Below are 144,179 nucleotides of genomic sequence, written 5' to 3' on the forward strand. Positions count from 1 at the left end.
TTTCGTTCAAACTAACTTTCAATTTAATCTCATGTGTAATCAGTTTAATGTTAAGTGAGTGTCTTAAGACACAGTGTCTTTCTTACACACGCATATTTTATCATAAACCCTTTTGACACACACACGCCTGTCTTTTATCGTAAACCCACGCACAAAAACACACACACACAAACACAAACGTACACGTGTCTTTTATCGTACACCCTTTCGTTATGCGTGTAGCAGCACACACACACACGCGCACGCGCACACACAAACCCTTTTACATAAACCCTTCGACGCGTGTGTAACGAATGCACAAACACACACATGTGTTTTTTATCACATTTAATAACTCACACAAACACGAGTGTCTTTTATCATAAACCCTTTCAAAGAGTGTGCAGCATGAATTCGCGTCCCTCGGAAGAGAAAACACCGGCCACCACAGTGACACATAGTACTAAAGTGTTTTACTCCCACAAACACGCGTGTCTTTTATCATAAACCCTTTCAAAGAGTGTGCAGCATTAATTCGCGTCCCTCGGAAGAGAAAACACCGGCCACCACAGTGACACATAGTACTAAAGTGTTTTACTCCCACAAACACGCGTGTCTTTTATCATAAACCCTTTCAAAGAGTGTGCAGCATGAATTCGCGTCCCTCGGAAGAGAAAACACCGGCCGCCACAGTGACACATAGTACTAAAGTGTTTTACTCCCACAAACACGCGTGTCTTTTATCATAAACCCTTTCAAAGAGTGTGCAGCATGAATTCGCGTCCCTCGGAAGAGAAAACACCGGCCGCCACAGTGACACATAGTACTAAAGTGTTTTACTCCCACAAACACGCGTGTCTTTTATCATAAACCCTTTCAAAGAGTGTGCAGCATGAATTCGCGTCCCTCGGAAGAGAAAACACCGGCCGCCACAGTGACACATAGTACTAAAGTGTTTTACTCCCACAAACACGCGTGTCTTTATCATAAACCCTTTCAAAGAGTGTGCAGCATGAATTCGCGTCCCTCGGAAGAGAAAACACCGGCCACCACAGTGACACATAGTACTAAAGTGTTTTACTCCCACAAACACGCGTGTCTTTTATCATAAACCCTTTCAAAGAGTGTGCAGCATGAATTCGCGTCCCTCGGAAGAGAAAACACCGGCCGCCACAGTGACACATAGTACTAAAGTGTTTTACTCCCACAAACACGCGTGTCTTTTATCATAAACCCTTTCAAAGAGTGTGCAGCATGAATTTGCGTCCCTCGGAAGAGAAAACACCGGCCACCACAGTGACACATAGTACTAAAGCGTTTTACTCACATAAGCTGCGCCACCATTACGTCCGGATCCAATATTGATAGAGGAGCATTGCTTTTTAATTGCAGTCTCTCTTCAAATCCAGCGTTCTTCTGAACATCCAAACATGTAGCAACTGTTATGATTCCCTCGTTTAATATGAATGAAGTCTCTCAACATAAACAATGGCCCGAATACGGAATACGGTACGGTTGACGTTTAGCCATCCTTGCAGTAACTTGTTATGAAAACTAACTCAACTACACGTAATATGTGGGCGCGGTCTCAAGTTGAAGAGCTCATGAATATTAATGACCTCGATCAGTTCCACGTCACACTGATAAGCTTTTTAAACTGACCTGATTTATCCGCTTATTTCTTTTCAGTGGCTAGAGCTGACAGAGGAGGTGGAAGTTAATTTTCACATTCACGACACAACACAAACACATATGAACCTAACACATATCAAAAAATACAAGTAAAAACGGTTTTATGTGGAAGGGCCTCTTTAAGAGATACCACCTGGATAACACTCCAATAACTCTGATGATGTCGAAAGACTATAAAATGGTGGAAAGTTTCTCGCGAGATTTGCCACATTTCTTTTTCAAGTCTCGCGTTGCAGGTAGGCATGTTACGGTACCGCTGCCATCTAGCGGTCTGGAGTTCTAACTGCATCTTGTTTAAAGGGGACATATTATGAAAATCTGACTTTTTCCATGTTTAAGTGCTATAATTGTGTCCCCAGTGCTTCTATCAACCTAGAAAATGTTAAAAAGATCAAACCAATAACTTAGTTTTGGTAAACCATTTTCTGCAAGCATGTGAAAAATAGGTCATTGTAATTTGGCCCTTATTGTGATGTCAGAATAAGGTAATACCGCCCCCTTTATCTGCACTATCCAACCACAGCACAACCATTTAGTATGGAGAGAAAGAGAGAGATAAAATATTTCACAGCACAATTGAGTTTCAATTGCAACAAACCACCATCATTGTGATCAGTGGTTGCACTTCATCCGCTCATTTGCATTTTAAATGACACACCCAAAACGGCACACTTTTGCTCAGACCTATTTTAGACTTAGTTTACATCTTAAAAAAAAATCTCATAATATGTCCCCTTTAACTTTGAAATATGGTAATCGAATGTCATAGGCCTATGCGCGACAGCAAAAAAGCGCTAATTTAGATTTTTAGTTGCGTTTTATGACATGATGACATCATTGACAATCATCACACAAGGCAAAAATGGGAAACATTTTAAACACAATTATGTTTATTTAAATTCACTGGATTTATTTAGGTGGAACAAAATCAGTGGGGACGGACTGTATACGAGCTAAATCGGTGTTAGTCACAGGTTGGGCATATAGAATGTAAAATAAATAAAACCAAACACCTTAAATTTACTGGTGACTTTGCATACATGATGAAATACCGTACTGGGTTAATCGTGGGTTATTCGTAGTCGGTCTATTTGTGGGCTAAATAGTGGCTAAGTACAGACGGTGCAGAAAACACTTTAAAGAAATAAAACAAAATACCTTAATTGCTTTGAACTTTGTTTACATGATCAAATAACATACATCTCACAAATCATTTTGGCCAAAAAACATGTAATCAAATTTATGGTTATTCTGGGCTAAACGTGGTTTATTCGTAGTCGGTCTATTTATGAGCTAAATTGTGACTACGTACAGACGATTCATAAAACACTTTAAAGAAATGAAACAAAATACCTAAATCGCTTTGAACTTTGTTTACATGATGAAATATCATACATCTCACAAATCATTTTTGCAAAAAAAAACATGTAATAAAATGTATGGTTATTTCAGGGCTAAACGTGGTTTATCCGTAGTCGGTCTATTTATGAGCTAAATTGTGACTACGTACAGACGATGCATAAAACACTTTAAAGAAATGAAACGAAATATCTTGTGTGGCAGAATGGTCTTTTTGAAAGTAAGGACCAACACTTAAAAGTATAAAAATAGACTACGCCACCCTGAAACTACACCAGGGAATCACAGTTCACTTAAAATATTATAAGGAACCCAGGTTCATTCCACTGAATGAAATGAGCAAGAGACGTGGGTAGCAAAATTTGAGTTGTAATTTATTGTACAAATATTAAAAGACAGACAAGGATAAAATGGTCATCACTCAGCTAATAGCTGAGACTGGTAAATCACAAAAACACTTTACAATTACAGGGCTGCAGTCTATTGGCATCAGAAGAGCTAAGGAAAGAAAGCACAAGAAATCACGCTAGGTGCACACATACACACGCACACACATTCCAATACCAGTGATTTTATCGTTGGTGCTCACACAGCAAACACAGCACACGGTGACTCGGAAAAATTATAACCAAGACAGAGGGAAAGTCTCACTGCCGTCGGACACACAGCTCCTGCAATTATAATACAAAACAAACAAATATCAATAGAAAGTAAATGTTAATTTACTATTTACCCAAAGTAAATAGATGAGGATAGATGAACAAAAAAAAATAATAAGTTGACAGCTAAATAATAACCTCAAAGAGAGAAAATCCTAAGAAACTTAAAGTAACAAATCCCAAAAGAAAATCTCAGAGCACTGAGTTGAATGGGAATAATAAAGAAAAATAAGAAACGAAACAAATCTGAATGAACACGTCCTTTAGGCGCGTGATTATGTCCCCACAAGACGTGCGGGAAGAATGTTTTTAGATACAGCCACAACAGGAGCAGGCTTTAACAGACGCGCCAGATCATTCAGAACAAATCAAATAATAAACAACAATCAGAAATATATAGAAAAGAAAGAAAAGAAAACAAATTCCAGCAGGAACAAAACAGCAGCGTGCTTCAGGATGTAGTAGTAGTAAGGAATGCAGCACGCACAGTCTTAACCCTAACAGATAACACGCATGATTAATACATCCATTTAAAGTATATAAACGACAAATCAAATATAATACACATACCGGGTAACACAGCAGTTCACCACACCAACTAGCAGAGCTGACATCAATATCCGCGAGAGATCAAAGGGATAATGCCAGGCAGTATGTATTAGACTACGCCGCTAAACGCTGCGCCAACACCAGTGGTAGACACATGGGAAGGCTGCAGCAGAGATAAACATAGCTGATCCCCACACCACACCAACTTAAACTTCTGGCAATGCACTAGATGTCTTACGTACCTGGGACTAGGCGAACGTAACGGCTGCTTTGCAATAAGCTATAACCAACACAAAGCGCTAGCGTTAACAATATAAGCCGGTATTAAACGACAAAGCCAAATGCTAAAAAATGCTTACCTCCTTAGTGTACACAAAGCCCCACAAGCGACACAAGCGGTGCTAAAAGATCCGCACGGCTATGTATTATACACAGACCTCCATCGAATGCCAATAACAGGAAGAGCGCAGGCACAGAACAGATGACGCACCTCCGGTCGGCACCAAGCAGCCTTTTATCCACCCTTCCCTAGCGAACCATAGGCTGTCAATAATCTGACGTCACTACAGGGAGGATCTAACTACCCTGCCACAATCTACCCCTACTTTTTGTATCGTCGCCCCGACGATAGAATACGGCAACCCCACAATTCCCCTTATCAATTCCAAGGCCTGAAAATGGCAGAGATCCCACTGGAAACAGACCCACCTAGGGGCACAGCCTCACCAGGCACTTCCACTGACCGTGGCAGGTGATGGAGATTCGAGTGCTGACCTGCTCTGGACCTCGTTGACCTCCGCAAAGCCATTACCTCAGTACCTGGCTGGCCTGCAGACACGGTAACAGATCCCGAAGGGAGACCCATCTCCCCAGAATGGTGCTGTCCTTGGGCTACTGGTATCACAGGTACCGTCCCAGGGGGACAAGGATCCAAAACATCCAAGGGAGCTTGAACAGCTGCAGGGACTAAATTACTAACAGCTGGACTCTGAGCCTGGGGGGTTTCAGGCAGGAAAATTAGCAAATTGCCCTCGTCTGGCTCATCCTCTAAAGGCAGCGCCCCCTCCGCCAAAAGCCTATCCTGAGGGCTCAAAACTGGACGGTCCCCTAAAATCTTAGCCTTCAACAAAGAGCGATGAACATGCCTTACCTTACCCAACTCATCAACCGGTGCAATTGTATATACTGAACCCCCTGCAACAGGTGCCTTCACTACTTTATACACAATTGGGCTCCACAAGTCTTGGATCTTATGGCGACCTCTCATGCCACACTCACGGAGGTAAACCAACTGGCCCTCCTCAAGTGACACACACCGCACATTCTGATCATGATGCGTTTTACGTCTCTCCGCTGCCACCCTTAGCCGATCACGTGCCCCTTCAAAGGCCACATGGAGCCTAGTTTGATGTTCCACAACCCACTCATGAACATTACCTACCCCCACCTCCTGGACTCTGCCCAACAAAAAGTCAACTGGGAGCCGTGGTTCTTGCCCAAACATCAAGAAATATGGGGACTCACCAGTGGTCTGATGTGGGGTGGTATTATAACAGAAAAGGACTTGCGGAAGACAGGACACCCAGTCCCTTTTTCGAGAAACCGGCAGTGTGCGGAGGAGATTATGCAAAGTCCTATTGAAGCGCTCGCACTGGCCGTTACCGGCCGGATGGTAGGGAGTAGTGCGAGACTTATCGACTTTGTACAAGTGACAGAGCTGTTGGATGAGAGAGGATTCGAAGTTACGGCCCTGATCGGAATGAATCCGACCAGGGACCCCAAACTTAAAAAACCACTCAGCCACTAGAACTTGGGCCACCGTCTCTGCCCGTTGGTCCCGTGTGGGCACAGCCATGGTGAATTTAGTGAAAACATCAGTCATCACAATGATATTCTCAACTCCTGAACGAGAGGGTTCAAGCACAGTGAAGTCAATGGCTAGAATCTCGTTAGGTCTCGAAGCCAACAAATGGCCCATGAAACTACGGGCAGTAGGGCCCCCATGCTTAGCAACTTGGCACCTTTCACACTCCTGGCACCACCGTGCCACTTCAGATGACATCCCAGGCCAATAACACAGCTGCTGTACCAACTCAGTGGTACGTTCATTCCCCTGGTGCCCGTGCTCTTGATGAAGCTGCCTCAATACCTCAGACTTCAAGGTGGTGGGTAACACCAATTGAAGACGCTCCTCACCCCCATCAGAGCGGAACACCCGTCGATACAGTACACCCTCTCGCTCCACAAAACGATCCCACTGACGGAGCAGGGTCAACCCCAGCTTAGACAACCGTCTGCGTTCTTCCGCTCTAGGGAACACCTTTCGTTTCCAGAAGGGCAATACTTCCTTAATCACTGGGTCGGCCTGTTGCAAGGAGCTCAGATCAGCAGCGGTGTAACTGGGCAGAACTGTAATCATTGCTTGAGTGGCTGCAACAGCTGCCGGTGTGCCTCCAACTTGCTGTACAGCATGAGGAACTGCAGTGCCTGGAAGCAAGTCCCTTACCATGCTAGAGTCAAGTGGGTGCTGCCTCGACAGAGCATCTGCATTTCGATTACATCTGCCTGATCGATACTTTACTTCAAAATCGAAGGCTGCAAGTTGTGCTGCCCAACGCTGTTCCGTTGCCCCAAGCTTTGCAGACGACAGATGGCTAAGGGGGTTGTTGTCAGTGAAGACAACACATTTGTGCCCCAACAAATATTCCCGAAACTTTTCAGTCAATGCCCACTTGAGCGCCAAAAACTCTAACTTCATAGAGCTGTAGTTGTTCATATTGCGCTCAGTGGGCCTAAGACTGCGACTGGCATAAGCGATTGGCCGCACGGCTCCTCCCTGTTCTTGCGAAAGAACTGCCCCCAGCCCACTAAAACTAGCGTCAACCTCTAAAATAAATGGCAAAGTAAAGTCGGCATAGGCAAGCACAGGGGCAGAGGTGAGTTTACTCTTCAAGGCCTCAAAACTATCCTGACAAATCTCATCCCAGGCACCATTAAAACTTACCTCTCTATGCTTCTTGGTCCTGCCACCTGCCAGTTCAGCCACCAGTTTATGCAGAGGGGCTGCCAACTTGGCAAACCCCTCCACAAACCGGCGGTAATAACTGGCAAAACCCAGAAACGAACGCAACTCGGACAGACTTGTAGGAGTGCGCCACTGAGCTACCACCTCAATTTTACTCGGATCTGTAGCCACACCTTGGGACGACACCACATGCCCCAAATACTTCACCTCCCGTTGGAAAAATGCGCACTTCCCTAACTTAGCTTTAAGTCCTTCAACCCCTAGCCGACCCAAGACCACTTCCAGACGCTCAAGGTGTTGAGCCACGGAGGAAGAGAACACCACAATGTCATCTAAATACAAAAGCAAAGATTGGCACTGTTGGTCACCGAACAACCTTTCCATAAGGCGTTGGAAGGTGCTGGGAGCGTTACAAAGGCCAAATGGCATTCTATTCCACTCAAAGAGGCCAAATGGGGTACAGAAAGCCGTCTTAGGCCGGTCAGCTTCAGTAACAGGCACTTGATTGTACCCGCTGGCTAAGTCCATAGTGGAAAACCAGCGGGCACCTGTCAGGGCATCAAGGGACTCCTCAATACGAGGCAACGGGAAAGCATCCTTCCTAGTTTTAGAATTAAGTTGACGATAGTCTACACACATCCGTAGACTACCGTCCTTCTTCTTGACCAAAACAATAGGTGACGCATATGGACTGCAGCTTTCCCTGATAACCTGTGCCTCAAGCAGTTGATTAATGTGGGATTTTACTACCTCATACTCCGAAGGTGGTATACGCCTATACCGTTGCCTGACAGGGGTATCATCCACAAGCGGAATATCGTGGGACAGGAGGTTAGTGCACCCTAGATCACCCTCGTGAGCTGAAAACACAAATTTGTATTTATGAAGCAAGGCCCGAACCTGAATTTGCTCTTCCCCTGCCAAAACTGACAAATCTACAGACTCAATCTGGTCCTCCACAGTAGAGGAGACCAAAGAACTATGGGAACCTATAGTAGCAGTTACAGACCTTACCTCAGTAATACCTTCTGGCAAGCTAATGACAAAGACACCACTCAAAGTGCCTAAAGACGTCCTGGGGTAAAGGATGACTTCAGTGGTACCCACATTCACCACCGGAATATAAACCGTGCCCCGGGTCACTTGAACCAGTGCAGGAGAGGCCAACAAACCAGCAGGTAACCCTGCATCCAAAGGCTCAAACAGCACGGTACCAGTAGCGTAATGTTCCGAGCAGGTTGCTGCTACCAGCTTCATCGTACCACCCGGAATGTGGCACACCCCCTGTCCCCGCACTCTAACCCCACCAACGCGATCGACAGAGGTCTGAACACTAACCTTACTACAATGTTGTAATGCCTTTGTGACGGAGCTAGGGGCCTGTGACACTGCCGGTAAATCAAAAAGGGATGTACCGTGTTGCCCAAAGAGTTCCTGGTAGCACCGGCCAAGGACATTCATCCCCAAAACACCCGGGACATGCCCACCGGTGCCACCAGGAGGATCTCGGACAACCAGCACTCCACACTCCGGTACTACTTTACCACAAAGTTCGACATCGAGCTCCATATATCCGATATAAGGAATTGCAAGACCATTCGCCGCGGTAAGTTGCAACCATTGACACGACCTAAGACGCTCCTGCCCCCATGGTTCAAAATGCTGATGAAAGCAACTCTCGGTGATCGTGGACACCATAGAACCGGTATCCACTAAACATGGCACTTGAACACCACCGATGAGCACGTTAAGATGAGGGCAGGAGGACACCAAACGAGAGACAGAATTTAAACGGTTTACAACATTTGAGCCAAATGACTCCCCACCCGCGCTGTGACTCCGCAGCCCGGTGGGGATTAGTTTTCCGACGGCTGTGAAGATCGAAACTGCCTAGCCCCAGTCGAAGATGTACCTACTGCTGGAGAGCGAGGGAGAACACGTTCTCCATCACACTCCCGGGCAAAATGGCCAGAACGTTGGCACCTCCGACATACTATATTACTGTGACGTGGGGACCGGCTATATGAATTAGGGACCTGCAAGCGAGCGAAACCTTGGGTAAGTTGGTTTAACTGTTCTTGTTGTGCCTTCAACATTTCCCGTAACTCTGCTAGCTCCGATTTGGGAGGGGAGCTCAAACGAACTGCCTGCGACTCGCCCTGTATGGCATACTGGACCCCATAGGCCACTGGTACGGACTGACTTCGCCCTCTCGCACCCCCAGGCATTCCCTCCCGCTCCCAGCGCATTGCCTCGCTACGAACATCTAAGAGGGAAGAGGTAGGGTCACGGCGGACTAATTGTTTAAGTTCCCGACGAAGACCAATATCGAGCACATGCTCGACAAACTGGTCACGCAATAGAGCTTCTGCGTTTGGTATGGCGTGCGGTGACTGCTGTTTTACCCCCTCCAGGAGGCCCATCAATGCAATCGAGAACTCTAAAAGTGTTTCTCCTTCTTGTTGCCTCCTGGAGAAAAAGGCCTGTTGCAATGCAACATAAGATAAAGAACACCCATACAGTTCCTTTAAGGCCTGAATTATCTTATCTGGATCCCCCCTCTCTGTCTCAGATCGAAACCTGATCTCATCCCGAGCTTCCCCCTCTAGATGATCAAAAAGAAAGAACGCCTGATCAGCCCTAGACAAATGGCGAACCCGCATACAGGCCTGGGCCTCCTCTACCCATTCATTAATGGTAATACCCGGCCTACCGCTAAATTTTGGGCATTTTCTATCTCGGGGTACAAACACAAATCGCTCAGTAGGTGGGGCACTTGCACCAGCAGATTGCTGTGCACCAGAAGGTAAGGTGGTAGAAATAGGAGTTGTACTGGGACCTGGAATGACAATTTGGGTCTGTTCGTGTCTAAGGCGTTCATTATCAGCCCTTAATTGGACCACAAGATCCCTAAGTTCTTGTAATTCTTCTGCCATAGTTAACCTTTAACAAAACACTTACCGCTAGGTAAGGCAGGACAGGGAATAAATGGGGACCGGAATGCAACCAAGAGGGAAGGCCAAACAGACCCTTCAAAAAGAGTCTACGCTGCTGTCTTGTTCCTGCAAATAACAACAAAATCAATAAGGGCAATACCAGCTGGTAAAGTAATATTCACCCATGTCTCTGTTCAATTTAGTGGGCCCTGCCGACTACGCCAAAATGTGGCAGAATGGTCTTTTTGAAAGTAAGGACCAACACTTAAAAGTATAAAAATAGACTACGCCACCCTGAAACTACACCAGGGAATCACAGTTCACTTAAAATATTATAAGGAACCCAGGTTCATTCCACTGAATGAAATGAGCAAGAGACGTGGGTAGCAAAATTTGAGTTGTAATTTATTGTACAAATATTAAAAGACAGACAAGGATAAAATGGTCATCACTCAGCTAATAGCTGAGACTGGTAAATCACAAAAACACTTCACAATTACAGGGCTGCAGTCTATTGGCATCAGAAGAGCTAAGGAAAGAAAGCACAAGCAATCACGCTAGGTGCACACATACACACGCACACACATTCCAATACCAGTGATTTTATCGTTGGTGCTCACACAGCAAACACAGCACACGGTGACTCGGAAAAATTATAACCAAGACAGAGGGAAAGTCTCACTGCCGTCGGACACACAGCTCCTGCAATTATAATACAAAACAAACAAATATCAATAGAAAGTAAATGTTAATTTACTATTTACCCAAAGTAAATAGATGAGGATAGATGAACAAAAAAAAATAATAAGTTGACAGCTAAATAATAACCTCAAAGAGAGAAAATCCTAAGAAACTTAAAGTAACAAATCCCAAAAGAAAATCTCAGAGCACTGAGTTGAATGGGAATAATAAAGAAAAATAAGAAACGAAACAAATCTGAATGAACACGTCCTTTAGGCGCGTGATTATGTCCCCACAAGACGTGCGGGAAGAATGTTTTTAGATACAGCCACAACAGGAGCAGGCTTTAACAGACGCGCCAGATCATTCAGAACAAATCAAATAATAAACAACAATCAGAAATATATAGAAAAGAAAGAAAAGAAAACAAATTCCAGCAGGAACAAAACAGCAGCGTGCTTCAGGATGTAGTAGTAGTAAGGAATGCAGCACGCACAGTCTTAACCCTAACAGATAACACGCATGATTAATACATCCATTTAAAGTATATAAACGACAAATCAAATATAATACACATACCGGGTAACACAGCAGTTCACCACACCAACTAGCAGAGCTGACATCAATATCCGCGAGAGATCAAAGGGATAATGCCAGGCAGTATGTATTAGACTACGCCGCTAAACGCTGCGCCAACACCAGTGGTAGACACATGGGAAGGCTGCAGCAGAGATAAACATAGCTGATCCCCACACCACACCAACTTAAACTTCTGGCAATGCACTAGATGTCTTACGTACCTGGGACTAGGCGAACGTAACGGCTGCTTTGCAATAAGCTATAACCAACACAAAGCGCTAGCGTTAACAATATAAGCCGGTATTAAACGACAAAGCCAAATGCTAAAAAATGCTTACCTCCTTAGTGTACACAAAGCCCCACAAGCGACACAAGCGGTGCTAAAAGATCCGCACGGCTATGTATTATACACAGACCTCCATCGAATGCCAATAACAGGAAGAGCGCAGGCACAGAACAGATGACGCACCTCCGGTCGGCACCAAGCAGCCTTTTATCCACCCTTCCCTAGCGAACCATAGGCTGTCAATAATCTGACGTCACTACAGGGAGGATCTAACTACCCTGCCACAATCGTAATCGCTGTTAACTTTGCTTACATGAGGAAATATCATACATCTCACAAATCATTTTGTAAAACAAGATGTAATTAAATTAATGGCTATTTCTGGGCTAAACGTGGGTTATTCGTAGTCGGTCTATTCGTGAGCTAAATAGTGGCTAAGTACAGACGATTCATACAACACTTTAAAGAAAGGAAACAAAATACCTTAATCGCTTTGAACTTTGTTTACATGATGAAATATCATACATCTCACAAATCATTTTTGGCAAAAAAACATGTAATTAAATTTATGGTTATTTCTGGGCTAAACGTGGTTTATCCGTAGTCGGTCTATTTATGAGCTAAATTGTGACTACGTAGAGACGATGCATAAAACACTTTAAAGAAATGAAACGAAATACCTTGTAATCGCTGTTAACTTTGCTTACATGATTAAATAGCAAACATCTCACAAATAATTTTGTCAAAAACCACATGTAACCAAATTAAAGTTTATTTGAGCTAGAAGCGGGCTAGGCACAGCCCGGCTATATCGGGTCTATACTGAAACGAGACGTTGAAATGACGGCTATTGCTTGCTGGGAATGAAAGCATAGCAATTTTAGAACGTGGATAAATAAAAACACAGGGCTCAATGACTTACCCGTTGTCGTTGTGAGTTAAACAAGTACAGCTATGCTTCCAGGTCTGTCGACGTTGCTGTGGTTTTTCGACAGCTGTAGTATGAAGGGTAGTGAAAAAAGTTTTCAGGTGTTTTTAACATTCCAATCGGTCTCGTTCGCTTTTGTTGCGCCTCCAGCTGTGTCGAGGATGTTTAATTCGTCCTCATATCACCTCCGCAAACTTGTAAAGAAATTAATTAAATACATTACAAAAACATTTCTTTATCAGCGTGTTCATTTCCACGCAAGCTTTTCGTTAAACCAATAAAGCCAACGAAATCACAGCAATTTTAAAACACACGGATTAGAAAAAACACTGTCATTCACGCACAAAAGAAGCAAATTCTTTTTTTTATACTTGACTTATTTATCCCCGAGATGGGGAGCGCACCATTCATGGAAACACTGCAATACCATGTTGATGCATGGAGTGGAAGGAGCAAGCTCCGCTTCCATTTCCGAAGGTCAAAAATCCATTTAACATATAGTCCCCGGATAGGAGACGTATCAGACATTAAACTGATAAGAACAGATACTACACTTGATCTTAGCCAAAAGGCCGAGAAGCGATACCGGAATAGACGCAGCCAAAGGGGGAGCCGGCGAAGGCGCTGGCTTTTGGGGTGGAGGCTAGCGGGCATTTAACTCTATACGTTCTCATTGTATAACCCAGAGGTAGAACGTTGAGCTAGCAAATCAGAAGTTCATGTTTTAATGCAGGATCTGATCCACGCTCATGAGAGAGAGAGAGAGAGAGAGAGAGATAGAGAGAATTTAGAATTTTCAAAAAACCTTTATTACAAATTAAAACATTTTCATAACCTCAAATCAGAAAAAACAAAGAAAAAAATATATATAGTAACGGAAATAACAAAAAAATAAGCCAACATAGGAGCAAAGAACAAATCATCTTCAATAACCAGACACAGAGCTCCTCCATAATACCAAATCAATTCAAAAGAAAGAAGATCATTCATTGCTTTAAAGTATCTAAAACCAATAAGGATTCTAGATTTAACTTATTTTAAAAACTGCTAATGTATCATGGCTTCCGGGTCTGTCAACGTTGCTGTGGTTTTTCGACAGCTGTAATATGAAGGGTAGAGTGAAAAAAAATATTTAAGTGTTTTGAACATCCCAATTTGTTCGTTTACTTAGTATTTTCTTAATGTTTTCGAGTTAAAAAATAATTCTTAAATCGAGATACATTTACTTAATAAGCAAAGTGGCTTAGAATTTAAGTCTTGTTTACTGAAATAAATTCTAAAATGTAATAGGTTAAGGCTTAAAACAAGTAAAAATATCTGCCAGTGGGGTAAGAAAAATAAACCTAAATTGAGTTTATTATTGAATTAAGTTGAAACTAGAATTAAGTTTATTTTTCTTACCCCGCTGGCAGATATTTTTTATTTGTTTTAAATATAAACCTGTTGATTTTTATAATTTATTTCAATTATTACAAAGTATGCGATCTGATTTTTTTAATCGCGGTGTTTCTTTTATTCCTCGTTTCTTTTCCGTGCATTTGCTTTATTTATTTATTTTTGCTTGTTGCATTTAAATGCACATTTGATTTGTTGCCACATTATTATGTGTTAATGTATTTTTTAACATGTTTATCAACAAAAAGTGCGTTATTATAATTAATTATATAGCTGTGAAATATATACAACAATTCCCAGCAAAAACAAAACGTTTTTATAACAATTTTCTATTACAATACATAATATCTTAAGCCACTTTGCTTACCAAGTAAATGTATCTCCATTTAAGCATTGTCAGATATTCACTAGAAAACAAGACAAAAACAGTAAGTAAGATATTAATTTACTTTTTTCTTTCAAACATAAATTTACAGACGGCTGGAAATTTTTAATAAAATAACTAGACATACCTATTCGGGTCTGCTCCCGTTTGCTGTGATGATGGGGGACTTAGTCCAAAGCACATTTTGAGGAATACTTACACATTTTACTTCTTATTTCTTTGAAATTAATTATGCATACACTATGGATTAAAAATGTCCCGACTGCGAACCTGATAAAACCCAGGTAAAAAGCAAATACAAATAAACCATTTTGATTTAGCAAAAGTTTACAAATAAATGCACTCCTTGCACACAACAAGCACGTCTAGTTACCATTCATATTTTGCGTGATTTAAGTTTCGTCGCATACATTTTGGAAGGCACACGATAAAAACAAAATAAGGCTTTTAATGTATGCCGACCTCATTCTCCGTTGAGGGCTTATCAATCATAATAAACGCTGTTAACTCTTCTCATTGAATGGTCTAAATCCAATGCTGGTAAAGAAATCAAATGTGCATTTAAACGCAACAAGCAAGCCGTAAAGCAATGGATGCAGGCAAACAAACGAGGAATAGCACATACACCACGATTAGATCATCGGGTCGCATACTTTGGAATTAATAAGAAATAATTATTCAGTCTAAAGAAATAAGAAGTAAAATGTCTAAGTATTTCTCCAAATGTGCACACTCATTACAATAAACGGGAGCAGACACGAATAGTTATGTATGTCTCGTTATTTTATTTAAAATTGATAAGCTGTCTAACATATGATATATTTTGATAATACGAAATGCTAAAAAAATAATATAACACCAATCGACAATATCTGTTATTGTTATTTTTACAAGTAAATTCATGTGTAGGAGAAAACAAAGCAGCTGTCAGTCCATACTATATTGAGTGGCCATCGTAGTGGTGCAACCTGAACGATGTTTTCCCTACTTCCGGTCAAAGCCGCCATTTTGTGAAATAGGCATATAGGTGACGCTGGAGCACGCGGCCATTGTCTCTGTTCAACAAAACAAGTATATATATACACATACGCATATTTTTCCTCAATCAATCACCGAATACAAGGTGCAATTCGATGCCAACTGACCCTTCTCTCTGGTTTCATGTTTGTAAGGAAAATTAAGGGGGAAATTACGATAGCATTTCAGCCAAACATTCATTCGTGCCACGCTGCTTTTCTTTGAACGAAAAAAAACCCTCTGCTCCCCCTACACAATTTCTTCTCCTGTTATTTTATGCTTAAAACAAGCAAATAAATCTGACTACAGGGTAAGAAAAAATTCGTGAACTTTTCCCATAAACACTTAATTCAAGAAAAATTGTCCCACCCCACTGGCCATTTTTTATCCACAATACACATTCGATGTCTGCAGGCACCATTGTCTTTGTTCAACGCAAACAATTCTGTTGCGTTTTTCTTTGAACGAAGTGCTCCGCCTAGATAATTTGACCCATATTCACATGGGTTTGTTTCTCGTTTTTTTTCTTTGAGAACAATCTATATAGCGCCTTCCACAATCGTTTTGGTGTTAGCTTTACGTAAAATAGAAACACAGAAAGGTACTGAGCGATGGAGAGACCACGAACGCGGAACGTATTATGGACCACGGACTGGCAAACAAACTGGCAACCACGCACTAAAGAAGCAAACTCTGATTTTAAACTCACCTTATTTGTCCCCGGAAAGCGCCAGAGTCGATGCACGGAGTGGACGGAACAAGCCTCGCTTCCATAGCCGAAGGTCAAAAATCCATTTAAACGTGTAGTCCCCGGTGTCCACTCGATCTTACCCAAAAAGCCGAGAAGCGATACCGCAATGGCATCCGGAGAAGGCGCTGGCTGTCGGGATGGAGGTTAGCGGGTCAGAGGTCCGGCACTGAAGGTCTGCGTTCATTATTCACCGTGTGCATTTCACTCTATATCCACTTTCTAATGTATAGCACTTGATAAGGATTAACAGTTTAAAAACAGAAATGCAAGACATCAGAAAATACATTTATTTTTTACTTTCATAACATGAGAGGTGTCATACAATAACAAATATGAGCTTTAAAATCACATTCCTAAGTTAAAAATATACATAAAAATAGATATATGGATCATTACACAAATCACTACTCAAAGGACCTATGTTAAATAACTGCTTCAATATTAATTAACAATAACATTTGGCCAAGGCAGTCCTTGTAAATAGACATATAAATAGACAAATAAAATCATGACATATATGCCGTAGAGCCTGAGATAGAGAAAAATAATAAGGAATTCTGCTTTTACTACCATCTCAGAAATATTGCCAGAATTAGAGGTTTTGTCTCAAGACAGGACTTAGAGAAACTTGTTCATGCTTTCATCACCAGCAGGGCCGATTATTGCAATGGTCAATGGATTTAAAAAGTACTGTTTCTTGTTTAAAAACCACTTCATGGCTACAATACATGACAGATATGCTAATCGAATATGAAACCGATTACTCGGATCAATAGGATCAGGTCATTTAGAAAAAACAAGGGTTCACTCAAAACAAGGTGCCTCAGCATTCAGTTATTATCAGCTTTCAGAAGAGATCAGATGTGCTTCAACAGTAGACACTTTTAAATCTAGATTAAAAACACATCAGTTTAACTTTGCATTTACTGAATGATTTAAAACAGTACGAATAAAACAGTACAAAAGAATAAAACAGTATGAACCTTACCTGTTATAAAGGGAATGAAGCTTACGGTATGGTGCTTACCTGCAGAAATAAATAAAGTACAATAAGAACACACAGAACTTCAATTTTCAAAATTATTTTAACATTAAATGATGATTATTTTACTGGTTTACCTGTTTGTGATTACCACAGGATCCCGTCACCTGGCTGCGGTCTTCATTTGGTGAACGGTTCTTCACTCATAATTGACCTATACAAGAAATAGAGAAGAATAATAAGCAATTCTGCTTTTACATGTAGATGTGTGCCCCAAGAACACAGACACACCGGCTCCAAAAAGTTTAAACAGTACACATTTCTGTTATTTTAATGTGGCAAATGTGTCAGCTTTAAAAGAAGCATACATTACCTTTTAAAGAGGAAATACCTTTTGCATGAAATACCTTTACTCCCAGCATAAGCAAGCAATTTTCAAAATGCTTTTAAAAGTAAATAGTGATTATTTTACTTGTTTACCTGTTTGTGATTACCATGGAATCCTGTCACCATCATTTTTAAGCTTGTAAAGCAAATAATGAAATATTGACTTAGTAGGAAAAAATATTTTGGAAGTATCGTGATAAATGATGAAGAAAATATTTTGCAAAGTGATGGTTAGCACACGGTTGATGGTACCTATTAAATTCCATCATATTTTTTTATTCCTACTATGGAAGTCAATGGTGACTATCTGCTGTGGGTTTACCATCATTCCTCAAAATACCTTCTTTTGTGTTACTCAGAAAAAAACTAATCCTCGTGTTGTTGTAAGCCTGTATGCATGAGTAAATGATGACAGAATTATCATCATAAATTGAAATATCCCTTTAAACTGTATTTCCCCCCTTAAACCTAAACTTATTTTCCTACAGCAAGTCATTTAGGTAATCAAGAAAATACTTTACCCGTTGTCTTTGTGAGTTAAACAAATACAGCTACGCTTCCAGGTCTGTCGACGTTGCTGTGGTTTTTTGACAGCTGTATGAAGGGTAGCGAATGAATGAATACATTGCAAAAAATCATTTCTTACTTGTTATTTCGAACTGTTTTAACTATACAAGTATCTAGAAAGTCTTAAAATAAGATGCATTTTTTGATGAGCAAAATGCCCTAAGAAAATAAACCTAGCCTTTAGGGAGAAAAAACTCAGAATTTGGGCTTAAAACAAGCAAATAAATCTGCCAAAGGGGTAAGAAACAAATCTAGATATAAACACTTAATTCAAGAAAAATTGTCGTAGCCCATTGGCAGATTTGTTGGCTTGTTTAATGTACATGCATGTACAATATTTCAATTTGTCTTGTATTTATTAGCATTTTGTATTGCCCAACGCTGTCTACAGATGTGGCCTTTAAAAATGCGCGTTTTCTCCCGCGGCATTCGCCAATTCGTCTCGCAGAGTCTCGCAGCATTCTGCAAGTGCTTTCGGGGGGGCTACTTTCCATTTTCCCTTAATGTGTTTCGCTTCACAGAATATCCACCAGGTGGCGCATAAAAACATTGCATTGCGTTGTTTCCAGAAGTTAATAAGGGCATTGCTGAATATTTTACATTGCTACTGTATTAAAACAGCAAAGTGATATGTCAACCCATTCTTGCCAGCATAACAGCGCATACAACTATTAAGATACGTGCAATGCGAACTTATAGGAAGTGCAACAGAGAATTTAGTGTGAGCCTAATAAACGCGACTCTATTTACAATGAATATCTTAATTATTTGTGTTGTCGAATTTTGACACCGTTTCATTGTTTGTTCATAATATTTATAATTGTCAGTTTTTCTAAAAGTATCAATATTTTAAAGAGATTAATGTGGTATAAAAAAAGAAATGTTTTAAAGTTAAAAATGTTGTAAAAAATATAGTAGTATTCTTATATTTTAAGAATAACAATATGATACATTTATACTGCGCTAAAATGCTTCACATATGGAAAGAGGAATTCTTCTCAACCACCACCAATAAAGTTTACAAATTATTCTTTAGAAAAAAGGCGTTTAAACCCGGGCTGTACAGTTGGCATATGATATCTTTTTTATTTCGTTTTTACATATTTATATTTATAAAATCTTTAATAATAGGCTACCTTTCTTGCGCATATGCAGTCAGTGTTTCTACGTAATTCATAATTGTAAAAAATATTATTGTAAAATAGAATATCACTAAAATAATTTATTAAAGTAACTTAATAAAATGTCTTAATGTCACTTCTGTGTTTTTTTAGTTGGTCAAACCAAAATAATTGACGCGAACAGAGAAACTGTGCCTTTTGCGGACGAAAAACACCTCCGAAATGTTGAGTTTATGAATATTTACAATATGTACTTTGTGAAATGTGTGTGTAAAATAATCAATTTTATAACATGTATCTTACACGTTCGCATTCAACACTTTTCAAAACTTATTTATATTAAATCTAATTAATAATTATAAATTATGACATGAGAAAATTAGAAGTGTGCAAAGAGCCAATTCAGATATTGTTAATTAAAGCTGTTTTATACACCTTTCTGCCTTGTTTTAATTAACAAGCATTTTATTTGCCACTGTCAACACGTTTTGTGATTGATTTAAAGATTTATTACAGAAACTTATATGAAGCAAAGCTATTGTACTAAGCATCTTTATATATATAAATATATATATATGTTATAAATGTTGTAAAAAATATATTAGTATTCTTATATATTAAGAGTAACAATATGATACATTTATATTGCGCTAAAATGCGTTACATATGGAAAGAGGAATTATTCTCAACCACCACCAATAAAGTTTAAACATTATTCTTTAGAAAAACGCCTCCGAAGTGTTGAGTTTATGAATATTTACACTTACAATATATACTTTGTGAAATGTGTGTTTAAAATAATAAATTTCATAACTGTAAAGACAAACACGCCGCATTGCATGATTTTTTAAATACCGAGGTCCATATAAGTATTTTCCAGGGCATGCACCCCAGGAAAAAAAGCTTCTTATTTCCCTGCTCTACATATATGAATTTTAATACATCAGAAAACCAAAGAATCAAATACCTATAGATTTCAAACCATGTCAGTATGCAGAAGACTTGTGTTGGTCATAGGAATACATTGTAATAATTATTTTACCATCCTGGGCACACTGCTGCACACTTTCTCTTCTTTTGTTATTTATTTAACTTTAATGACTTCAACAGGTACTGTTTAATAGGCTTTAAGACTGAATGCAATAAAATGTTCAAGCCAAAATATGAACATTTAAACTCCGTGCACGCGCGCTACGGGTGGATGAAGCGTTGTACCGCGCACGTGATGCATCGCGTTTTCAAGTTCAAGCTTAGCAGAAGTCCAGTGCAACACAGGGAATCTAATCATTATACAGTTAAAAACATATCTTCAAGAATTAAAGGGTGGCGTGGAATGTTGTTAATAAACATGCTGAATAACGGAAAGTGAATTACTGGAGGGAGAGAAAGCAGCGCATTAAATTTGGACACCCAAGTGCTCAGCGGCATTAATGTTTCTTGTCCTGTAACCTTGACAGTCACTACGGTTTCATATTTCTCGTCAATAAACTGCTGTATAATAGTCAGCGTTTGATTACTTACATCTCTCTTGCACTTCCACTAACTGCGCATCTGACCTCTGTGTTGCACCTCTGTCTGCCTGGTTTGATTTTATTGGTCATCTCGGTTTCATTTTGACTTCATCTTACTTAATAGACCCTTTAACTGTTTGTACACCATGTTGACATGGCACCGTATGCGTGCGCATTAGGCAACGGAGGTATGGCAAGAATCAGCAGTGAAGCAACCTACCCATTACACAAAAAATGCACACGGCCGCGCCGGTCTCTGTGTGTCTGCATCTATGAAAAAAATGTGCACCACCTGCATGCAGAGAGCACGCGCGCTGCCTGCACGACATCCAATCACTGCAGTCCCACGTTGGTTTGGATGTTGGGTCCGTACCAGTACAGCTCAGCAGTGGTGTAGTCTACTAGGAATTGTAATGGATTTCCGTATACCCGCTAAAAATAGCGTGAGGATGCGTAACAGCATGGTTTTGTGACATTTCAAACTTTTAGTAATAGTGAAGCACTGACCATTAGCATGCTACACTTGCTACTTTAGCGGGTTGAAATGCATATACATATTAGGCTATATATTTGTGTGTTTGACTTTCTGCCGAACTGCGCGATCCGATCGGCATATGAAATCCCTATAGCGGCGCGAAAGTGACTGGGGAGCAGAGTGGTGTGGCGCTACAAAACCCACAGGCGAGTGACAGCAAAGTACCGCGAGAGCGATTCAAAGCGGATTTAGCCACGTGATAACTGGAATCGCTCTCGCGGTACTTTGACATCACCAAGAGATCTATACCACTGCAGCTAAGTCACTACATTGACATGGCAGAAGGACAGAATGCCATTTTGTTCTGGGCACTCTTCCTTCACTCTTTCAAGTAGCCTTGGCAGTGCCTGCTTAGTGCTACAGTGGAGCGAGTTTTCAGCCATGGTGGCATCATGGCCAATTTGATCTTTTGAAAATGCAATGCAGTATAGGGGCCTCCCTCCACCTGTCCACAGCATGCATTTTATTTCTGTTGTAAGAGAACTTGACATGACTTGAAACTAAAATGGTAGGACTTTGGACTCGACTTGAGACTTGTTGGCTTTGACTTTTGACTCGACTTGGGACTTGCCTCATCTTTGACATGACTTGACTCGGGACTCGAGGGCAAAGACTTACTTGTGACTTGCATAACAATGACTTTGTCAATTTCAATTTCAATTTAAAGAACTTTAGTGGCATGATTGTGTCACTTACAATATTGCCAAAGCATTATACATAAAACAAGAAACATACAATAACACAATATTAACAAACATTAAGGTGCAATTAAGCTAAGGTGCTGGGTGATGGATGAAGTACTACTGCAAAATAAAATAAAATAGAATCAGAGGATATTTACAATATAAAGTTGACTTTGAAATATAAAAATATGAAGTATACAAATGTACATTTATGGAGGCACATGAGAGGTAAAATAAAAGTACTGTAAAAGATCAGGGCTGTGGATTATTTCTGATGGTGTGTAACTGATAAATGAATTTAGCAGCAGCTGATGGGTGTCTGTCTTCCCCCAGTAACATCTTCATTTGATCTGAGTCTGAAGATTTATGAAACTCTGGTATGAGCTTTGAGATTTTGTCAAAGTGTTTTTCTCTAAGCTCTTTATATTTACCACAGTAAAGGAGAAAGTGTGTCTCTGTCTCGATCTCGCCACTGTCACAATGGACACAGATTCGCTCTTCTTTTGGGAGCCATGTTTGTCTATGTCGGCCTTTCTCTATTGCCAGACTGTGATCACTGAGTCTGTATTTAGTGAGGATTCGTCTCTGCTTTACATCTCTAACTGTGGAGAGATATTCTGACAGACTGTATCTTCTGTTTAGTGCCCCACCTTCACTTTGTCCCACCTCTGCTTATAGACGTCACATGCCGATTGGTCTGCGCTGCGCAGCAAGAAGCCACACAAGCGCTGAGCGTTGAGTCAAATTATAAGACGAGCGTAAGAAAATGACAGAGGTCTGGTCAGGGAATTAACCCAACACAAAAGTGAAAATTATAGCAATGACTCTTTAGATAAGATCTATAGACATGCACATCAGTGTTTTATTTGTCTGGAGAAAAGGACAATTTGATATCCAAAATAGTGTCCAACATAATACTCTATCATTATACAAGTAGGGCCTACATGCACTGCTATCAAACGTGATGTGTTTTTGGTGTTGTAATCTGGAACTTGGTGTATATCAAATGTGTTTGTTAAATGTCTCCACATGGAAACGGAATGCCCTCCCCCCGCACAGTCCTGCAATGAGAACCAGAAAAACCGGTTTCTAACCATTTTATTTACATGTGAATAGTGAGAGCACCCCCTCAGGAGCTGTAGCAGGGTTTTTGCGGGGTCTTTATAAGCTTAAGCCAGGACTTAGTTTAAATAGGAAATATAACTAGTTTTAACAAACATGCCTTACTAAAAACATTATTTGTCTGCATTTTGAGGCAAAAAAGGGCATGGCCGCCCGGACCTCTGTAATTTTCTGACGCGTGTCTTATTTGACTCAATGCTCAGCACTCGTTTGACGACTTGCGGCGCCACGCAGCCCGATCGGACGGCATGTGACGTCTTAGCACCGCGAGACAGGAGGCCTATAGTATGCTTTTGAATAGATCTCGCGGTAGTGTGATGTCACAGGCCAACGGGTTTGCGCTGCGCCCCATTAAGTAAGATAAAGTGAAAATTATTCCTTGATGACCAATAAAATCATACCAGGCAGACAGCAAAGGAGGAAGGATACTTCAGTTAGTGGAAGTAATAGGTTAAATTGGGCCGGAGCGCAGCTCCGCCTCCTCGGGTCCACAACACACCTTGCCGGAGCTCCGGTCCGTCTTCTTCAGCAACAGGGTTTGACGCAAAGCGAATAATAACGTTTTCATTCATAGGCTTCAAACTCGTGCTTGCGGGGCACCCTCGACAAAAATCATTTTGAGAAAATCATGCTTCTCAGAGGTCCACTGTGTTTTTAATCCCGTCTGAATCGGCCATGTCTGTGTTTTTCTCTGACGACCTCTGTAATCTGTAAATTTCAGAGCATTTTACCTACTGTTTCACGCCGAACTCAGAGGTCATCTGAGAAATGTAATCCCGTCCGGATGAAGACGTCTGTGTTTGCTCGCAATATGTTTTGAAAACGCGTTTCTTTTCATGTTTTGGCAAACGTGATCTGCCGACAGGTCTCACTAACGCACGTATAGACTATTGTACTTTATTCCTGAATCCCATTCATTCAGATAGCCTATGGATTTTTTTCCATTCGGCGGAATAAAATAATTAAATTAAGACAGCTGAATATCATACACTGTTAAGACTGGACAAAACGGTTAGTTTTGTAGGTGTTCAGCTTGGGAGTTATACTCGGTTTAACAAAAAATGGGAATAATAAAACAACAGAATATTTGGAATTGGGGCAAGCAGAACATGAATTCACAAATCACAAAAAATGTAAAATTAGATAAATTAGTTAATGATATTGCGCAAATGCTCTCGGTCTCTTCAAGGTCTACGCGAATTAGAGTTTTGTTATAAGACTCCGTTATACATCACGTTTTTGAAACTGTAATAATTGCTTTCTTCAAATAAATATTATTTGCATTTAACATCAACTTAAAAAAATGTACGTTTTACGCCTAACTTGAACTATGATGTACTTACTATTTTTACATTGATATTATTTGAGTAAATGTAGGCAAAAAAATAAATTAATAATAAGTAGAACAAATGTTAATTTTAAAAAATCCCATATAGCCAACAGGTTTTAATCAGCAACAGAGAAACTGCGCCTTTTGCCGATGAAAAACACCTCAGAAACTCCTCGAATTTATGAATTATTACACTCACAATATGATTTAATTTACTTACTACAAAAATATAACTCATTATACAAATTTATTCAACACCATTGCACACTTTATATCGAGTTTCATACCATGTAAAGGAAAACATGATAATATAAAAAGTACAGTAATGCAGAAAAGCGCATTACAACCATGTCCAAGCTATTAAAAACGTTCAGATGCAAAAATGAACTAAATGTACAATTACATAAACTAGTTAATGATATTGCGCAAATGCTCTCGGTCTCTTCAAGGTCTACGCGAATAGAGGTTTGTTATAAGACTCAGTTATACATCACGTCTCTTCTAATTGCACAGAAAAAATGAATCAAATGATCCGCATTTTAGTCGGATTTTTATGGAGAATAGGCTATGTGACCGTTTAACCCACGTGGACCGAACAAGAAAACGTATGCTTTCATGGAGTCCGTGTATGACATCTATTTTATTTAGTTTTACATATTTTTATTTATATGCATTTAATAATACCGTAAGATCACAATGTATACACTGTAAAAAATGATTCAGTGGCTTTGTAAATGTAGGCTATCTAAAATAAATGATTAAAGTAACTTAATAAAATCTTTTAATTTCAGTTATGTGGTTTTTTTTAGTTAGACAAACCAAAATTAATGACTAGAAATAGATATTTTGTTTAAAATGTACATATTTTATTTGATGTATACGCCTTAATAATATAAGTATTTAATTTACAGATTATTTTAATCAATATATTTGATAATGTCAGAATTATATATTTAAGTTTTTAAACCTGTAATAATTGCTTTCTTCAAATTAATATTATTTGTATTTAACAACAACTTAAAAAAAATGTACGTTTTACGCCTAACTTGAACTATGATTTACTTACTATTTTTACATTGATATTATTTGAGTAAATGTAGGCAAATAAATAAAATAATAAGTAGAACAAATGTTAATTTTAAAAAATCATATAGCCAACGGGTTTTAATCAGCAACAGAGAAACTGCGCCTTTTGCCGATGACAAACACCTCAGAAACTCCTCGAATTGAATATTTACACTTACAACATGATTTTATTTACTTACTACAAAATATAACACATTATACAAATTTATTCAACATCATTGCACACTTTATATCGAGTTTCATACCATGTAAAGGAAAACATGATAATATAAAAAGTACAATAATGCAGAAAAGCGCATTACAATCAAGCTATTAAAAACGCTCAGATGCAAAGATAAACTAAATGTACAATTAGATAAACTAGTTAATGATATTGCGCAAATGCTCTCGGTTTCTTCAAAGGTCTTTGCGAATTATTTTGTTATAAGACTCCGTTATCATCACGTCTCTTCTACTGTAAGTGTACACAAAAAAAAATAAGACGAATGATCCGCGTTTAAGTCAGATTTTTATGAAAAATATTTGACTGTTTATGTAACTGGCAAAAGAAAACTTCGCCAACCAAATGTTTGTCAAAAAGCTTGCATGTGACATCAAAGTACTGCCAATGCACCAAGAATCCCTGTCATTTTACTTCAATATCATATAGAATGCTTAAAGCATAAAGTCGAGCACACATTGTCGTAGTAGGCTATGCCCTACTTGAAACACGACTGCCCTCTACAGGTTTTTTATTTCCTGCGTCCCCCACCAATTCCCCCTTCTGCGGGATCTCGCAGAATTTCGGAAGTGCTCGCGGCATTCTGCTTTCAGAGACGCGCATTTTTAAAGGCCACATCTGTAGGTTGTTTAACTGTTGTCATTTTCTTATAAAAGCCTTTATAATTTATTAGTTTGGATGATTGCCATTCCCGAGAACCTCTTATATTGGAAGTAAAAGAATCATCTAAGCATTATTTTGTGCTCTTAGACATGTAGCCGTTTGATTGTGGTTCTATTTAATGGCTAGTCTATTCGTTTGGAATGGTCAAACGGCTATTAGATTTTCACTGACAGCCCAAATTAAGCCTTGTTTTAGCCTAGACACTTATTCGCTGTCTATTAAAAGTTATGTAGTCGTTGAATAGCCGCTTTTTTGATGACTAATGTATTCTTGGGCCGTGGTTAGACGTCTCTTGGATTTTACGTAAAACGACAAGCAAATCTATTTTTAACACAAAGGTCAGGGGAGAGCGCGAACGCAGTCCCCCACTATCAGAAATTTTGCAGTCGAGATTCCCACATTTGGGGAATTCGCAAAGGGTCAGCCCAACCGGAGTGCAATGGCTGAGCCTCGCCCTGGGTGAACCACCTTCATGATCATGGTGTCTCCCCTGCCAGGTAAGTATGAGCGACACCCTTTGAGGCCAGACGGCCGCATCTTCCTGTGACCGATCACATCGACGGCGCCCCCGGAGGCCGTCCGACTAACATTTCATTTACTGTGTGTGACCAGGTGGAAAGCGCACGAAGCCACGTCTGAGACCAAACATTCTTCGAGATCTACCCTGTTTTTATTCCGTTTCCAGCCCGGTTGAACCGTGTAGAGTGAAATATGTGAAACAATTTAAATCAAATGGATTTAAATTGCGCATTCAAATATATGGTTTCGTTATTACAAAGTAACTTTACGTGGAATAGAAACAAAAAAAAATGTACAGAGCAATCAAGAAACAACGAAAGCATAGCAATTTTAGAACGTGGATAAATAAAAACACAGGGCTCAATGACTTTCCCGTTGTCGTTGTGAGTTAAACAAGTACAGCTATGCTTCCAGGTCTGTCGACGTTGCTGTGGTTTTTCGACAGCTGTAGTATGAAGGGTAGTGAAAAAAGTTTTCAGGTGTTTTTAGCATTCCAATCGGTCTCGTTCGCTTTTGTTGCGCCTTCAGCTGTGTCGAGGATGTTTAATTCGTCCTCGTATCACCTCCGCAAACTTGTAAAGAAATTAATTAAATACATTACAAAAACATTTCTTTATCAGCGTGTTCATTTCCACGCAAGCTTTTCGTTAAACCAATAAAGCCAACGAAATCACAGCAATTTTAAAACACACGGATTAGAAAAAACACCGTCATTCACGCACAAAAGAAGCAAATTCTTTTTTTATACTTGACTTATTTATCCCCGAGATGGGGAGCGCACCATTCATGGAAACACTGCAATACCATGTTGATGCATGGAGTGGAAGGAGCAAGCTCCGCTTCCATTTCCGAAGGTCAAAAATCCATTTAACATATAGTCCCCGGATAGGAGACGTATCAGACATTAAACTGATAAGAACAGATACTACACTTGATCTTAGCCAAAAGGCCGAGAAGCGATACCGGAATAGACGCAGCCAAAGGGGGAGCCGGCGAAGGCGCTGGCTTTTGGGGTGGAGGCTAGCGGGCATTTAACTCTATACGTTCTCATTGTATAACCCAGAGGTAGAACGTTGAGCTAGCAAATCAGAAGTTCATGTTTTAATGCAGGATCTGATCCACGCTCATGAGAGAGAGAGAGAGAGAGAGAGATAGAGAGAATTTAGAATTTTCAAAAAACCTTTATTACAAATTAAAACATTTTCATAACCTCAAATCAGAAAAAACAAAGAAAAAAATATATATAGTAACGGAAATAACAAAAAAATAAGCCAACATAGGAGCAAAGAACAAATCATCTTCAATAACCAGACACAGAGCTCCTCCATAATACCAAATCAATTCAAAAGAAAGAAGATCATTCATTGCTTTAAAGTATCTAAAACCAATAAGGATTCTAGATTTAACTTATTTTAAAAACTGCTAATGTATCATGGCTTCCGGGTCTGTCAACGTTGCTGTGGTTTTTCGACAGCTGTAATATGAAGGGTAGAGTGAAAAAAAATATTTAAGTGTTTTGAACATCCCAATTTGTTCGTTTACTTAGTATTTTCTTAATGTTTTCGAGTTAAAAAATAATTCTTAAATCGAGATACATTTACTTAATAAGCAAAGTGGCTTAGAATTTAAGTCTTGTTTACTGAAATAAATTCTAAAATGTAATAGGTTAAGGCTTAAAACAAGTAAAAATATCTGCCAGTGGGGTAAGAAAAATAAACCTAAATTGAGTTTATTATTGAATTAAGTTGAAACTAGAATTAAGTTTATTTTTCTTACCCCGCTGGCAGATATTTTTTATTTGTTTTAAATATAAACCTGTTGATTTTTATAATTTATTTCAATTATTACAAAGTATGCGATCTGATTTTTTTAATCGCGGTGTTTCTTTTATTCCTCGTTTCTTTTCCGTGCATTTGCTTTATTTATTTATTTTTGCTTGTTGCATTTAAATGCACATTTGATTTGTTGCCACATTATTATGTGTTAATGTATTTTTTAACATGTTTATCAACAAAAAGTGCGTTATTATAATTAATTATATAGCTGTGAAATATATACAAGAATTCCCAGCAAAAACAAAACGTTTTTATAACAATTTTCCATTACAATACATAATATCTTAAGCCACTTTGCTTACCAAGTAAATGTATCTCCATTTAAGCATTGTCAGATATTCACTAGAAAACAAGACAAAAACAGTAAGTAAGATATTAATTTACTTTTTTCTTTCAAACATAAATTTACAGACGGCTGGAAATTTTTAATAAAATAACTAGACATACCTATTCGGGTCTGCTCCCGTTTGCTGTGATGATGGGGGACTTAGTCCAAAGCACATTTTGAGGAATACTTACACATTTTACTTCTTATTTCTTTGAAATTAATTATGCATACACTATGGATTAAAAATGTCCCGACTGCGAACCTGATAAAACCCAGGTAAAAAGCAAATACAAATAAACCATTTTGATTTAGCAAAAGTTTACAAATAAATGCACTCCTTGCACACAACAAGCACGTCTAGTTACCATTCATATTTTGCGTGATTTAAGTTTCGTCGCATACATTTTGGAAGGCACACGATAAAAACAAAATAAGGCTTTTAATGTATGCCGACCTCATTCTCCGTTGAGGGCTTATCAATCATAATAAACGCTGTTAACTCTTCTCATTGAATGGTCTAAATCCAATGCTGGTAAAGAAATCAAATGTGCATTTAAACGCAACAAGCAAGCCGTAAAGCAATGGATGCAGGCAAACAAACGAGGAATAGCACATACACCACGATTAGATCATCGGGTCGCATACTTTGGAATTAATAAGAAATAATTATTCAGTCTAAAGAAATAAGAAGTAAAATGTCTAAGTATTTCTCCAAATGTGCACACTCATTACAATAAACGGGAGCAGACACGAATAGTTATGTATGTCTCGTTATTTTATTTAAAATTGATAAGCTGTCTAACATATGATATATTTTGATAATACGAAATGCTAAAAAAATAATATAACACCAATCGACAATATCTGTTATTGTTATTTTTACAAGTAAATTCATGTGTAGGAGAAAACAAAGCAGCTGTCAGTCCATACTATATTGAGTGGCCATCGTAGTGGTGCAACCTGAACGATGTTTTCCCTACTTCCGGTCAAAGCCGCCATTTTGTGAAATAGGCATATAGGTGACGCTGGAGCACGCGGCCATTGTCTCTGTTCAACAAAACAAGTATATATATACACATACGCATATTTTTCCTCAATCAATCACCGAATACAAGGTGCAATTCGATGCCAACTGACCCTTCTCTCTGGTTTCATGTTTGTAAGGAAAATTAAGGGGGAAATTACGATAGCATTTCAGCCAAACATTCATTCGTGCCACGCTGCTTTTCTTTGAACGAAAAAAAACCCTCTGCTCCCCCTACACAATTTCTTCTCCTGTTATTTTATGCTTAAAACAAGCAAATAAATCTGACTACAGGGTAAGAAAAAATTCGTGAACTTTTCCCATAAACACTTAATTCAAGAAAAATTGTCCCACCCCACTGGCCATTTTTTATCCACAATACACATTCGATGTCTGCAGGCACCATTGTCTTTGTTCAACGCAAACAATTCTGTTGCGTTTTTCTTTGAACGAAGTGCTCCGCCTAGATAATTTGACCCATATTCACATGGGTTTGTTTCTCGTTTTTTTTCTTTGAGAACAATCTATATAGCGCCTTCCACAATCGTTTTGGTGTTAGCTTTACGTAAAATAGAAACACAGAAAGGTACTGAGCGATGGAGAGACCACGAACGCGGAACGTATTATGGACCACGGACTGGCAAACAAACTGGCAACCACGCACTAAAGAAGCAAACTCTGATTTTAAACTCACCTTATTTGTCCCCGGAAAGCGCCAGAGTCGATGCACGGAGTGGACGGAACAAGCCTCGCTTCCATAGCCGAAGGTCAAAAATCCATTTAAACGTGTAGTCCCCGGTGTCCACTCGATCTTACCCAAAAAGCCGAGAAGCGATACCGCAATGGCATCCGGAGAAGGCGCTGGCTGTCGGGATGGAGGTTAGCGGGTCAGAGGTCCGGCACTGAAGGTCTGCGTTCATTATTCACCGTGTGCATTTCACTCTATATCCACTTTCTAATGTATAGCACTTGATAAGGATTAACAGTTTAAAAACAGAAATGCAAGACATCAGAAAATACATTTATTTTTTACTTTCATAACATGAGAGGTGTCATACAATAACAAATATGAGCTTTAAAATCACATTCCTAAGTTAAAAATATACATAAAAATAGATATATGGATCATTACACAAATCACTACTCAAAGGACCTATGTTAAATAACTGCTTCAATATTAATTAACAATAACATTTGGCCAAGGCAGTCCTTGTAAATAGACATATAAATAGACAAATAAAATCATGACATATATGCCGTAGAGCCTGAGATAGAGAAAAATAATAAGGAATTCTGCTTTTACTACCATCTCAGAAATATTGCCAGAATTAGAGGTTTTGTCTCAAGACAGGACTTAGAGAAACTTGTTCATGCTTTCATCACCAGCAGGGCCGATTATTGCAATGGTCAATGGATTTAAAAAGTACTGTTTCTTGTTTAAAAACCACTTCATGGCTACAATACATGACAGATATGCTAATCGAATATGAAACCGATTACTCGGATCAATAGGATCAGGTCATTTAGAAAAAACAAGGGTTCACTCAAAACAAGGTGCCTCAGCATTCAGTTATTATCAGCTTTCAGAAGAGATCAGATGTGCTTCAACAGTAGACACTTTTAAATCTAGATTAAAAACACATCAGTTTAACTTTGCATTTACTGAATGATTTAAAACAGTACGAATAAAACAGTACAAAAGAATAAAACAGTATGAACCTTACCTGTTATAAAGGGAATGAAGCTTACGGTATGGTGCTTACCTGCAGAAATAAATAAAGTACAATAAGAACACACAGAACTTCAATTTTCAAAATTATTTTAACATTAAATGATGATTATTTTACTGGTTTACCTGTTTGTGATTACCACAGGATCCCGTCACGGTCTTCATTTGGTGAACGGTTCTTCACTCATAATTGACCTATACAAGAAATAGAGAAGAATAATAAGCAATTCTGCTTTTACATGTAGATGTGTGCCCCAAGAACACAGACACACCGGCTCCAAAAAGTTTAAACAGTACACATTTCTGTTATTTTAATGTGGCAAATGTGTCAGCTTTAAAAGAAGCATACATTACCTTTTAAAGAGGAAATACCTTTTGCATGAAATACCTTTACTCCCAGCATAAGCAAGCAATTTTCAAAATGCTTTTAAAAGTAAATAGTGATTATTTTACTTGTTTACCTGTTTGTGATTACCATGGAATCCTGTCACCATCATTTTTAAGCTTGTAAAGCAAATAATGAAATATTGACTTAGTAGGAAAAAATATTTTGGAAGTATCGTGATAAATGATGAAGAAAATATTTTGCAAAGTGATGGTTAGCACACGGTTGATGGTACCTATTAAATTCCATCATATTTTTTTATTCCTACTATGGAAGTCAATGGTGACTATCTGCTGTGGGTTTACCATCATTCCTCAAAATACCTTCTTTTGTGTTACTCAGAAAAAAACTAATCCTAGTGTTGTTGTAAGCCTGTATGCATGAGTAAATGATGACAGAATTATCATCATAAATTGAAATATCCCTTTAAACTGTATTTCCCCCCTTAAACCTAAACTTATTTTCCTACAGCAAGTCATTTAGGTAATCAAGAAAATACTTTACCCGTTGTCTTTGTGAGTTAAACAAATACAGCTACGCTTCCAGGTCTGTCGACGTTGCTGTGGTTTTTCGACAGCTGTAGTATGAAGGGTAGCGAATGAATGAATACATTGCAAAAAATCATTTCTTACTTGTTATTTCGAACTGTTTTAACTATACAAATATCTAGAAAGTCTTAAAATAAGATGCATTTTTTGATGAGCAAAATGCCCTAAGAAAATAAACCTAGCCTTTAGGGAGAAAAAACTCAGAATTTGGGCTTAAAACAAGCAAATAAATCTGCCAAAGGGGTAAGAAACAAATCTAGATATAAACACTTAATTCAAGAAAAATTGTCGTAGCCCATTGGCAGATTTGTTGGCTTGTTTAATGTACATGCATGTACAATATTTCAATTTGTCTTGTATTTATTAGCATTTTGTATTGCCCAACGCTGTCTAGGTTGTTTAACTGTTGTCATTTTCTTATAAAAGCCTTTATAATTTATTAGTTTGGATGATTGCCATTCCCGAGAACCTCTTATATTGGAAGTAAAAGAATCATCTAAGCATTATTTTGTGCTCTTAGACATGTAGCCGTTTGATTGTGGTTCTATTTAATGGCTAGTCTATTCGTTTGGAATGGTCAAACGGCTATTAGATTTTCACTGACAGCCCAAATTAAGCCTTGTTTTAGCCTAGACACTTATTCGCTGTCTATTAAAAGTTATGTAGTCGTTGAATAGCCGCTTTTTTGATGACTAATGTATTCTTGGGCCGTGGTTAGACGTCTCTTGGATTTTACGTAAAACGACAAGCGAATCTATTTTTAACACAAAGGTCAGGGGAGAGCGCGAACGCAGTCCCCCACTATCAGAAATTTTGCAGTCGAGATTCCCACATTTGGGGAATTCGCAAAGGGTCAGCCCAACCGGAGTGCAATGGCTGAGCCTCGCCCTGGGTGAACCACCTTCATGATCATGCCCAGCAAGCAATAGCCGTCATTTCAACGTCTCGTTTCAGTATAGACCCGATATAGTCGGGCTGTGCCTAGCCCACTTCTAGCCCAATTAAACTTTAATTTGGTTACATGTGGTTTTTGACAAAATAATTTGTGAGATGGATGCTATTTTATCATGTAAGCAAAGTTAACAGCGATTACAAGGTATTTCTTTTCATTTCTTTAAAGTGTTTTATGCATCGTCTGTACGTAGTCATAATTTAGCTCATAAATAGACCGACTACGAATAAACCACGTTTAGCCCAGAAATAACCATGAATTTAATTACATGTTGTTTTGCCAAAATTATTTGTGAGATGTATGATATTTAATAATGTAAACAAAGTTCAAAGCAATTAAGGTTTTTTGTTTCATTTCTTTAAAGTGTTTTATGCACCGTCTGTACTTAGCCACTATTTAGCTTACAAATAGACCGACTACGAATAACCCACGTTTAGCCCAGAAATAACCATTAATTTAATTACATGTGGTTTTTGCCAAAATAACTTGTGAGATGTATGGTATTTCATTGTAAGCAAAGTTAACAGCGATTACAAGGTTTGTTTAATTTCTTTAAAGTGTTTTATGCACCGTCGTACTAGCCACTATTTAGCTCATAAATAGACCGACTACGAACAAACCATAGCCCAAAATAACCTTGAATTTAATAACATTTTGTTTTTGCCAAAATAACTTGCAAGAATTATGATATTTTATCAGGCATGCAAAGACACCAGGGAAATTAAGATGTTTGGTTTAATTTATCTTATCTGAATATCTGCTGTCACGCATAACATTCATTATTTGACCGTATTTCAAAGATAAACAAAATCCAGTTACAACTCCGAACCGCTAGATGGCAGCAGTACACAAACACGAGGCCAAATCTCACGAGAAAGATTTCCGCTGTTTGAAAAGCAACAACATCAGCGAGCAGCCATGAGGAAAGTATGTACCACACTCGTTTGGTCTTGTAAGTTTTTTTTAATTATTTTATTTTACATGTGTTTAAAATTGATTTACTTTATTTGTTGTTGGAATCGCGACATTCTTACCGTGTACTTAACAGTGTAACGTAGTAAAGTAACCCATGTTTTATAAAACCTAAACAGTACAACCTGCAATGTAATAAAATAGTGGAGGTAAATGAGTCTATGTAACGTTACACTAAAGATCAACATGAGTGATTTGTAGGCTGCTTTTTAGTAACAGCAGTAACTTAGCTAAGTTACTGTGTTCCTTACAGTAATGTAGGCAGTGTTGTGCTTTACAATTATGCATGCAGAGTAGGGATGCATATCAATTAATCGCGATTAATCTATAGCAGAATAAAAGTTTTTGTTTACATCATATATGTGTGTGAACTGTGTATAATAATTATGTATATATAAATATGCACACATGCATGTATAATTTTAAGAAAAAAAATATTTATATATTAAGTATTTATATTTATATATAATATAAATTATACATAAATATACAAATGTATATACACATGTAAACATTGCTTAAATATATACATGCATGTGTGTGCATTTAACTATACAAAGTTATTATATACAGTACACACACATATATGATGTAAACAAAAACTTTTATAGCCTGGTTAGCCAGACCTACATCAAGATGTAAGGTCTGGCAACTCTTCACACAAACGGCTCAATGCAAGGGGCGGGTTATAAGGTTGTCCCTCAAAATGCCTCTGCACGCAATAGGATAGCGCTATGACGGATCAGAGCAACGAAGAAGGTGACGTAGTTACCGTAACCAGTCGGCAAAACTCCAAACACATCTTTCTTGCTTAAAAAGGACTTCAGTAGGGTTTATTTGCTCTTCTCTCAAAGAAAAACATAAGTCCAAGTCCTCCAGAGTCGCGGCCAAAGCCGCTTCAAAAGATAGCTGTTCGCCAGCAGCAGCAGCCATTCTCTGTTTTCAAGTAGGAACCGTTGCAGCTCTGTCGTCATCATGTTAAGCCCGCCCCACAGACGCTACACACGATGTGATTGGCCTGACCAAATTTTGGTTTTTGGACCGGTTAAGTGTATTGTGAGTGCCTAGACTAAACCCTGGCAGCAAATATATTTTGCGGCCGCTAGGGTGCGTCTAGATTTCTAGGCTAAAACTTTTATTCTGCTAACGATTAATCGCGATTAATTGATATGCATCCCTAATGCAGAGATAGATTGTGGGGGAAAGCTATTCCTCCATATGGAATTAACTTACAGGCCTTTAGTCTGTTGGAAAAAAGAGTTTTATTGTGTTAGTGAGGGAAAGCTTGCAGGTCAGTGGGCATTAACCTTTAAGGTTTGTAAACACTTGTACACTGAAGCATACAATACTGTACAATTACTGACATAGGCATGTGCTATTCAGGTGTCAAAGCTGTGCGAAACTGGAGGGAGAAACTTGAGAGACCGTGCCGGAAGAATGCTGGACAGGTAAATTCTCTAAACATGCAATATTAATTAGACATTGTGGTGTCAACAGTCTTTCATGTGGTCACAAAAAATCAGAAAATATGTCAGTCTGCAACTGTTAACGACATTGTCTTTTCTATTTTAGAGTTCACTAAAATTCATTAATTTCAAAGTTCAACATGAATGGTGGTGGTCCACTGCAGAAGCAAGCATTTGAAAAAACATCAGTTCTCAGTTATTAAAGGTAAGTGTGTTTGTATGTAGTTTTAGGCTGAATGGTGTTTCACAAAATAGTACTTTTAATATAACATTAGGTTATGTGAGGAGTAATTGACGACAGTCCGGTACTGCCTTAATATTTTCTAAATATTAAAAGCCCCAGATTAAATTACTCTTTGCCGATACAACAGTTTACTCATCCACACAATATTGTTTAGATGTTTTATTTTTAGACATTTGACAGGTTTTATGTCAATAAGATTGTATTGTGAATATTTTATGCTTGGCATCTTAAAGGGCAGGGTATTTGATTTTGAAAAATACTAACTTTAGCCTACACGCACCAACCAGAAGCACACTCCTATCTCATTAACCAGTAAGACTGACAAAGTGAATAACATTACCAAAATAACCAACATAAACAACTTTTTTTAATCCGAAATAAATACAGCACGTTTAGAAATTTGAAAAGATAAATATCATTACACTAATTCGTAAACAAACTACATAAGCAACAAGTTTCATTAAAATACAATCTGAATCCATCAAAATAGAATCACACTGCATACCTACCTTTCCAAAAGAAACACTGCAACGACCCTTTCAGACCTGTAGCTGTTTCCATCTTGCAGAAAAGCAGTGAAGTTACCAATGTTAATTTGGGTTTTTGCTCTTGCTCATCCAGATGTTTTTTTTTTTTGTTGTTTCAAAATGTCTTTCGTTTTGTAGCTCCTGTGTCAATTCAGCAGGAAGGTTTATTTGATTCTCCCTATTTTTACAGAGTGTGAACAGGTTGTGAAGTGGCATGCAAAACACGTTCACAGAAGAGGGGCAAAAATTTAATGCGTCCAATTATGGGACGGAATGAGATTCTGGCAGTATGATAACCGTAAGCAAAAATACCACGGTGTTGTGGTATTGCCATTGTGACACTAAAATGTGTTATTTTCAAATGTCTGCATATTAAAACATCAACTTTTCAACTGGACACAATACATTTTATTTTTAAGCAACAAACAACGTTTATGCCAGGTAAAAATAAAGCCTTTAAATGATAATATTTAATATATGTAAATGTAAACATGAATTCAATTACATGATTTAATTCACTTTGTGTAAACACAGTTCATACATTGAAAACTGTATCACAGAAAATTTTTTGTGGTTTTTTTAAAACCTTGACTCTGAAAATCTTGGTATACCTTCAAACCGGTAACTGGCCCATGCCCACGTCCAATTATTGCATTCGGTCAGGGTTCAATGATTTGTTGAACGTTTTTTGGTCCTACGCCTTTTATGGATGACACAAATATATAAAAATACACATTTAGACAACTTAACATAGTGAGAGCTATCAATATTTGAGGAGACTTTCAACCAGCATAACAAAAAAAAAAATTCTGGATCAAAATCAGATACCCTGCCTTTAAGCCTCTTTTGCTAGTTCCAAAAATGTCATTAAACACACGCAGAGAAACATGCACTTCTGTTAGTAATGAGAACGGTATGATTACTGTTGCCTGTCAATATTTATATATGACTTTTTCAAAAGAGAATGACTATCACATTTAACATAAAGCAAAAATACTTGTCTCATGCATTCTTTTCATATCATATTTGGCAGATGCTGTGTTGAACAACTTCCCAGCAGCAACAGAACTGGAAGTGAAGGATGCAATGGGGGCATTTCAAACAGGCACCAGGGAGCACGGGCGGGGGGGGGGGGTATAGAAATTAGTACAATTAATAAGTTGACGTGAACTGAAGATAGTTTGTTAATGTTTAGATGTTATTTCATTTTTAAAATTGTATTTTGTTATATATGCTTTTATTTTGTTACTGTTTTTATTCTTTTTGTTAAAAGTAGTTTTTCTTCATTTTGTCTTATCTGAATTTCTATTGTATTAACAATATTTTTTGTAATAAATTGCATGATTGCATGTTTATGAGAACCTTTTTTAATGGATTAAAAAGAATTCTTTAGCCATTCTTTTGTTCTTTATTAGACACACACGTGTAGGCGTTTAATAGCCGTCTATTTAACGGCTAGTCTATTCTTGGGCTATGATAGACGTCTACTAGATTTTCACTGACAGCCCAAAATTAGCCTTGTTTTAGCCTAGACCCACATTCACCGTCTGTTAGACGTATATATGTAGACGTTTAATAGCCGTCTATTTCATGACTAGTCTATTTCTTGGGCTATGATAGACGTCTACTAGATTTTCACTGACAGCCCAAAATTAGCCTTGTTTTAGCCTAGACGTCAGGGGGGTGTTTAGACGGCTACAAGACGTCTATTAGCCGCAAAATTGCTTGCTGGGTGGTGTCTCCCCTGCCAGGTAAGTATGAGCGACACCCTTTGAGGCCAGACGGCCGCATCTTCCTGTGACCGATCACATCGACGGCGCCCCCGGAGGCCGTCCGACTAACATTTCATTTACTGTGTGTGACCAGGTGGAAAGCGCACGAAGCCACGTCTGAGACCAAACATTCTTCGAGATCTACCCTGTTTTTATTCCGTTTCCAGCCCGGTTGAACCGTGTAGAGTGAAATATGTGAAACAATTTAAATCAAATGGATTTAAATTGCGCATTCAAATATATGGTTTCGTTATTACAAAGTAACTTTACGTGGAATAGAAACAAAGAAATGTACAGAGCAATCAAGAAACAACGAAAGCATAGCAATTTTAGAACGTGGATAAATAAAAACACAGGGCTCAATGACTTACCCGTTGTCGTTGTGAGTTAAACAAGTACAGCTATGCTTCCAGGTCTGTCGACGTTGCTGTGGTTTTTCGACAGCTGTAGTATGAAGGGTAGTGAAAAAAGTTTTCAGGTGTTTTTAACATTCCAATCGGTCTCGTTCGCTTTTGTTGCGCCTTCAGCTGTGTCGAGGATGTTTAATTCGTCCTCGTATCACCTCCGCAAACTTGTAAAGAAATTAATTAAATACATTACAAAAACATTTCTTTATCAGCGTGTTCATTTCCACGCAAGCTTTTCGTTAAACCAATAAAGCCAACGAAATCACAGCAATTTTAAAACACACGGATTAGAAAAAACACCGTCATTCACGCACAAAAGAAGCAAATTCTTTTTTTTATACTTGACTTATTTATCCCCGAGATGGGGAGCGCACCATTCATGGAAACACTGCAATACCATGTTGATGCATGGAGTGGAAGGAGCAAGCTCCGCTTCCATTTCCGAAGGTCAAAAATCCATTTAACATATAGTCCCCGGATAGGAGACGTATCAGACATTAAACTGATAAGAACAGATACTACACTTGATCTTAGCCAAAAGGCCGAGAAGCGATACCGGAATAGACGCAGCCAAAGGGGGAGCCGGCGAAGGCGCTGGCTTTTGGGGTGGAGGCTAGCGGGCATTTAACTCTATACGTTCTCATTGTATAACCCAGAGGTAGAACGTTGAGCTAGCAAATCAGAAGTTCATGTTTTAATGCAGGATCTGATCCACGCTCATGAGAGAGAGAGAGAGAGAGAGAGATAGAGAGAATTTAGAATTTTCAAAAAACCTTTATTACAAATTAAAACATTTTCATAACCTCAAATCAGAAAAAACAAAGAAAAAAATATATATAGTAACGGAAATAACAAAAAAATAAGCCAACATAGGAGCAAAGAACAAATCATCTTCAATAACCAGACACAGAGCTCCTCCATAATACCAAATCAATTCAAAAGAAAGAAGATCATTCATTGCTTTAAAGTATCTAAAACCAATAAGGATTCTAGATTTAACTTATTTTAAAAACTGCTAATGTATCATGGCTTCCGGGTCTGTCAACGTTGCTGTGGTTTTTCGACAGCTGTAATATGAAGGGTAGAGTGAAAAAAAATATTTAAGTGTTTTGAACATCCCAATTTGTTCGTTTACTTAGTATTTTCTTAATGTTTTCGAGTTAAAAAATAATTCTTAAATCGAGATACATTTACTTAATAAGCAAAGTGGCTTAGAATTTAAGTCTTGTTTACTGAAATAAATTCTAAAATGTAATAGGTTAAGGCTTAAAACAAGTAAAAATATCTGCCAGTGGGGTAAGAAAAATAAACCTAAATTGAGTTTATTATTGAATTAAGTTGAAACTAGAATTAAGTTTATTTTTCTTACCCCGCTGGCAGATATTTTTTATTTGTTTTAAATATAAACCTGTTGATTTTTATAATTTATTTCAATTATTACAAAGTATGCGATCTGATTTTTTTAATCGCGGTGTTTCTTTTATTCCTCGTTTCTTTTCCGTGCATTTGCTTTATTTATTTATTTTTGCTTGTTGCATTTAAATGCACATTTGATTTGTTGCCACATTATTATGTGTTAATGTATTTTTTAACATGTTTATCAACAAAAAGTGCGTTATTATAATTAATTATATAGCTGTGAAATATATACAACAATTCCCAGCAAAAACAAAACGTTTTTATAACAATTTTCTATTACAATACATAATATCTTAAGCCACTTTGCTTACCAAGTAAATGTATCTCCATTTAAGCATTGTCAGATATTCACTAGAAAACAAGACAAAAACAGTAAGTAAGATATTAATTTACTTTTTTCTTTCAAACATAAATTTACAGACGGCTGGAAATTTTTAATAAAATAACTAGACATACCTATTCGGGTCTGCTCCCGTTTGCTGTGATGATGGGGGACTTAGTCCAAAGCACATTTTGAGGAATACTTACACATTTTACTTCTTATTTCTTTGAAATTAATTATGCATACACTATGGATTAAAAATGTCCCGACTGCGAACCTGATAAAACCCAGGTAAAAAGCAAATACAAATAAACCATTTTGATTTAGCAAAAGTTTACAAATAAATGCACTCCTTGCACACAACAAGCACGTCTAGTTACCATTCATATTTTGCGTGATTTAAGTTTCGTCGCATACATTTTGGAAGGCACACGATAAAAACAAAATAAGGCTTTTAATGTATGCCGACCTCATTCTCCGTTGAGGGCTTATCAATCATAATAAACGCTGTTAACTCTTCTCATTGAATGGTCTAAATCCAATGCTGGTAAAGAAATCAAATGTGCATTTAAACGCAACAAGCAAGCCGTAAAGCAATGGATGCAGGCAAACAAACGAGGAATAGCACATACACCACGATTAGATCATCGGGTCGCATACTTTGGAATTAATAAGAAATAATTATTCAGTCTAAAGAAATAAGAAGTAAAATGTCTAAGTATTTCTCCAAATGTGCACACTCATTACAATAAACGGGAGCAGACACGAATAGTTATGTATGTCTCGTTATTTTATTTAAAATTGATAAGCTGTCTAACATATGATATATTTTGATAATACGAAATGCTAAAAAAATAATATAACACCAATCGACAATATCTGTTATTGTTATTTTTACAAGTAAATTCATGTGTAGGAGAAAACAAAGCAGCTGTCAGTCCATACTATATTGAGTGGCCATCGTAGTGGTGCAACCTGAACGATGTTTTCCCTACTTCCGGTCAAAGCCGCCATTTTGTGAAATAGGCATATAGGTGACGCTGGAGCACGCGGCCATTGTCTCTGTTCAACAAAACAAGTATATATATACACATACGCATATTTTTCCTCAATCAATCACCGAATACAAGGTGCAATTCGATGCCAACTGACCCTTCTCTCTGGTTTCATGTTTGTAAGGAAAATTAAGGGGGAAATTACGATAGCATTTCAGCCAAACATTCATTCGTGCCACGCTGCTTTTCTTTGAACGAAAAAAAACCCTCTGCTCCCCCTACACAATTTCTTCTCCTGTTATTTTATGCTTAAAACAAGCAAATAAATCTGACTACAGGGTAAGAAAAAATTCGTGAACTTTTCCCATAAACACTTAATTCAAGAAAAATTGTCCCACCCCACTGGCCATTTTTTATCCACAATACACATTCGATGTCTGCAGGCACCATTGTCTTTGTTCAACGCAAACAATTCTGTTGCGTTTTTCTTTGAACGAAGTGCTCCGCCTAGATAATTTGACCCATATTCACATGGGTTTGTTTCTCGTTTTTTTTCTTTGAGAACAATCTATATAGCGCCTTCCACAATCGTTTTGGTGTTAGCTTTACGTAAAATAGAAACACAGAAAGGTACTGAGCGATGGAGAGACCACGAACGCGGAACGTATTATGGACCACGGACTGGCAAACAAACTGGCAACCACGCACTAAAGAAGCAAACTCTGATTTTAAACTCACCTTATTTGTCCCCGGAAAGCGCCAGAGTCGATGCACGGAGTGGACGGAACAAGCCTCGCTTCCATAGCCGAAGGTCAAAAATCCATTTAAACGTGTAGTCCCCGGTGTCCACTCGATCTTACCCAAAAAGCCGAGAAGCGATACCGCAATGGCATCCGGAGAAGGCGCTGGCTGTCGGGATGGAGGTTAGCGGGTCAGAGGTCCGGCACTGAAGGTCTGCGTTCATTATTCACCGTGTGCATTTCACTCTATATCCACTTTCTAATGTATAGCACTTGATAAGGATTAACAGTTTAAAAACAGAAATGCAAGACATCAGAAAATACATTTATTTTTTACTTTCATAACATGAGAGGTGTCATACAATAACAAATATGAGCTTTAAAATCACATTCCTAAGTTAAAAATATACATAAAAATAGATATATGGATCATTACACAAATCACTACTCAAAGGACCTATGTTAAATAACTGCTTCAATATTAATTAACAATAACATTTGGCCAAGGCAGTCCTTGTAAATAGACATATAAATAGACAAATAAAATCATGACATATATGCCGTAGAGCCTGAGATAGAGAAAAATAATAAGGAATTCTGCTTTTACTACCATCTCAGAAATATTGCCAGAATTAGAGGTTTTGTCTCAAGACAGGACTTAGAGAAACTTGTTCATGCTTTCATCACCAGCAGGGCCGATTATTGCAATGGTCAATGGATTTAAAAAGTACTGTTTCTTGTTTAAAAACCACTTCATGGCTACAATACATGACAGATATGCTAATCGAATATGAAACCGATTACTCGGATCAATAGGATCAGGTCATTTAGAAAAAACAAGGGTTCACTCAAAACAAGGTGCCTCAGCATTCAGTTATTATCAGCTTTCAGAAGAGATCAGATGTGCTTCAACAGTAGACACTTTTAAATCTAGATTAAAAACACATCAGTTTAACTTTGCATTTACTGAATGATTTAAAACAGTACGAATAAAACAGTACAAAAGAATAAAACAGTATGAACCTTACCTGTTATAAAGGGAATGAAGCTTACGGTATGGTGCTTACCTGCAGAAATAAATAAAGTACAATAAGAACACACAGAACTTCAATTTTCAAAATTATTTTAACATTAAATGATGATTATTTTACTGGTTTACCTGTTTGTGATTACCACAGGATCCCGTCACCTGGCTGCGGTCTTCATTTGGTGAACGGTTCTTCACTCATAATTGACCTATACAAGAAATAGAGAAGAATAATAAGCAATTCTGCTTTTACATGTAGATGTGTGCCCCAAGAACACAGACACACCGGCTCCAAAAAGTTTAAACAGTACACATTTCTGTTATTTTAATGTGGCAAATGTGTCAGCTTTAAAAGAAGCATACATTACCTTTTAAAGAGGAAATACCTTTTGCATGAAATACCTTTACTCCCAGCATAAGCAAGCAATTTTCAAAATGCTTTTAAAAGTAAATAGTGATTATTTTACTTGTTTACCTGTTTGTGATTACCATGGAATCCTGTCACCATCATTTTTAAGCTTGTAAAGCAAATAATGAAATATTGACTTAGTAGGAAAAAATATTTTGGAAGTATCGTGATAAATGATGAAGAAAATATTTTGCAAAGTGATGGTTAGCACACGGTTGATGGTACCTATTAAATTCCATCATATTTTTTTATTCCTACTATGGAAGTCAATGGTGACTATCTGCTGTGGGTTTACCATCATTCCTCAAAATACCTTCTTTTGTGTTACTCAGAAAAAAACTAATCCTCGTGTTGTTGTAAGCCTGTATGCATGAGTAAATGATGACAGAATTATCATCATAAATTGAAATATCCCTTTAAACTGTATTTCCCCCCTTAAACCTAAACTTATTTTCCTACAGCAAGTCATTTAGGTAATCAAGAAAATACTTTACCCGTTGTCTTTGTGAGTTAAACAAATACAGCTACGCTTCCAGGTCTGTCGACGTTGCTGTGGTTTTTTGACAGCTGTATGAAGGGTAGCGAATGAATGAATACATTGCAAAAAATCATTTCTTACTTGTTATTTCGAACTGTTTTAACTATACAAGTATCTAGAAAGTCTTAAAATAAGATGCATTTTTTGATGAGCAAAATGCCCTAAGAAAATAAACCTAGCCTTTAGGGAGAAAAAACTCAGAATTTGGGCTTAAAACAAGCAAATAAATCTGCCAAAGGGGTAAGAAACAAATCTAGATATAAACACTTAATTCAAGAAAAATTGTCGTAGCCCATTGGCAGATTTGTTGGCTTGTTTAATGTACATGCATGTACAATATTTCAATTTGTCTTGTATTTATTAGCATTTTGTATTGCCCAACGCTGTCTAGGTTGTTTAACTGTTGTCATTTTCTTATAAAAGCCTTTATAATTTATTAGTTTGGATGATTGCCATTCCCGAGAACCTCTTATATTGGAAGTAAAAGAATCATCTAAGCATTATTTTGTGCTCTTAGACATGTAGCCGTTTGATTGTGGTTCTATTTAATGGCTAGTCTATTCGTTTGGAATGGTCAAACGGCTATTAGATTTTCACTGACAGCCCAAATTAAGCCTTGTTTTAGCCTAGACACTTATTCGCTGTCTATTAAAAGTTATGTAGTCGTTGAATAGCCGCTTTTTTGATGACTAATGTATTCTTGGGCCGTGGTTAGACGTCTCTTGGATTTTACGTAAAACGACAAGCAAATCTATTTTTAACACAAAGGTCAGGGGAGAGCGCGAACGCAGTCCCCCACTATCAGAAATTTTGCAGTCGAGATTCCCACATTTGGGGAATTCGCAAAGGGTCAGCCCAACCGGAGTGCAATGGCTGAGCCTCGCCCTGGGTGAACCACCTTCATGATCATGGTGTCTCCCCTGCCAGGTAAGTATGAGCGACACCCTTTGAGGCCAGACGGCCGCATCTTCCTGTGACCGATCACATCGACGGCGCCCCCGGAGGCCGTCCGACTAACATTTCATTTACTGTGTGTGACCAGGTGGAAAGCGCACGAAGCCACGTCTGAGACCAAACATTCTTCGAGATCTACCCTGTTTTTATTCCGTTTCCAGCCCGGTTGAACCGTGTAGAGTGAAATATGTGAAACAATTTAAATCAAATGGATTTAAATTGCGCATTCAAATATATGGTTTCGTTATTACAAAGTAACTTTACGTGGAATAGAAACAAAAAAAAATGTACAGAGCAATCAAGAAACAACGAAAGCATAGCAATTTTAGAACGTGGATAAATAAAAACACAGGGCTCAATGACTTTCCCGTTGTCGTTGTGAGTTAAACAAGTACAGCTATGCTTCCAGGTCTGTCGACGTTGCTGTGGTTTTTCGACAGCTGTAGTATGAAGGGTAGTGAAAAAAGTTTTCAGGTGTTTTTAGCATTCCAATCGGTCTCGTTCGCTTTTGTTGCGCCTTCAGCTGTGTCGAGGATGTTTAATTCGTCCTCGTATCACCTCCGCAAACTTGTAAAGAAATTAATTAAATACATTACAAAAACATTTCTTTATCAGCGTGTTCATTTCCACGCAAGCTTTTCGTTAAACCAATAAAGCCAACGAAATCACAGCAATTTTAAAACACACGGATTAGAAAAAACACCGTCATTCACGCACAAAAGAAGCAAATTCTTTTTTTATACTTGACTTATTTATCCCCGAGATGGGGAGCGCACCATTCATGGAAACACTGCAATACCATGTTGATGCATGGAGTGGAAGGAGCAAGCTCCGCTTCCATTTCCGAAGGTCAAAAATCCATTTAACATATAGTCCCCGGATAGGAGACGTATCAGACATTAAACTGATAAGAACAGATACTACACTTGATCTTAGCCAAAAGGCCGAGAAGCGATACCGGAATAGACGCAGCCAAAGGGGGAGCCGGCGAAGGCGCTGGCTTTTGGGGTGGAGGCTAGCGGGCATTTAACTCTATACGTTCTCATTGTATAACCCAGAGGTAGAACGTTGAGCTAGCAAATCAGAAGTTCATGTTTTAATGCAGGATCTGATCCACGCTCATGAGAGAGAGAGAGAGAGAGAGATAGAGAGAATTTAGAATTTTCAAAAAACCTTTATTACAAATTAAAACATTTTCATAACCTCAAATCAGAAAAAACAAAGAAAAAAATATATATAGTAACGGAAATAACAAAAAAATAAGCCAACATAGGAGCAAAGAACAAATCATCTTCAATAACCAGACACAGAGCTCCTCCATAATACCAAATCAATTCAAAAGAAAGAAGATCATTCATTGCTTTAAAGTATCTAAAACCAATAAGGATTCTAGATTTAACTTATTTTAAAAACTGCTAATGTATCATGGCTTCCGGGTCTGTCAACGTTGCTGTGGTTTTTCGACAGCTGTAATATGAAGGGTAGAGTGAAAAAAAATATTTAAGTGTTTTGAACATCCCAATTTGTTCGTTTACTTAGTATTTTCTTAATGTTTTCGAGTTAAAAAATAATTCTTAAATCGAGATACATTTACTTAATAAGCAAAGTGGCTTAGAATTTAAGTCTTGTTTACTGAAATAAATTCTAAAATGTAATAGGTTAAGGCTTAAAACAAGTAAAAATATCTGCCAGTGGGGTAAGAAAAATAAACCTAAATTGAGTTTATTATTGAATTAAGTTGAAACTAGAATTAAGTTTATTTTTCTTACCCCGCTGGCAGATATTTTTTATTTGTTTTAAATATAAACCTGTTGATTTTTATAATTTATTTCAATTATTACAAAGTATGCGATCTGATTTTTTTAATCGCGGTGTTTCTTTTATTCCTCGTTTCTTTTCCGTGCATTTGCTTTATTTATTTATTTTTGCTTGTTGCATTTAAATGCACATTTGATTTGTTGCCACATTATTATGTGTTAATGTATTTTTTAACATGTTTATCAACAAAAAGTGCGTTATTATAATTAATTATATAGCTGTGAAATATATACAAGAATTCCCAGCAAAAACAAAACGTTTTTATAACAATTTTCCATTACAATACATAATATCTTAAGCCACTTTGCTTACCAAGTAAATGTATCTCCATTTAAGCATTGTCAGATATTCACTAGAAAACAAGACAAAAACAGTAAGTAAGATATTAATTTACTTTTTTCTTTCAAACATAAATTTACAGACGGCTGGAAATTTTTAATAAAATAACTAGACATACCTATTCGGGTCTGCTCCCGTTTGCTGTGATGACGGGGGACTTAGTCCAAAGCACATTTTGAGGAATACGTACACATTTTACTTCTTATTTCTTTGAAATTAATTATGCATACACTATGGATTAAAAATGTCCCGACTGCGAACCTGATAAAACCCAGGTAAAAAGCAAATACAAATAAACCATTTTGATTTAGCAAAAGTTTACAAATAAATGCACTCCTTGCACACAACAAGCACGTCTAGTTACCATTCATATTTTGCGTGATTTAAGTTTCGTCGCATACATTTTGGAAGGCACACGATAAAAACAAAATAAGGCTTTTAATGTATGCCGACCTCATTCTCCGTTGAGGGCTTATCAATCATAATAAACGCTGTTAACTCTTCTCATTGAATGGTCTAAATCCAATGCTGGTAAAGAAATCAAATGTGCATTTAAACGCAACAAGCAAGCCGTAAAGCAATGGATGCAGGCAAACAAACGAGGAATAGCACATACACCACGATTAGATCATCGGGTCGCATACTTTGGAATTAATAAGAAATAATTATTCAGTCTAAAGAAATAAGAAGTAAAATGTCTAAGTATTTCTCCAAATGTGCACACTCATTACAATAAACGGGAGCAGACACGAATAGTTATGTATGTCTCGTTATTTTATTTAAAATTGATAAGCTGTCTAACATATGATATATTTTGATAATACGAAATGCTAAAAAAATAATATAACACCAATCGACAATATCTGTTATTGTTATTTTTACAAGTAAATTCATGTGTAGGAGAAAACAAAGCAGCTGTCAGTCCATACTATATTGAGTGGCCATCGTAGTGGTGCAACCTGAACGATGTTTTCCCTACTTCCGTTCAAAGCCGCCATTTTGTGAAATAGGCATATAGGTGACGCTGGAGCACGCGGCCATTGTCTCTGTTCAACAAAACAAGTATATATATACACATACGCATATTTTTCCTCAATCAATCACCGAATACAAGGTGCAATTCGATGCCAACTGACCCTTCTCTCTGGTTTCATGTTTGTAAGGAAAATTAAGGGGGAAATTACGATAGCATTTCAGCCAAACATTCATTCGTGCCACGCTGCTTTTCTTTGAACGAAAAAAAACCCTCTGCTCCCCCTACACAATTTCTTCTCCTGTTATTTTATGCTTAAAACAAGCAAATAAATCTGACTACAGGGTAAGAAAAAATTCGTGAACTTTTCCCATAAACACTTAATTCAAGAAAAATTGTCCCACCCCACTGGCCATTTTTTATCCACAATACACATTCGATGTCTGCAGGCACCATTGTCTTTGTTCAACGCAAACAATTCTGTTGCGTTTTTCTTTGAACGAAGTGCTCCGCCTAGATAATTTGACCCATATTCACATGGGTTTGTTTCTCGTTTTTTTTCTTTGAGAACAATCTATATAGCGCCTTCCACAATCGTTTTGGTGTTAGCTTTACGTAAAATAGAAACACAGAAAGGTACTGAGCGATGGAGAGACCACGAACGCGGAACGTATTATGGACCACGGACTGGCAAACAAACTGGCAACCACGCACTAAAGAAGCAAACTCTGATTTTAAACTCACCTTATTTGTCCCCGGAAAGCGCCAGAGTCGATGCACGGAGTGGACGGAACAAGCCTCGCTTCCATAGCCGAAGGTCAAAAATCCATTTAAACGTGTAGTCCCCGGTGTCCACTCGATCTTACCCAAAAAGCCGAGAAGCGATACCGCAATGGCATCCGGAGAAGGCGCTGGCTGTCGGGATGGAGGTTAGCGGGTCAGAGGTCCGGCACTGAAGGTCTGCGTTCATTATTCACCGTGTGCATTTCACTCTATATCCACTTTCTAATGTATAGCACTTGATAAGGATTAACAGTTTAAAAACAGAAATGCAAGACATCAGAAAATACATTTATTTTTTACTTTCATAACATGAGAGGTGTCATACAATAACAAATATGAGCTTTAAAATCACATTCCTAAGTTAAAAATATACATAAAAATAGATATATGGATCATTACACAAATCACTACTCAAAGGACCTATGTTAAATAACTGCTTCAATATTAATTAACAATAACATTTGGCCAAGGCAGTCCTTGTAAATAGACATATAAATAGACAAATAAAATCATGACATATATGCCGTAGAGCCTGAGATAGAGAAAAATAATAAGGAATTCTGCTTTTACTACCATCTCAGAAATATTGCCAGAATTAGAGGTTTTGTCTCAAGACAGGACTTAGAGAAACTTGTTCATGCTTTCATCACCAGCAGGGCCGATTATTGCAATGGTCAATGGATTTAAAAAGTACTGTTTCTTGTTTAAAAACCACTTCATGGCTACAATACATGACAGATATGCTAATCGAATATGAAACCGATTACTCGGATCAATAGGATCAGGTCATTTAGAAAAAACAAGGGTTCACTCAAAACAAGGTGCCTCAGCATTCAGTTATTATCAGCTTTCAGAAGAGATCAGATGTGCTTCAACAGTAGACACTTTTAAATCTAGATTAAAAACACATCAGTTTAACTTTGCATTTACTGAATGATTTAAAACAGTACGAATAAAACAGTACAAAAGAATAAAACAGTATGAACCTTACCTGTTATAAAGGGAATGAAGCTTACGGTATGGTGCTTACCTGCAGAAATAAATAAAGTACAATAAGAACACACAGAACTTCAATTTTCAAAATTATTTTAACATTAAATGATGATTATTTTACTGGTTTACCTGTTTGTGATTACCACAGGATCCCGTCACCTGGCTGCGGTCTTCATTTGGTGAACGGTTCTTCACTCATAATTGACCTATACAAGAAATAGAGAAGAATAATAAGCAATTCTGCTTTTACATGTAGATGTGTGCCCCAAGAACACAGACACACCGGCTCCAAAAAGTTTAAACCGTACACATTTCTGTTATTTTAATGTGGCAAATGTGTCAGCTTTAAAAGAAGCATACATTACCTTTTAAAGAGGAAATACCTTTTGCATGAAATACCTTTACTCCCAGCATAAGCAAGCAATTTTCAAAATGCTTTTAAAAGTAAATAGTGATTATTTTACTTGTTTACCTGTTTGTGATTACCATGGAATCCTGTCACCATCATTTTTAAGCTTGTAAAGCAAATAATGAAATATTGACTTAGTAGGAAAAAATATTTTGGAAGTATCGTGATAAATGATGAAGAAAATATTTTGCAAAGTGATGGTTAGCACACGGTTGATGGTACCTATTAAATTCCATCATATTTTTTTATTCCTACTATGGAAGTCAATGGTGACTATCTGCTGTGGGTTTACCATCATTCCTCAAAATACCTTCTTTTGTGTTACTCAGAAAAAAACTAATCCTCGTGTTGTTGTAAGCCTGTATGCATGAGTAAATGATGACAGAATTATCATCATAAATTGAAATATCCCTTTAAACTGTATTTCCCCCCTTAAACCTAAACTTATTTTCCTACAGCAAGTCATTTAGGTAATCAAGAAAATACTTTACCCGTTGTCTTTGTGAGTTAAACAAATACAGCTGCTTCCAGGTCTGTCGACGTTGCTGTGGTTTTTCGACAGCTGTAGTATGAAGGGTAGCGAATGAATGAATACATTGCAAAAAATCATTTCTTACTTGTTATTTCGAACTGTTTTAACTATACAAATATCTAGAAAGTCTTAAAATAAGATGCATTTTTTGATGAGCAAAATGCCCTAAGAAAATAAACCTAGCCTTTAGGGAGAAAAAACTCAGAATTTGGGCTTAAAACAAGCAAATAAATCTGCCAAAGGGGTAAGAAACAAATCTAGATATAAACACTTAATTCAAGAAAAATTGTCGTAGCCCATTGGCAGATTTGTTGGCTTGTTTAATGTACATGCATGTACAATATTTCAATTTGTCTTGTATTTATTAGCATTTTGTATTGCCCAACGCTGTCTAGGTTGTTTAACTGTTGTCATTTTCTTATAAAAGCCTTTATAATTTATTAGTTTGGATGATTGCCATTCCCGAGAACCTCTTATATTGGAAGTAAAAGAATCATCTAAGCATTATTTTGTGCTCTTAGACATGTAGCCGTTTGATTGTGGTTCTATTTAATGGCTAGTCTATTCGTTTGGAATGGTCAAACGGCTATTAGATTTTCACTGACAGCCCAAATTAAGCCTTGTTTTAGCCTAGACACTTATTCGCTGTCTATTAAAAGTTATGTAGTCGTTGAATAGCCGCTTTTTTGATGACTAATGTATTCTTGGGCCGTGGTTAGACGTCTCTTGGATTTTACGTAAAACGACAAGCGAATCTATTTTTAACACAAAGGTCAGGGGAGAGCGCGAACGCAGTCCCCCACTATCAGAAATTTTGCAGTCGAGATTCCCACATTTGGGGAATTCGCAAAGGGTCAGCCCAACCGGAGTGCAATGGCTGAGCCTCGCCCTGGGTGAACCACCTTCATGATCATGGTGTCTCCCATGCCAGGTAAGTATGAGCGACACCCTTTGAGGCCAGACGGCCGCATCTTCCTGTGACCGATCACATCGACGGCGCCCCCGGAGGCCGTCCGACTAACATTTCATTTACTGTGTGTGACCAGGTGGAAAGCGCACGAAGCCACGTCTGAGACCAAACATTCTTCGAGATCTACCCTGTTTTTATTCCGTTTCCAGCCCGGTTGAACCGTGTAGAGTGAAATATGTGAAACAATTTAAATCAAATGGATTTAAATTGCGCATTCAAATATATGGTTTCGTTATTACAAAGTAACTTTACGTGGAATAGAAACAAAGAAATGTACAGAGCAATCAAGAAACAACGAAAGCATAGCAATTTTAGAACGTGGATAAATAAAAACACAGGGCTCAATGACTTACCCGTTGTCGTTGTGAGTTAAACAAGTACAGCTATGCTTCCAGGTCTGTCGACGTTGCTGTGGTTTTTCGACAGCTGTAGTATGAAGGGTAGTGAAAAAAGTTTTCAGGTGTTTTTAACATTCCAATCGGTCTCGTTCGCTTTTGTTGCGCCTTCAGCTGTGTCGAGGATGTTTAATTCGTCCTCGTATCACCTCCGCAAACTTGTAAAGAAATTAATTAAATACATTACAAAAACATTTCTTTATCAGCGTGTTCATTTCCACGCAAGCTTTTCGTTAAACCAATAAAGCCAACGAAATCACAGCAATTTTAAAACACACGGATTAGAAAAAACACCGTCATTCACGCACAAAAGAAGCAAATTCTTTTTTTTATACTTGACTTATTTATCCCCGAGATGGGGAGCGCACCATTCATGGAAACACTGCAATACCATGTTGATGCATGGAGTGGAAGGAGCAAGCTCCGCTTCCATTTCCGAAGGTCAAAAATCCATTTAACATATAGTCCCCGGATAGGAGACGTATCAGACATTAAACTGATAAGAACAGATACTACACTTGATCTTAGCCAAAAGGCCGAGAAGCGATACCGGAATAGACGCAGCCAAAGGGGGAGCCGGCGAAGGCGCTGGCTTTTGGGGTGGAGGCTAGCGGGCATTTAACTCTATACGTTCTCATTGTATAACCCAGAGGTAGAACGTTGAGCTAGCAAATCAGAAGTTCATGTTTTAATGCAGGATCTGATCCACGCTCATGAGAGAGAGAGAGAGAGAGAGAGAGAGATAGAGAGAATTTAGAATTTTCAAAAAACCTTTATTACAAATTAAAACATTTTCATAACCTCAAATCAGAAAAAACAAAGAAAAAAATATATATAGTAACGGAAATAACAAAAAAATAAGCCAACATAGGAGCAAAGAACAAATCATCTTCAATAACCAGACACAGAGCTCCTCCATAATACCAAATCAATTCAAAAGAAAGAAGATCATTCATTGCTTTAAAGTATCTAAAACCAATAAGGATTCTAGATTTAACTTATTTTAAAAACTGCTAATGTATCATGGCTTCCGGGTCTGTCAACGTTGCTGTGGTTTTTCGACAGCTGTAATATGAAGGGTAGAGTGAAAAAAAATATTTAAGTGTTTTGAACATCCCAATTTGTTCGTTTACTTAGTATTTTCTTAATGTTTTCGAGTTAAAAAATAATTCTTAAATCGAGATACATTTACTTAATAAGCAAAGTGGCTTAGAATTTAAGTCTTGTTTACTGAAATAAATTCTAAAATGTAATAGGTTAAGGCTTAAAACAAGTAAAAATATCTGCCAGTGGGGTAAGAAAAATAAACCTAAATTGAGTTTATTATTGAATTAAGTTGAAACTAGAATTAAGTTTATTTTTCTTACCCCGCTGGCAGATATTTTTTATTTGTTTTAAATATAAACCTGTTGATTTTTATAATTTATTTCAATTATTACAAAGTATGCGATCTGATTTTTTTAATCGCGGTGTTTCTTTTATTCCTCGTTTCTTTTCCGTGCATTTGCTTTATTTATTTATTTTTGCTTGTTGCATTTAAATGCACATTTGATTTGTTGCCACATTATTATGTGTTAATGTATTTTTTAACATTTTTATCAACAAAAAGTGCGTTATTATAATTAATTATATAGCTGTGAAATATATACAACAATTCCCAGCAAAAACAAAACGTTTTTATAACAATTTTCTATTACAATACATAATATCTTAAGCCACTTTGCTTACCAAGTAAATGTATCTCCATTTAAGCATTGTCAGATATTCACTAGAAAACAAGACAAAAACAGTAAGTAAGATAATAATTTACTTTTTTCTTTCAAACATAAATTTACAGACGGCTGGAAATTTTTAATAAAATAACTAGACATACCTATTCGGGTCTGCTCCCGTTTGCTGTGATGATGGGGGACTTAGTCCAAAGCACATTTTGAGGAATACTTACACATTTTACTTCTTATTTCTTTGAAATTAATTATGCATACACTATGGATTAAAAATGTCCCGACTGCGAACCTGATAAAACCCAGGTAAAAAGCAAATACAAATAAACCATTTTGATTTAGCAAAAGTTTACAAATAAATGCACTCCTTGCACACAACAAGCACGTCTAGTTACCATTCATATTTTGCGTGATTTAAGTTTCGTCGCATACATTTTGGAAGGCACACGATAAAAACAAAATAAGGCTTTTAATGTATGCCGACCTCATTCTCCGTTGAGGGCTTATCAATCATAATAAACGCTGTTAACTCTTCTCATTGAATGGTCTAAATCCAATGCTGGTAAAGAAATCAAATGTGCATTTAAACGCAACAAGCAAGCCGTAAAGCAATGGATGCAGGCAAACAAACGAGGAATAGCACATACACCACGATTAGATCATCGGGTCGCATACTTTGGAATTAATAAGAAATAATTATTCAGTCTAAAGAAATAAGAAGTAAAATGTCTAAGTATTTCTCCAAATGTGCACACTCATTACAATAAACGGGAGCAGACACGAATAGTTATGTATGTCTCGTTATTTTATTTAAAATTGATAAGCTGTCTAACATATGATATATTTTGATAATACGAAATGCTAAAAAAATAATATAACACCAATCGACAATATCTGTTATTGTTATTTTTACAAGTAAATTCATGTGTAGGAGAAAACAAAGCAGCTGTCAGTCCATACTATATTGAGTGGCCATCGTAGTGGTGCAACCTGAACGATGTTTTCCCTACTTCCGGTCAAAGCCGCCATTTTGTGAAATAGGCATATAGGTGACGCTGGAGCACGCGGCCATTGTCTCTGTTCAACAAAACAAGTATATATATACACATACGCATATTTTTCCTCAATCAATCACCGAATACAAGGTGCAATTCGATGCCAACTGACCCTTCTCTCTGGTTTCATGTTTGTAAGGAAAATTAAGGGGGAAATTACGATAGCATTTCAGCCAAACATTCATTCGTGCCACGCTGCTTTTCTTTGAACGAAAAAAAACCCTCTGCTCCCCCTACACAATTTCTTCTCCTGTTATTTTATGCTTAAAACAAGCAAATAAATCTGACTACAGGGTAAGAAAAAATTCGTGAACTTTTCCCATAAACACTTAATTCAAGAAAAATTGTCCCACCCCACTGGCCATTTTTTATCCACAATACACATTCGATGTCTGCAGGCACCATTGTCTTTGTTCAACGCAAACAATTCTGTTGCGTTTTTCTTTGAACGAAGTGCTCCGCCTAGATAATTTGACCCATATTCACATGGGTTTGTTTCTCGTTTTTTTTCTTTGAGAACAATCTATATAGCGCCTTCCACAATCGTTTTGGTGTTAGCTTTACGTAAAATAGAAACACAGAAAAGTACTGAGCGATGGAGAGACCACGAACGCGGAACGTATTATGGACCACGGACTGGCAAACAAACTGGCAACCACGCACTAAAGAAGCAAACTCTGATTTTAAACTCACCTTATTTGTCCCCGGAAAGCGCCAGAGTCGATGCACGGAGTGGACGGAACAAGCCTCGCTTCCATAGCCGAAGGTCAAAAATCCATTTAAACGTGTAGTCCCCGGTGTCCACTCGATCTTACCCAAAAAGCCGAGAAGCGATACCGCAATGGCATCCGGAGAAGGCGCTGGCTGTCGGGATGGAGGTTAGCGGGTCAGAGGTCCGGCACTGAAGGTCTGCGTTCATTATTCACCGTGTGCATTTCACTCTATATCCACTTTCTAATGTATAGCACTTGATAAGGATTAACAGTTTAAAAACAGAAATGCAAGACATCAGAAAATACATTTATTTTTTACTTTCATAACATGAGAGGTGTCATACAATAACAAATATGAGCTTTAAAATCACATTCCTAAGTTAAAAATATACATAAAAATAGATATATGGATCATTACACAAATCACTACTCAAAGGACCTATGTTAAATAACTGCTTCAATATTAATTAACAATAACATTTGGCCAAGGCAGTCCTTGTAAATAGACATATAAATAGACAAATAAAATCATGACATATATGCCGTAGAGCCTGAGATAGAGAAAAATAATAAGGAATTCTGCTTTTACTACCATCTCAGAAATATTGCCAGAATTAGAGGTTTTGTCTCAAGACAGGACTTAGAGAAACTTGTTCATGCTTTCATCACCAGCAGGGCCGATTATTGCAATGGTCAATGGATTTAAAAAGTACTGTTTCTTGTTTAAAAACCACTTCATGGCTACAATACATGACAGATATGCTAATCGAATATGAAACCGATTACTCGGATCAATAGGATCAGGTCATTTAGAAAAAACAAGGGTTCACTCAAAACAAGGTGCCTCAGCATTCAGTTATTATCAGCTTTCAGAAGAGATCAGATGTGCTTCAACAGTAGACACTTTTAAATCTAGATTAAAAACACATCAGTTTAACTTTGCATTTACTGAATGATTTAAAACAGTACGAATAAAACAGTACAAAAGAATAAAACAGTATGAACCTTACCTGTTATAAAGGGAATGAAGCTTACGGTATGGTGCTTACCTGCAGAAATAAATAAAGTACAATAAGAACACACAGAACTTCAATTTTCAAAATTATTTTAACATTAAATGATGATTATTTTACTGGTTTACCTGTTTGTGATTACCACAGGATCCCGTCACCTGGCTGCGGTCTTCATTTGGTGAACGGTTCTTCACTCATAATTGACCTATACAAGAAATAGAGAAGAATAATAAGCAATTCTGCTTTTACATGTAGATGTGTGCCCCAAGAACACAGACACACCGGCTCCAAAAAGTTTAAACAGTACACATTTCTGTTATTTTAATGTGGCAAATGTGTCAGCTTTAAAAGAAGCATACATTACCTTTTAAAGAGGAAATACCTTTTGCATGAAATACCTTTACTCCCAGCATAAGCAAGCAATTTTCAAAATGCTTTTAAAAGTAAATAGTGATTATTTTACTTGTTTACCTGTTTGTGATTACCATGGAATCCTGTCACCATCATTTTTAAGCTTGTAAAGCAAATAATGAAATATTGACTTAGTAGGAAAAAATATTTTGGAAGTATCGTGATAAATGATGAAGAAAATATTTTGCAAAGTGATGGTTAGCACACGGTTGATGGTACCTATTAAATTCCATCATATTTTTTATTCCTACTATGGAAGTCAATGGTGACTATCTGCTGTGGGTTTACCATCATTCCTCAAAATACCTTCTTTTGTGTTACTCAGAAAAAAACTAATCCTCGTGTTGTTGTAAGCCTGTATGCATGAGTAAATGATGACAGAATTATCATCATAAATTGAAATATCCCTTTAAACTGTATTTCCCCCCTTAAACCTAAACTTATTTTCCTACAGCAAGTCATTTAGGTAATCAAGAAAATACTTTACCCGTTGTCTTTGTGAGTTAAACAAATACAGCTACGCTTCCAGGTCTGTCGACGTTGCTGTGGTTTTTCGACAGCTGTAGTATGAAGGGTAGCGAATGAATGAATACATTGCAAAAAATCATTTCTTACTTGTTATTTCGAACTGTTTTAACTATACAAATATCTAGAAAGTCTTAAAATAAGATGCATTTTTTGATGAGCAAAATGCCCTAAGAAAATAAACCTAGCCTTTAGGGAGAAAAAACTCAGAATTTGGGCTTAAAACAAGCAAATAAATCTGCCAAAGGGGTAAGAAACAAATCTAGATATAAACACTTAATTCAAGAAAAATTGTCGTAGCCCATTGGCAGATTTGTTGGCTTGTTTAATGTACATGCATGTACAATATTTCAATTTGTCTTGTATTTATTAGCATTTTGTATTGCCCAACGCTGTCTAGGTTGTTTAACTGTTGTCATTTTCTTATAAAAGCCTTTATAATTTATTAGTTTGGATGATTGCCATTCCCGAGAACCTCTTATATTGGAAGTAAAAGAATCATCTAAGCATTATTTTGTGCTCTTAGACATGTAGCCGTTTGATTGTGGTTCTATTTAATGGCTAGTCTATTCGTTTGGAATGGTCAAACGGCTATTAGATTTTCACTGACAGCCCAAATTAAGCCTTGTTTTAGCCTAGACACTTATTCGCTGTCTATTAAAAGTTATGTAGTCGTTGAATAGCCGCTTTTTTGATGACTAATGTATTCTTGGGCCGTGGTTAGACGTCTCTTGGATTTTACGTAAAACGACAAGCGAATCTATTTTTAACACAAAGGTCAGGGGAGAGCGCGAACGCAGTCCCCCACTATCAGAAATTTTGCAGTCGAGATTCCCACATTTGGGGAATTCGCAAAGGGTCAGCCCAACCGGAGTGCAATGGCTGAGCCTCGCCCTGGGTGAACCACCTTCATGATCATGGTGTCTCCCCTGCCAGGTAAGTATGAGCGACACCCTTTGAGGCCAGACGGCCGCATCTTCCTGTGACCGATCACATCGACGGCGCCCCCGGAGGCCGTCCGACTAACATTTCATTTACTGTGTGTGACCAGGTGGAAAGCGCACGAAGCCACGTCTGAGACCAAACATTCTTCGAGATCTACCCTGTTTTTATTCCGTTTCCAGCCCGGTTGAACCGTGTAGAGTGAAATATGTGAAACAATTTAAATCAAATGGATTTAAATTGCGCATTCAAATATATGGTTTCGTTATTACAAAGTAACTTTACGTGGAATAGAAACAAAGAAATTTACAGAGCAATCAAGAAACAACGAAAGCATAGCAATTTTAGAACGTGGATAAATAAAAACACAGGGCTCAATGACTTACCCGTTGTCGTTGTGAGTTAAACGAGTACAGCTATGCTTCCAGGTCTGTCGACGTTGCTGTGGTTTTTCGACAGCTGTAGTATGAAGGGTAGTGAAAAAAGTTTTCAGGTGTTTTTAACATTCCAATCGGTCTCGTTCGCTTTTGTTGCGCCTTCAGCTGTGTCGAGGATGTTTAATTCGTCCTCGTATCACCTCCGCAAACTTGTAAAGAAATTAATTAAATACATTACAAAAACATTTCTTTATCAGCGTGTTCATTTCCACGCAAGCTTTTCGTTAAACCAATAAAGCCAACGAAATCACAGCAATTTTAAAACACACGGATTAGAAAAAACACCGTCATTCACGCACAAAAGAAGCAAATTCTTTTTTTTATACTTGACTTATTTATCCCCGAGATGGGGAGCGCACCATTCATGGAAACACTGCAATACCATGTTGATGCATGGAGTGGAAGGAGCAAGCTCCGCTTCCATTTCCGAAGGTCAAAAATCCATTTAACATATAGTCCCCGGATAGGAGACGTATCAGACATTAAACTGATAAGAACAGATACTACACTTGATCTTAGCCAAAAGGCCGAGAAGCGATACCGGAATAGACGCAGCCAAAGGGGGAGCCGGCGAAGGCGCTGGCTTTTGGGGTGGAGGCTAGCGGGCATTTAACTCTATACGTTCTCATTGTATAACCCAGAGGTAGAACGTTGAGCTAGCAAATCAGAAGTTCATGTTTTAATGCAGGATCTGATCCACGCTCATGAGAGAGAGAGAGAGAGAGAGAGAGAGAGAGATAGAGAGAATTTAGAATTTTCAAAAAACCTTTATTACAAATTAAAACATTTTCATAACCTCAAATCAGAAAAAACAAAGAAAAAAATATATATAGTAACGGAAATAACAAAAAAATAAGCCAACATAGGAGCAAAGAACAAATCATCTTCAATAACCAGACACAGAGCTCCTCCATAATACCAAATCAATTCAAAAGAAAGAAGATCATTCATTGCTTTAAAGTATCTAAAACCAATAAGGATTCTAGATTTAACTTATTTTAAAAACTGCTAATGTATCATGGCTTCCGGGTCTGTCAACGTTGCTGTGGTTTTTCGACAGCTGTAATATGAAGGGTAGAGTGAAAAAAAATATTTAAGTGTTTTGAACATCCCAATTTGTTCGTTTACTTAGTATTTTCTTAATGTTTTCGAGTTAAAAAATAATTCTTAAATCGAGATACATTTACTTAATAAGCAAAGTGGCTTAGAATTTAAGTCTTGTTTACTGAAATAAATTCTAAAATGTAATAGGTTAAGGCTTAAAACAAGTAAAAATATCTGCCAGTGGGGTAAGAAAAATAAACCTAAATTGAGTTTATTATTGAATTAAGTTGAAACTAGAATTAAGTTTATTTTTCTTACCCCGCTGGCAGATATTTTTTATTTGTTTTAAATATAAACCTGTTGATTTTTATAATTTATTTCAATTATTACAAAGTATGCGATCTGATTTTTTTAATCGCGGTGTTTCTTTTATTCCTCGTTTCTTTTCCGTGCATTTGCTTTATTTATTTATTTTTGCTTGTTGCATTTAAATGCACATTTGATTTGTTGCCACATTATTATGTGTTAATGTATTTTTTAACATGTTTATCAACAAAAAGTGCGTTATTATAATTAATTATATAGCTGTGAAATATATACAACAATTCCCAGCAAAAACAAAACGTTTTTATAACAATTTTCTATTACAATACATAATATCTTAAGCCACTTTGCTTACCAAGTAAATGTATCTCCATTTAAGCATTGTCAGATATTCACTAGAAAACAAGACAAAAACAGTAAGTAAGATATTAATTTACTTTTTTCTTTCAAACATAAATTTACAGACGGCTGGAAATTTTTAATAAAATAACTAGACATACCTATTCGGGTCTGCTCCCGTTTGCTGTGATGACGGGGGACTTAGTCCAAAGCACATTTTGAGGAATACGTACACATTTTACTTCTTATTTCTTTAAAATTAATTAAGCATACACTATGGATTAAAAATGTCCCGACTGCGAACCTGATAAAACCCAGGTAAAAAGCAAATACAAATAAACCATTTTGATTTAGCAAAAGTTTACAAATAAATGCACTCCTTGCACACAACAAGCACGTCTAGTTACCATTCATATTTTGCGTGATTTAAGTTTCGTCGCATACATTTTGGAAGGCACACGATAAAAACAAAATAAGGCTTTTAATGTATGCCGACCTCATTCTCCGTTGAGGGCTTATCAATCATAATAAACGCTGTTAACTCTTCTCATTGAATGGTCTAAATCCAATGCTGGTAAAGAAATCAAATGTGCATTTAAACGCAACAAGCAAGCCGTAAAGCAATGGATGCAGGCAAACAAACGAGGAATAGCACATACACCACGATTAGATCATCGGGTCGCATACTTTGGAATTAATAAGAAATAATTATTCAGTCTAAAGAAATAAGAAGTAAAATGTCTAAGTATTTCTCCAAATGTGCACACTCATTACAATAAACGGGAGCAGACACGAATAGTTATGTATGTCTCGTTATTTTATTTAAAATTGATAAGCTGTCTAACATATGATATATTTTGATAATACGAAATGCTAAAAAAATAATATAACACCAATCGACAATATCTGTTATTGTTATTTTTACAAGTAAATTCATGTGTAGGAGAAAACAAAGCAGCTGTCAGTCCATACTATATTGAGTGGCCATCGTAGTGGTGCAACCTGAACGATGTTTTCCCTACTTCCGGTCAAAGCCGCCATTTTGTGAAATAGGCATATAGGTGACGCTGGAGCACGCGGCCATTGTCTCTGTTCAACAAAACAAGTATATATATACACATACGCATATTTTTCCTCAATCAATCACCGAATACAAGGTGCAATTCGATGCCAACTGACCCTTCTCTCTGGTTTCATGTTTGTAAGGAAAATTAAGGGGGAAATTACGATAGCATTTCAGCCAAACATTCATTCGTGCCACGCTGCTTTTCTTTGAACGAAAAAAAACCCTCTGCTCCCCCTACACAATTTCTTCTCCTGTTATTTTATGCTTAAAACAAGCAAATAAATCTGACTACAGGGTAAGAAAAAATTCGTGAACTTTTCCCATAAACACTTAATTCAAGAAAAATTGTCCCACCCCACTGGCCATTTTTTATCCACAATACACATTCGATGGCTGCAGGCACCATTGTCTTTGTTCAACGCAAACAATTCTGTTGCGTTTTTCTTTGAACGAAGTGCTCCGCCTAGATAATTTGACCCATATTCACATGGGTTTGTTTCTCGTTTTTTTTCTTTGAGAACAATCTATATAGCGCCTTCCACAATCGTTTTGGTGTTAGCTTTACGTAAAATAGAAACACAGAAAAGTACTGAGCGATGGAGAGACCACGAACGCGGAACGTATTATGGACCACGGACTGGCAAACAAACTGGCAACCACGCACTAAAGAAGCAAACTCTGATTTTAAACTCACCTTATTTGTCCCCGGAAAGCGCCAGAGTCGATGCACGGAGTGGACGGAACAAGCCTCGCTTCCATAGCCGAAGGTCAAAAATCCATTTAAACGTGTAGTCCCCGGTGTCCACTCGATCTTACCCAAAAAGCCGAGAAGCGATACCGCAATGGCATCCGGAGAAGGCGCTGGCTGTCGGGATGGAGGTTAGCGGGTCAGAGGTCCGGCACTGAAGGTCTGCGTTCATTATTCACCGTGTGCATTTCACTCTATATCCACTTTCTAATGTATAGCACTTGATAAGGATTAACAGTTTAAAAACAGAAATGCAAGACATCAGAAAATACATTTATTTTTTACTTTCATAACATGAGAGGTGTCATACAATAACAAATATGAGCTTTAAAATCACATTCCTAAGTTAAAAATATACATAAAAATAGATATATGGATCATTACACAAATCACTACTCAAAGGACCTATGTTAAATAACTGCTTCAATATTAATTAACAATAACATTTGGCCAAGGCAGTCCTTGTAAATAGACATATAAATAGACAAATAAAATCATGACATATATGCCGTAGAGCCTGAGATAGAGAAAAATAATAAGGAATTCTGCTTTTACTACCATCTCAGAAATATTGCCAGAATTAGAGGTTTTGTCTCAAGACAGGACTTAGAGAAACTTGTTCATGCTTTCATCACCAGCAGGGCCGATTATTGCAATGGTCAATGGATTTAAAAAGTACTGTTTCTTGTTTAAAAACCACTTCATGGCTACAATACATGACAGATATGCTAATCGAATATGAAACCGATTACTCGGATCAATAGGATCAGGTCATTTAGAAAAAACAAGGGTTCACTCAAAACAAGGTGCCTCAGCATTCAGTTATTATCAGCTTTCAGAAGAGATCAGATGTGCTTCAACAGTAGACACTTTTAAATCTAGATTAAAAACACATCAGTTTAACTTTGCATTTACTGAATGATTTAAAACAGTACGAATAAAACAGTACAAAAGAATAAAACAGTATGAACCTTACCTGTTATAAAGGGAATGAAGCTTACGGTATGGTGCTTACCTGCAGAAATAAATAAAGTACAATAAGAACACACAGAACTTCAATTTTCAAAATTATTTTAACATTAAATGATGATTATTTTACTGGTTTACCTGTTTGTGATTACCACAGGATCCCGTCACCTGGCTGCGGTCTTCATTTGGTGAACGGTTCTTCACTCATAATTGACCTATACAAGAAATAGAGAAGAATAATAAGCAATTCTGCTTTTACATGTAGATGTGTGCCCCAAGAACACAGACACACCGGCTCCAAAAAGTTTAAACAGTACACATTTCTGTTATTTTAATGTGGCAAATGTGTCAGCTTTAAAAGAAGCATACATTACCTTTTAAAGAGGAAATACCTTTTGCATGAAATACCTTTACTCCCAGCATAAGCAAGCAATTTTCAAAATGCTTTTAAAAGTAAATAGTGATTATTTTACTTGTTTACCTGTTTGTGATTACCATGGAATCCTGTCACCATCATTTTTAAGCTTGTAAAGCAAATAATGAAATATTGACTTAGTAGGAAAAAATATTTTGGAAGTATCGTGATAAATGATGAAGAAAATATTTTGCAAAGTGATGGTTAGCACACGGTTGATGGTACCTATTAAATTCCATCATATTTTTTTATTCCTACTATGGAAGTCAATGGTGACTATCTGCTGTGGGTTTACCATCATTCCTCAAAATACCTTCTTTTGTGTTACTCAGAAAAAAACTAATCCTCGTGTTGTTGTAAGCCTGTATGCATGAGTAAATGATGACAGAATTATCATCATAAATTGAAATATCCCTTTAAACTGTATTTCCCCCCTTAAACCTAAACTTATTTTCCTACAGCAAGTCATTTAGGTAATCAAGAAAATACTTTACCCGTTGTCTTTGTGAGTTAAACAAATACAGCTACGCTTCCAGGTCTGTCGACGTTGCTGTGGTTTTTCGACAGCTGTAGTATGAAGGGTAGCGAATGAATGAATACATTGCAAAAAATCATTTCTTACTTGTTATTTCGAACTGTTTTAACTATACAAATATCTAGAAAGTCTTAAAATAAGATGCATTTTTTGATGAGCAAAATGCCCTAAGAAAATAAACCTAGCCTTTAGGGAGAAAAAACTCAGAATTTGGGCTTAAAACAAGCAAATAAATCTGCCAAAGGGGTAAGAAACAAATCTAGATATAAACACTTAATTCAAGAAAAATTGTCGTAGCCCATTGGCAGATTTGTTGGCTTGTTTAATGTACATGCATGTACAATATTTCAATTTGTCTTGTATTTATTAGCATTTTGTATTGCCCAACGCTGTCTAGGTTGTTTAACTGTTGTCATTTTCTTATAAAAGCCTTTATAATTTATTAGTTTGGATGATTGCCATTCCCGAGAACCTCTTATATTGGAAGTAAAAGAATCATCTAAGCATTATTTTGTGCTCTTAGACATGTAGCCGTTTGATTGTGGTTCTATTTAATGGCTAGTCTATTCGTTTGGAATGGTCAAACGGCTATTAGATTTTCACTGACAGCCCAAATTAAGCCTTGTTTTAGCCTAGACACTTATTCGCTGTCTATTAAAAGTTATGTAGTCGTTGAATAGCCGCTTTTTTGATGACTAATGTATTCTTGGGCCGTGGTTAGACGTCTCTTGGATTTTACGTAAAACGACAAGCGAATCTATTTTTAACACAAAGGTCAGGGGAGAGCGCGAACGCAGTCCCCCACTATCAGAAATTTTGCAGTCGAGATTCCCACATTTGGGGAATTCGCAAAGGGTCAGCCCAACCGGAGTGCAATGGCTGAGCCTCGCCCTGGGTGAACCACCTTCATGATCATGGTGTCTCCCCTGCCAGGTAAGTATGAGCGACACCCTTTGAGGCCAGACGGCCGCATCTTCCTGTGACCGATCACATCGACGGCGCCCCCGGAGGCCGTCCGACTAACATTTCATTTACTGTGTGTGACCAGGTGGAAAGCGCACGAAGCCACGTCTGAGACCAAACATTCTTCGAGATCTACCCTGTTTTTATTCCGTTTCCAGCCCGGTTGAACCGTGTAGAGTGAAATATGTGAAACAATTTAAATCAAATGGATTTAAATTGCGCATTCAAATATATGGTTTCGTTATTACAAAGTAACTTTACGTGGAATAGAAACAAAGAAATGTACAGAGCAATCAAGAAACAACGAAAGCATAGCAATTTTAGAACGTGGATAAATAAAAACACAGGGCTCAATGACTTACCCGTTGTCGTTGTGAGTTAAACAAGTACAGCTATGCTTCCAGGTCTGTCGACGTTGCTGTGGTTTTTCGACAGCTGTAGTATGAAGGGTAGTGAAAAAAGTTTTCAGGTGTTTTTAACATTCCAATCGGTCTCGTTCGCTTTTGTTGCGCCTTCAGCTGTGTCGAGGATGTTTAATTCGTCCTCTTATCACCTCCGCAAACTTGTAAAGAAATTAATTAAATACATTACAAAAACATTTCTTTATCAGCGTGTTCATTTCCACGCAAGCTTTTCGTTAAACCAATAAAGCCAACGAAATCACAGCAATTTTAAAACACACGGATTAGAAAAAACACCGTCATTCACGCACAAAAGAAGCAAATTCTTTTTTTTATACTTGACTTATTTATCCCCGAGATGGGGAGCGCACCATTCATGGAAACACTGCAATACCATGTTGATGCATGGAGTGGAAGGAGCAAGCTCCGCTTCCATTTCCGAAGGTCAAAAATCCATTTAACATATAGTCCCCGGGTCCGTGTACGTTTTGATAGTTTGTTTTTTCGTTTACACCAAAAAACAAAATAACTAGAAACCACACGTTTTTCGTTTGTCGTTTCAAACTAAAAAACAAAAACCGCTAAAATAAGAGCCGTTCTTCCGTTTTTGATTTCTGAATCTAAAAACGAAAAACGACTAAACCAAATTCAAATAACGGTCCGATTTTGGTTTTTGGAAATTCCTTTTTTCATTTCTCCGTTTGAAGATCTACATTAAAAGAAAGACAGGTTGGCCACGTGACGCGGAAGTTATAGTAAATACAGCCTATCAAAATAAAAGCCGGTCATGATAATACGCAGCACCAGAGTAACGTTAGAAGAAAAAAATCAATAAATAAATAAATAGACTTAGTGGTTACTGTTAGCGCAGAGTTGTTACTGTTAGCGCTATATTATATAATTAAATTAATACTTAATGTGGTTTCCACCAAACTGTTCCCCCTTTCTACCAGCAGGTGGCAGTATTTAAACGACTGACTGTATTGTGTCTTTGGTAACTGTGTTTTAAATCAAGATTACTGATCCAGAGTTAAACCTGCATGCCCTTCTGTTTTAACCTGATTCTAACACTGCTATCAGCTTCTTAGCAGCTCAGATCAAACAAACATCAGAAATGTCCTAATGCAGTAGGCCATCTGACCAAAATAATAATTTACCAGTGTGCTATATAGTGTGTGAATCTTTCTCCTCTATTCCAGTGTGTATAACATACAACACCCCCATTGTGTTACGCAAGTAAAGATGATCCAAGTCTTAAACATTTTTTCAACATATATAGCACATAAATGCTTTCAATGACATTGCATTTGCAATCTATGGCTGCCGAACATTAACTGTGAAGCCCTAAGGCTTAACTCTGTTTATTATAATTGCTTCTATATAAACATTTTATCCGTCTAGTATAAGCTTCCTCACATTATACAATTTGAATTAATGTTTGGGCGATGCGTGTATGCAGATGTGAAAGAGGAAAGTCTACTGGACAAGAGAAGACAACCAACCATGTATTTCATTCAGAGGTCTGAAATATGACAAAATACCCCCCACCCCCGTTTTCAATTCCACATCATTGTCCATCTGCACCCCCACATATTCTCACTCCTCCTATTCTACTCAGGGAATTTAAAACTGTTCAATTTAAAAGTAGTGTACGATCAAATACAGAAGTATTTTGCTTTAATGGGTAAAATACAATTTATCAGCATTCATATAAAATGGGTCACTCCACGACTACAGCACTGACTCAGATTACTGATCGGAAACTGATCAGTTAACGGAAATTGATAAGAAAAATTTGGTTGGTACAGTTTTGTTGGATTTAAGTGCTGCGTTTGATGTTTTAGATCATAGTTAATCAAAAAAATATGTTGTTATGGATTTGAAGCAGCTCCTATTAAATGGATGGAGAGTTATCTCAGTAACCGAGAGTATACTGTGTATTTTAATGGTAGTTACTCTGAGGTTGAAGAGATGAGGTGTGGAGTGCCCCAAGGTAGTTGTTTAGGGCCTCTTTTATTTTCTATCTTTACAAATGATTTTCCCCTTGTGTTGGAACATGCCACCATGGCAATATATGCAGATGACAGTACATTATATGCATCTGCAAGAACAGTAGATCAACTTAATAACATCTTAAATAAAGAAATGACCTTAGTTACACAATGGATTAGTGCTAATAGATTAGTCATCAAAAAAGACAAAATGTATGGTAGTTGGGTCAAAAATTTTTTTAAACACGACACCCACATTAAACTTGTTATCTGGAGATACTTTGATTGAACAAGTAGAAGAAACTAAATTATTAGGTATGTTGATAGCAAGTTGTCTTGGAATAGTCAAATAAACCAAATTTTACAGAAAATGGGTAGAAGCAGGGCTATTATTAGACAATGTAGGAAGTTCATTCCTTGTTGGACAACAAAACAACTGGTTCAGTCATTAGTGCTTTCTCATTTGGATTATACCTCAGTTGTTTGGTCAAATACAAGTGAAAACAATCTACACAGACTTCAGGTTGCTCAAAATAAAGCAGCTCGAATTGTTTTGGGCTGTCCATATAGAACCAGTGTGATTGTTATGCATGATAGTTTGGGTTGGTTAACTGTAAAAATTAGACTTAAGTACTTTTTAGTAACATTTATGAGAAATATTATTGTATCCTAAACTCCAGAAACAATTTATAATTTTTTTTCAGATACACATAATTATTGCACTAGACAAACAGGTGAGATGCGATGTGTGTTGCCTTTATGTCGAACAAACCAAATACAGCGGTCAGTGTTTTATCAAGCTATGGTGGCATGGAACTCATTACCAGGATTTTTGGTGCTGGAAAATAATAAAAAACACTTTCAAAAGAAGTTAAAACTTTTCTTGTTCACACAGTGATTATTGATAGGTGTATACTCTGATTTTTATGAAGATTTATGTTGAATTCAATGACTTAGTTTTGTTTGTGAATATAGAATGTTTATTGGAGTATAGAATAATACCAGAAAATTAGCTGTTTTTGAGTTTTTCTTTTCTTTGACATTGAGCTGCTATGTCTTGTATATTGTTATTGTGTGTAGGTGTGTGAATGGTGTAAAAATATAAGTGAAACATGTAATGAATTTTGAGGAGACCCCAGGAAGAATAAACTAAAACACAATACAGTCAGTCGTTTAAATACTGCCACCTGCTGGTAGAAAGGGGGAACAGTTTGGTGGAAACCACATTAAATATTAATTTAATTATATAATATAGCGCTAACAGTAACAACTCTGCGCTAACAGTAACAACAAAGCCTATTTATTTATTGATTTTTTTTTCTTCTAACGTTACTCTGGTGTTAGGTTAGTGCTGCATGACCGGCTTTTATTTTGATAGGCTGTATTTACTATAACTTCCGCGTCACGTGGCCAACCTGTCTTTCTTTCAATGTAGATCTTCAAACAGAGAAATGAAAAAAGGAATTTCCAAAAACCAAAATCGAACCGTTATTTGAATTTGGTTTAGTCGTTTTTCGTTTTTAGATTCAGAAACCAAAAACGGAAGAACGGCTCTTATTTTAGCGGTTTTTGTTTTTTTGTTTGAAACGACAAACAAAAAACGTGTGGTTTCTCGTTATTTTGTTTTTTGGTGTAAACGAAAAAACAAACTATCAAAACGTACACGGACCTCCCCGGATAGGAGACGTATCAGACATTAAACTGATAAGAACAGATACTACACTTGATCTTAGCCAAAAGGCCGAGAAGCGATACCGGAATAGACGCAGCCAAAGGGGGAGCCGGCGAAGGCGCTGGCTTTTGGGGTGGAGGCTAGCGGGCATTTAACTCTATACGTTCTCATTGTATAACCCAGAGGTAGAACGTTGAGCTAGCAAATCAGAAGTTCATGTTTTAATGCAGGATCTGATCCACGCTCATGAGAGAGAGAGAGAGAGAGAGAGAGAGAGATAGAGAGAATTTAGAATTTTCAAAAAACCTTTATTACAAATTAAAACATTTTCATAACCTCAAATCAGAAAAAACAAAGAAAAAAATATATATAGTAATGGAAATAACAAAAAAATAAGCCAACATAGGAGCAAAGAACAAATCATCTTCAATAACCAGACACAGAGCTCCTCCATAATACCAAATCAATTCAAAAGAAAGAAGATCATTCATTGCTTTAAAGTATCTAAAACCAATAAGGATTCTAGATTTAACTTATTTTAAAAACTGCTAATGTATCATGGCTTCCGGGTCTGTCAACGTTGCTGTGGTTTTTCGACAGCTGTAATATGAAGGGTAGAGTGAAAAAAAATATTTAAGTGTTTTGAACATCCCAATTTGTTCGTTTACTTAGTATTTTCTTAATGTTTTCGAGTTAAAAAATAATTCTTAAATCGAGATACATTTACTTAATAAGCAAAGTGGCTTAGAATTTAAGTCTTGTTTACTGAAATAAATTCTAAAATGTAATAGGTTAAGGCTTAAAACAAGTAAAAATATCTGCCAGTGGGGTAAGAAAAATAAACCTAAATTGAGTTTATTATTGAATTAAGTTGAAACTAGAATTAAGTTTATTTTTCTTACCCCGCTGGCAGATATTTTTTATTTGTTTTAAATATAAACCTGTTGATTTTTATAATTTATTTCAATTATTACAAAGTATGCGATCTGATTTTTTTAATCGCGGTGTTTCTTTTATTCCTCGTTTCTTTTCCGTGCATTTGCTTTATTTATTTATTTTTGCTTGTTGCATTTAAATGCACATTTGATTTGTTGCCACATTATTATGTGTTAATGTATTTTTTAACATGTTTATCAACAAAAAGTGCGTTATTATAATTAATTATATAGCTGTGAAATATATACAACAATTCCCAGCAAAAACAAAACGTTTTTATAACAATTTTCTATTACAATACATAATATCTTAAGCCACTTTGCTTACCAAGTAAATGTATCTCCATTTAAGCATTGTCAGATATTCACTAGAAAACAAGACAAAAACAGTAAGTAAGATATTAATTTACTTTTTTCTTTCAAACATAAATTTACAGACGGCTGGAAATTTTTAATAAAATAACTAGACATACCTATTCGGGTCTGCTCCCGTTTGCTGTGATGATGGAGCACTTAGTCCAAAGCACATTTTGAGGAATACTTACACATTTTACTTCTTATTTCTTTGAAATTAATTATGCATACACTATGGATTAAAAATGTCCCGACTGCGAACCTGATAAAACCCAGGTAAAAAGCAAATACAAATAAACCATTTTGATTTAGCAAAAGTTTACAAATAAATGCACTCCTTGCACACAACAAGCACGTCTAGTTACCATTCATATTTTGCGTGATTTAAGTTTCGTCGCATACATTTTGGAAGGCACACGATAAAAACAAAATAAGGCTTTTAATGTATGCCGACCTCATTCTCCGTTGAGGGCTTATCAATCATAATAAACGCTGTTAACTCTTCTCATTGAATGGTCTAAATCCAATGCTGGTAAAGAAATCAAATGTGCATTTAAACGCAACAAGCAAGCCGTAAAGCAATGGATGCAGGCAAACAAACGAGGAATAGCACATACACCACGATTAGATCATCGGGTCGCATACTTTGGAATTAATAAGAAATAATTATTCAGTCTAAAGAAATAAGAAGTAAAATGTCTAAGTATTTCTCCAAATGTGCACACTCATTACAATAAACGGGAGCAGACACGAATAGTTATGTATGTCTCGTTATTTTATTTAAAATTGATAAGCTGTCTAACATATGATATATTTTGATAATACGAAATGCTAAAAAAATAATATAACACCAATCGACAATATCTGTTATTGTTATTTTTACAAGTAAATTCATGTGTAGGAGAAAACAAAGCAGCTGTCAGTCCATACTATATTGAGTGGCCATCGTAGTGGTGCAACCTGAACGATGTTTTCCCTACTTCCGGTCAAAGCCGCCATTTTGTGAAATAGGCATATAGGTGACGCTGGAGCACGCGGCCATTGTCTCTGTTCAACAAAACAAGTATATATATACACATACGCATATTTTTCCTCAATCAATCACCGAATACAAGGTGCAATTCGATGCCAACTGACCCTTCTCTCTGGTTTCATGTTTGTAAGGAAAATTAAGGGGGAAATTACGATAGCATTTCAGCCAAACATTCATTCGTGCCACGCTGCTTTTCTTTGAACGAAAAAAAAACCCTCTGCTCCCCCTACACAATTTCTTCTCCTGTTATTTTATGCTTAAAACAAGCAAATAAATCTGACTACAGGGTAAGAAAAAATTCGTGAACTTTTCCCATAAACACTTAATTCAAGAAAAATTGTCCCACCCCACTGGCCATTTTTTATCCACAATACACATTCGATGTCTGCAGGCACCATTGTCTTTGTTCAACGCAAACAATTCTGTTGCGTTTTTCTTTGAACGAAGTGCTCCGCCTAGATAATTTGACCCATATTCACATGGGTTTGTTTCTCGTTTTTTTTCTTTGAGAACAATCTATAAAGCGCCTTCCACAATCGTTTTGGTGTTAGCTTTACGTAAAATAGAAACACAGAAAGGTACTGAGCGATGGAGAGACCACGAACGCGGAACGTATTATGGACCACGGACTGGCAAACAAACTGGCAACCACGCACTAAAGAAGCAAACTCTGATTTTAAACTCACCTTATTTGTCCCCGGAAAGCGCCAGAGTCGATGCACGGAGTGGACGGAACAAGCCTCGCTTCCATAGCCGAAGGTCAAAAATCCATTTAAACGTGTAGTCCCCGGTGTCCACTCGATCTTACCCAAAAAGCCGAGAAGCGATACCGCAATGGCATCCGGAGAAGGCGCTGGCTGTCGGGATGGAGGTTAGCGGGTCAGAGGTCCGGCACTGAAGGTCTGCGTTCATTATTCACCGTGTGCATTTCACTCTATATCCACTTTCTAATGTATAGCACTTGATAAGGATTAACAGTTTAAAAACAGAAATGCAAGACATCAGAAAATACATTTATTTTTTACTTTCATAACATGAGAGGTGTCATACAATAACAAATATGAGCTTTAAAATCACATTCCTAAGTTAAAAATATACATAAAAATAGATATATGGATCATTACACAAATCACTACTCAAAGGACCTATGTTAAATAACTGCTTCAATATTAATTAACAATAACATTTGGCCAAGGCAGTCCTTGTAAATAGACATATAAATAGACAAATAAAATCATGACATATATGCCGTAGAGCCTGAGATAGAGAAAAATAATAAGGAATTCTGCTTTTACTACCATCTCAGAAATATTGCCAGAATTAGAGGTTTTGTCTCAAGACAGGACTTAGAGAAACTTGTTCATGCTTTCATCACCAGCAGGGCCGATTATTGCAATGGTCAATGGATTTAAAAAGTACTGTTTCTTGTTTAAAAACCACTTCATGGCTACAATACATGACAGATATGCTAATCGAATATGAAACCGATTACTCGGATCAATAGGATCAGGTCATTTAGAAAAAACAAGGGTTCACTCAAAACAAGGTGCCTCAGCATTCAGTTATTATCAGCTTTCAGAAGAGATCAGATGTGCTTCAACAGTAGACACTTTTAAATCTAGATTAAAAACACATCAGTTTAACTTTGCATTTACTGAATGATTTAAAACAGTACGAATAAAACAGTACAAAAGAATAAAACAGTATGAACCTTACCTGTTATAAAGGGAATGAAGCTTACGGTATGGTGCTTACCTGCAGAAATAAATAAAGTACAATAAGAACACACAGAACTTCAATTTTCAAAATTATTTTAACATTAAATGATGATTATTTTACTGGTTTACCTGTTTGTGATTACCACAGGATCCCGTCACCTGGCTGCGGTCTTCATTTGGTGAACGGTTCTTCACTCATAATTGACCTATACAAGAAATAGAGAAGAATAATAAGCAATTCTGCTTTTACATGTAGATGTGTGCCCCAAGAACACAGACACACCGGCTCCAAAAAGTTTAAACAGTACACATTTCTGTTATTTTAATGTGGCAAATGTGTCAGCTTTAAAAGAAGCATACATTACCTTTTAAAGAGGAAATACCTTTTGCATGAAATACCTTTACTCCCAGCATAAGCAAGCAATTTTCAAAATGCTTTTAAAAGTAAATAGTGATTATTTTACTTGTTTACCTGTTTGTGATTACCATGGAATCCTGTCACCATCATTTTTAAGCTTGTAAAGCAAATAATGAAATATTGACTTAGTAGGAAAAAATATTTTGGAAGTATCGTGATAAATGATGAAGAAAATATTTTGCAAAGTGATGGTTAGCACACGGTTGATGGTACCTATTAAATTCCATCATATTTTTTTATTCCTACTATGGAAGTCAATGGTGACTATCTGCTGTGGGTTTACCATCATTCCTCAAAATACCTTCTTTTGTGTTACTCAGAAAAAAACTAATCCTCGTGTTGTTGTAAGCCTGTATGCATGAGTAAATGATGACAGAATTATCATCATAAATTGAAATATCCCTTTAAACTGTATTTCCCCCCTTAAACCTAAACTTATTTTCCTACAGCAAGTCATTTAGGTAATCAAGAAAATACTTTACCCGTTGTCTTTGTGAGTTAAACAAATACAGCTACGCTTCCAGGTCTGTCGACGTTGCTGTGGTTTTTCGACAGCTGTAGTATGAAGGGTAGCGAATGAATGAATACATTGCAAAAAATCATTTCTTACTTGTTATTTCGAACTGTTTTAACTATACAAATATCTAGAAAGTCTTAAAATAAGATGCATTTTTTGATGAGCAAAACGCCCTAAGAAAATAAACCTAGCCTTTAGGGAGAAAAAACTCAGAATTTGGGCTTAAAACAAGCAAATAAATCTGCCAAAGGGGTAAGAAACAAATCTAGATATAAACACTTAATTCAAGAAAAATTGTCGTAGCCCATTGGCAGATTTGTTGGCTTGTTTAATGTACATGCATGTACAATATTTCAATTTGTCTTGTATTTATTAGCATTTTGTATTGCCCAACGCTGTCTAGGTTGTTTAACTGTTGTCATTTTCTTATAAAAGCCTTTATAATTTATTAGTTTGGATGATTGCCATTCCCGAGAACCTCTTATATTGGAAGTAAAAGAATCATCTAAGCATTATTTTGTGCTCTTAGACATGTAGCCGTTTGATTGTGGTTCTATTTAATGGCTAGTCTATTCGTTTGGAATGGTCAAACGGCTATTAGATTTTCACTGACAGCCCAAATTAAGCCTTGTTTTAGCCTAGACACTTATTCGCTGTCTATTAAAAGTTATGTAGTCGTTGAATAGCCGCTTTTTTGATGACTAATGTATTCTTGGGCCGTGGTTAGACGTCTCTTGGATTTTACGTAAAACGACAAGCGAATCTATTTTTAACACAAAGGTCAGGGGAGAGCGCGAACGCAGTCCCCCACTATCAGAAATTTTGCAGTCGAGATTCCCACATTTGGGGAATTCGCAAAGGGTCAGCCCAACCGGAGTGCAATGGCTGAGCCTCGCCCTGGGTGAACCACCTTCATGATCATGGTGTCTCCCCTGCCAGGTAAGTATGAGCGACACCCTTTGAGGCCAGACGGCCGCATCTTCCTGTGACCGATCACATCGACGGCGCCCCCGGAGGCCGTCCGACTAACATTTCATTTACTGTGTGTGACCAGGTGGAAAGCGCACGAAGCCACGTCTGAGACCAAACATTCTTCGAGATCTACCCTGTTTTTATTCCGTTTCCAGCCCGGTTGAACCGTGTAGAGTGAAATATGTGAAACAATTTAAATCAAATGGATTTAAATTGCGCATTCAAATATATGGTTTCGTTATTACAAAGTAACTTTACGTGGAATAGAAACAAAAAAAAATGTACAGAGCAATCAAGAAACAACGAAAGCATAGCAATTTTAGAACGTGGATAAATAAAAACACAGGGCTCAATGACTTTCCCGTTGTCGTTGTGAGTTAAACAAGTACAGCTATGCTTCCAGGTCTGTCGACGTTGCTGTGGTTTTTCGACAGCTGTAGTATGAAGGGTAGTGAAAAAAGTTTTCAGGTGTTTTTAACATTCCAATCGGTCTCATTCGCTTTTGTTGCGCCTTCAGCTGTGTCGAGGATGTTTAATTCGTCCTCGTATCACCTCCGCAAACTTGTAAAGAAATTAATTAAATACATTACAAAAACATTTCTTTATCAGCGTGTTCATTTCCACGCAAGCTTTTCGTTAAACCAATAAAGCCAACGAAATCACAGCAATTTTAAAACACACGGATTAGAAAAAACACCGTCATTCACGCACAAAAGAAGCAAATTCTTTTTTTTATACTTGACTTATTTATCCCCGAGATGGGGAGCGCACCATTCATGGAAACACTGCAATACCATGTTGATGCATGGAGTGGAAGGAGCAAGCTCCGCTTCCATTTCCGAAGGTCAAAAATCCATTTAACATATAGTCCCCGGATAGGAGACGTATCAGACATTAAACTGATAAGAACAGATACTACACTTGATCTTAGCCAAAAGGCCGAGAAGCGATACCGGAATAGACGCAGCCAAAGGGGGAGCCGGCGAAGGCGCTGGCTTTTGGGGTGGAGGCTAGCGGGCATTTAACTCTATACGTTCTCATTGTATAACCCAGAGGTAGAACGTTGAGCTAGCAAATCAGAAGTTCATGTTTTAATGCAGGATCTGATCCACGCTCATGAGAGAGAGAGAGAGAGATAGAGAGAATTTAGAATTTTCAAAAAACCTTTATTACAAATTAAAACATTTTCATAACCTCAAATCAGAAAAAACAAAGAAAAAAATATATATAGTAACGGAAATAACAAAAAAATAAGCCAACATAGGAGCAAAGAACAAATCATCTTCAATAACCAGACACAGAGCTCCTCCATAATACCAAATCAATTCAAAAGAAAGAAGATCATTCATTGCTTTAAAGTATCTAAAACCAATAAGGATTCTAGTTTTAACTTATTTTAAAAACTGCTAATGTATCATGGCTTCCGGGTCTGTCAACGTTGCTGTGGTTTTTCGACAGCTGTAATATGAAGGGTAGAGTGAAAAAAAATATTTAAGTGTTTTGAACATCCCAATTTGTTCGTTTACTTAGTATTTTCTTAATGTTTTCGAGTTAAAAAATAATTCTTAAATCGAGATACATTTACTTAATAAGCAAAGTGGCTTAGAATTTAAGTCTTGTTTACTGAAATAAATTCTAAAATGTAATAGGTTAAGGCTTAAAACAAGTAAAAATATCTGCCAGTGGGGTAAGAAAAATAAACCTAAATTGAGTTTATTATTGAATTAAGTTGAAACTAGAATTAAGTTTATTTTTCTTACCCCGCTGGCAGATATTTTTTATTTGTTTTAAATATAAACCTGTTGATTTTTATAATTTATTTCAATTATTTTACAAAGTATGCGATCTGATTTTTTTAATCGCGGTGTTTCTTTTATTCCTCGTTTCTTTTCCGTGCATTTGCTTTATTTATTTATTTTTGCTTGTTGCATTTAAATGCACATTTGATTTGTTGCCACATTATTATGTGTTAATGTATTTTTTAACATGTTTATCAACAAAAAGTGCGTTATTATAATTAATTATATAGCTGTGAAATATATACAACAATTCCCAGCAAAAACAAAACGTTTTTATAACAATTTTCTATTACAATACATAATATCTTAAGCCACTTTGCTTACCAAGTAAATGTATCTCCATTTAAGCATTGTCAGATATTCACTAGAAAACAAGACAAAAACAGTAAGTAAGATATTAATTTACTTTTTTCTTTCAAACATAAATTTACAGACGGCTGGAAATTTTTAATAAAATAACTAGACATACCTATTCGGGTCTGCTCCCGTTTGCTGTGATGACGGGGGACTTAGTCCAAAGCACATTTTGAGGAATACTTACACATTTTACTTCTTATTTCTTTGAAATTAATTATGCATACACTATGGATTAAAAATGTCCCGACTGCGAACCTGATAAAACCCAGGTAAAAAGCAAATACAAATAAACCATTTTGATTTAGCAAAAGTTTACAAATAAATGCACTCCTTGCACACAACAAGCACGTCTAGTTACCATTCATATTTTGCGTGATTTAAGTTTCGTCGCATACATTTTGGAAGGCACACGATAAAAACAAAATAAGGCTTTTAATGTATGCCGACCTCATTCTCCGTTGAGGGCTTATCAATCATAATAAACGCTGTTAACTCTTCTCATTGAATGGTCTAAATCCAATGCTGGTAAAGAAATCAAATGTGCATTTAAACGCAACAAGCAAGCCGTAAAGCAATGGATGCAGGCAAACAAACGAGGAATAGCACATACACCACGATTAGATCATCGGGTCGCATACTTTGGAATTAATAAGAAATAATTATTCAGTCTAAAGAAATAAGAAGTAAAATGTCTAAGTATTTCTCCAAATGTGCACACTCATTACAATAAACGGGAGCAGACACGAATAGTTATGTATGTCTCGTTATTTTATTTAAAATTGATAAGCTGTCTAACATATGATATATTTTGATAATACGAAATGCTAAAAAAATAATATAACACCAATCGACAATATCTGTTATTGTTATTTTTACAAGTAAATTCATGTGTAGGAGAAAACAAAGCAGCTGTCAGTCCATACTATATTGAGTGGCCATCGTAGTGGTGCAACCTGAACGATGTTTTCCCTACTTCCGGTCAAAGCCGCCATTTTGTGAAATAGGCATATAGGTGACGCTGGAGCACGCGGCCATTGTCTCTGTTCAACAAAACAAGTATATATATACACATACGCATATTTTTCCTCAATCAATCACCGAATACAAGGTGCAATTCGATGCCAACTGACCCTTCTCTCTGGTTTCATGTTTGTAAGGAAAATTAAGGGGGAAATTACGATAGCATTTCAGCCAAACATTAATTCGTGCCACGCTGCTTTTCTTTGAACGAAAAAAAACCCTCTGCTCCCCCTACACAATTTCTTCTCCTGTTATTTTATGCTTAAAACAAGCAAATAAATCTGACTACAGGGTAAGAAAAAATTCGTGAACTTTTCCCATAAACACTTAATTCAAGAAAAATTGTCCCACCCCACTGGCCATTTTTTATCCACAATACACATTCGATGTCTGCAGGCACCATTGTCTTTGTTCAACGCAAACAATTCTGTTGCGTTTTTCTTTGAACGAAGTGCTCCGCCTAGATAATTTGACCCATATTCACATGGGTTTGTTTCTCGTTTTTTTTCTTTGAGAACAATCTATATAGCGCCTTCCACAATCATTTTGGTGTTAGCTTTACGTAAAATAGAAACACAGAAAGGTACTGAGCGATGGAGAGACCACGAACGCGGAACGTATTATGGACCACGGACTGGCAAACAAACTGGCAACCACGCACTAAAGAAGCAAACTCTGATTTTAAACTCACCTTATTTGTCCCCGGAAAGCGCCAGAGTCGATGCACGGAGTGGACGGAACAAGCCTCGCTTCCATAGCCGAAGGTCAAAAATCCATTTAAACGTGTAGTCCCCGGTGTCCACTCGATCTTACCCAAAAAGCCGAGAAGCGATACCGCAATGGCATCCGGAGAAGGCGCTGGCTGTCGGGATGGAGGTTAGCGGGTCAGAGGTCCGGCACTGAAGGTCTGCGTTCATTATTCACCGTGTGCATTTCACTCTATATCCACTTTCTAATGTATAGCACTTGATAAGGATTAACAGTTTAAAAACAGAAATGCAAGACATCAGAAAATACATTTATTTTTTACTTTCATAACATGAGAGGTGTCATACAATAACAAATATGAGCTTTAAAATCACATTCCTAAGTTAAAAATATACATAAAAATAGATATATGGATCATTACACAAATCACTACTCAAAGGACCTATGTTAAATAACTGCTTCAATATTAATTAACAATAACATTTGGCCAAGGCAGTCCTTGTAAATAGACATATAAATAGACAAATAAAATCATGACATATATGCCGTAGAGCCTGAGATAGAGAAAAATAATAAGGAATTCTGCTTTTACTACCATCTCAGAAATATTGCCAGAATTAGAGGTTTTGTCTCAAGACAGGACTTAGAGAAACTTGTTCATGCTTTCATCACCAGCAGGGCCGATTATTGCAATGGTCAATGGATTTAAAAAGTACTGTTTCTTGTTTAAAAACCACTTCATGGCTACAATACATGACAGATATGCTAATCGAATATGAAACCGATTACTCGGATCAATAGGATCAGGTCATTTAGAAAAAACAAGGGTTCACTCAAAACAAGGTGCCTCAGCATTCAGTTATTATCAGCTTTCAGAAGAGATCAGATGTGCTTCAACAGTAGACACTTTTAAATCTAGATTAAAAACACATCAGTTTAACTTTGCATTTACTGAATGATTTAAAACAGTACGAATAAAACAGTACAAAAGAATAAAACAGTATGAACCTTACCTGTTATAAAGGGAATGAAGCTTACGGTATGGTGCTTACCTGCAGAAATAAATAAAGTACAATAAGAACACACAGAACTTCAATTTTCAAAATTATTTTAACATTAAATGATGATTATTTTACTGGTTTACCTGTTTGTGATTACCACAGGATCCCGTCACCTGGCTGCGGTCTTCATTTGGTGAACGGTTCTTCACTCATAATTGACCTATACAAGAAATAGAGAAGAATAATAAGCAATTCTGCTTTTACATGTAGATGTGTGCCCCAAGAACACAGACACACCGGCTCCAAAAAGTTTAAACAGTACACATTTCTGTTATTTTAATGTGGCAAATGTGTCAGCTTTAAAAGAAGCATACATTACCTTTTAAAGAGGAAATACCTTTTGCATGAAATACCTTTACTCCCAGCATAAGCAAGCAATTTTCAAAATGCTTTTAAAAGTAAATAGTGATTATTTTACTTGTTTACCTGTTTGTGATTACCATGGAATCCTGTCACCATCATTTTTAAGCTTGTAAAGCAAATAATGAAATATTGACTTAGTAGGAAAAAATATTTTGGAAGTATCGTGATAAATGATGAAGAAAATATTTTGCAAAGTGATGGTTAGCACACGGTTGATGGTACCTATTAAATTCCATCATATTTTTTTATTCCTACTATGGAAGTCAATGGTGACTATCTGCTGTGGGTTTACCATCATTCCTCAAAATACCTTCTTTTGTGTTACTCAGAAAAAAACTAATCCTCGTGTTGTTGTAAGCCTGTATGCATGAGTAAATGATGACAGAATTATCATCATAAATTGAAATATCCCTTTAAACTGTATTTCCCCCCTTAAACCTAAACTTATTTTCCTACAGCAAGTCATTTAGGTAATCAAGAAAATACTTTACCCGTTGTCTTTGTGAGTTAAACAAATACAGCTACGCTTCCAGGTCTGTCGACGTTGCTGTGGTTTTTCGACAGCTGTAGTATGAAGGGTAGCGAATGAATGAATACATTGCAAAAAATCATTTCTTACTTGTTATTTCGAACTGTTTTAACTATACAAATATCTAGAAAGTCTTAAAATAAGATGCATTTTTTGATGAGCAAAATGCCCTAAGAAAATAAACCTAGCCTTTAGGGAGAAAAAACTCAGAATTTGGGCTTAAAACAAGCAAATAAATCTGCCAAAGGGGTAAGAAACAAATCTAGATATAAACACTTAATTCAAGAAAAATTGTCGTAGCCCATTGGCAGATTTGTTGGCTTGTTTAATGTACATGCATGTACAATATTTAAATTTGTCTTGTATTTATTAGCATTTTGTATTGCCCAACGCTGTCTAGGTTGTTTAACTGTTGTCATTTTCTTATAAAAGCCTTTATAATTTATTAGTTTGGATGATTGCCATTCCCGAGAACCTCTTATATTGGAAGTAAAAGAATCATCTAAGCATTATTTTGTGCTCTTAGACATGTAGCCGTTTGATTGTGGTTCTATTTAATGGCTAGTCTATTCGTTTGGAATGGTCAAACGGCTATTAGATTTTCACTGACAGCCCAAATTAAGCCTTGTTTTAGCCTAGACACTTATTCGCTGTCTATTAAAAGTTATGTAGTCGTTGAATAGCCGCTTTTTTGATGACTAATGTATTCTTGGGCCGTGGTTAGACGTCTCTTGGATTTTACGTAAAACGACAAGCGAATCTATTTTTAACACAAAGGTCAGGGGAGAGCGCGAACGCAGTCCCCCACTATCAGAAATTTTGCAGTCGAGATTCCCACATTTGGGGAATTCGCAAAGGGTCAGCCCAACCGGAGTGCAATGGCTGAGCCTCGCCCTGGGTGAACCACCTTCATGATCATGGTGTCTCCCCTGCCAGGTAAGTATGAGCGACACCCTTTGAGGCCAGACGGCCGCATCTTCCTGTGACCGATCACATCGACGGCGCCCCCGGAGGCCGTCCGACTAACATTTAATTTACTGTGTGTGACCAGGTGGAAAGCGCACGAAGCCACGTCTGAGACCAAACATTCTTCGAGATCTACCCTGTTTTTATTCCGTTTCCAGCCCGGTTGAACCGTGTAGAGTGAAATATGTGAAACAATTTAAATCAAATGGATTTAAATTGCGCATTCAAATATATGGTTTCGTTATTACAAAGTAACTTTACGTGGAATAGAAACAAAGAAATGTACAGAGCAATCAAGAAACAACGAAAGCATAGCAATTTTAGAACGTGGATAAATAAAAACACAGGGCTCAATGACTTACCCGTTGTCGTTGTGAGTTAAACAAGTACAGCTATGCTTCCAGGTCTGTCGACGTTGCTGTGGTTTTTCGACAGCTGTAGTATGAAGCGTAGTGAAAAAAGTTTTCAGGTGTTTTTAACATTCCAATCGGTCTCGTTCGCTTTTGTTGCGCCTTCAGCTGTGTCGAGGATGTTTAATTCGTCCTCGTATCACCTCCGCAAACTTGTAAAGAAATTAATTAAATACATTACAAAAACATTTCTTTATCAGCGTGTTCATTTCCACGCAAGCTTTTCGTTAAACCAATAAAGCCAACGAAATCACAGCAATTTTAAAACACACGGATTAGAAAAAACACCGTCATTCACGCACAAAAGAAGCAAATTCTTTTTTTTATACTTGACTTATTTATCCCCGAGATGGGGAGCGCACCATTCATGGAAACACTGCAATACCATGTTGATGCATGGAGTGGAAGGAGCAAGCTCCGCTTCCATTTCCGAAGGTCAAAAATCCATTTAACATATAGTCCCCGGATAGGAGACGTATCAGACATTAAACTGATAAGAACAGATACTACACTTGATCTTAGCCAAAAGGCCGAGAAGCGATACCGGAATAGACGCAGCCAAAGGGGGAGCCGGCGAAGGCGCTGGCTTTTGGGGTGGAGGCTAGCGGGCATTTAACTCTATACGTTCTCATTGTATAACCCAGAGGTAGAACGTTGAGCTAGCAAATCAGAAGTTCATGTTTTAATGCAGGATCTGATCCACGCTCATGAGAGAGAGAGAGAGAGAGAGATAGAGAGAATTTAGAATTTTCAAAAAACCTTTATTACAAATTAAAACATTTTCATAACCTCAAATCAGAAAAAACAAAGAAAAAAATATATATAGTAACGGAAATAACAAAAAAATAAGCCAACATAGGAGCAAAGAACAAATCATCTTCAATAACCAGACACAGAGCTCCTCCATAATACCAAATCAATTCAAAAGAAAGAAGATCATTCATTGCTTTAAAGTATCTAAAACCAATAAGGATTCTAGATTTAACTTATTTTAAAAACTGCTAATGTATCATGGCTTCCGGGTCTGTCAACGTTGCTGTGGTTTTTCGACAGCTGTAATATGAAGGGTAGAGTGAAAAAAAATATTTAAGTGTTTTGAACATCCCAATTTGTTCGTTTACTTAGTATTTTCTTAATGTTTTCGAGTTAAAAAATAATTCTTAAATCGAGATACATTTACTTAATAAGCAAAGTGGCTTAGAATTTAAGTCTTGTTTACTGAAATAAATTCTAAAATGTAATAGGTTAAGGCTTAAAACAAGTAAAAATATCTGCCAGTGGGGTAAGAAAAATAAACCTAAATTGAGTTTATTATTGAATTAAGTTGAAACTAGAATTAAGTTTATTTTTCTTACCCCGCTGGCAGATATTTTTTATTTGTTTTAAATATAAACCTGTTGATTTTTATAATTTATTTCAATTATTACAAAGTATGCGATCTGATTTTTTTAATCGCGGTGTTTCTTTTATTCCTCGTTTCTTTTCCGTGCATTTGCTTTATTTATTTATTTTTGCTTGTTGCATTTAAATGCACATTTGATTTGTTGCCACATTATTATGTGTTAATGTATTTTTTAACATGTTTATCAACAAAAAGTGCGTTATTATAATTAATTATATAGCTGTGAAATATATACAACAATTCCCAGCAAAAACAAAACGTTTTTATAACAATTTTCTATTACAATACATAATATCTTAAGCCACTTTGCTTACCAAGTAAATGTATCTCCATTTAAGCATTGTCAGATATTCACTAGAAAACAAGACAAAAACAGTAAGTAAGATATTAATTTACTTTTTTCTTTCAAACATAAATTTACAGACGGCTGGAAATTTTTAATAAAATAACTAGACATACCTATTCGGGTCTGCTCCCGTTTGCTGTGATGACGGGGGACTTAGTCCAAAGCACATTTTGAGGAATACGTACACATTTTACTTCTTATTTCTTTGAAATTAATTATGCATACACTATGGATTAAAAATGTCCCGACTGCGAACCTGATAAAACCCAGGTAAAAAGCAAATACAAATAAACCATTTTGATTTAGCAAAAGTTTACAAATAAATGCACTCCTTGCACACAACAAGCACGTCTAGTTACCATTCATATTTTGCGTGATTTAAGTTTCGTCGCATACATTTTGGAAGGCACACGATAAAAACAAAATAAGGCTTTTAATGTATGCCGACCTCATTCTCCGTTGAGGGCTTATCAATCATAATAAACGCTGTTAACTCTTCTCATTGAATGGTCTAAATCCAATGCTGGTAAAGAAATCAAATGTGCATTTAAACGCAACAAGCAAGCCGTAAAGCAATGGATGCAGGCAAACAAACGAGGAATAGCACATACACCACGATTAGATCATTGGGTCGCATACTTTGGAATTAATAAGAAATAATTATTCAGTCTAAAGAAATAAGAAGTAAAATGTCTAAGTATTTCTCCAAATGTGCACACTCATTACAATAAACGGGAGCAGACACGAATAGTTATGTATGTCTCGTTATTTTATTTAAAATTGATAAGCTGTCTAACATATGATATATTTTGATAATACGAAATGCTAAAAAAATAATATAACACCAATCGACAATATCTGTTATTGTTATTTTTACAAGTAAATTCATGTGTAGGAGAAAACAAAGCAGCTGTCAGTCCATACTATATTGAGTGGCCATCGTAGTGGTGCAACCTGAACGATGTTTTCCCTACTTCCGGTCAAAGCCGCCATTTTGTGAAATAGGCATATAGGTGACGCTGGAGCACGCGGCCATTGTCTCTGTTCAACAAAACAAGTATATATATACACATACGCATATTTTTCCTCAATCAATCACCGAATACAAGGTGCAATTCGATGCCAACTGACCCTTCTCTCTGGTTTCATGTTTGTAAGGAAAATTAAGGGGGAAATTACGATAGCATTTCAGCCAAACATTCATTCGTGCCACGCTGCTTTTCTTTGAACGAAAAAAAACCCTCTGCTCCCCCTACACAATTTCTTCTCCTGTTATTTTATGCTTAAAACAAGCAAATAAATCTGACTACAGGGTAAGAAAAAATTCGTGAACTTTTCCCATAAACACTTAATTCAAGAAAAATTGTCCCACCCCACTGGCCATTTTTTATCCACAATACACATTCGATGTCTGCAGGCACCATTGTCTTTGTTCAACGCAAACAATTCTGTTGCGTTTTTCTTTGAACGAAGTGCTCCGCCTAGATAATTTGACCCATATTCACATGGGTTTGTTTCTCGTTTTTTTTCTTTGAGAACAATCTATATAGCGCCTTCCACAATCGTTTTGGTGTTAGCTTTACGTAAAATAGAAACACAGAAAGGTACTGAGCGATGGAGAGACCACGAACGCGGAACGTATTATGGACCACGGACTGGCAAACAAACTGGCAACCACGCACTAAAGAAGCAAACTCTGATTTTAAACTCACCTTATTTGTCCCCGGAAAGCGCCAGAGTCGATGCACGGAGTGGACGGAACAAGCCTCGCTTCCATAGCCGAAGGTCAAAAATCCATTTAAACGTGTAGTCCCCGGTGTCCACTCGATCTTACCCAAAAAGCCGAGAAGCGATACCGCAATGGCATCCGGAGAAGGCGCTGGCTGTCGGGATGGAGGTTAGCGGGTCAGAGGTCCGGCACTGAAGGTCTGCGTTCATTATTCACCGTGTGCATTTCACTCTATATCCACTTTCTAATGTATAGCACTTGATAAGGATTAACAGTTTAAAAACAGAAATGCAAGACATCAGAAAATACATTTATTTTTTACTTTCATAACATGAGAGGTGTCATACAATAACAAATATGAGCTTTAAAATCACATTCCTAAGTTAAAAATATACATAAAAATAGATATATGGATCATTACACAAATCACTACTCAAAGGACCTATGTTAAATAACTGCTTCAATATTAATTAACAATAACATTTGGCCAAGGCAGTCCTTGTAAATAGACATATAAATAGACAAATAAAATCATGACATATATGCCGTAGAGCCTGAGATAGAGAAAAATAATAAGGAATTCTGCTTTTACTACCATCTCAGAAATATTGCCAGAATTAGAGGTTTTGTCTCAAGACAGGACTTAGAGAAACTTGTTCATGCTTTCATCACCAGCAGGGCCGATTATTGCAATGGTCAATGGATTTAAAAAGTACTGTTTCTTGTTTAAAAACCACTTCATGGCTACAATACATGACAGATATGCTAATCGAATATGAAACCGATTACTCGGATCAATAGGATCAGGTCATTTAGAAAAAACAAGGGTTCACTCAAAACAAGGTGCCTCAGCATTCAGTTATTATCAGCTTTCAGAAGAGATCAGATGTGCTTCAACAGTAGACACTTTTAAATCTAGATTAAAAACACATCAGTTTAACTTTGCATTTACTGAATGATTTAAAACAGTACGAATAAAACAGTACAAAAGAATAAAACAGTATGAACCTTACCTGTTATAAAGGGAATGAAGCTTACGGTATGGTGCTTACCTGCAGAAATAAATAAAGTACAATAAGAACACACAGAACTTCAATTTTCAAAATTATTTTAACATTAAATGATGATTATTTTACTGGTTTACCTGTTTGTGATTACCACAGGATCCCGTCACCTGGCTGCGGTCTTCATTTGGTGAACGGTTCTTCACTCATAATTGACCTATACAAGAAATAGAGAAGAATAATAAGCAATTCTGCTTTTACATGTAGATGTGTGCCCCAAGAACACAGACACACCGGCTCCAAAAAGTTTAAACAGTACACATTTCTGTTATTTTAATGTGGCAAATGTGTCAGCTTTAAAAGAAGCATACATTACCTTTTAAAGAGGAAATACCTTTTGCATGAAATACCTTTACTCCCAGCATAAGCAAGCAATTTTCAAAATGCTTTTAAAAGTAAATAGTGATTATTTTACTTGTTTACCTGTTTGTGATTACCATGGAATCCTGTCACCATCATTTTTAAGCTTGTAAAGCAAATAATGAAATATTGACTTAGTAGGAAAAAATATTTTGGAAGTATCGTGATAAATGATGAAGAAAATATTTTGCAAAGTGATGGTTAGCACACGGTTGATGGTACCTATTAAATTCCATCATATTTTTTTATTCCTACTATGGAAGTCAATGGTGACTATCTGCTGTGGGTTTACCATCATTCCTCAAAATACCTTCTTTTGTGTTACTCAGAAAAAAACTAATCCTCGTGTTGTTGTAAGCCTGTATGCATGAGTAAATGATGACAGAATTATCATCATAAATTGAAATATCCCTTTAAACTGTATTTCCCCCCTTAAACCTAAACTTATTTTCCTACAGCAAGTCATTTAGGTAATCAAGAAAATACTTTACCCGTTGTCTTTGTGAGTTAAACAAATACAGCTACGCTTCCAGGTCTGTCGACGTTGCTGTGGTTTTTCGACAGCTGTAGTATGAAGGGTAGCGAATGAATGAATACATTGCAAAAAATCATTTCTTACTTGTTATTTCGAACTGTTTTAACTATACAAATATCTAGAAAGTCTTAAAATAAGATGCATTTTTTGATGAGCAAAACGCCCTAAGAAAATAAACCTAGCCTTTAGGGAGAAAAAACTCAGAATTTGGGCTTAAAACAAGCAAATAAATCTGCCAAAGGGGTAAGAAACAAATCTAGATATAAACACTTAATTCAAGAAAAATTGTCGTAGCCCATTGGCAGATTTGTTGGCTTGTTTAATGTACATGCATGTACAATATTTCAATTTGTCTTGTATTTATTAGCATTTTGTATTGCCCAACGCTGTCTAGGTTGTTTAACTGTTGTCATTTTCTTATAAAAGCCTTTATAATTTATTAGTTTGGATGATTGCCATTCCCGAGAACCTCTTATATTGGAAGTAAAAGAATCATCTAAGCATTATTTTGTGCTCTTAGACATGTAGCCGTTTGATTGTGGTTCTATTTAATGGCTAGTCTATTCGTTTGGAATGGTCAAACGGCTATTAGATTTTCACTGACAGCCCAAATTAAGCCTTGTTTTAGCCTAGACACTTATTCGCTGTCTATTAAAAGTTATGTAGTCGTTGAATAGCCGCTTTTTTGATGACTAATGTATTCTTGGGCCGTGGTTAGACGTCTCTTGGATTTTACGTAAAACGACAAGCGAATCTATTTTTAACACAAAGGTCAGGGGAGAGCGCGAACGCAGTCCCCCACTATCAGAAATTTTGCAGTCGAGATTCCCACATTTGGGGAATTCGCAAAGGGTCAGCCCAACCGGAGTGCAATGGCTGAGCCTCGCCCTGGGTGAACCACCTTCATGATCATGGTGTCTCCCCTGCCAGGTAAGTATGAGCGACACCCTTTGAGGCCAGACGGCCGCATCTTCCTGTGACCGATCACATCGACGGCGCCCCCGGAGGCCGTCCGACTAACATTTCATTTACTGTGTGTGACCAGGTGGAAAGCGCACGAAGCCACGTCTGAGACCAAACATTCTTCGAGATCTACCCTGTTTTTATTCCGTTTCCAGCCCGGTTGAACCGGGTAGAGTGAAATATGTGAAACAATTTAAATCAAATGGATTTAAATTGCGCATTCAAATATATGGTTTCGTTATTACAAAGTAACTTTACGTGGAATAGAAACAAAAAAAAATGTACAGAGCAATCAAGAAACAACGAAAGCATAGCAATTTTAGAACGTGGATAAATAAAAACACAGGGCTCAATGACTTTCCCGTTGTCGTTGTGAGTTAAACAAGTACAGCTATGCTTCCAGGTCTGTCGACGTTGCTGTGGTTTTTCGACAGCTGTAGTATGAAGGGTAGTGAAAAAAGTTTTCAGGTGTTTTTAACATTCCAATCGGTCTCGTTCGCTTTTGTTGCGCCTTCAGCTGTGTCGAGGATGTTTAATTCGTCCTCGTATCACCTCCGCAAACTTGTAAAGAAATTAATTAAATACATTACAAAAACATTTCTTTATCAGCGTGTTCATTTCCACGCAAGCTTTTCGTTAAACCAATAAAGCCAACGAAATCACAGCAATTTTAAAACACACGGATTAGAAAAAACACCGTCATTCACGCCCAAAAGAAGCAAATTCTTTTTTTTATACTTGACTTATTTATCCCCGAGATGGGGAGCGCACCATTCATGGAAACACTGCAATACCATGTTGATGCATGGAGTGGAAGGAGCAAGCTCCGCTTCCATTTCCGAAGGTCAAAAATCCATTTAACATATAGTCCCCGGATACGAGACGTATCAGACATTAAACTGATAAGAACAGATACTACACTTGATCTTAGCCAAAAGGCCGAGAAGCGATACCGGAATAGACGCAGCCAAAGGGGGAGCCGGCGAAGGCGCTGGCTTTTGGGGTGGAGGCTAGCGGGCATTTAACTCTATACGTTCTCATTGTATAACCCAGAGGTAGAACGTTGAGCTAGCAAATCAGAAGTTCATGTTTTAATGCAGGATCTGATCCACGCTCATGAGAGAGAGAGAGAGATAGAGAGAATTTAGAATTTTCAAAAAACCTTTATTACAAATTAAAACATTTTCATAACCTCAAATCAGAAAAAACAAAGAAAAAAATATATATAGTAACGGAAATAACAAAAAAATAAGCCAACATAGGAGCAAAGAACAAATCATCTTCAATAACCAGACACAGAGCTCCTCCATAATACCAAATCAATTCAAAAGAAAGAAGATCATTCATTGCTTTAAAGTATCTAAAACCAATAAGGATTCTAGATTTAACTTATTTTAAAAACTGCTAATGTATCATGGCTTCCGGGTCTGTCAACGTTGCTGTGGTTTTTCGACAGCTGTAATATGAAGGGTAGAGTGAAAAAAAATATTTAAGTGTTTTGAACATCCCAATTTGTTCGTTTACTTAGTATTTTCTTAATGTTTTCGAGTTAAAAAATAATTCTTAAATCGAGATACATTTACTTAATAAGCAAAGTGGCTTAGAATTTAAGTCTTGTTTACTGAAATAAATTCTAAAATGTAATAGGTTAAGGCTTAAAACAAGTAAAAATATCTGCCAGTGGGGTAAGAAAAATAAACCTAAATTGAGTTTATTATTGAATTAAGTTGAAACTAGAATTAAGTTTATTTTTCTTACCCCGCTGGCAGATATTTTTTATTTGTTTTAAATATAAACCTGTTGATTTTTATAATTTATTTCAATTATTACAAAGTATGCGATCTGATTTTTTTAATCGCGGTGTTTCTTTTATTCCTCGTTTCTTTTCCGTGCATTTGCTTTATTTATTTATTTTTGCTTGTTGCATTTAAATGCACATTTGATTTGTTGCCACATTATTATGTGTTAATGTATTTTTTAACATGTTTATCAACAAAAAGTGCGTTATTATAATTAATTATATAGCTGTGAAATATATACAAGAATTCCCAGCAAAAACAAAACGTTTTTATAACAATTTTCTATTACAATACATAATATCTTAAGCCACTTTGCTTACCAAGTAAATGTATCTCCATTTAAGCATTGTCAGATATTCACTAGAAAACAAGACAAAAACAGTAAGTAAGATATTAATTTACTTTTTTCTTTCAAACATAAATTTACAGACGGCTGGAAATTTTTAATAAAATAACTAGACATACCTATTCGGGTCTGCTCCCGTTTGCTGTGATGACGGGGGACTTAGTCCAAAGCACATTTTGAGGAATACGTACACATTTTACTTCTTATTTCTTTGAAATTAATTATGCATACACTATGGATTAAAAATGTCCCGACTGCGAACCTGATAAAACCCAGGTAAAAAGCAAATACAAATAAACCATTTTGATTTAGCAAAAGTTTACAAATATACAAATAAATGCACTCCTTGCACACAACAAGCACGTCTAGTTACCATTCATATTTTGCGTGATTTAAGTTTCGTCGCATACATTTTGGAAGGCACACGATAAAAACAAAATAAGGCTTTTAATGTATGCCGACCTCATTCTCCGTTGAGGGCTTATCAATCATAATAAACGCTGTTAACTCTTCTCATTGAATGGTCTAAATCCAATGCTGGTAAAGAAATCAAATGTGCATTTAAACGCAACAAGCAAGCCGTAAAGCAATGGATGCAGGCAAACAAACGAGGAATAGCACATACACCACGATTAGATCATCGGGTCGCATACTTTGGAATTAATAAGAAATAATTATTCAGTCTAAAGAAATAAGAAGTAAAATGTCTAAGTATTTCTCCAAATGTGCACACTCATTACAATAAACGGGAGCAGACACGAATAGTTATGTATGTCTCGTTATTTTATTTAAAATTGATAAGCTGTCTAACATATGATATATTTTGATAATACGAAATGCTAAAAAAATAATATAACACCAATCGACAATATCTGTTATTGTTATTTTTACAAGTAAATTCATGTGTAGGAGAAAACAAAGCAGCTGTCAGTCCATACTATATTGAGTGGCCATCGTAGTGGTGCAACCTGAACGATGTTTTCCCTACTTCCGGTCAAAGCCGCCATTTTGTGAAATAGGCATATAGGTGACGCTGGAGCACGCGGCCATTGTCTCTGTTCAACAAAACAAGTATATATATACACATACGCATATTTTTCCTCAATCAATCACCGAATACAAGGTGCAATTCGATGCCAACTGACCCTTCTCTCTGGTTTCATGTTTGTAAGGAAAATTAAGGGGGAAATTACGATAGCATTTCAGCCAAACATTCATTCGTGCCACGCTGCTTTTCTTTGAACGAAAAAAAACCCTCTGCTCCCCCTACACAATTTCTTCTCCTGTTATTTTATGCTTAAAACAAGCAAATAAATCTGACTACAGGGTAAGAAAAAATTCGTGAACTTTTCCCATAAACACTTAATTCAAGAAAAATTGTCCCACCCCACTGGCCATTTTTTATCCACAATACACATTCGATGTCTGCAGGCACCATTGTCTTTGTTCAACGCAAACAATTCTGTTGCGTTTTTCTTTGAACGAAGTGCTCCGCCTAGATAATTTGACCCATATTCACATGGGTTTGTTTCTCGTTTTTTTTTTCTTTGAGAACAATCTATATAGCGCCTTCCACAATCGTTTTGGTGTTAGCTTTACGTAAAATAGAAACACAGAAAGGTACTGAGCGATGGAGAGACCACGAACGCGGAACGTATTATGGACCACGGACTGGCAAACAAACTGGCAACCACGCACTAAAGAAGCAAACTCTGATTTTAAACTCACCTTATTTGTCCCCGGAAAGCGCCAGAGTCGATGCACGGAGTGGACGGAACAAGCCTCGCTTCCATAGCCGAAGGTCAAAAATCCATTTAAACGTGTAGTCCCCGGTGTCCACTCGATCTTACCCAAAAAGCCGAGAAGCGATACCGCAATGGCATCCGGAGAAGGCGCTGGCTGTCGGGATGGAGGTTAGCGGGTCAGAGGTCCGGCACTGAAGGTCTGCGTTCATTATTCACCGTGTGCATTTCACTCTATATCCACTTTCTAATGTATAGCACTTGATAAGGATTAACAGTTTAAAAACAGAAATGCAAGACATCAGAAAATACATTTATTTTTTACTTTCATAACATGAGAGGTGTCATACAATAACAAATATGAGCTTTAAAATCACATTCCTAAGTTAAAAATATACATAAAAATAGATATATGGATCATTACACAAATCACTACTCAAAGGACCTATGTTAAATAACTGCTTCAATATTAATTAACAATAACATTTGGCCAAGGCAGTCCTTGTAAATAGACATATAAATAGACAAATAAAATCATGACATATATGCTGTAGAGCCTGAGATAGAGAAAAATAATAAGGAATTCTGCTTTTACTACCATCTCAGAAATATTGCCAGAATTAGAGGTTTTGTCTCAAGACAGGACTTAGAGAAACTTGTTCATGCTTTCATCACCAGCAGGGCCGATTATTGCAATGGTCAATGGATTTAAAAAGTACTGTTTCTTGTTTAAAAACCACTTCATGGCTACAATACATGACAGATATGCTAATCGAATATGAAACCGATTACTCGGATCAATAGGATCAGGTCATTTAGAAAAAACAAGGGTTCACTCAAAACAAGGTGCCTCAGCATTCAGTTATTATCAGCTTTCAGAAGAGATCAGATGTGCTTCAACAGTAGACACTTTTAAATCTAGATTAAAAACACATCAGTTTAACTTTGCATTTACTGAATGATTTAAAACAGTACGAATAAAACAGTACAAAAGAATAAAACAGTATGAACCTTACCTGTTATAAAGGGAATGAAGCTTACGGTATGGTGCTTACCTGCAGAAATAAATAAAGTACAATAAGAACACACAGAACTTCAATTTTCAAAATTATTTTAACATTAAATGATGATTATTTTACTGGTTTACCTGTTTGTGATTACCACAGGATCCCGTCACGGTCTTTATTTGGTGAACGGTTCTTCACTCATAATTGACCTATACAAGAAATAGAGAAGAATAATAAGCAATTCTGCTTTTACATGTAGATGTGTGCCCCAAGAACACAGACACACCGGCTCCAAAAAGTTTAAACAGTACACATTTCTGTTATTTTAATGTGGCAAATGTGTCAGCTTTAAAAGAAGCATACATTACCTTTTAAAGAGGAAATACCTTTTGCATGAAATACCTTTACTCCCAGCATAAGCAAGCAATTTTCAAAATGCTTTTAAAAGTAAATAGTGATTATTTTACTTGTTTACCTGTTTGTGATTACCATGGAATCCTGTCACCATCATTTTTAAACTTGTAAAGCAAATAATGAAATATTGACTTAGTAGGAAAAAATATTTTGGAAGTATCGTGATAAATGATGAAGAAAATATTTTGCAAAGTGATGGTTAGCACACGGTTGATGGTACCTATTAAATTCCATCATATTTTTTTATTCCTACTATGGAAGTCAATGGTGACTATCTGCTGTGGGTTTACCATCATTCCTCAAAATACCTTCTTTTGTGTTACTCAGAAAAAAACTAATCCTCGTGTTGTTGTAAGCCTGTATGCATGAGTAAATGATGACAGAATTATCATCATAAATTGAAATATCCCTTTAAACTGTATTTCCCCCCTTAAACCTAAACTTATTTTCCTACAGCAAGTCATTTAGGTAATCAAGAAAATACTTTACCCGTTGTCTTTGTGAGTTAAACAAATACAGCTACGCTTCCAGGTCTGTCGACGTTGCTGTGGTTTTTCGACAGCTGTAGTATGAAGGGTAGCGAATGAATGAATACATTGCAAAAAATCATTTCTTACTTGTTATTTCGAACTGTTTTAACTATACAAATATCTAGAAAGTCTTAAAATAAGATGCATTTTTGATGAGCAAAATGCCCTAAGAAAATAAACCTAGCCTTTAGGGAGAAAAAACTCAGAATTTGGGCTTAAAACAAGCAAATAAATCTGCCAAAGGGGTAAGAAACAAATCTAGATATAAACACTTAATTCAAGAAAAATTGTCGTAGCCCATTGGCAGATTTGTTGGCTTGTTTAATGTACATGCATGTACAATATTTCAATTTGTCTTGTATTTATTAGCATTTTGTATTGCCCAACGCTGTCTAGGTTGTTTAACTGTTGTCATTTTCTTATAAAAGCCTTTATAATTTATTAGTTTGGATGATTGCCATTCCCGAGAACCTCTTATATTGGAAGTAAAAGAATCATCTAAGCATTATTTTGTGCTCTTAGACATGTAGCCGTTTGATTGTGGTTCTATTTAATGGCTAGTCTATTCGTTTGGAATGGTCAAACGGCTATTAGATTTTCACTGACAGCCCAAATTAAGCCTTGTTTTAGCCTAGACACTTATTCGCTGTCTATTAAAAGTTATGTAGTCGTTGAATAGCCGCTTTTTTGATGACTAATGTATTCTTGGGCCGTGGTTAGACGTCTCTTGGATTTTACGTAAAACGACAAGCGAATCTATTTTTAACACAAAGGTCAGGGGAGAGCGCGAACGCAGTCCCCCACTATCAGAAATTTTGCAGTCGAGATTCCCACATTTGGGGAATTCGCAAAGGGTCAGCCCAACCGGAGTGCAATGGCTGAGCCTCGCCCTGGGTGAACCACCTTCATGATCATGGTGTCTCCCCTGCCAGGTAAGTATGAGCGACACACTTTGAGGCCAGACGGCCGCATCTTCCTGTGACCGATCACATCGACGGCGCCCCCGGAGGCCGTCCGACTAACATTTCATTTACTGTGTGTGACCAGGTGGAAAGCGCACGAAGCCACGTCTGAGACCAAACATTCTTCGAGATCTACCCTGTTTTTATTCCGTTTCCAGCCCGGTTGAACCGTGTAGAGTGAAATATGTGAAACAATTTAAATCAAATGGATTTAAATTGCGCATTCAAATATATGGTTTCGTTATTACAAAGTAACTTTACGTGGAATAGAAACAAAAAAAAAATGTACAGAGCAATCAAGAAACAACGAAAGCATAGCAATTTTAGAACGTGGATAAATAAAAACACAGGGCTCAATGACTTTCCCGTTGTCGTTGTGAGTTAAACAAGTACAGCTATGCTTCCAGGTCTGTCGACGTTGCTGTGGTTTTTCGACAGCTGTAGTATGAAGGGTAGTGAAAAAAGTTTTCAGGTGTTTTTAACATTCCAATCGGTCTCGTTCGCTTTTGTTGCGCCTTCAGCTGTGTCGAGGATGTTTAATTCGTCCTCGTATCACCTCCGCAAACTTGTAAAGAAATTAATTAAATACATTACAAAAACATTTCTTTATCAGCGTGTTCATTTCCACGCAAGCTTTTCGTTAAACCAATAAAGCCAACGAAATCACAGCAATTTTAAAACACACGGATTAGAAAAAACACCGTCATTCACGCACAAAAGAAGCAAATTCTTTTTTTTATACTTGACTTATTTATCCCCGAGATGGGGAGCGCACCATTCATGGAAACACTGCAATACCATGTTGATGCATGGAGTGGAAGGAGCAAGCTCCGCTTCCATTTCCGAAGGTCAAAAATCCATTTAACATATAGTCCCCGGATAGGAGACGTATCAGACATTAAACTGATAAGAACAGATACTACACTTGATCTTAGCCAAAAGGCCGAGAAGCGATACCGGAATAGACGCAGCCAAAGGGGGAGCCGGCGAAGGCGCTGGCTTTTGGGGTGGAGGCTAGCGGGCATTTAACTCTATACGTTCTCATTGTATAACCCAGAGGTAGAACGTTGAGCTAGCAAATCAGAAGTTCATGTTTTAATGCAGGATCTGATCCACGCTCATGAGAGAGAGAGAGAGAGATAGAGAGAATTTAGAATTTTCAAAAAACCTTTATTACAAATTAAAACATTTTCATAACCTCAAATCAGAAAAAACAAAGAAAAAAATATATATAGTAACGGAAATAACAAAAAAATAAGCCAACATAGGAGCAAAGAACAAATCATCTTCAATAACCAGACACAGAGCTCCTCCATAATACCAAATCAATTCAAAAGAAAGAAGATCATTCATTGCTTTAAAGTATCTAAAACCAATAAGGATTCTAGATTTAACTTATTTTAAAAACTGCTAATGTATCATGGCTTCCGGGTCTGTCAACGTTGCTGTGGTTTTTCGACAGCTGTAATATGAAGGGTAGAGTGAAAAAAAATATTTAAGTGTTTTGAACATCCCAATTTGTTCGTTTACTTAGTATTTTCTTAATGTTTTCGAGTTAAAAAATAATTCTTAAATCGAGATACATTTACTTAATAAGCAAAGTGGCTTAGAATTTAAGTCTTGTTTACTGAAATAAATTCTAAAATGTAATAGGTTAAGGCTTAAAACAAGTAAAAATATCTGCCAGTGGGGTAAGAAAAATAAACCTAAATTGAGTTTATTATTGAATTAAGTTGAAACTAGAATTAAGTTTATTTTTCTTACCCCGCTGGCAGATATTTTTTATTTGTTTTAAATATAAACCTGTTGATTTTTATAATTTATTTCAATTATTACAAAGTATGCGATCTGATTTTTTTAATCGCGGTTCTTTTATTCCTCGTTTCTTTTCCGTGCATTTGCTTTATTTATTTATTTTTGCTTGTTGCATTTAAATGCACATTTGATTTGTTGCCACATTATTATGTGTTAATGTATTTTTTAACATGTTTATCAACAAAAAGTGCGTTATTATAATTAATTATATAGCTGTGAAATATATACAAGAATTCCCAGCAAAAACAAAAGGTTTTTATAACAATTTTCTATTACAATACATAATATCTTAAGCCACTTTGCTTACCAAGTAAATGTATCTCCATTTAAGCATTGTCAGATATTCACTAGAAAACAAGACAAAAACAGTAAGTAAGATATTAATTTACTTTTTTCTTTCAAACATAAATTTACAGACGGCTGGAAATTTTTAATAAAATAACTAGCCATACCTATTCGGGTCTGCTCCCGTTTGCTGTGATGACGGGGGACTTAGTCCAAAGCACATTTTGAGGAATACTTACACATTTTACTTCTTATTTCTTTGAAATTAATTATGCATACACTATGGATTAAAAATGTCCCGACTGCGAACCTGATAAAACCCAGGTAAAAAGCAAATACAAATAAACCATTTTGATTTAGCAAAAGTTTACAAATAAATGCACTCCTTGCACACAACAAGCACGTCTAGTTACCATTCATATTTTGCGTGATTTAAGTTTCGTCGCATACATTTTGGAAGCAACACGATAAAAACAAAATAAGGCTTTTAATGTATGCCGACCTCATTCTCCGTTGAGGGCTTATCAATCATAATAAACGCTGTTAACTCTTCTCATTGAATGGTCTAAATCCAATGCTGGTAAAGAAATCAAATGTGCATTTAAACGCAACAAGCAAGCCGTAAAGCAATGGATGCAGGCAAACAAACGAGGAATAGCACATACACCACGATTAGATCATCGGGTCGCATACTTTGGAATTAATAAGAAATAATTATTCAGTCTAAAGAAATAAGAAGTAAAATGTCTAAGTATTTCTCCAAATGTGCACACTCATTACAATAAACGGGAGCAGACACGAATAGTTATGTATGTCTCGTTATTTTATTTAAAATTGATAAGCTGTCTAACATATGATATATTTTGATAATACGAAATGCTAAAAAAATAATATAACACCAATCGACAATATCTGTTATTGTTATTTTTACAAGTAAATTCATGTGTAGGAGAAAACAAAGCAGCTGTCAGTCCATACTATATTGAGTGGCCATCGTAGTGGTGCAACCTGTACGATGTTTTCCCTACTTCCGGTCAAAGCCGCCATTTTGTGAAATAGGCATATAGGTGACGCTGGAGCACGCGGCCATTGTCTCTGTTCAACAAAACAAGTATATATATACACATACGCATATTTTTCCTCAATCAATCACCGAATACAAGGTGCAATTCGATGCCAACTGACCCTTCTCTCTGGTTTCATGTTTGTAAGGAAAATTAAGGGGGAAATTACGATAGCATTTCAGCCAAACATTCATTCGTGCCACGCTGCTTTTCTTTGAACGAAAAAAAACCCTCTGCTCCCCCTACACAATTTCTTCTCCTGTTATTTTATGCTTAAAACAAGCAAATAAATCTGACTACAGGGTAAGAAAAAATTCGTGAACTTTTCCCATAAACACTTAATTCAAGAAAAATTGTCCCACCCCACTGGCCATTTTTTATCCACAATACACATTCGATGTCTGCAGGCACCATTGTCTTTGTTCAACGCAAACAATTCTGTTGCGTTTTTCTTTGAACGAAGTGCTCCGCCTAGATAATTTGACCCATATTCACATGGGTTTGTTTCTCGTTTTTTTTCTTTGAGAACAATCTATATAGCGCCTTCCACAATCGTTTTGGTGTTAGCTTTACGTAAAATAGAAACACAGAAAGGTACTGAGCGATGGAGAGACCACGAACGCGGAACGTATTATGGACCACGGACTGACAAACAAACTGGCAACCACGCACTAAAGAAGCAAACTCTGATTTTAAACTCACCTTATTTGTCCCCGGAAAGCGCCAGAGTCGATGCACGGAGTGGACGGAACAAGCCTCGCTTCCATAGCCGAAGGTCAAAAATCCATTTAAACGTGTAGTCCCCGGTGTCCACTCGATCTTACCCAAAAAGCCGAGAAGCGATACCGCAATGGCATCCGGAGAAGGCGCTGGCTGTCGGGATGGAGGTTAGCGGGTCAGAGGTCCGGCACTGAAGGTCTGCGTTCATTATTCACCGTGTGCATTTCACTCTATATCCACTTTCTAATGTATAGCACTTGATAAGGATTAACAGTTTAAAAACAGAAATGCAAGACATCAGAAAATACATTTATTTTTTACTTTCATAACATGAGAGGTGTCATACAATAACAAATATGAGCTTTAAAATCACATTCCTAAGTTAAAAATATACATAAAAATAGATATATGGATCATTACACAAATCACTACTCAAAGGACCTATGTTAAATAACTGCTTCAATATTAATTAACAATAACATTTGGCCAAGGCAGTCCTTGTAAATAGACATATAAATAGACAAATAAAATCATGACATATATGCCGTAGAGCCTGAGATAGAGAAAAATAATAAGGAATTCTGCTTTTACTACCATCTCAGAAATATTGCCAGAATTAGAGGTTTTGTCTCAAGACAGGACTTAGAGAAACTTGTTCATGCTTTCATCACCAGCAGGGCCGATTATTGCAATGGTCAATGGATTTAAAAAGTACTGTTTCTTGTTTAAAAACCACTTCATGGCTACAATACATGACAGATATGCTAATCGAATATGAAACCGATTACTCGGATCAATAGGATCAGGTCATTTAGAAAAAACAAGGGTTCACTCAAAACAAGGTGCCTCAGCATTCAGTTATTATCAGCTTTCAGAAGAGATCAGATGTGCTTCAACAGTAGACACTTTTAAATCTAGATTAAAAACACATCAGTTTAACTTTGCATTTACTGAATGATTTAAAACAGTACGAATAAAACAGTACAAAAGAATAAAACAGTATGAACCTTACCTGTTATAAAGGGAATGAAGCTTACGGTATGGTGCTTACCTGCAGAAATAAATAAAGTACAATAAGAACACACAGAACTTCAATTTTCAAAATTATTTTAACATTAAATGATGATTATTTTACTGGTTTACCTGTTTGTGATTACCACAGGATCCCGTCACCTGGCTGCGGTCTTCATTTGGTGAACGGTTCTTCACTCATAATTGACCTATACAAGAAATAGAGAAGAATAATAAGCAATTCTGCTTTTACATGTAGATGTGTGCCCCAAGAACACAGACACACCGGCTCCAAAAAGTTTAAACAGTACACATTTCTGTTATTTTAATGTGGCAAATGTGTCAGCTTTAAAAGAAGCATACATTACCTTTTAAAGAGGAAATACCTTTTGCATGAAATACCTTTACTCCCAGCATAAGCAAGCAATTTTCAAAATGCTTTTAAAAGTAAATAGTGATTATTTTACTTGTTTACCTGTTTGTGATTACCATGGAATCCTGTCACCATCATTTTTAAGCTTGTAAAGCAAATAATGAAATATTGACTTAGTAGGAAAAAATATTTTGGAAGTATCGTGATAAATGATGAAGAAAATATTTTGCAAAGTGATGGTTAGCACACGGTTGATGGTACCTATTAAATTCCATCATATTTTTTTATTCCTACTATGGAAGTCAATGGTGACTATCTGCTGTGGGTTTACCATCATTCCTCAAAATACCTTCTTTTGTGTTACTCAGAAAAAAACTAATCCTCGTGTTGTTGTAAGCCTGTATGCATGAGTAAATGATGACAGAATTATCATCATAAATTGAAATATCCCTTTAAACTGTATTTCCCCCCTTAAACCTAAACTTATTTTCCTACAGCAAGTCATTTAGGTAATCAAGAAAATACTTTACCCGTTGTCTTTGTGAGTTAAACAAATACAGCTACGCTTCCAGGTCTGTCGACGTTGCTGTGGTTTTTCGACAGCTGTAGTATGAAGGGTAGCGAATGAATGAATACATTGCAAAAAATCATTTCTTACTTGTTATTTCGAACTGTTTTAACTATACAAATATCTAGAAAGTCTTAAAATAAGATGCATTTTTTGATGAGCAAAATGCCCTAAGAAAATAAACCTAGCCTTTAGGGAGAAAAAACTCAGAATTTGGGCTTAAAACAAGCAAATAAATCTGCCAAAGGGGTAAGAAACAAATCTAGATATAAACACTTAATTCAAGAAAAATTGTCGTAGCCCATTGGCAGATTTGTTGGCTTGTTTAATGTACATGCATGTACAATATTTCAATTTGTCTTGTATTTATTAGCATTTTGTATTGCCCAACGCTGTCTAGGTTGTTTAACTGTTGTCATTTTCTTATAAAAGCCTTTATAATTTATTAGTTTGGATGATTGCCATTCCCGAGAACCTCTTATATTGGAAGTAAAAGAATCATCTAAGCATTATTTTGTGCTCTTAGACATGTAGCCGTTTGATTGTGGTTCTATTTAATGGCTAGTCTATTCGTTTGGAATGGTCAAACGGCTATTAGATTTTCACTGACAGCCCAAATTAAGCCTTGTTTTAGCCTAGACACTTATTCGCTGTCTATTAAAAGTTATGTAGTCGTTGAATAGCCGCTTTTTTGATGACTAATGTATTCTTGGGCCGTGGTTAGACGTCTCTTGGATTTTACGTAAAACGACAAGCGAATCTATTTTTAACACAAAGGTCAGGGGAGAGCGCGAACGCAGTCCCCCACTATCAGAAATTTTGCAGTCGAGATTCCCACATTTGGGGAATTCGCAAAGGGTCAGCCCAACCGGAGTGCAATGGCTGAGCCTCGCCCTGGGTGAACCACCTTCATGATCATGGTGTCTCCCCTGCCAGGTAAGTATGAGCGACACCCTTTGAGGCCAGACGGCCGCATCTTCCTGTGACCGATCACATCGACGGCGCCCCCGGAGGCCGTCCGACTAACATTTCATTTACTGTGTGTGACCAGGTGGAAAGCGCACGAAGCCACGTCTGAGACCAAACATTCTTCGAGATCTACCCTGTTTTTATTCCGTTTCCAGCCCGGTTGAACCGTGTAGAGTGAAATATGTGAAACAATTTAAATCAAATGGATTTAAATTGCGCATTCAAATATATGGTTTCGTTATTACAAAGTAACTTTACGTGGAATAGAAACAAAAAAAAATGTACAGAGCAATCAAGAAACAACGAAAGCATAGCAATTTTAGAACGTGGATAAATAAAAACACAGGGCTCAATGACTTTCCCGTTGTCGTTGTGAGTTAAACAAGTACAGCTATGCTTCCAGGTCTGTCGACGTTGCTGTGGTTTTTCGACAGCTGTAGTATGAAGGGTAGTGAAAAAAGTTTTCAGGTGTTTTTAACATTCCAATCGGTCTCGTTCGCTTTTGTTGCGCCTTCAGCTGTGTCGAGGATGTTTAATTCGTCCTCGTATCACCTCCGCAAACTTGTAAAGAAATTAATTAAATACATTACAAAAACATTTCTTTATCAGCGTGTTCATTTCCATGCAAGCTTTTCGTTAAACCAATAAAGCCAACGAAATCACAGCAATTTTAAAACACACGGATTAGAAAAAACACCGTCATTCACGCACAAAAGAAGCAAATTCTTTTTTTTATACTTGACTTATTTATCCCCGAGATGGGGAGCGCACCATTCATGGAAACACTGCAATACCATGTTGATGCATGGAGTGGAAGGAGCAAGCTCCGCTTCCATTTCCGAAGGTCAAAAATCCATTTAACATATAGTCCCCGGATAGGAGACGTATCAGACATTAAACTGATAAGAACAGATACTACACTTGATCTTAGCCAAAAGGCCGAGAAGCGATACCGGAATAGACGCAGCCAAAGGGGGAGCCGGCGAAGGCGCTGGCTTTTGGGGTGGAGGCTAGCGGGCATTTAACTCTATACGTTCTCATTGTATAACCCAGAGGTAGAACGTTGAGCTAGCAAATCAGAAGTTCATGTTTTAATGCAGGATCTGATCCACGCTCATGAGAGAGAGAGAGAGATAGAGAGAATTTAGAATTTTCAAAAAACCTTTATTACAAATTAAAACATTTTCATAACCTCAAATCAGAAAAAACAAAGAAAAAAATATATATAGTAACGGAAATAACAAAAAAATAAGCCAACATAGGAGCAAAGAACAAATCATCTTCAATAACCAGACACAGAGCTCCTCCATAATACCAAATCAATTCAAAAGAAAGAAGATCATTCATTGCTTTAAAGTATCTAAAACCAATAAGGATTCTAGATTTAACTTATTTTAAAAACTGCTAATGTATCATGGCTTCCGGGTCTGTCAACGTTGCTGTGGTTTTTCGACAGCTGTAATATGAAGGGTAGAGTGAAAAAAAATATTTAAGTGTTTTGAACATCCCAATTTGTTCGTTTACTTAGTATTTTCTTAATGTTTTCGAGTTAAAAAATAATTCTTAAATCGAGATACATTTACTTAATAAGCAAAGTGGCTTAGAATTTAAGTCTTGTTTACTGAAATAAATTCTAAAATGTAATAGGTTAAGGCTTAAAACAAGTAAAAATATCTGCCAGTGGGGTAAGAAAAATAAACCTAAATTGAGTTTATTATTGAATTAAGTTGAAACTAGAATTAAGTTTATTTTTCTTACCCCGCTGGCAGATATTTTTTATTTGTTTTAAATATAAACCTGTTGATTTTTATAATTTATTTCAATTATTACAAAGTATGCGATCTGATTTTTTAATCGCGGTGTTTCTTTTATTCCTCGTTTCTTTTCCGTGCATTTGCTTTATTTATTTATTTTTGCTTGTTGCATTTAAATGCACATTTGATTTGTTGCCACATTATTATGTGTTAATGTATTTTTTAACATGTTTATCAACAAAAAGTGCGTTATTATAATAAATTATATAGCTGTGAAATATATACAAGAATTCCCAGCAAAAACAAAACGTTTTTATAACAATTTTCTATTACAATACATAATATCTTAAGCCACTTTGCTTACCAAGTAAATGTATCTCCATTTAAGCATTGTCAGATATTCACTAGAAAACAAGACAAAAACAGTAAGTAAGATATTAATTTACTTTTTTCTTTCAAACATAAATTTACAGACGGCTGGAAATTTTTAATAAAATAACTAGACATACCTATTCGGGTCTGCTCCCGTTTGCTGTGATGACGGGGGACTTAGTCCAAAGCACATTTTGAGGAATACGTACACATTTTACTTCTTTTTTCTTTGAAATTAATTATGCATACACTATGGATTAAAAATGTCCCGACTGCGAACCTGATAAAACCCAGGTAAAAAGCAAATACAAATAAACCATTTTGATTTAGCAAAAGTTTACAAATAAATGCACTCCTTGCACACAACAAGCACGTCTAGTTACCATTCATATTTTGCGTGATTTAAGTTTCGTCGCATACATTTTGGAAGGCACACGATAAAAACAAAATAAGGCTTTTAATGTATGCCGACCTCATTCTCCGTTGAGGGCTTATCAATCATAATAAACGCTGTTAACTCTTCTCATTGAATGGTCTAAATCCAATGCTGGTAAAGAAATCAAATGTGCATTTAAACGCAACAAGCAAGCCGTAAAGCAATGGATGCAGGCAAACAAACGAGGAATAGCACATACACCACGATTAGATCATCGGGTCGCATACTTTGGAATTAATAAGAAATAATTATTCAGTCTAAAGAAATAAGAAGTAAAATGTCTAAGTATTTCTCCAAATGTGCACACTCATTACAATAAACGGGAGCAGACACGAATAGTTATGTATGTCTCGTTATTTTATTTAAAATTGATAAGCTGTCTAACATATGATATATTTTGATAATACGAAATGCTAAAAAAATAATATAACACCAATCGACAATATCTGTTATTGTTATTTTTACAAGTAAATTCATGTGTAGGAGAAAACAAAGCAGCTGTCAGTCCATACTATATTGAGTGGCCATCGTAGTGGTGCAACCTGAACGATGTTTTCCCTACTTCCGGTCAAAGCCGCCATTTTGTGAAATAGGCATATAGGTGACGCTGGAGCACGCGGCCATTGTCTCTGTTCAACAAAACAAGTATATATATACACATACGCATATTTTTCCTCAATCAATCACCGAATACAAGGTGCAATTCGATGCCAACTGACCCTTCTCTCTGGTTTCATGTTTGTAAGGAAAATTAAGGGGGAAATTACGATAGCATTTCAGCCAAACATTCATTCGTGCCACGCTGCTTTTCTTTGAACGAAAAAAAACCCTCTGCTCCCCCTACACAATTTCTTCTCCTGTTATTTTATGCTTAAAACAAGCAAATAAATCTGACTACAGGGTAAGAAAAAATTCGTGAACTTTTCCCATAAACACTTAATTCAAGAAAAATTGTCCCACCCCACTGGCCATTTTTTATCCACAATACACATTCGATGGCTGCAGGCACCATTGTCTTTGTTCAACGCAAACAATTCTGTTGCGTTTTTCTTTGAACGAAGTGCTCCGCCTAGATAATTTGACCCATATTCACATGGGTTTGTTTCTCGTTTTTTTTCTTTGAGAACAATCTATATAGCGCCTTCCACAATCGTTTTGGTGTTAGCTTTACGTAAAATAGAAACACAGAAAAGTACTGAGCGATGGAGAGACCACGAACGCGGAACGTATTATGGACCACGGACTGGCAAACAAACTGGCAACCACGCACTAAAGAAGCAAACTCTGATTTTAAACTCACCTTATTTGTCCCCGGAAAGCGCCAGAGTCGATGCACGGAGTGGACGGAACAAGCCTCGCTTCCATAGCCGAAGGTCAAAAATCCATTTAAACGTGTAGTCCCCGGTGTCCACTCGATCTTACCCAAAAAGCCGAGAAGCGATACCGCAATGGCATCCGGAGAAGGCGCTGGCTGTCGGGATGGAGGTTAGCGGGTCAGAGGTCCGGCACTGAAGGTCTGCGTTCATTATTCACCGTGTGCATTTCACTCTATATCCACTTTCTAATGTATAGCACTTGATAAGGATTAACAGTTTAAAAACAGAAATGCAAGACATCAGAAAATACATTTATTTTTTACTTTCATAACATGAGAGGTGTCATACAATAACAAATATGAGCTTTAAAATCACATTCCTAAGTTAAAAATATACATAAAAATAGATATATGGATCATTACACAAATCACTACTCAAAGGACCTATGTTAAATAACTGCTTCAATATTAATTAACAATAACATTTGGCCAAGGCAGTCCTTGTAAATAGACATATAAATAGACAAATAAAATCATGACATATATGCCGTAGAGCCTGAGATAGAGAAAAATAATAAGGAATTCTGCTTTTACTACCATCTCAGAAATATTGCCAGAATTAGAGGTTCCCTTTCAATACGGTTCACTTCGCATTGCGTCAGTTTGCTGACGCTATGGGGGAAACTCCTGTTTACTCCGTGATTGAAGCCTATTGGTTAACGTCTGTAGAAAATACAGACCAATGACGTTTGAGCCCGCGCGGGGGCGTGGCACACGTCCCTATATAAGCCGGTGAAATACGTCAAGAGCTCATTACTTTTCTCCTTCAGCGCGAACCTTCTCGCTGCTCCGAAGAAGAAGCCCTTACTCGCCGTCGATCCAAGCACTGCAGCGGACTACAACACACCAGCGTGTTCCCCTGCCGCTTTCCGGTGAGCCTACAAGAGTATCTAAAAGAGCAGAAGCGCGTTGAGATAATGTCGCTTCGGCATTGCGGCTCCTGCCGAGCCCCTTTGCCCGTGGAGGATTTCCACAAAGAGTGCGTCATCTGTCTGGGTCCTGCCCACGCCGAGGCCGTACTCACTGAGGCGGGCTGCGCCCACTGCGAGCTCCTTCCTATCGCGGTGCTGCGCTCCCGCCTCGATATCTTTAAACGGAAGGCTTCCCGTGCTCTCCCGCCTAAACAGCAGCGGAGCCGTGAAGCTGGAAGACACCCTGAGACCGAGTCCACGCCGGCTCATCCCCCGCGTGCTCTGTCTCCCCGCCGTCATCCTGTCACCTTCGCCCGTGAGGACTTACGCCCCCTGCCGAGTGCTAGCGGCATGGTTTCCTTTGGGTCCGGTGACAACTTGGAGATGATGTCATCCTCTGAGGAGTTGGAGGATTGGGCGGCTTCGGATGACGACGCCCACGCAGCCGCCGCCGATGAACCTACCGAGTCGCGTCCTCACGACTCTGAGCTCATCCGCATCTTGACGCAAGCTACGGCGGAGCTCAATATCAAGTGGTCGCCGCCGTCAGAGCCTCAACTCAGCCGGTTGGACGAGTGGTTTCTGCAGCCCGGGCGCCGTCAATCATCCCGCCAACGGCAGGCGCCGTTTTTCCCTGAGGTTCACCAGGAGCTCACCAAATCCTGGCGTGCTCCCCACTCCACCCGAGCTCAGAGCGCCGTCTCCCACGTCCTCTCCGTAGTGGACGGCGCCGACGAACACGGCTACTCTAAGATGCCGCCGCTCGAGGAAACTGTCGCCGCCCATCTCTGCCCGTCTTCAGCCGGCGGATGGAGGGCTAAGTTGAACCATCCGTCGAAGCCCTGTCGCCTGACATCGACCCTGGCGTCGAAATCCTACGCCGCCGACGGACACGCTGCATCCGCTCTCCATACGATGGCGGTACTGCAGGTATACCAGGCAAAACTCCTCCGTGACATGGACGAGTCAGGTCCGGACCCGTCGACCTTTCAAAACCTGCGCAGCGCGACTGATCTGGCCCTTCGCGCCACTAAAGTCGCCACTCAGGCTGTAGGAAGAGCCATGGCCAGCCTGGTTGTTCTGGAGAGACATCTGTGGCTGAACTTGACGGAAATCAAGGACACGGACCGGGTTGCCCTTCTTGACTCGCCCGTGTCACCGTCGGGGCTCTTCGGCTCCGCTGCGGAGGGGTTCACCCAGCGCTTCACTGAGGCACAGAAATCGTCGCAGGCTATGCGGCATTTTCTACCGAAACGATCTGCCTCAGCGTCTGAGACCGGCCGCCCAAAACCGCCGCCAACTCAACGCCCTAAGCCAGCACCAGCTCAGCCCCAGCCGAGAGCTGAACCGGAGGTCAAGCGCCAGCGTCCTGCACGACCGGCTGGCCCGCCTCGACGCCGCGGTCCCCGTCCTAGGATTACGCTGGACCCGACGCCGGCACCGCCTCCCTGAAGAGAGTCTGAGGAGGAAAAGAGGCTCTGGTCCCGCTTCGGCCGGCCCGCCCTCGAAAGTTCTGCGTGTTTCAGTCCCCTCGGGCGCTGGACACACCCTCGCTGTAACAGCGAAACACAAATTTTTACCTTTTCACAAAAAGAGCAAATTTCCTCCTCTGTACACACAAACACACACACACGGCTTAACGTCCATAAGCATATCGACGCTCGCCGTCAAATTTCACGTTTGGCAATCCACCCCCGGTATGCCGGGCTGGATTCTAAACGTAATCCAACACGGTTATTCACTTCAATTCGCCCGGAGACCACCCCGGTTTCGCGGCGTTCTCTACACCACTGTCCCAGACGATCGTATACAGATCCTCAGGGAAGAGGTGCGTTCTTTATTACTAAAAGACGCGATAGAGACGGTCCCGGCGGATCAAAGCGAATCAGGCTTTTACAGTCGTTATTTTCTCGTTCCAAAGAAAGACGGCGGCCTCAGACCGATATTGGATCTACGCGTTTTGAATCGCGCTCTTGCCAAACGGCCGTTCAAAATGCTTACAGCCAGACGAATCATGGCGTTAATTCGACCGGGCGATTGGTTCATATCAGTGGATCTGAAAGACGCTTACTTTCACATTCCGATAGCGCCACGTCACAGGCCGTTCCTAAGATTCGCGTTCGACGGGACAGCATACCAGTACAAAGTTCTGCCCTTCGGATTATCTCTGGCACCACGCACATTTACCAAATGTGCGGATGCGGCTCTCGCCCCTCTCAGACAGAGCGGCATCCGCATATTGAATTACCTCGACGATTGGCTTATTCTGGCACAGTCAGAGAGGGAAATTACTGCGCACAAGACCGTTGTACTCCAGCATTTGGAGAATTTGGGGTTCAAAATCAACCTCCAGAAGAGTTTGCTCACCCCCACGCAGCGAATCACGTTCTTAGGCACGACGCTCGACTCATTAAAGATGCGGGCATGGCTTACACAGGAACGCGCGCTCACGGTCAGACGCGAGGCGGCATCGTTCAAAGCGGGTTCACATCTCCCTCTCAAACGATTCCAGAAAATGCTGGGTCTGATGGCAGCAGCATCCCCACTAATACCGTTGGGAATGCTGTTCATGAGGCCGCTTCAGTTTTGGTTGAAAGCGAAAGTTCCGCCCCGTGCTTGGTTGTCGGGCCGCTTATTAATCAAAATCACGTACAGCTGCGTGAAAGCGCTTTCGATATGGACATCCCCTCACCTTTTCCTCTCGGGCACGGAGCTCGGCTCCGTGAGCAGGAGGAAAGTGGTGACTACGGATGCGTCTGCGACGGGTTGGGGCGCTCACTGCGACGGCGAGCTCGCCTTCGGTGCGTGGAACAACCAGTTGTCTCAGCTACATATCAACCACCTCGAGATGTGGGCGGTTATCTTAGCGCTGCGACACTTTCGACCGAAACTCCAACATCAACACGTTCTAGTGCGGTCGGACAGTATGACGGTGGTTTCGTTCATAAACCACCAAGGAGGGCTGAGATCTCGCTCCCTATCCAGGCTGGCGAAACGGCTTTTATTATGGGCTCACGCGAACGTACGTTCGTTAAAAGCGACTCACGTACCGGGTGTAGCCAATACGGGTGCAGACATTCTCTCGCGCAACGGTCCGCCGCCGGGAGAATGGAGACTGCATCCTCAGACGGTCGAGAGAATTTGGACCGTCTTCGGCCGGGCGGAGATCGATCTGTTTGCATCAGACGAGAACGCGCATTGCCCGATCTTCTTCTCGAGACATCACGATGCCCTGTCGCAAGCATGGCCGGCGTGTCTTCTGTATGCTTTTCCTCCGGTGGCCCTGTTACCACAGGTCCTTCAGAGGATAAGAGAGACGAAATGCGCGATAATTCTGGTCGCTCCGTTTTGGCACAATCAACCGTGGCTCCCCGACCTATGGCAGCTGAAAACATCAGCACCATGGCCAGTACCGCTGAGGAAAGACCTCCTATCTCAGGCGAGAGGGACGATATGGCATCCACAGCCGGAGCTATGGAATCTACACGTTTGGTCTCTGAACGGCAACCTTCACGCCTTTCAGGACGAGTGTTAAATACTCTAACTGAAGCTAGGGCCCCATCTACCAGGCGCCTTTACGCTCAAAAGTGGTCTATTTTTTCTGATTGGTGCACGACGAAAGACTTAAACCCAAACACCTGTGAAGTGGAGCATATTCTCTCCTTTCTGCAGGAAATGCTGGACAGCGGTCGCGCGCCCTCGACGCTTAAAGTGTATGTGGCGGCGATAACGGCGAATCACGCCCTTATCGCCGGTCGCACCGTGGGAAAACATGATCTAATCATTAAATTCCTCAGAGGCGCTCGCAGACTACACCCACCGCGACCTAACACGGTCCCGTCTTGGGATCTGTCCACGGTCCTGAAAGCGCTGCGCGGTCCCCCTTTCGAGCCCCTCGAGCAGGCTGACCTGCGCGCTCTCTCGTTTAAAACCGCTCTCCTCCTGGCGTTGGCATCGGTTAAACGAGTGGGCGATTTACACGCGTTTTCAATTGACCCGTCGTGTCTGGAATTCGGTCCTAACGATAGCAAAGTGATCCTTAGACCGAGAGCGGGATACATTCCTAAAGTTTTGACCACGCCATTTAGAGTTCAGGTGGTTTCACTTCTCGCCCTTCCAATGGCGGACGGCGAACAAACCCCGAACACGCTCTGCCCCGTCAGAGCGTTAAGAATATACACGGACCGTTCTGCCTCATACCGCAAGTCAGATCAGCTGTTCGTAAGCTTCGCACAACATTCCTTAGGTATGCCGCTCACTAAACAGAGGCTATCTAAATGGATCGTCGAAGCCATTGCTTTGGCTTACGCCTCCCTGAATGAACATTGTCCAGTTGGTTTAAAAGCTCACTCCACGAGGGGTATGGCTTCATCTTGGGCTTGGTCTACGGGGATTTCTATCGTTGACATTTGTAACGCGGCCGGCTGGTCCTCGCCGTCTACGTTTGTCAGATTTTATAGCCTGGATGTCCCTGCCTTACAAGCACAGGTCTTATCGGCTTAATGATTCACGCGATTGCGTTTCTGTATGCCTTCACGGTGCGTTGCTAGCTCACCGTCATGGCTACCTATTAATAAATCATGCACAGCTCGCGGCGCGCTCAGGGAACCCGCTGTCTCGTGCTCTATTGTATATGCATCATGGTGCGTTTAGAAACTTCACTGTATGCGTATTACTGTCTCATATATGGTGCTTACACTTGCGCTCGCTAGAGCTATGTATATGCTGGGTTAGGGCCACATGCAGTGTCTCTCCGGTAAGGGCACCTCAGTCCGTTGTGTATGCACGGCGGGATGGGATTACGTTCCCCCATAGCGTCAGCAAACTGACGCAATGCGAAGTGAACCGTATTGAAAGGGAACGCTTAGGTTACTCATGTAACCCCGGTTCCCTGAAATAACGGGAACGAAGCATTGCGTCGCTGGCCGTGCTACAATCGTCTACGCAGCGAGTGTTATTCGGCTGCGCGCTTCAGTCGAATAATAATGAGCTCTTGACGTATTTCACCGGCTTATATAGGGACGTGTGCCACGCCCCCGCGCGGGCTCAAACGTCATTGGTCTGTATTTTCTACAGACGTTAACCAATAGGCTTCAATCACGGAGTAAACAGGAGTTTCCCCCATAGCGTCAGCAAACTGACGCAATGCTTCGTTCCCGTTATTTCAGGGAACCGGGGTTACATGAGTAACCTAAGCGTTTTGTCTCAAGACAGGACTTAGAGAAACTTGTTCATGCTTTCATCACCAGCAGGGCCGATTATTGCAATGGTCAATGGATTTAAAAAGTACTGTTTCTTGTTTAAAAACCACTTCATGGCTACAATACATGACAGATATGCTAATCGAATATGAAACCGATTACTCGGATCAATAGGATCAGGTCATTTAGAAAAAACAAGGGTTCACTCAAAACAAGGTGCCTCAGCATTCAGTTATTATCAGCTTTCAGAAGAGATCAGATGTGCTTCAACAGTAGACACTTTTAAATCTAGATTAAAAACACATCAGTTTAACTTTGCATTTACTGAATGATTTAAAACAGTACGAATAAAACAGTACAAAAGAATAAAACAGTATGAACCTTACCTGTTATAAAGGGAATGAAGCTTACGGTATGGTGCTTACCTGCAGAAATAAATAAAGTACAATAAGAACACACAGAACTTCAATTTTCAAAATTATTTTAACATTAAATGATGATTATTTTACTGGTTTACCTGTTTGTGATTACCACAGGATCCCGTCACCTGGCTGCGGTCTTCATTTGGTGAACGGTTCTTCACTCATAATTGACCTATACAAGAAATAGAGAAGAATAATAAGCAATTCTGCTTTTACATGTAGATGTGTGCCCCAAGAACACAGACACACCGGCTCCAAAAAGTTTAAACAGTACACATTTCTGTTATTTTAATGTGGCAAATGTGTCAGCTTTAAAAGAAGCATACATTACCTTTTAAAGAGGAAATACCTTTTGCATGAAATACCTTTACTCCCAGCATAAGCAAGCAATTTTCAAAATGCTTTTAAAAGTAAATAGTGATTATTTTACTTGTTTACCTGTTTGTGATTACCATGGAATCCTGTCACCATCATTTTTAAGCTTGTAAAGCAAATAATGAAATATTGACTTAGTAGGAAAAAATATTTTGGAAGTATCGTGATAAATGATGAAGAAAATATTTTGCAAAGTGATGGTTAGCACACGGTTGATGGTACCTATTAAATTCCATCATATTTTTTTATTCCTACTATGGAAGTCAATGGTGACTATCTGCTGTGGGTTTACCATCATTCCTCAAAATACCTTCTTTTGTGTTACTCAGAAAAAAACTAATCCTCGTGTTGTTGTAAGCCTGTATGCATGAGTAAATGATGACAGAATTATCATCATAAATTGAAATATCCCTTTAAACTGTATTTCCCCCCTTAAACCTAAACTTATTTTCCTACAGCAAGTCATTTAGGTAATCAAGAAAATACTTTACCCGTTGTCTTTGTGAGTTAAACAAATACAGCTACGCTTCCAGGTCTGTCGACGTTGCTGTGGTTTTTCGACAGCTGTAGTATGAAGGGTAGCGAATGAATGAATACATTGCAAAAAATCATTTCTTACTTGTTATTTCGAACTGTTTTAACTATACAAATATCTAGAAAGTCTTAAAATAAGATGCATTTTTTGATGAGCAAAATGCCCTAAGAAAATAAACCTAGCCTTTAGGGAGAAAAAACTCAGAATTTGGGCTTAAAACAAGCAAATAAATCTGCCAAAGGGGTAAGAAACAAATCTAGATATAAACACTTAATTCAAGAAAAATTGTCGTAGCCCATTGGCAGATTTGTTGGCTTGTTTAATGTACATGCATGTACAATATTTCAATTTGTCTTGTATTTATTAGCATTTTGTATTGCCCAACGCTGTCTAGGTTGTTTAACTGTTGTCATTTTCTTATAAAAGCCTTTATAATTTATTAGTTTGGATGATTGCCATTCCCGAGAACCTCTTATATTGGAAGTAAAAGAATCATCTAAGCATTATTTTGTGCTCTTAGACATGTAGCCGTTTGATTGTGGTTCTATTTAATGGCTAGTCTATTCGTTTGGAATGGTCAAACGGCTATTAGATTTTCACTGACAGCCCAAATTAAGCCTTGTTTTAGCCTAGACACTTATTCGCTGTCTATTAAAAGTTATGTAGTCGTTGAATAGCCGCTTTTTTGATGACTAATGTATTCTTGGGCCGTGGTTAGACGTCTCTTGGATTTTACGTAAAACGACAAGCGAATCTATTTTTAACACAAAGGTCAGGGGAGAGCGCGAACGCAGTCCCCCACTATCAGAAATTTTGCAGTCGAGATTCCCACATTTGGGGAATTCGCAAAGGGTCAGCCCAACCGGAGTGCAATGGCTGAGCCTCGCCCTGGGTGAACCACCTTCATGATCATGGTGTCTCCCCTGCCAGGTAAGTATGAGCGACACCCTTTGAGGCCAGACGGCCGCATCTTCCTGTGACCGATCACATCGACGGCGCCCCCGGAGGCCGTCCGACTAACATTTCATTTACTGTGTGTGACCAGGTGGAAAGCGCACGAAGCCACGTCTGAGACCAAACATTCTTCGAGATCTACCCTGTTTTTATTCCGTTTCCAGCCCGGTTGAACCGGGTAGAGTGAAATATGTGAAACAATTTAAATCAAATGGATTTAAATTGCGCATTCAAATATATGGTTTCGTTATTACAAAGTAACTTTACGTGGAATAGAAACAAAAAAAAATGTACAGAGCAATCAAGAAACAACGAAAGCATAGCAATTTTAGAACGTGGATAAATAAAAACACAGGGCTCAATGACTTTCCCGTTGTCGTTGTGAGTTAAACAAGTACAGCTATGCTTCCAGGTCTGTCGACGTTGCTGTGGTTTTTCGACAGCTGTAGTATGAAGGGTAGTGAAAAAAGTTTTCAGGTGTTTTTAACATTCCAATCGGTCTCGTTCGCTTTTGTTGCGCCTTCAGCTGTGTCGAGGATGTTTAATTCGTCCTCGTATCACCTCCGCAAACTTGTAAAGAAATTAATTAAATACATTACAAAAACATTTCTTTATCAGCGTGTTCATTTCCACGCAAGCTTTTCGTTAAACCAATAAAGCCAACGAAATCACAGCAATTTTAAAACACACGGATTAGAAAAAACACCGTCATTCACGCACAAAAGAAGCAAATTCTTTTTTTTATACTTGACTTATTTATCCCCGAGATGGGGAGCGCACCATTCATGGAAACACTGCAATACCATGTTGATGCATGGAGTGGAAGGAGCAAGCTCCGCTTCCATTTCCGAAGGTCAAAAATCCATTTAACATTTAGTCCCCGGATAGGAGACGTATCAGACATTAAACTGATAAGAACAGATACTACACTTGATCTTAGCCAAAAGGCCGAGAAGCGATACCGGAATAGACGCAGCCAAAGGGGGAGCCGGCGAAGGCGCTGGCTTTTGGGGTGGAGGCTAGCGGGCATTTAACTCTATACGTTCTCATTGTATAACCCAGAGGTAGAACGTTGAGCTAGCAAATCAGAAGTTCATGTTTTAATGCAGGATCTGATCCACGCTCATGAGAGAGAGAGAGAGATAGAGAGAATTTAGAATTTTCAAAAAACCTTTATTACAAATTAAAACATTTTCATAACCTCAAATCAGAAAAAACAAAGAAAAAAATATATATAGTAACGGAAATAACAAAAAAATAAGCCAACATAGGAGCAAAGAACAAATCATCTTCAATAACCAGACACAGAGCTCCTCCATAATACCAAATCAATTCAAAAGAAAGAAGATCATTCATTGCTTTAAAGTATCTAAAACCAATAAGGATTCTAGATTTAACTTATTTTAAAAACTGCTAATGTATCATGGCTTCCGGGTCTGTCAACGTTGCTGTGGTTTTTCGACAGCTGTAATATGAAGGGTAGAGTGAAAAAAAATATTTAAGTGTTTTGAACATCCCAATTTGTTCGTTTACTTAGTATTTTCTTAATGTTTTCGAGTTAAAAAATAATTCTTAAATCGAGATACATTTACTTAATAAGCAAAGTGGCTTAGAATTTAAGTCTTGTTTACTGAAATAAATTCTAAAATGTAATAGGTTAAGGCTTAAAACAAGTAAAAATATCTGCCAGTGGGGTAAGAAAAATAAACCTAAATTGAGTTTATTATTGAATTAAGTTGAAACTAGAATTAAGTTTATTTTTCTTACCCCGCTGGCAGATATTTTTTATTTGTTTTAAATATAAACCTGTTGATTTTTATAATTTATTTCAATTATTACAAAGTATGCGATCTGATTTTTTTAATCGCGGTGTTTCTTTTATTCCTCGTTTCTTTTCCGTGCATTTGCTTTATTTATTTATTTTTGCTTGTTGCATTTAAATGCACATTTGATTTGTTGCCACATTATTATGTGTTAATGTATTTTTTAACATGTTTATCAACAAAAAGTGCGTTATTATAATTAATTATATAGCTGTGAAATATATACAACAATTCCCAGCAAAAACAAAACGTTTTTATAACAATTTTCTATTACAATACATAATATCTTAAGCCACTTTGCTTACCAAGTAAATGTATCTCCATTTAAGCATTGTCAGATATTCACTAGAAAACAAGACAAAAACAGTAAGTAAGATATTAATTTACTTTTTTCTTTCAAACATAAATTTACAGACGGCTGGAAATTTTTAATAAAATAACTAGACATACCTATTCGGGTCTGCTCCCGTTTGCTGTGATGACGGGGGACTTAGTCCAAAGCACATTTTGAGGAATACTTACACATTTTACTTCTTATTTCTTTGAAATTAATTATGCATACACTATGGATTAAAAATGTCCCGACTGCGAACCTGATAAAACCCAGGTAAAAAGCAAATACAAATAAACCATTTTGATTTAGCAAAAGTTTACAAATAAATGCACTCCTTGCACACAACAAGCACGTCTAGTTACCATTCATATTTTGCGTGATTTAAGTTTCGTCGCATACATTTTGGAAGGCACACGATAAAAACAAAATAAGGCTTTTAATGTATGCCGACCTCATTCTCCGTTGAGGGCTTATCAATCATAATAAACGCTGTTAACTCTTCTCATTGAATGGTCTAAATCCAATGCTGGTAAAGAAATCAAATGTGCATTTAAACGCAACAAGCAAGCCGTAAAGCAATGGATGCAGGCAAACAAACGAGGAATAGCACATACACCACGATTAGATCATCGGGTCGCATACTTTGGAATTAATAAGAAATAATTATTCAGTCTAAAGAAATAAGAAGTAAAATGTCTAAGTATTTCTCCAAATGTGCACACTCATTACAATAAACGGGAGCAGACACGAATAGTTATGTATGTCTCGTTATTTTATTTAAAATTGATAAGCTGTCTAACATATGATATATTTTGATAATACGAAATGCTAAAAAAATAATATAACACCAATCGACAATATCTGTTATTGTTATTTTTACAAGTAAATTCATGTGTAGGAGAAAACAAAGCAGCTGTCAGTCCATACTATATTGAGTGGCCATCGTAGTGGTGCAACCTGAACGATGTTTTCCCTACTTCCGGTCAAAGCCGCCATTTTGTGAAATAGGCATATAGGTGACGCTGGAGCACGCGGCCATTGTCTCTGTTCAACAAAACAAGTATATATATACACATACGCATATTTTTCCTCAATCAATCACCGAATACAAGGTGCAATTCGATGCCAACTGACCCTTCTCTCTGGTTTCATGTTTGTAAGGAAAATTAAGGGGGAAATTACGATAGCATTTCAGCCAAACATTCATTCGTGCCACGCTGCTTTTCTTTGAACGAAAAAAAACCCTCTGCTCCCCCTACACAATTTCTTCTCCTGTTATTTTATGCTTAAAACAAGCAAATAAATCTGACTACAGGGTAAGAAAAAATTCGTGAACTTTTCCCATAAACACTTAATTCAAGAAAAATTGTCCCACCCCACTGGCCATTTTTTATCCACAATACACATTCGATGGCTGCAGGCACCATTGTCTTTGTTCAACGCAAACAATTCTGTTGCGTTTTTCTTTGAACGAAGTGCTCCGCCTAGATAATTTGACCCATATTCACATGGGTTTGTTTCTCGTTTTTTTTCTTTGAGAACAATCTATATAGCGCCTTCCACAATCGTTTTGGTGTTAGCTTTACGTAAAATAGAAACACAGAAAAGTACTGAGCGATGGAGAGACCACGAACGCGGAACGTATTATGGACCACGGACTGGCAAACAAACTGGCAACCACGCACTAAAGAAGCAAACTCTGATTTTAAACTCACCTTATTTGTCCCCGGAAAGCGCCAGAGTCGATGCACGGAGTGGACGGAACAAGCCTCGCTTCCATAGCCGAAGGTCAAAAATCCATTTAAACGTGTAGTCCCCGGTGTCCACTCGATCTTACCCAAAAAGCCGAGAAGCGATACCGCAATGGCATCCGGAGAAGGCGCTGGCTGTCGGGATGGAGGTTAGCGGGTCAGAGGTCCGGCACTGAAGGTCTGCGTTCATTATTCACCGTGTGCATTTCACTCTATATCCACTTTCTAATGTATAGCACTTGATAAGGATTAACAGTTTAAAAACAGAAATGCAAGACATCAGAAAATACATTTATTTTTTACTTTCATAACATGAGAGGTGTCATACAATAACAAATATGAGCTTTAAAATCACATTCCTAAGTTAAAAATATACATAAAAATAGATATATGGATCATTACACAAATCACTACTCAAAGGACCTATGTTAAATAACTGCTTCAATATTAATTAACAATAACATTTGGCCAAGGCAGTCCTTGTAAATAGACATATAAATAGACAAATAAAATCATGACATATATGCTGTAGAGCCTGAGATAGAGAAAAATAATAAGGAATTCTGCTTTTACTACCATCTCAGAAATATTGCCAGAATTAGAGGTTTTGTCTCAAGACAGGACTTAGAGAAACTTGTTCATGCTTTCATCACCAGCAGGGCCGATTATTGCAATGGTCAATGGATTTAAAAAGTACTGTTTCTTGTTTAAAAACCACTTCATGGCTACAATACATGACAGATATGCTAATCGAATATGAAACCGATTACTCGGATCAATAGGATCAGGTCATTTAGAAAAAACAAGGGTTCACTCAAAACAAGGTGCCTCAGCATTCAGTTATTATCAGCTTTCAGAAGAGATCAGATGTGCTTCAACAGTAGACACTTTTAAATCTAGATTAAAAACACATCAGTTTAACTTTGCATTTACTGAATGATTTAAAACAGTACGAATAAAACAGTACAAAAGAATAAAACAGTATGAACCTTACCTGTTATAAAGGGAATGAAGCTTACGGTATGGTGCTTACCTGCAGAAATAAATAAAGTACAATAAGAACACACAGAACTTCAATTTTCAAAATTATTTTAACATTAAATGATGATTATTTTACTGGTTTACCTGTTTGTGATTACCACAGGATCCCGTCACGGTCTTCATTTGGTGAACGGTTCTTCACTCATAATTGACCTATACAAGAAATAGAGAAGAATAATAAGCAATTCTGCTTTTACATGTAGATGTGTGCCCCAAGAACACAGACACACCGGCTCCAAAAAGTTTAAACAGTACACATTTCTGTTATTTTAATGTGGCAAATGTGTCAGCTTTAAAAGAAGCATACATTACCTTTTAAAGAGGAAATACCTTTTGCATGAAATACCTTTACTCCCAGCATAAGCAAGCAATTTTCAAAATGCTTTTAAAAGTAAATAGTGATTATTTTACTTGTTTACCTGTTTGTGATTACCATGGAATCCTGTCACCATCATTTTTAAGCTTGTAAAGCAAATAATGAAATATTGACTTAGTAGGAAAAAATATTTTGGAAGTATCGTGATAAATGATGAAGAAAATATTTTGCAAAGTGATGGTTAGCACACGGTTGATGGTACCTATTAAATTCCATCATATTTTTTTATTCCTACTATGGAAGTCAATGGTGACTATCTGCTGTGGGTTTACCATCATTCCTCAAAATACCTTCTTTTGTGTTACTCAGAAAAAAACTAATCCTCGTGTTGTTGTAAGCCTGTATGCATGAGTAAATGATGACAGAATTATCATCATAAATTGAAATATCCCTTTAAACTGTATTTCCCCCCTTAAACCTAAACTTATTTTCCTACAGCAAGTCATTTAGGTAATCAAGAAAATACTTTACCCGTTGTCTTTGTGAGTTAAACAAATACAGCTACGCTTCCAGGTCTGTCGACGTTGCTGTGGTTTTTCGACAGCTGTAGTATGAAGGGTAGCGAATGAATGAATACATTGCAAAAAATCATTTCTTACTTGTTATTTCGAACTGTTTTAACTATACACATATCTAGAAAGTCTTAAAATAAGATGCATTTTTTGATGAGCAAAATGCCCTAAGAAAATAAACCTAGCCTTTAGGGAGAAAAAACTCAGAATTTGGGCTTAAAACAAGCAAATAAATCTGCCAAAGGGGTAAGAAACAAATCTAGATATAAACACTTAATTCAAGAAAAATTGTCGTAGCCCATTGGCAGATTTGTTGGCTTGTTTAATGTACATGCATGTACAATATTTCAATTTGTCTTGTATTTATTAGCATTTTGTATTGCCCAACGCTGTCTAGGTTGTTTAACTGTTGTCATTTTCTTATAAAAGCCTTTATAATTTATTAGTTTGGATGATTGCCATTCCCGAGAACCTCTTATATTGGAAGTAAAAGAATCATCTAAGCATTATTTTGTGCTCTTAGACATGTAGCCGTTTGATTGTGGTTCTATTTAATGGCTAGTCTATTCGTTTGGAATGGTCAAACGGCTATTAGATTTTCACTGACAGCCCAAATTAAGCCTTGTTTTAGCCTAGACACTTATTCGCTGTCTATTAAAAGTTATGTAGTCGTTGAATAGCCGCTTTTTTGATGACTAATGTATTCTTGGGCCGTGGTTAGACGTCTCTTGGATTTTACGTAAAACGACAAGCGAATCTATTTTTAACACAAAGGTCAGGGGAGAGCGCGAACGCAGTCCCCCACTATCAGAAATTTTGCAGTCGAGATTCCCACATTTGGGGAATTCGCAAAGGGTCAGCCCAACCGGAGTGCAATGGCTGAGCCTCGCCCTGGGTGAACCACCTTCATGATCATGGTGTCTCCCCTGCCAGGTAAGTATGAGCGACACCCTTTGAGGCCAGACGGCCGCATCTTCCTGTGACCGATCACATCGACGGCGCCCCCGGAGGCCGTCCGACTAACATTTCATTTACTGTGTGTGACCAGGTGGAAAGCGCACGAAGCCACGTCTGAGACCAAACATTCTTCGAGATCTACCCTGTTTTTATTCCGTTTCCAGCCCGGTTGAACCGTGTAGAGTGAAATATGTGAAACAATTTAAATCAAATGGATTTAAATTGCGCATTCAAATATATGGTTTCGTTATTACAAAGTAACTTTACGTGGAATAGAAACAAAAAAAAATGTACAGAGCAATCAAGAAACAACGAAAGCATAGCAATTTTAGAACGTGGATAAATAAAAACACAGGGCTCAATGACTTTCCCGTTGTCGTTGTGAGTTAAACAAGTACAGCTATGCTTCCAGGTCTGTCGACGTTGCTGTGGTTTTTCGACAGCTGTAGTATGAAGGGTAGTGAAAAAAGTTTTCAGGTGTTTTTAACATTCCAATCGGTCTCGTTCGCTTTTGTTGCGCCTTCAGCTGTGTCGAGGATGTTTAATTCGTCCTCGTATCACCTCCGCAAACTTGTAAAGAAATTAATTAAATACATTACAAAAACATTTCTTTATCAGCGTGTTCATTTCCACGCAAGCTTTTCGTTAAACCAATAAAGCCAACGAAATCACAGCAATTTTAAAACACACGGATTAGAAAAAACACCGTCATTCACGCACAAAAGAAGCAAATTCTTTTTTTTATACTTGACTTATTTATCCCCGAGATGGGGAGCGCACCATTCATGGAAACACTGCAATACCATGTTGATGCATGGAGTGGAAGGAGCAAGCTCCGCTTCCATTTCCGAAGGTCAAAAATCCATTTAACATATAGTCCCCGGATAGGAGACGTATCAGACATTAAACTGATAAGAACAGATACTACACTTGATCTTAGCCAAAAGGCCGAGAAGCGATACCGGAATAGACGCAGCCAAAGGGGGAGCCGGCGAAGGCGCTGGCTTTTGGGGTGGAGGCTAGCGGGCATTTAACTCTATACGTTCTCATTGTATAACCCAGAGGTAGAACGTTGAGCTAGCAAATCAGAAGTTCATGTTTTAATGCAGGATCTGATCCACGCTCATGAGAGAGAGAGAGAGATAGAGAGAATTTAGAATTTTCAAAAAACCTTTATTACAAATTAAAACATTTTCATAACCTCAAATCAGAAAAAACAAAGAAAAAAATATATATAGTAACGGAAATAACAAAAAAATAAGCCAACATAGGAGCAAAGAACAAATCATCTTCAATAACCAGACACAGAGCTCCTCCATAATACCAAATCAATTCAAAAGAAAGAAGATCATTCATTGCTTTAAAGTATCTAAAACCAATAAGGATTCTAGATTTAACTTATTTTAAAAACTGCTAATGTATCATGGCTTCCGGGTCTGTCAACGTTGCTGTGGTTTTTCGACAGCTGTAATATGAAGGGTAGAGTGAAAAAAAATATTTAAGTGTTTTGAACATCCCAATTTGTTCGTTTACTTAGTATTTTCTTAATGTTTTCGAGTTAAAAAATAATTCTTAAATCGAGATACATTTACTTAATAAGCAAAGTGGCTTAGAATTTAAGTCTTGTTTACTGAAATAAATTCTAAAATGTAATAGGTTAAGGCTTAAAACAAGTAAAAATATCTGCCAGTGGGGTAAGAAAAATAAACCTAAATTGAGTTTATTATTGAATTAAGTTGAAACTAGAATTAAGTTTATTTTTCTTACCCCGCTGGCAGATATTTTTTATTTGTTTTAAATATAAACCTGTTGATTTTTATAATTTATTTCAATTATTACAAAGTATGCGATCTGATTTTTTTAATCGCGGTGTTTCTTTTATTCCTCGTTTCTTTTCCGTGCATTTGCTTTATTTATTTATTTTTGCTTGTTGCATTTAAATGCACATTTGATTTGTTGCCACATTATTATGTGTTAATGTATTTTTTAACATGTTTATCAACAAAAAGTGCGTTATTATAATTAATTATATAGCTGTGAAATATATACAACAATTCCCAGCAAAAACAAAACGTTTTTATAACAATTTTCTATTACAATACATAATATCTTAAGCCACTTTGCTTACCAAGTAAATGTATCTCCATTTAAGCATTGTCAGATATTCACTAGAAAACAAGACAAAAACAGTAAGTAAGATATTAATTTACTTTTTTCTTTCAAACATAAATTTACAGACGGCTGGAAATTTTTAATAAAATAACTAGACATACCTATTCGGGTCTGCTCCCGTTTGCTGTGATGACGGGGGACTTAGTCCAAAGCACATTTTGAGGAATACTTACACATTTTACTTCTTATTTCTTTGAAATTAATTATGCATACACTATGGATTAAAAATGTCCCGACTGCGAACCTGATAAAACCCAGGTAAAAAGCAAATACAAATAAACCATTTTGATTTAGCAAAAGTTTACAAATAAATGCACTCCTTGCACACAACAAGCACGTCTAGTTACCATTCATATTTTGCGTGATTTAAGTTTCGTCGCATACATTTTGGAAGGCACACGATAAAAACAAAATAAGGCTTTTAATGTATGCCGACCTCATTCTCCGTTGAGGGCTTATCAATCATAATAAACGCTGTTAACTCTTCTCATTGAATGGTCTAAATCCAATGCTGGTAAAGAAATCAAATGTGCATTTAAACGCAACAAGCAAGCCGTAAAGCAATGGATGCAGGCAAACAAACGAGGAATAGCACATACACCACGATTAGATCATCGGGTCGCATACTTTGGAATTAATAAGAAATAATTATTCAGTCTAAAGAAATAAGAAGTAAAATGTCTAAGTATTTCTCCAAATGTGCACACTCATTACAATAAACGGGAGCAGACACGAATAGTTATGTATGTCTCGTTATTTTATTTAAAATTGATAAGCTGTCTAACATATGATATATTTTGATAATACGAAATGCTAAAAAAATAATATAACACCAATCGACAATATCTGTTATTGTTATTTTTACAAGTAAATTCATGTGTAGGAGAAAACAAAGCAGCTGTCAGTCCATACTATATTGAGTGGCCATCGTAGTGGTGCAACCTGAACGATGTTTTCCCTACTTCCGGTCAAAGCCGCCATTTTGTGAAATAGGCATATAGGTGACGCTGGAGCACGCGGCCATTGTCTCTGTTCAACAAAACAAGTATATATATACACATACGCATATTTTTCCTCAATCAATCACCGAATACAAGGTGCAATTCGATGCCAACTGACCCTTCTCTCTGGTTTCATGTTTGTAAGGAAAATTAAGGGGGAAATTACGATAGCATTTCAGCCAAACATTCATTCGTGCCACGCTGCTTTTCTTTGAACGAAAAAAAACCCTCTGCTCCCCCTACACAATTTCTTCTCCTGTTATTTTATGCTTAAAACAAGCAAATAAATCTGACTACAGGGTAAGAAAAAATTCGTGAACTTTTCCCATAAACACTTAATTCAAGAAAAATTGTCCCACCCCACTGGCCATTTTTTATCCACAATACACATTCGATGTCTGCAGGCACCATTGTCTTTGTTCAACGCAAACAATTCTGTTGCGTTTTTCTTTGAACGAAGTGCTCCGCCTAGATAATTTGACCCATATTCACATGGGTTTGTTTCTCGTTTTTTTTTCTTTGAGAACAATCTATATAGCGCCTTCCACAATCGTTTTGGTGTTAGCTTTACGTAAAATAGAAACACAGAAAGGTACTGAGCGATGGAGAGACCACAAACGCGGAACGTATTATGGACCACGGACTGGCAAACAAACTGGCAACCACGCACTAAAGAAGCAAACTCTGATTTTAAACTCACCTTATTTGTCCCCGGAAAGCGCCAGAGTCGATGCACGGAGTGGACGGAACAAGCCTCGCTTCCATAGCCGAAGGTCAAAAATCCATTTAAACGTGTAGTCCCCGGTGTCCACTCGATCTTACCCAAAAAGCCGAGAAGCGATACCGCAATGGCATCCGGAGAAGGCGCTGGCTGTCGGGATGGAGGTTAGCGGGTCAGAGGTCCGGCACTGAAGGTCTGCGTTCATTATTCACCGTGTGCATTTCACTCTATATCCACTTTCTAATGTATAGCACTTGATAAGGATTAACAGTTTAAAAACAGAAATGCAAGACATCAGAAAATACATTTATTTTTTACTTTCATAACATGAGAGGTGTCATACAATAACAAATATGAGCTTTAAAATCACATTCCTAAGTTAAAAATATACATAAAAATAGATATATGGATCATTACACAAATCACTACTCAAAGGACCTATGTTAAATAACTGCTTCAATATTAATTAACAATAACATTTGGCCAAGGCAGTCCTTGTAAATAGACATATAAATAGACAAATAAAATCATGACATATATGCTGTAGAGCCTGAGATAGAGAAAAATAATAAGGAATTCTGCTTTTACTACCATCTCAGAAATATTGCCAGAATTAGAGGTTTTGTCTCAAGACAGGACTTAGAGAAACTTGTTCATGCTTTCATCACCAGCAGGGCCGATTATTGCAATGGTCAATGGATTTAAAAAGTACTGTTTCTTGTTTAAAAACCACTTCATGGCTACAATACATGACAGATATGCTAATCGAATATGAAACCGATTACTCGGATCAATAGGATCAGGTCATTTAGAAAAAACAAGGGTTCACTCAAAACAAGGTGCCTCAGCATTCAGTTATTATCAGCTTTCAGAAGAGATCAGATGTGCTTCAACAGTAGACACTTTTAAATCTAGATTAAAAACACATCAGTTTAACTTTGCATTTACTGAATGATTTAAAACAGTACGAATAAAACAGTACAAAAGAATAAAACAGTATGAACCTTACCTGTTATAAAGGGAATGAAGCTTACGGTATGGTGCTTACCTGCAGAAATAAATAAAGTACAATAAGAACACACAGAACTTCAATTTTCAAAATTATTTTAACATTAAATGATGATTATTTTACTGGTTTACCTGTTTGTGATTACCACAGGATCCCGTCACGGTCTTCATTTGGTGAACGGTTCTTCACTCATAATTGACCTATACAAGAAATAGAGAAGAATAATAAGCAATTCTGCTTTTACATGTAGATGTGTGCCCCAAGAACACAGACACACCGGCTCCAAAAAGTTTAAACAGTACACATTTCTGTTATTTTAATGTGGCAAATGTGTCAGCTTTAAAAGAAGCATACATTACCTTTTAAAGAGGAAATACCTTTTGCATGAAATACCTTTACTCCCAGCATAAGCAAGCAATTTTCAAAATGCTTTTAAAAGTAAATAGTGATTATTTTACTTGTTTACCTGTTTGTGATTACCATGGAATCCTGTCACCATCATTTTTAAGCTTGTAAAGCAAATAATGAAATATTGACTTAGTAGGAAAAAATATTTTGGAAGTATCGTGATAAATGATGAAGAAAATATTTTGCAAAGTGATAGTTAGCACACGGTTGATGGTACCTATTAAATTCCATCATATTTTTTTATTCCTACTATGGAAGTCAATGGTGACTATCTGCTGTGGGTTTACCATCATTCCTCAAAATACCTTCTTTTGTGTTACTCAGAAAAAAACTAATCCTCGTGTTGTTGTAAGCCTGTATGCATGAGTAAATGATGACAGAATTATCATCATAAATTGAAATATCCCTTTAAACTGTATTTCCCCCCTTAAACCTAAACTTATTTTCCTACAGCAAGTCATTTAGGTAATCAAGAAAATACTTTACCCGTTGTCTTTGTGAGTTAAACAAATACAGCTACGCTTCCAGATCTGTCGACGTTGCTGTGGTTTTTCGACAGCTGTAGTATGAAGGGTAGCGAATGAATGAATACATTGCAAAAAATCATTTCTTACTTGTTATTTCGAACTGTTTTAACTATACACATATCTAGAAAGTCTTAAAATAAGATGCATTTTTTGATGAGCAAAATGCCCTAAGAAAATAAACCTAGCCTTTAGGGAGAAAAAACTCAGAATTTGGGCTTAAAACAAGCAAATAAATCTGCCAAAGGGGTAAGAAACAAATCTAGATATAAACACTTAATTCAAGAAAAATTGTCGTAGCCCATTGGCAGATTTGTTGGCTTGTTTAATGTACATGCATGTACAATATTTCAATTTGTCTTGTATTTATTAGCATTTTGTATTGCCCAACGCTGTCTAGGTTGTTTAACTGTTGTCATTTTCTTATAAAAGCCTTTATAATTTATTAGTTTGGATGATTGCCATTCCCGAGAACCTCTTATATTGGAAGTAAAAGAATCATCTAAGCATTATTTTGTGCTCTTAGACATGTAGCCGTTTGATTGTGGTTCTATTTAATGGCTAGTCTATTCGTTTGGAATGGTCAAACGGCTATTAGATTTTCACTGACAGCCCAAATTAAGCCTTGTTTTAGCCTAGACACTTATTCGCTGTCTATTAAAAGTTATGTAGTCGTTGAATAGCCGCTTTTTTGATGACTAATGTATTCTTGGGCCGTGGTTAGACGTCTCTTGGATTTTACGTAAAACGACAAGCGAATCTATTTTTAACACAAAGGTCAGGGGAGAGCGCGAACGCAGTCCCCCACTATCAGAAATTTTGCAGTCGAGATTCCCACATTTGGGGAATTCGCAAAGGGTCAGCCCAACCGGAGTGCAATGGCTGAGCCTCGCCCTGGGTGAACCACCTTCATGATCATGGTGTCTCCCCTGCCAGGTAAGTATGAGCGACACCCTTTGAGGCCAGACGGCCGCATCTTCCTGTGACCGATCACATCGACGGCGCCCCCGGAGGCCGTCCGACTAACATTTCATTTACTGTGTGTGACCAGGTGGAAAGCGCACGAAGCCACGTCTGAGACCAAACATTCTTCGAGATCTACCCTGTTTTTATTCCGTTTCCAGCCCGGTTGAACCGTGTAGAGTGAAATATGTGAAACAATTTAAATCAAATGGATTTAAATTGCGCATTCAAATATATGGTTTCGTTATTACAAAGTAACTTTACGTGGAATAGAAACAAAAAAAAATGTACAGAGCAATCAAGAAACAACGAAAGCATAGCAATTTTAGAACGTGGATAAATAAAAACACAGGGCTCAATGACTTTCCCGTTGTCGTTGTGAGTTAAACAAGTACAGCTATGCTTCCAGGTCTGTCGACGTTGCTGTGGTTTTTCGACAGCTGTAGTATGAAGGGTAGTGAAAAAAGTTTTCAGGTGTTTTTAACATTCCAATCGGTCTCGTTCGCTTTTGTTGCGCCTTCAGCTGTGTCGAGGATGTTTAATTCGTCCTCGTATCACCTCCGCAAACTTGTAAAGAAATTAATTAAATACATTACAAAAACATTTCTTTATCAGCGTGTTCATTTCCACGCAAGCTTTTCGTTAAACCAATAAAGCCAACGAAATCACAGCAATTTTAAAACACACGGATTAGAAAAAACACCGTCATTCACGCACAAAAGAAGCAAATTCTTTTTTTTATACTTGACTTATTTATCCCCGAGATGGGGAGCGCACCATTCATGGAAACACTGCAATACCATGTTGATGCATGGAGTGGAAGGAGCAAGCTCCGCTTCCATTTCCGAAGGTCAAAAATCCATTTAACATATAGTCCCCGGATAGGAGACGTATCAGACATTAAACTGATAAGAACAGATACTACACTTGATCTTAGCCAAAAGGCCGAGAAGCGATACCGGAATAGACGCAGCCAAAGGGGGAGCCGGCGAAGGCGCTGGCTTTTGGGGTGGAGGCTAGCGGGCATTTAACTCTATACGTTCTCATTGTATAACCCAGAGGTAGAACGTTGAGCTAGCAAATCAGAAGTTCATGTTTTAATGCAGGATCTGATCCACGCTCATGAGAGAGAGAGAGAGATAGAGAGAATTTAGAATTTTCAAAAAACCTTTATTACAAATTAAAACATTTTCATAACCTCAAATCAGAAAAAACAAAGAAAAAAATATATATAGTAACGGAAATAACAAAAAAATAAGCCAACATAGGAGCAAAGAACAAATCATCTTCAATAACCAGACACAGAGCTCCTCCATAATACCAAATCAATTCAAAAGAAAGAAGATCATTCATTGCTTTAAAGTATCTAAAACCAATAAGGATTCTAGATTTAACTTATTTTAAAAACTGCTAATGTATCATGGCTTCCGGGTCTGTCAACGTTGCTGTGGTTTTTCGACAGCTGTAATATGAAGGGTAGAGTGAAAAAAAATATTTAAGTGTTTTGAACATCCCAATTTGTTCGTTTACTTAGTATTTTCTTAATGTTTTCGAGTTAAAAAATAATTCTTAAATCGAGATACATTTACTTAATAAGCAAAGTGGCTTAGAATTTAAGTCTTGTTTACTGAAATAAATTCTAAAATGTAATAGGTTAAGGCTTAAAACAAGTAAAAATATCTGCCAGTGGGGTAAGAAAAATAAACCTAAATTGAGTTTATTATTGAATTAAGTTGAAACTAGAATTAAGTTTATTTTTCTTACCCCGCTGGCAGATATTTTTTATTTGTTTTAAATATAAACCTGTTGATTTTTATAATTTATTTCAATTATTACAAAGTATGCGATCTGATTTTTTTAATCGCGGTGTTTCTTTTATTCCTCGTTTCTTTTCCGTGCATTTGCTTTATTTATTTATTTTTGCTTGTTGCATTTAAATGCACATTTGATTTGTTGCCACATTATTATGTGTTAATGTATTTTTTAACATGTTTATCAACAAAAAGTGCGTTATTATAATTAATTATATAGCTGTGAAATATATACAACAATTCCCAGCAAAAACAAAACGTTTTTATAACAATTTTCTATTACAATACATAATATCTTAAGCCACTTTGCTTACCAAGTAAATGTATCTCCATTTAAGCATTGTCAGATATTCACTAGAAAACAAGACAAAAACAGTAAGTAAGATATTAATTTACTTTTTTCTTTCAAACATAAATTTACAGACGGCTGGAAATTTTTAATAAAATAACTAGACATACCTATTCGGGTCTGCTCCCGTTTGCTGTGATGACGGGGGACTTAGTCCAAAGCACATTTTGAGGAATACTTACACATTTTACTTCTTATTTCTTTGAAATTAATTATGCATACACTATGGATTAAAAATGTCCCGACTGCGAACCTGATAAAACCCAGGTAAAAAGCAAATACAAATAAACCATTTTGATTTAGCAAAAGTTTACAAATAAATGCACTCCTTGCACACAACAAGCACGTCTAGTTACCATTCATATTTTGCGTGATTTAAGTTTCGTCGCATACATTTTGGAAGGCACACGATAAAAACAAAATAAGGCTTTTAATGTATGCCGACCTCATTCTCCGTTGAGGGCTTATCAATCATAATAAACGCTGTTAACTCTTCTCATTGAATGGTCTAAATCCAATGCTGGTAAAGAAATCAAATGTGCATTTAAACGCAACAAGCAAGCCGTAAAGCAATGGATGCAGGCAAACAAACGAGGAATAGCACATACACCACGATTAGATCATCGGGTCGCATACTTTGGAATTAATAAGAAATAATTATTCAGTCTAAAGAAATAAGAAGTAAAATGTCTAAGTATTTCTCCAAATGTGCACACTCATTACAATAAACGGGAGCAGACACGAATAGTTATGTATATCTCGTTATTTTATTTAAAATTGATAAGCTGTCTAACATATGATATATTTTGATAATACGAAATGCTAAAAAAATAATATAACACCAATCGACAATATCTGTTATTGTTATTTTTACAAGTAAATTCATGTGTAGGAGAAAACAAAGCAGCTGTCAGTCCATACTATATTGAGTGGCCATCGTAGTGGTGCAACCTGAACGATGTTTTCCCTACTTCCGGTCAAAGCCGCCATTTTGTGAAATAGGCATATAGGTGACGCTGGAGCACGCGGCCATTGTCTCTGTTCAACAAAACAAGTATATATATACACATACGCATATTTTTCCTCAATCAATCACCGAATACAAGGTGCAATTCGATGCCAACTGACCCTTCTCTCTGGTTTCATGTTTGTAAGGAAAATTAAGGGGGAAATTACGATAGCATTTCAGCCAAACATTCATTCGTGCCACGCTGCTTTTCTTTGAACGAAAAAAAACCCTCTGCTCCCCCTACACAATTTCTTCTCCTGTTATTTTATGCTTAAAACAAGCAAATAAATCTGACTACAGGGTAAGAAAAAATTCGTGAACTTTTCCCATAAACACTTAATTCAAGAAAAATTGTCCCACCCCACTGGCCATTTTTTATCCACAATACACATTCGATGTCTGCAGGCACCATTGTCTTTGTTCAACGCAAACAATTCTGTTGCGTTTTTCTTTGAACGAAGTGCTCCGCCTAGATAATTTGACCCATATTCACATGGGTTTGTTTCTCGTTTTTTTTTCTTTGAGAACAATCTATATAGCGCCTTCCACAATCGTTTTGGTGTTAGCTTTACGTAAAATAGAAACACAGAAAGGTACTGAGCGATGGAGAGACCACGAACGCGGAACGTATTATGGACCACGGACTGGCAAACAAACTGGCAACCACGCACTAAAGAAGCAAACTCTGATTTTAAACTCACCTTATTTGTCCCCGGAAAGCGCCAGAGTCGATGCACGGAGTGGACGGAACAAGCCTCGCTTCCATAGCCGAAGGTCAAAAATCCATTTAAACGTGTAGTCCCCGGTGTCCACTCGATCTTACCCAAAAAGCCGAGAAGCGATACCGCAATGGCATCCGGAGAAGGCGCTGGCTGTCGGGATGGAGGTTAGCGGGTCAGAGGTCCGGCACTGAAGGTCTGCGTTCATTATTCACCGTGTGCATTTCACTCTATATCCACTTTCTAATGTATAGCACTTGATAAGGATTAACAGTTTAAAAACAGAAATGCAAGACATCAGAAAATACATTTATTTTTTACTTTCATAACATGAGAGGTGTCATACAATAACAAATATGAGCTTTAAAATCACATTCCTAAGTTAAAAATATACATAAAAATAGATATATGGATCATTACACAAATCACTACTCAAAGGACCTATGTTAAATAACTGCTTCAATATTAATTAACAATAACATTTGGCCAAGGCAGTCCTTGTAAATAGACATATAAATAGACAAATAAAATCATGACATATATGCTGTAGAGCCTGAGATAGAGAAAAATAATAAGGAATTCTGCTTTTACTACCATCTCAGAAATATTGCCAGAATTAGAGGTTTTGTCTCAAGACAGGACTTAGAGAAACTTGTTCATGCTTTCATCACCAGCAGGGCCGATTATTGCAATGGTCAATGGATTTAAAAAGTACTGTTTCTTGTTTAAAAACCACTTCATGGCTACAATACATGACAGATATGCTAATCGAATATGAAACCGATTACTCGGATCAATAGGATCAGGTCATTTAGAAAAAACAAGGGTTCACTCAAAACAAGGTGCCTCAGCATTCAGTTATTATCAGCTTTCAGAAGAGATCAGATGTGCTTCAACAGTAGACACTTTTAAATCTAGATTAAAAACACATCAGTTTAACTTTGCATTTACTGAATGATTTAAAACAGTACGAATAAAACAGTACAAAAGAATAAAACAGTATGAACCTTACCTGTTATAAAGGGAATGAAGCTTACGGTATGGTGCTTACCTGCAGAAATAAATAAAGTACAATAAGAACACACAGAACTTCAATTTTCAAAATTATTTTAACATTAAATGATGATTATTTTACTGGTTTACCTGTTTGTGATTACCACAGGATCCCGTCACGGTCTTTATTTGGTGAACGGTTCTTCACTCATAATTGACCTATACAAGAAATAGAGAAGAATAATAAGCAATTCTGCTTTTACATGTAGATGTGTGCCCCAAGAACACAGACACACCGGCTCCAAAAAGTTTAAACAGTACACATTTCTGTTATTTTAATGTGGCAAATGTGTCAGCTTTAAAAGAAGCATACATTACCTTTTAAAGAGGAAATACCTTTTGCATGAAATACCTTTACTCCCAGCATAAGCAAGCAATTTTCAAAATGCTTTTAAAAGTAAATAGTGATTATTTTACTTGTTTACCTGTTTGTGATTACCATGGAATCCTGTCACCATCATTTTTAAGCTTGTAAAGCAAATAATGAAATATTGACTTAGTAGGAAAAAATATTTTGGAAGTATCGTGATAAATGATGAAGAAAATATTTTGCAAAGTGATGGTTAGCACACGGTTGATGGTACCTATTAAATTCCATCATATTTTTTTATTCCTACTATGGAAGTCAATGGTGACTATCTGCTGTGGGTTTACCATCATTCCTCAAAATACCTTCTTTTGTGTTACTCAGAAAAAAACTAATCCTCGTGTTGTTGTAAGCCTGTATGCATGAGTAAATGATGACAGAATTATCATCATAAATTGAAATATCCCTTTAAACTGTATTTCCCCCCTTAAACCTAAACTTATTTTCCTACAGCAAGTCATTTAGGTAATCAAGAAAATACTTTACCCGTTGTCTTTGTGAGTTAAACAAATACAGCTACGCTTCCAGGTCTGTCGACGTTGCTGTGGTTTTTCGACAGCTGTAGTATGAAGGGTAGCGAATGAATGAATACATTGCAAAAAATCATTTCTTACTTGTTATTTCGAACTGTTTTAACTATACACATATCTAGAAAGTCTTAAAATAAGATGCATTTTTTGATGAGCAAAATGCCCTAAGAAAATAAACCTAGCCTTTAGGGAGAAAAAACTCAGAATTTGGGCTTAAAACAAGCAAATAAATCTGCCAAAGGGGTAAGAAACAAATCTAGATATAAACACTTAATTCAAGAAAAATTGTCGTAGCCCATTGGCAGATTTGTTGGCTTGTTTAATGTACATGCATGTACAATATTTCAATTTGTCTTGTATTTATTAGCATTTTGTATTGCCCAACGCTGTCTAGGTTGTTTAACTGTTGTCATTTTCTTATAAAAGCCTTTATAATTTATTAGTTTGGATGATTGCCATTCCCGAGAACCTCTTATATTGGAAGTAAAAGAATCATCTAAGCATTATTTTGTGCTCTTAGACATGTAGCCGTTTGATTGTGGTTCTATTTAATGGCTAGTCTATTCGTTTGGAATGGTCAAACGGCTATTAGATTTTCACTGACAGCCCAAATTAAGCCTTGTTTTAGCCTAGACACTTATTCGCTGTCTATTAAAAGTTATGTAGTCGTTGAATAGCCGCTTTTTTGATGACTAATGTATTCTTGGGCCGTGGTTAGACGTCTCTTGGATTTTACGTAAAACGACAAGCGAATCTATTTTTAACACAAAGGTCAGGGGAGAGCGCGAACGCAGTCCCCCACTATCAGAAATTTTGCAGTCGAGATTCCCACATTTGGGGAATTCGCAAAGGGTCAGCCCAACCGGAGTGCAATGGCTGAGCCTCGCCCTGGGTGAACCACCTTCATGATCATGGTGTCTCCCCTGCCAGGTAAGTATGAGCGACACCCTTTGAGGCCAGACGGCCGCATCTTCCTGTGACCGATCACATCGACGGCGCCCCCGGAGGCCGTCCGACTAACATTTCATTTACTGTGTGTGACCAGGTGGAAAGCGCACGAAGCCACGTCTGAGACCAAACATTCTTCGAGATCTACCCTGTTTTTATTCCGTTTCCAGCCCGGTTGAACCGTGTAGAGTGAAATATGTGAAACAATTTAAATCAAATGGATTTAAATTGCGCATTCAAATATATGGTTTCGTTATTACAAAGTAACTTTACGTGGAATAGAAACAAAAAAAAATGTACAGAGCAATCAAGAAACAACGAAAGCATAGCAATTTTAGAACGTGGATAAATAAAAACACAGGGCTCAATGACTTTCCCGTTGTCGTTGTGAGTTAAACAAGTACAGCTATGCTTCCAGGTCTGTCGACGTTGCTGTGGTTTTTCGACAGCTGTAGTATGAAGGGTAGTGAAAAAAGTTTTCAGGTGTTTTTAACATTCCAATCGGTCTCGTTCGCTTTTGTTGCGCCTTCAGCTGTGTCGAGGATGTTTAATTCGTCCTCGTATCACCTCCGCAAACTTGTAAAGAAATTAATTAAATACATTACAAAAACATTTCTTTATCAGCGTGTTCATTTCCACGCAAGCTTTTCGTTAAACCAATAAAGCCAACGAAATCACAGCAATTTTAAAACACACGGATTAGAAAAAACACCGTCATTCACGCACAAAAGAAGCAAATTCTTTTTTTTATACTTGACTTATTTATCCCCGAGATGGGGAGCGCACCATTCATGGAAACACTGCAATACCATGTTGATGCATGGAGTGGAAGGAGCAAGCTCCGCTTCCATTTCCGAAGGTCAAAAATCCATTTAACATATAGTCCCCGGATAGGAGACGTATCAGACATTAAACTGATAAGAACAGATACTACACTTGATCTTAGCCAAAAGGCCGAGAAGCGATACCGGAATAGACGCAGCCAAAGGGGGAGCCGGCGAAGGCGCTGGCTTTTGGGGTGGAGGCTAGCGGGCATTTAACTCTATACGTTCTCATTGTATAACCCAGAGGTAGAACGTTGAGCTAGCAAATCAGAAGTTCATGTTTTAATGCAGGATCTGATCCACGCTCATGAGAGAGAGAGAGAGATAGAGAGAATTTAGAATTTTCAAAAAACCTTTATTACAAATTAAAACATTTTCATAACCTCAAATCAGAAAAAACAAAGAAAAAAATATATATAGTAACGGAAATAACAAAAAAATAAGCCAACATAGGAGCAAAGAACAAATCATCTTCAATAACCAGACACAGAGCTCCTCCATAATACCAAATCAATTCAAAAGAAAGAAGATCATTCATTGCTTTAAAGTATCTAAAACCAATAAGGATTCTAGATTTAACTTATTTTAAAAACTGCTAATGTATCATGGCTTCCGGGTCTGTCAACGTTGCTGTGGTTTTTCGACAGCTGTAATATGAAGGGTAGAGTGAAAAAAAATATTTAAGTGTTTTGAACATCCCAATTTGTTCGTTTACTTAGTATTTTCTTAATGTTTTCGAGTTAAAAAATAATTCTTAAATCGAGATACATTTACTTAATAAGCAAAGTGGCTTAGAATTTAAGTCTTGTTTACTGAAATAAATTCTAAAATGTAATAGGTTAAGGCTTAAAACAAGTAAAAATATCTGCCAGTGGGGTAAGAAAAATAAACCTAAATTGAGTTTATTATTGAATTAAGTTGAAACTAGAATTAAGTTTATTTTTCTTACCCCGCTGGCAGATATTTTTTATTTGTTTTAAATATAAACCTGTTGATTTTTATAATTTATTTCAATTATTACAAAGTATGCGATCTGATTTTTTTAATCGCGGTGTTTCTTTTATTCCTCGTTTCTTTTCCGTGCATTTGCTTTATTTATTTATTTTTGCTTGTTGCATTTAAATGCACATTTGATTTGTTGCCACATTATTATGTGTTAATGTATTTTTTAACATGTTTATCAACAAAAAGTGCGTTATTATAATTAATTATATAGCTGTGAAATATATACAACAATTCCCAGCAAAAACAAAACGTTTTTATAACAATTTTCTATTACAATACATAATATCTTAAGCCACTTTGCTTACCAAGTAAATGTATCTCCATTTAAGCATTGTCAGATATTCACTAGAAAACAAGACAAAAACAGTAAGTAAGATATTAATTTACTTTTTTCTTTCAAACATAAATTTACAGACGGCTGGAAATTTTTAATAAAATAACTAGACATACCTATTCGGGTCTGCTCCCGTTTGCTGTGATGACGGGGGACTTAGTCCAAAGCACATTTTGAGGAATACGTACACATTTTACTTCTTTTTTCTTTGAAATTAATTATGCATACACTATGGATTAAAAATGTCCCGACTGCGAACCTGATAAAACCCAGGTAAAAAGCAAATACAAATAAACCATTTTGATTTAGCAAAAGTTTACAAATAAATGCACTCCTTGCACACAACAAGCACGTCTAGTTACCATTCATATTTTGCGTGATTTAAGTTTCGTCGCATACATTTTGGAAGGCACACGATAAAAACAAAATAAGGCTTTTAATGTATGCCGACCTCATTCTCCGTTGAGGGCTTATCAATCATAATAAACGCTGTTAACTCTTCTCATTGAATGGTCTAAATCCAATGCTGGTAAAGAAATCAAATGTGCATTTAAACGCAACAAGCAAGCCGTAAAGCAATGGATGCAGGCAAACAAACGAGGAATAGCACATACACCACGATTAGATCATCGGGTCGCATACTTTGGAATTAATAAGAAATAATTATTCAGTCTAAAGAAATAAGAAGTAAAATGTCTAAGTATTTCTCCAAATGTGCACACTCATTACAATAAACGGGAGCAGACACGAATAGTTATGTATGTCTCGTTATTTTATTTAAAATTGATAAGCTGTCTAACATATGATATATTTTGATAATACGAAATGCTAAAAAAATAATATAACACCAATCGACAATATCTGTTATTGTTATTTTTACAAGTAAATTCATGTGTAGGAGAAAACAAAGCAGCTGTCAGTCCATACTATATTGAGTGGCCATCGTAGTGGTGCAACCTGAACGATGTTTTCCCTACTTCCGGTCAAAGCCGCCATTTTGTGAAATAGGCATATAGGTGAGGCTGGAGCACGCGGCCATTGTCTCTGTTCAACAAAACAAGTATATATATACACATACGCATATTTTTCCTCAATCAATCACCGAATACAAGGTGCAATTCGATGCCAACTGACCCTTCTCTCTGGTTTCATGTTTGTAAGGAAAATTAAGGGGGAAATTACGATAGCATTTCAGCCAAACATTCATTCGTGCCACGCTGCTTTTCTTTGAACGAAAAAAAACCCTCTGCTCCCCCTACACAATTTCTTCTCCTGTTATTTTATGCTTAAAACAAGCAAATAAATCTGACTACAGGGTAAGAAAAAATTCGTGAACTTTTCCCATAAACACTTAATTCAAGAAAAATTGTCCCACCCCACTGGCCATTTTTTATCCACAATACACATTCGATGGCTGCAGGCACCATTGTCTTTGTTCAACGCAAACAATTCTGTTGCGTTTTTCTTTGAACGAAGTGCTCCGCCTAGATAATTTGACCCATATTCACATGGGTTTGTTTCTCGTTTTTTTTCTTTGAGAACAATCTATATAGCGCCTTCCACAATCGTTTTGGTGTTAGCTTTACGTAAAATAGAAACACAGAAAAGTACTGAGCGATGGAGAGACCACGAACGCGGAACGTATTATGGACCACGGACTGGCAAACAAACTGGCAACCACGCACTAAAGAAGCAAACTCTGATTTTAAACTCACCTTATTTGTCCCCGGAAAGCGCCAGAGTCGATGCACGGAGTGGACGGAACAAGCCTCGCTTCCATAGCCGAAGGTCAAAAATCCATTTAAACGTGTAGTCCCCGGTGTCCACTCGATCTTACCCAAAAAGCCGAGAAGCGATACCGCAATGGCATCCGGAGAAGGCGCTGGCTGTCGGGATGGAGGTTAGCGGGTCAGAGGTCCGGCACTGAAGGTCTGCGTTCATTATTCACCGTGTGCATTTCACTCTATATCCACTTTCTAATGTATAGCACTTGATAAGGATTAACAGTTTAAAAACAGAAATGCAAGACATCAGAAAATACATTTATTTTTTACTTTCATAACATGAGAGGTGTCATACAATAACAAATATGAGCTTTAAAATCACATTCCTAAGTTAAAAATATACATAAAAATAGATATATGGATCATTACACAAATCACTACTCAAAGGACCTATGTTAAATAACTGCTTCAATATTAATTAACAATAACATTTGGCCAAGGCAGTCCTTGTAAATAGACATATAAATAGACAAATAAAATCATGACATATATGCCGTAGAGCCTGAGATAGAGAAAAATAATAAGGAATTCTGCTTTTACTACCATCTCAGAAATATTGCCAGAATTAGAGGTTCCCTTTCAATACGGTTCACTTCGCATTGCGTCAGTTTGCTGACGCTATGGGGGAAACTCCTGTTTACTCCGTGATTGAAGCCTATTGGTTAACGTCTGTAGAAAATACAGACCAATGACGTTTGAGCCCGCGCGGGGGCGTGGCACACGTCCCTATATAAGCCGGTGAAATACGTCAAGAGCTCATTACTTTTCTCCTTCAGCGCGAACCTTCTCGCTGCTCCGAAGAAGAAGCCCTTACTCGCCGTCGATCCAAGCACTGCAGCGGACTACAACACACCAGCGTGTTCCCCTGCCGCTTTCCGGTGAGCCTACAAGAGTATCTAAAAGAGCAGAAGCGCGTTGAGATAATGTCGCTTCGGCATTGCGGCTCCTGCCGAGCCCCTTTGCCCGTGGAGGATTTCCACAAAGAGTGCGTCATCTGTCTGGGTCCTGCCCACGCCGAGGCCGTACTCACTGAGGCGGGCTGCGCCCACTGCGAGCTCCTTCCTATCGCGGTGCTGCGCTCCCGCCTCGATATCTTTAAACGGAAGGCTTCCCGTGCTCTCCCGCCTAAACAGCAGCGGAGCCGTGAAGCTGGAAGACACCCTGAGACCGAGTCCACGCCGGCTCATCCCCCGCGTGCTCTGTCTCCCCGCCGTCATCCTGTCACCTTCGCCCGTGAGGACTTACGCCCCCTGCCGAGTGCTAGCGGCATGGTTTCCTTTGGGTCCGGTGACAACTTGGAGATGATGTCATCCTCTGAGGAGTTGGAGGATTGGGCGGCTTCGGATGACGACGCCCACGCAGCCGCCGCCGATGAACCTACCGAGTCGCGTCCTCACGACTCTGAGCTCATCCGCATCTTGACGCAAGCTACGGCGGAGCTCAATATCAAGTGGTCGCCGCCGTCAGAGCCTCAACTCAGCCGGTTGGACGAGTGGTTTCTGCAGCCCGGGCGCCGTCAATCATCCCGCCAACGGCAGGCGCCGTTTTTCCCTGAGGTTCACCAGGAGCTCACCAAATCCTGGCGTGCTCCCCACTCCACCCGAGCTCAGAGCGCCGTCTCCCACGTCCTCTCCGTAGTGGACGGCGCCGACGAACACGGCTACTCTAAGATGCCGCCGCTCGAGGAAACTGTCGCCGCCCATCTCTGCCCGTCTTCAGCCGGCGGATGGAGGGCTAAGTTGAACCATCCGTCGAAGCCCTGTCGCCTGACATCGACCCTGGCGTCGAAATCCTACGCCGCCGACGGACACGCTGCATCCGCTCTCCATACGATGGCGGTACTGCAGGTATACCAGGCAAAACTCCTCCGTGACATGGACGAGTCAGGTCCGGACCCGTCGACCTTTCAAAACCTGCGCAGCGCGACTGATCTGGCCCTTCGCGCCACTAAAGTCGCCACTCAGGCTGTAGGAAGAGCCATGGCCAGCCTGGTTGTTCTGGAGAGACATCTGTGGCTGAACTTGACGGAAATCAAGGACACGGACCGGGTTGCCCTTCTTGACTCGCCCGTGTCACCGTCGGGGCTCTTCGGCTCCGCTGCGGAGGGGTTCACCCAGCGCTTCACTGAGGCACAGAAATCGTCGCAGGCTATGCGGCATTTTCTACCGAAACGATCTGCCTCAGCGTCTGAGACCGGCCGCCCAAAACCGCCGCCAACTCAACGCCCTAAGCCAGCACCAGCTCAGCCCCAGCCGAGAGCTGAACCGGAGGTCAAGCGCCAGCGTCCTGCACGACCGGCTGGCCCGCCTCGACGCCGCGGTCCCCGTCCTAGGATTACGCTGGACCCGACGCCGGCACCGCCTCCCTGAAGAGAGTCTGAGGAGGAAAAGAGGCTCTGGTCCCGCTTCGGCCGGCCCGCCCTCGAAAGTTCTGCGTGTTTCAGTCCCCTCGGGCGCTGGACACACCCTCGCTGTAACAGCGAAACACAAATTTTTACCTTTTCACAAAAAGAGCAAATTTCCTCCTCTGTACACACAAACACACACACACGGCTTAACGTCCATAAGCATATCGACGCTCGCCGTCAAATTTCACGTTTGGCAATCCACCCCCGGTATGCCGGGCTGGATTCTAAACGTAATCCAACACGGTTATTCACTTCAATTCGCCCGGAGACCACCCCGGTTTCGCGGCGTTCTCTACACCACTGTCCCAGACGATCGTATACAGATCCTCAGGGAAGAGGTGCGTTCTTTATTACTAAAAGACGCGATAGAGACGGTCCCGGCGGATCAAAGCGAATCAGGCTTTTACAGTCGTTATTTTCTCGTTCCAAAGAAAGACGGCGGCCTCAGACCGATATTGGATCTACGCGTTTTGAATCGCGCTCTTGCCAAACGGCCGTTCAAAATGCTTACAGCCAGACGAATCATGGCGTTAATTCGACCGGGCGATTGGTTCATATCAGTGGATCTGAAAGACGCTTACTTTCACATTCCGATAGCGCCACGTCACAGGCCGTTCCTAAGATTCGCGTTCGACGGGACAGCATACCAGTACAAAGTTCTGCCCTTCGGATTATCTCTGGCACCACGCACATTTACCAAATGTGCGGATGCGGCTCTCGCCCCTCTCAGACAGAGCGGCATCCGCATATTGAATTACCTCGACGATTGGCTTATTCTGGCACAGTCAGAGAGGGAAATTACTGCGCACAAGACCGTTGTACTCCAGCATTTGGAGAATTTGGGGTTCAAAATCAACCTCCAGAAGAGTTTGCTCACCCCCACGCAGCGAATCACGTTCTTAGGCACGACGCTCGACTCATTAAAGATGCGGGCATGGCTTACACAGGAACGCGCGCTCACGGTCAGACGCGAGGCGGCATCGTTCAAAGCGGGTTCACATCTCCCTCTCAAACGATTCCAGAAAATGCTGGGTCTGATGGCAGCAGCATCCCCACTAATACCGTTGGGAATGCTGTTCATGAGGCCGCTTCAGTTTTGGTTGAAAGCGAAAGTTCCGCCCCGTGCTTGGTTGTCGGGCCGCTTATTAATCAAAATCACGTACAGCTGCGTGAAAGCGCTTTCGATATGGACATCCCCTCACCTTTTCCTCTCGGGCACGGAGCTCGGCTCCGTGAGCAGGAGGAAAGTGGTGACTACGGATGCGTCTGCGACGGGTTGGGGCGCTCACTGCGACGGCGAGCTCGCCTTCGGTGCGTGGAACAACCAGTTGTCTCAGCTACATATCAACCACCTCGAGATGTGGGCGGTTATCTTAGCGCTGCGACACTTTCGACCGAAACTCCAACATCAACACGTTCTAGTGCGGTCGGACAGTATGACGGTGGTTTCGTTCATAAACCACCAAGGAGGGCTGAGATCTCGCTCCCTATCCAGGCTGGCGAAACGGCTTTTATTATGGGCTCACGCGAACGTACGTTCGTTAAAAGCGACTCACGTACCGGGTGTAGCCAATACGGGTGCAGACATTCTCTCGCGCAACGGTCCGCCGCCGGGAGAATGGAGACTGCATCCTCAGACGGTCGAGAGAATTTGGACCGTCTTCGGCCGGGCGGAGATCGATCTGTTTGCATCAGACGAGAACGCGCATTGCCCGATCTTCTTCTCGAGACATCACGATGCCCTGTCGCAAGCATGGCCGGCGTGTCTTCTGTATGCTTTTCCTCCGGTGGCCCTGTTACCACAGGTCCTTCAGAGGATAAGAGAGACGAAATGCGCGATAATTCTGGTCGCTCCGTTTTGGCACAATCAACCGTGGCTCCCCGACCTATGGCAGCTGAAAACATCAGC

At 37.9% G+C, this 144,179-nt stretch overlaps 1 long non-coding RNA gene, 30 other non-coding genes and 2 pseudogenes across 32 annotated transcripts; 1 reads left to right on the plus strand and 32 right to left on the minus strand.

Moving 5' to 3' along the window:
- Positions 1-13,066: 13,066 nt before the first annotated feature.
- On the minus strand, positions 13,067-13,257 carry LOC135752737 (U2 spliceosomal RNA). The gene has a single exon (XR_010533265.1). It is a non-coding gene; the product is annotated as a U2 spliceosomal RNA (small nuclear RNA).
- A 13,511-nt stretch (positions 13,258-26,768) lies between these two features.
- LOC135752805 (U1 spliceosomal RNA) lies at positions 26,769-26,933 on the minus strand. The gene has a single exon (XR_010533326.1). It is a non-coding gene; the product is annotated as a U1 spliceosomal RNA (small nuclear RNA).
- A 784-nt stretch (positions 26,934-27,717) lies between these two features.
- Positions 27,718-27,908, minus strand: LOC135752738 (U2 spliceosomal RNA). Its single transcript, XR_010533266.1, has one exon. It is a non-coding gene; the product is annotated as a U2 spliceosomal RNA (small nuclear RNA).
- A 5,661-nt stretch (positions 27,909-33,569) lies between these two features.
- On the minus strand, positions 33,570-33,722 carry LOC135752690 (U1 spliceosomal RNA; annotated as a pseudogene).
- A 72-nt stretch (positions 33,723-33,794) lies between these two features.
- Positions 33,795-38,086, plus strand: LOC135731439 (uncharacterized). 2 transcript variants are annotated; one of them, XR_012337286.1, is made up of 5 exons: positions 33,795-33,892; positions 34,549-34,700; positions 36,104-36,168; positions 36,293-36,391; positions 37,991-38,086. It is a non-coding gene; the product is annotated as an uncharacterized lncRNA (long non-coding RNA). The 2 variants fall into 2 exon arrangements; XR_012337285.1 differs by lacking the exons at positions 33,795-33,892; positions 34,549-34,700 and having other exon boundaries at positions 35,977-36,168.
- A 1,413-nt stretch (positions 38,087-39,499) lies between these two features.
- LOC135752739 (U2 spliceosomal RNA) lies at positions 39,500-39,690 on the minus strand. The gene has a single exon (XR_010533267.1). It is a non-coding gene; the product is annotated as a U2 spliceosomal RNA (small nuclear RNA).
- Positions 39,691-45,356: 5,666 nt separating this feature from the next.
- LOC135752806 (U1 spliceosomal RNA) lies at positions 45,357-45,521 on the minus strand. Its single transcript, XR_010533327.1, has one exon. It is a non-coding gene; the product is annotated as a U1 spliceosomal RNA (small nuclear RNA).
- Positions 45,522-46,305: 784 nt separating this feature from the next.
- LOC135752742 (U2 spliceosomal RNA) lies at positions 46,306-46,496 on the minus strand. The gene has a single exon (XR_010533270.1). It is a non-coding gene; the product is annotated as a U2 spliceosomal RNA (small nuclear RNA).
- Positions 46,497-52,161: 5,665 nt separating this feature from the next.
- LOC135752687 (U1 spliceosomal RNA) lies at positions 52,162-52,326 on the minus strand. Its single transcript, XR_010533220.1, has one exon. It is a non-coding gene; the product is annotated as a U1 spliceosomal RNA (small nuclear RNA).
- A 783-nt stretch (positions 52,327-53,109) lies between these two features.
- LOC135752743 (U2 spliceosomal RNA) lies at positions 53,110-53,300 on the minus strand. The gene has a single exon (XR_010533271.1). It is a non-coding gene; the product is annotated as a U2 spliceosomal RNA (small nuclear RNA).
- A 5,672-nt stretch (positions 53,301-58,972) lies between these two features.
- LOC135752807 (U1 spliceosomal RNA) lies at positions 58,973-59,137 on the minus strand. Its single transcript, XR_010533328.1, has one exon. It is a non-coding gene; the product is annotated as a U1 spliceosomal RNA (small nuclear RNA).
- A 783-nt stretch (positions 59,138-59,920) lies between these two features.
- On the minus strand, positions 59,921-60,111 carry LOC135752744 (U2 spliceosomal RNA). The gene has a single exon (XR_010533272.1). It is a non-coding gene; the product is annotated as a U2 spliceosomal RNA (small nuclear RNA).
- Positions 60,112-65,788: 5,677 nt separating this feature from the next.
- On the minus strand, positions 65,789-65,953 carry LOC135752808 (U1 spliceosomal RNA). The gene has a single exon (XR_010533329.1). It is a non-coding gene; the product is annotated as a U1 spliceosomal RNA (small nuclear RNA).
- A 783-nt stretch (positions 65,954-66,736) lies between these two features.
- On the minus strand, positions 66,737-66,961 carry LOC135752772 (U2 spliceosomal RNA; annotated as a pseudogene).
- A 2,970-nt stretch (positions 66,962-69,931) lies between these two features.
- Positions 69,932-70,120, minus strand: LOC135752767 (U2 spliceosomal RNA). Its single transcript, XR_010533294.1, has one exon. It is a non-coding gene; the product is annotated as a U2 spliceosomal RNA (small nuclear RNA).
- Positions 70,121-75,796: 5,676 nt separating this feature from the next.
- On the minus strand, positions 75,797-75,961 carry LOC135752809 (U1 spliceosomal RNA). Its single transcript, XR_010533330.1, has one exon. It is a non-coding gene; the product is annotated as a U1 spliceosomal RNA (small nuclear RNA).
- Positions 75,962-76,746: 785 nt separating this feature from the next.
- On the minus strand, positions 76,747-76,937 carry LOC135752745 (U2 spliceosomal RNA). The gene has a single exon (XR_010533273.1). It is a non-coding gene; the product is annotated as a U2 spliceosomal RNA (small nuclear RNA).
- A 5,665-nt stretch (positions 76,938-82,602) lies between these two features.
- Positions 82,603-82,767, minus strand: LOC135752811 (U1 spliceosomal RNA). The gene has a single exon (XR_010533332.1). It is a non-coding gene; the product is annotated as a U1 spliceosomal RNA (small nuclear RNA).
- A 783-nt stretch (positions 82,768-83,550) lies between these two features.
- On the minus strand, positions 83,551-83,741 carry LOC135752746 (U2 spliceosomal RNA). The gene has a single exon (XR_010533274.1). It is a non-coding gene; the product is annotated as a U2 spliceosomal RNA (small nuclear RNA).
- A 5,667-nt stretch (positions 83,742-89,408) lies between these two features.
- On the minus strand, positions 89,409-89,573 carry LOC135752812 (U1 spliceosomal RNA). The gene has a single exon (XR_010533333.1). It is a non-coding gene; the product is annotated as a U1 spliceosomal RNA (small nuclear RNA).
- Positions 89,574-90,358: 785 nt separating this feature from the next.
- LOC135752764 (U2 spliceosomal RNA) lies at positions 90,359-90,549 on the minus strand. Its single transcript, XR_010533291.1, has one exon. It is a non-coding gene; the product is annotated as a U2 spliceosomal RNA (small nuclear RNA).
- A 5,662-nt stretch (positions 90,550-96,211) lies between these two features.
- LOC135752813 (U1 spliceosomal RNA) lies at positions 96,212-96,376 on the minus strand. The gene has a single exon (XR_010533334.1). It is a non-coding gene; the product is annotated as a U1 spliceosomal RNA (small nuclear RNA).
- A 786-nt stretch (positions 96,377-97,162) lies between these two features.
- LOC135752747 (U2 spliceosomal RNA) lies at positions 97,163-97,353 on the minus strand. Its single transcript, XR_010533275.1, has one exon. It is a non-coding gene; the product is annotated as a U2 spliceosomal RNA (small nuclear RNA).
- A 5,660-nt stretch (positions 97,354-103,013) lies between these two features.
- LOC135752814 (U1 spliceosomal RNA) lies at positions 103,014-103,178 on the minus strand. The gene has a single exon (XR_010533335.1). It is a non-coding gene; the product is annotated as a U1 spliceosomal RNA (small nuclear RNA).
- A 785-nt stretch (positions 103,179-103,963) lies between these two features.
- LOC135752748 (U2 spliceosomal RNA) lies at positions 103,964-104,154 on the minus strand. Its single transcript, XR_010533276.1, has one exon. It is a non-coding gene; the product is annotated as a U2 spliceosomal RNA (small nuclear RNA).
- An 11,203-nt stretch (positions 104,155-115,357) lies between these two features.
- LOC135752815 (U1 spliceosomal RNA) lies at positions 115,358-115,522 on the minus strand. Its single transcript, XR_010533336.1, has one exon. It is a non-coding gene; the product is annotated as a U1 spliceosomal RNA (small nuclear RNA).
- Positions 115,523-116,307: 785 nt separating this feature from the next.
- On the minus strand, positions 116,308-116,498 carry LOC135752757 (U2 spliceosomal RNA). Its single transcript, XR_010533284.1, has one exon. It is a non-coding gene; the product is annotated as a U2 spliceosomal RNA (small nuclear RNA).
- A 5,653-nt stretch (positions 116,499-122,151) lies between these two features.
- Positions 122,152-122,316, minus strand: LOC135752676 (U1 spliceosomal RNA). The gene has a single exon (XR_010533210.1). It is a non-coding gene; the product is annotated as a U1 spliceosomal RNA (small nuclear RNA).
- A 785-nt stretch (positions 122,317-123,101) lies between these two features.
- On the minus strand, positions 123,102-123,292 carry LOC135752749 (U2 spliceosomal RNA). The gene has a single exon (XR_010533277.1). It is a non-coding gene; the product is annotated as a U2 spliceosomal RNA (small nuclear RNA).
- Positions 123,293-128,946: 5,654 nt separating this feature from the next.
- Positions 128,947-129,111, minus strand: LOC135752677 (U1 spliceosomal RNA). Its single transcript, XR_010533211.1, has one exon. It is a non-coding gene; the product is annotated as a U1 spliceosomal RNA (small nuclear RNA).
- A 785-nt stretch (positions 129,112-129,896) lies between these two features.
- Positions 129,897-130,087, minus strand: LOC135752750 (U2 spliceosomal RNA). Its single transcript, XR_010533278.1, has one exon. It is a non-coding gene; the product is annotated as a U2 spliceosomal RNA (small nuclear RNA).
- Positions 130,088-135,741: 5,654 nt separating this feature from the next.
- On the minus strand, positions 135,742-135,906 carry LOC135752678 (U1 spliceosomal RNA). Its single transcript, XR_010533212.1, has one exon. It is a non-coding gene; the product is annotated as a U1 spliceosomal RNA (small nuclear RNA).
- Positions 135,907-136,691: 785 nt separating this feature from the next.
- LOC135752752 (U2 spliceosomal RNA) lies at positions 136,692-136,882 on the minus strand. Its single transcript, XR_010533280.1, has one exon. It is a non-coding gene; the product is annotated as a U2 spliceosomal RNA (small nuclear RNA).
- Between the last annotated feature and the right edge of the window lie 7,297 nt (positions 136,883-144,179).

Source organism: Paramisgurnus dabryanus, chromosome 9 (assembly GCF_030506205.2).
Source record: "Paramisgurnus dabryanus chromosome 9, PD_genome_1.1, whole genome shotgun sequence".
Classification (NCBI taxonomy): Eukaryota; Metazoa; Chordata; class Actinopteri; order Cypriniformes; family Cobitidae; genus Paramisgurnus; species Paramisgurnus dabryanus.